General features: G+C 37.8%; 1 protein-coding gene across 1 annotated transcript; it reads right to left on the reverse strand.

The window, feature by feature from the left end:
* Positions 1 to 24,350: 24,350 nt before the first annotated feature.
* LOC149302375 (uncharacterized) lies at positions 24,351 to 120,524 on the reverse strand. The gene is made up of 37 exons (XM_089482448.1): positions 120,284 to 120,524; positions 74,266 to 74,343; positions 73,864 to 73,996; positions 71,753 to 72,149; positions 60,590 to 60,673; positions 59,051 to 59,071; positions 57,697 to 57,771; positions 57,256 to 57,291; positions 57,098 to 57,160; positions 51,538 to 51,591; positions 51,383 to 51,418; positions 51,040 to 51,063; positions 50,631 to 50,684; positions 50,359 to 50,412; positions 48,969 to 48,998; positions 48,831 to 48,887; positions 47,884 to 47,937; positions 46,083 to 46,136; positions 45,455 to 45,508; positions 45,075 to 45,128; positions 43,743 to 43,796; positions 43,050 to 43,103; positions 42,585 to 42,638; positions 41,193 to 41,246; positions 37,523 to 37,567; positions 37,270 to 37,323; positions 36,692 to 36,745; positions 35,129 to 35,182; positions 34,532 to 34,603; positions 29,400 to 29,435; positions 29,251 to 29,295; positions 28,783 to 28,815; positions 27,836 to 27,982; positions 27,705 to 27,759; positions 26,938 to 27,126; positions 25,700 to 25,777; positions 24,351 to 24,547 (listed from the first exon to the last, which is right to left on the reverse strand). The coding sequence occupies exons 1-37, from the start codon at positions 120,522 to 120,524 to the stop codon at positions 24,351 to 24,353; spliced, it is 2,928 nt and encodes a 975-aa protein (XP_089338574.1).
* Positions 120,525 to 121,896: the final 1,372 nt, after the last annotated feature.

Here is a 121,896-nt window from a genome sequence, read left to right on the forward strand (position 1 = left end):
TGCTAAATCACATAGATCTAGAAATAAAACTCTCGCTCTTTTTTGGTGAATGTAGCTTTAATATTTTATAGGTAGTAGCAGTGAACATGCATACATAAACTTTGCTTCGATGAGTTCTTCACATTTCATAGCTTAAAAAACATAAAAAAGGAAATGCTGCTATAACATTATGTATACCCGGAGTCTCTGGGTCAATTTCTTCCTTCTCCGGGCAGTGGAGCAGCACTTGAAGTTTTTAGCTATGACCATTGTCTTTCGATTAAATACATTAAAATGCAATTGTACCATATCTAAAATTGGTAATTTTAAACTAAAATGTATTTTATATATAAAAATACAAACATATTGTGTGTCTGTTAAAATAATCTGATTTTATATGTTAGCTGCATATTTAAGTTATAACTAGAAATATGAATTTAGCAGCCAGGTTTGAAAATACTTTTTCAGCAAAGAACAATGCTTTAATAGCAATATTTTTCTGTTTGAGTGACAAACTATAAATACATTTTTGAACCTTTATTGACTCATAGCATGAAAATTAAAAATAAAGGACTGACAATTCCCATAGGTACAAAGTAAGAGGAGAACTTTAAATTTTGAAGGACCTTTGGTGGTCCCAGAGCATTGCTGCTTAGGGTATGTTGACAAACCTAGGCATTTCTCCAAAAGTAGAGTGTTTCAGCACACCTAAATCACTATGTATTGTAAAGTGTCTACCTCTGTGAGCTTCTCCTGCAAGAATAGCTGAGATGGGCCTGCATAATATAGAGCTAGCATGGAACATTTTCTTTCATCTCAAGCTTACAGGGTTGTGCATCAAAACACCTTCAAAGCTCTAGTGACCCGCGAGGCAAGGAAACAATGAACTTTTGAATTTTTTGGCAAACATTTGATACCTCATAGACTTCAGTAATCTATATGCAATTGTACTAATTTAAATGAATCGTATTAAGGGACCGTCATTCAAATACAATATACCTCTTAGGTTTTTTATTTACTTTAAAGGTTGTGTTGTATTGGAACTATAAATGTTCAAGATTATTAAACCACCAGTCTTTAATGAAGGTAAAGAAAAAACCAATGTGAATAATTTTCATGTTATATGGGTCTAATTATATGAAATAAAGTGATATTTTAGAACAACAAATATATTGTTTGGAGGTCTATTTACTAAACCCACTGTGATTTCCTCACCATCTGCATGTGAAAGCTTTTTAACAGAATGCTAACATGTTGCATGCAAGTTTTTATATACTACATTTTTACGTTTCTACGTTTGGTTTTCCACCTAAACATAAAATTCCATGAACATGAGCAAAAACATTTTACGAAAATGTCTTATGAATTACCTTTAGGTTGAATAATGTTAAATGTCATATATGTGAAGAGTAAATACTCTTTTTACATAATGTTACCTGTTGGGCATTCTGGCCCAGGCTAAGTCTAGGGTAGGAGGCAGCTGCTCTTCTACCACATTATGAGGGATCTAATCATATCATTGGGTGATAAGATTCCACTCATCCTAAAGAGGCTTGATATTCTGGCTTTTGGTAGATAGGACAGCAAGGTGGCATGGCTATCCTGGGTAGGGCCTAGGGCAGCCCCCATCTTAGACCACTGAGTTTAATACATAAGTACCTGAGGGTATGTTGCCATTTGATACATTCTTATATATGTTTATATAATATATATATATATATGATGCATCTGTATGTGTACATAACTTATGTCAACTATCAGAGGAAAATCTGACTTTTTGTTTTTAGATTTTCCTTAATATTCATCTGAACTGCAGTGGGTTGGCTAAGTAATTAATGTTATTGTTATTCATTGTTTCATATAGCGCCATCGTATTCAGCAGCTGTGTACAGTGGGTAAATGGACATAACAAGTAGTGCATCATATAATAAATTGAATTTATGGGGGGAAAAAATGATAAGAGGGCTTTGCTCAAATGAGCTTCCAGTCTAAGATTTTTCCGTTATATATACCGTATTGGCTCGGATATAGGCCGCCCCCATATATAGGCCGCACCCTAAAAGTTTGGTGCTTTTTTAAAGAAAAAGTTTTTTTCTTTAAAAAAGCACCAAAAAAACATGCTGCCACTCTGCCCCCCCGAGATATGCTGTCACTGTCCTCCCTCCCCGAGATATGCTACCACTGTCCGTCCCCCCCCCCGAGATATGCTGCCACTGTCCCCCCCCCGAGATATGCTGCCACTGTCCTCCTCCCTCCCCGAGATATGCTGCCACTGTCCTCCTCTGCCCCCCGACTTACCGGAGCTGACTCCCGGGTGTCTTGCGAGGCCGGCGGGGGACATCTACGCAATACGCGTATACAACTTCCGGTGCCGGATGTGCCGGCACCGGAAGTTGTACACGCGTATTGCGTAGATGTCCCCCGCCGGCCCCGCAAGACACCCGGGAGTCTGCTCCGGTAAGTCAGGCGGGGGGCCAGAGGTAAAACGCATCGTGCGGTTAGACAACCGCATGATGCGCTTAGACAACCTCCCGTGCCGGCACCCCCCCGTGGGAAGTGCTGGCAGGGGAGGCTGTCTGAGCGTATCGGGGAGTAGGATGCAGGTCCCCTGCACCGCTGCGGGGGATCTGTATCCTAACCCCGCTGCCTGCCCGGCGCTAGACCCCGAATATAGGCCGCACCCCCACTTTAAAGACTTAAAGTGGGGGAAAAAAGTGCGGCCTATATCCGAGCCAATACGGTATATTTAACTATGTATTGGTATAATGTTGTTGTGAAGGCGATATTTCCTTAAGGAATGTGGGTGAGCAGTGTGACAAAGAACATAAGCAAGCATGAATACATTTTTATACCGTCAAGGTCAGATTTTCTAAAACAAAAGATGTACGTTTTCTCTATATGCAAATCATATTTGTATATACTACAAACTAGAAGGAAATTGGGTTTCTGCACCAAACAAATGATTCCTTTCCATACGAGCCAATTTTTTTATTCTAGTTTTGTTACTTACCTGTGTCATTCTCTTGAATTATTAAGCAGCCATGTGAAAATCTAATCTTTATTTTTCAGATGTTCTGACAATAGTTTGTTACTATATATATTTTTTTTTTTAAACAAGCTTTTTACAAAAGGTCTATATCTGAGAGGGCAAACTTTTAAAATAAAAATATCTACCAGATTTTATTGTAGACAAATATGATATGATGAATGAGTGCGTTTTGCCATTCCTTTGCTGGAACATTAGAAGGCATATGAAACTGTTGCTCAGAATAATTCGGACGTGTACTGAAAAGTGATAATAATAATGACTAATTCCTAAAGTACTCATGAAAGCTGCTATAGTTATTTTGAATTGGTTTGTATATTAATGAATAATAAGGATCATGACATAGTTATCTTGGTGCACAAATGGAGCCCTTCCAAGTCTACCTAATTTGATTCTAATGACATCCGTACAGTTTTATTACCAAGCATACACATTTTATTACCAAGCATGTTAGTATACCTGTGACTCATATTTTAGCAAAATTGTGTTTATTTGCTCCATAATACAAATGCACATAAGTGGGCACTAATTTCACATTACACCACTGATCTACATGACTTATTTATTTGACATTTAACCTACTTTCACAATGCCTTTTTTTAAATTATTTAAAGCATGTTGAGACCCTTTTTAATTTTACCACAAATCAGAATGCACATTATTTAATTATTTGAGTGAGAAAACCTCTGTCTCATTTGATGCCTCTTCTCGCTCACCCTGCTGAAACCAGAAAGCATTGGTATGTAAACTTCTTGCCCATGGTCAGTAGCTCTCCCATTAAAATCACACAGATGAGCAGCTAATTGTATGCATGTTAGCAAAATGTAAGTATTCATATAGCATACAAGTGATTGGCTGCTCTTACTCCCATTGATTTTTAAGAGCTCCTGTTGAGTAGGGTGTGCTACTAAGTATGTGCAAGGAGCATACCATGGTATGCTTGCTGATTTCAGAAGGGAAGTACAGGGAGGAGTCAAATGAGTAACAATAACTAAAAAATTGCCTGCACATGCGTACATGCACACTGGAATTCAGTATGTATTCACATGTATAGATTGAACATGAAAATAGTGCTGGAATGCTCCTTTAATTTGGATACTAAGAGATCTCAATATATGTAGCTTGGAGGAGAGAAAGGGAATGTGCTGGAAACATTTAAATTTTTAAAGGGATTCCACAAAGTACAGGATGAAAGTTTATTTCTAAGAAAGGATGAATGTCAGGACAAGCGGTCATAGCCTAAAACTAGAGGTATGTAATTAAGTTTTAATTTACTGAGCGAGTGGTAGAAAAGTCGAACAGCCTCCAAGCACAACTGGTAGAGGTTACCTTCCGTTAATGAATGCATTAAGGGAATTTAAACATGCATGGGACATAGAAATATTCTAAATATAAGGAAAGATCAAAGATTGATTAAGGGTTGAGTCTTACATAGAAATAATTAGCAGAGTAATTATTTTATGTCAAATTTTATGTTTCTGTTTTACTGTATGGAAAATACTCTTAGATAAAGGTTTACAATATCAACAGTTACACATTTTATCACAGCCTTGTGTTCCTTTTGCCCATGATTTTAGAATCAATGGTAACTGGATGATTAATAATAATAATAAATAATAATAAAAGATACTTTAAATAATTACACACATACAAAATACAAACACATGACACTTGAAAACAGATGTATGTTTTTTTCCACAAGCAAAACAATAGAGAAAACAGCTGTGTTTTGAATTCTACATGAAAAACGTTCAACTTGAATGTCAATCATCTGCTGGAATATTACAGAAGCTTCAAGTATTAAGTATGGTTTAAGTATCTTCTGAACATTTGCATAAGGCACACATATATCATATATATTCCACAGCATAAAGGGATGTACATATCCCTCAAACGTTAATGCTGTACTTAACTGCTTAATATAAAATCATTCTTGCTTCCCAGGACATGACTGCACTGGGAATACAGTCTCTGGTGTTGCAAGTTTCCCTTGACAGAAATCTGCCAGAGCATATTTTACTTCTAGTTACATGAATTGACTGCGCCGCATGGTCACTCACCGCCTTTCACTTTCAATTTTCATCTGTTCGCTGAACATGTGCTCTAAAGGCCGGCAACTTTACTTTTTCATGTTGAAACAAAAAAAAAAGCTTATGGAGACTTTAATCACAGTGAAATCTTCTGATGTTCTGACATTCTCTAAACCTACAAAATATTACTACATGAAAAAAACTGCAGGGATTAAAAGGTCGCATTGTTGGTGCAAATTCCAGTGCTAAGGTTAATTCAAAGTGAAATGGCATTAGTGTGAAGAATGATGAAAGAGAGGCTTTAAAGGTTGATACAGCGTTTTGTTGGCTGTTTATTACCATCCACGTTTTACTGTATTGGACAGGCAGTCTATATCGTGCTGGTTCATGTAGCTAAAGCCTGAATTTCAGTATGAACTCTCTGAGCTTCATGTGGACATTGTCGAAATCAGAGCTTATTACTTTGTATGCGAATCATTGTGTTTTTATCCCAGGGGAGTACCTTATTCTACACAGACCCCACTCTCTGTGTTGTTGAAGTCCATTTAGGAGAGAGTCCCACCTTATGCACAGATAGCTCTGCCTCCGTAATGTGGACATACCCATACTTCCTATATAAAGCAAGGGATCGAGGGCTATGAGGGACCAGCCCTGGGAAGGGCCTATAGTAACATCATATTTTAACATTTCAAATTGCCAAGAAGGTAGACTTAAGTTATGGAGATGTGGTCTTTAAGAAATCATTGTTATGCTTTTATTCTGTTCTACACGCTTTAGGCCTGAATGCAACTTGAGTGCTAAGAACATATGTTATCAATTATGTGACGTAGCTTAAAGGGTCTTCTTTGGAATACCGGTGTATCCTATGACTGCTCCAATAGGATTCCTTAAATTCATATATTGCCCACTTATAGTAGGAACTTACTGTATACCCTAACTGAAGGACAGGGGTAAAAATACTCATGGTTTCAAGGGCAAGGTCTCTTTATCCTGCATCTCACCAAGAATACTGAGCCTAAAGTACCTAAGACCAACATGTGTACTGAATGTATGCTACTTTGTTCTATTGAATAAACATACTTAAGAAGACTTAGAAGCTGTGGTCTAGATTGCTGTTTGGTCACTGGAAAAGTTTAGATATTTAAGACAAAGAATATCTAACATGGTCACTCTTGAAACTAGTGTGCCTTTACCACTTTAACTTATATAACATTAAGGACTCTTGATATGGTATTTGCTACACAGCTCTCCCGGCTCAAGTCCAACCTTTTCAACCATAGCTTTAGCATCTTCTTCTCTGGCACTTCTCCCCTACAAATCTATGTTGAGGTGCCTCGATATTCTTAATAAATGAATTCTTTCTTTTAGCTTGCAATAAAATGTGCCTATAAAATGTTAATATAGCTTTCCTCTTCAGGTATCCCAACCCTTCTTCTAACTTGTCTTAAAGACATTTTCTCTGAAACTGCATCATGGGTGTTTTCACACCACCTAAAGTTCAATATCTCAAATACTGAGCTAAAACAGAGCTATTAGTCACCCCCTTCTCCTCTGTCCTCAATTCCTGGTATGTCTATAATCTAACGAATAGCCCAAATTCATTCACTTTGGTGTTACACTTGACTTTACCCCTTACATTCAGTCACTTATCAAATCCTGCTGCTTCCTCAAATTGATCCACTCCTTACACAAAATACAACTAAAATTCGAATAAATTCCCACCCGATTACTGCAACTCTCTACTAATTGGTCTCCACCACTACTCCCTTTTTCCATTTCAATACATTCTGAATACCTCTGCCACACTATTCTTCTTTAAGGACATTTCAAGGGTCTAACTTCACCCAGTTTCTCTAGAATCAGGTGGATTAGGATGGTGACCATATGTTCCTGTCTAGTCTTTTTGACAATTGCCCACTATCCCGGAGAGTTCTCACACAATGTGTATCCGTTTATTGTGAAATAAAATTGTATTAGCTCTAGAAACATGCCAATGTGAATCAGGAAATAAATGTGATACTTCGTTTTCGAGGCCATAGTAGTCGTAACACTGCATATAATGCATTGATAATGAAAGAAAGGAGAAGAAGAGGAAAAGGTGTGGAGGAAGAATAATTGTTAGCATTTAGTTTGTTCTTACTTACCTTAGCTCTGATTTCCCAATGATGGCGAATTGGCTGAATGGAACAAAGAAACTGTAGTTGACCCAGAGATAATGTAGAAAAACACAGAAATGCATCTGTAAAATAGTCTAGTATGCATCCATTAAAATAGTCTAGTAGTAATATGTTAAAAGGACTTAATGCTTATTGAGAGTGATGCATGGATGCTTTACCTATGTCATTTGCATGTTATCTTAAACTGCAATGACATTTCATAATTTACTGCTATGATGTCCATATAGATTAATAGTAACTTTTACCATCACTTTGCATAGCACTGGAAGGCTCTTCCCCGATGCAGGGAAAAGAAAATGTTATATTTTTTTGCCTGTATTTTTGCATATTTGCCTTAAAGCAGCCGGTGTGCAGCCTGTATGCTCAGCTTTAAAAATGCTATTGTTTTGGGGAGAGTCTAGCCAATGTATTTTCTGGGCATTTTCTAACTTAACATACCTTAATCATGCATCTAGGATACTAGTAGCTCTTTTTTGGATAAAACAAAAGCTCCCAATGTAGCAGCAGTTTGACCTCTGTTAATTGGGCACTCTTGCTTTAGCTTTTTGTGTTGGCTGCTTTGTTAATATGTGGAGTCTGGGTAAGCAGCATTCATTGCACGCAGTCTTCATCTATTATTTTCTTCTTCTGTTTAAAGGTTTACGAGGACAGAAAGGCGAGAGAGGCGAATTTGGAATTGGTCTTCCTGGGAGTCCTGGCCCTGCAGGCCCTACAGGTAATCTCAAGATACGATCATTAGCAGCTGTGCCTGCGAAAAATAAAGCTGAATCCATATTACCTGCAACAGTATAAAAAAAGACAGGGAATCTAATTCCAGTTTTAAAAAGCTACAATTTTAAATGTGCATGTTGTGATTGCCATAAGTAAATTTCATTGTGTTTGGTGAAACAGCAGTTCTCAAAGGATTTTTGAAGCGGTTGCTTGTGTGGCCACAACATGTGTGGATAGCCACAATAGCACATCATGTGCACACAGTGAGACATACAAAAAACAAAGGATACAGCATATAGCAAATGTACATCATATTACAATTTAAGCATTCCAGAAATTATTGTAAACATACACTCAACATAGTCCTTGGCAGTCTCTCCCACACTCACTTTAAACGGCATGCACTGCATCATTTTAAGGACAGGCAGTACCCAATAGAAGGACTTTGCATCATTCTGGGGACCTTATCTTGGGACCTTGTGGCTCAACACCGACTCCATACCTTATATACGAACACTTATATGCAGAGACACATACCTACTGTTCTACCATACACATGCTAACATCATACACTAACACATTATAACACCATATGCTGACATACATACTCACACCAGAGGTGGACAGCTGGCCTACGGGCAAGAGGCAATTCCATCCGGTTTCAGTCTAAAATTCTTAAAAAAATTGAGGAGGAACACGGTGGGGTCACGTAAAGCAATGTTACATGACCTTGTGGTAAAAGCGAGGCTGCTCACACACTGTGTGTCAAATCAGTGTAAGAGAGTGAGAGGGCAGGGGAGTTAGGGAGGGAGAGAGTAAGTGTACATATGTTAGAATGAGTGTGTATGTGTAAGTGTGCGATAGCATGAGTGTGTAAATATGTGTTAGGGTGTGTGGTAGTGGTACTCTTGCCGTTGGAGTTGTACTGTGAAGAGAGCCAGTGTGTAGCCTGTGAAGTATTTGCTTTCCTAATGTGTCACCAGCAACTGTAATCTCAGACAGCCCAAGAGGCCTCCTTATCATTCATTAGATGTTTTTTCTTGGCTGAGCAGGCATCCACTTAACAAGTTATATCCATATCTAAATAAATAAAATTCAATGACCTACAACGAAAAAATTTGCATTAATATTAAGCATCAATCTCAATCTTCTGTCCATGTCAATAATGTGTATATTGGAGCTATACAGTATGTTAATGCAAGGTGATACATTATACATTATTTTGTATACACAGGTATCCCAGGTCCTCCTGGTTCTCCAGGTCCCGCAGGACCTCCTGGTCCCCTAGGCTCAGGTGGAAGATGTAACCCTGTGGATTGCTTCTATCCCACTTCCCATGGTCGACCACGACTGAACGGAAAATGATCTGTTTTCCCCTGGTGCAAGTTAACCATAACCAGTTAATGGTGAATGTTGAGAAAACATTATGGGGTGGTGCCCATGGATTACTGAATGCCATCTCAGCATGAGTGGAGTTGTACGAGAGAAGTCTATCGAAGCAGTGGTCATCCCTTATATATATCGGAGTGTACTGATTTTACAGTGTTCATTCAAAGTTCTATTGGACTCTACAACACTCTTGGTACCCCTTAGGCCAAGAAATTAGCAATTACCGTCTTATTTCCCACATTGTATGGAGTTTATAAACAAAGAACCTTTTTTATTTTTTTTTACAGCTAAATACTAAAAATGTATAGATGGTACGTGAAATGGAACAAAACATGTTCCACATGTTGTCTTTTATGATATCAATGTGTGTCTGATCTGTGGTAAGTTTTTAGCAGGTTATAATATTCTTGCTTGTATCTGTAAAGAAAAACAAATATATTTTCAGAGGGGAGGAGAGATAGTGAGGGTGGGACAGTAATTATTGCATATCTGCAATGGCGCAGACGAAAAAGTCAATGATTCTTGGCCTCTGATCTTTTTTCTTGAAGGCCAAAATGAAAACAAGCTTATTATACTATTATTTTTTGGCCTTTGTAGCGCTCTGCATAAATGTCTTCTGTAACTCGCTATTTATAAATTAATGAGAGATTTTTAAAAATTAAGCAGCCTACGGACAGAACTTTCTGCTAGAGGTCTCTAACACCAGTAGGCTTATAAATAAAATAGATTGTTGCTTAAATTTAAAATTATATATAATCATTTCAAAGGACTATTTCATTTCCTGTTAAGCAAAGAGTTGCATTATAGGGAAACTGGTATAATATTTGGTGATATATTGCTTGTATTGCACATTACCAATTACACTGCAGAAGTCTTAAGCTATTGACCCATGCATAGTTTTCATTAGCTCTACAGTCTGGGGACAGTCAGGATATCTGGATTCAATGTAGAAGCTCTGCCCACCACTGCCCCATTTCATGAAATTGAAGGCCAGTTCTACCCCTTGTACAACTGTATCCCAATCTCCCCGATTTGGGACTAGCCCACCACCTATAAAGGGCATGATGGGAAGAACTCCAATGGAAGATCCCAGGAAAGGTGCAGCAAAGTGGTGATTCAGTGTGTGAGTGACATGTTGCCAAAATGGCTTGCATTCGTTCTACCCAGTGCTGTGTTCCAATTTCAATTAATTATCATGGCTCCAAAACATCAACAGTAACAATATATATATATATTTATTTTTTTTATTATTATTTATTTTATTTTTTTTAACTTTAACAAGTATCTTTTATACTTTGCTAAATTGTGAGGATGCATATTATTTGCGCAATTATACGGATTTAAGGAATACTATTTGAATAATTTATTTTGGATCTATTGTGGCAGAGAAATTAATTTAATTTACATTTTCAATATTGATGGCGCTATCCAAAGATTAGTAAATACATATCAAAGCACCATATGAATCAAGAAACATAAGAAATAGGAGAGTTGCTTAAATTCCCCATAAGAGTTTGCAGTAATAAAAATAATTGTTGTGCAGTTCTATTAATCTGTAAAGGGATGGGGTTAGGATGTGTCAGTTCAAATAATAATTCCGGAAAGCATATTATTGATATATCATCCCAAATGAAGTGTATGGGATGCAATTAAAATAGATACGGCATCCCCTTATTTTGGGGTAGTACAACAGTAAAGAACTCTATGGGCAAATCTATTGTAATGCTAGTTATTCTCATCCCTGGGGATATGGATAACAGCATTAAGAGGTCTTGGGGTACTGATGGATAGATATGCACATATATGCCCTTTTAAAATCAACGCAGTAACTGCACCAAGATGGTTAGATATTGTATATTCTCTAAGATTGGATTCAGTGCATGGGTCAGATATAGTTATTTTTTTTTCAGATTCCAAAGTGTGTTAATATTATTGTTTTATATTTTTTGCATTGTTTACTTGAGATTATTACTTACAGTAATAAGAGAAAGGTGCTGTTTTATTTACACATTTTGCATGTTTGCAGGGAATGAGTATGTACAAAATAGATAACACCTTACTTTTGTATATATTGAGATTTTTTTTAGTTTTTGAAACTTCGTATATTTTAGAAGAGTTTGTATTTTTATTTCTTTAATTTAGAAGAAAAAAAGAGCGGCATATGAGTGCAGCTGACACGATAAATAGAAGCTGAGTCCGCTGAAAGGCTGCTCCCCTGAGCACAGGGATATTTGAGTCCTGTTCAGTTATATAAGATGATCTTTTCTGCAACAGTGGGAAGCTAAGCAGCAGCATATTAGAGACCTGACAGAAAATGATATGCTGATTTTTACAGCGGAGATACCTTTCAGTTTCTATTCATCCAGATTTAAATGATATTATCCAAAGTATTTATTTTGGGTGTTTTAAACAAAATATAAGCATTCTTGTGTTTTCTAATGTGTTTTTTAAATGTTGCATAAATCCTTAAAGTGACACCCTACCAATTTTTATTATTTGTTTTATGAGATTATTTAAAAAATATTGTGTTGATTTCTCTTTTTTTTTATAGATCAATTTTTTTGCATATTATAATGTTTCCAGGCAGCTATGTATTAGTCATTTGTATGTATTTAGATTTGGCCAAGTTTTTAGGCAGACACCCTGACCCCTTATCATAATGACTTGTAGTAAACAGTAGAATGGCTCAGTCTCAATCACCCATAAGGCATCGGCTCAGAGTGGTGACTGAACAGGGAGAGTCCCCCAAAATATCATGATTGGAAACAATGGCAGCCTCCAGGTATGTAGATAAAGAATGTTTATTGAGATGAACCCAATTTTTTTGTCAATGCTGACCTACAGTATATTACTGTATATGGCACTCTATTTTTGGCTTGTGAAGAATGCATCACTTTTCTTGCTCTGCCTATAAACGTTTTTAAGTTTGAAATGTATATTCAGGCCTGTTTACTAAGCTTCTAAACAAAACGTGTCTACATGACTTCCTTGTTCTAGTGGGGTTTATGTTGCCCCCCACATTTAAAAGCAGAGCTTGGGATGATTTCAAATTTAATATTGGAGTATTACACTGGTTTAGGTATATGTAAATATAAATTTAGCATCTCACAACTTAACTGTAGTCCTTGTTTTAATATTAGCTGCATACACCTTGTGCTCCATGTTTAAAACACTATCTCAAAGTCCTTCATTGCATAACTCACCCTGTGTTGATCTGCTGTGGTATGCATTGGTTGACCACCACATCATCCTCTTGGGGGTAATAGATCCATAGCTCATAGATAATTACTTGTTGGCTAACTTTCCTTGGTCTAGATTATATTACCTGGCCTAAAGTGTGTAATTTTGTTTTTTTTATCCCAATAATTTTTAATTGATATTTGATTACAATTTTTAATATGTAATGAAATTCATACCTTTATTTATAATAATGGGACAAAAAAGGCATAGGTTCCCCTCAATGGAAGCACATTATTTTTCATTTGCTTATTTCAACCCTTTAAATGTTGTATCATTGTTCCACAGTAACATGCTTTCTGTCTTCCCTTGCCCATTGCTAAACATGTATTTATTTTGCTGGTTGCGGAATACATTTCATTGTGTTATTACTGTTTTTAAAAACAGTAAATATTTATCCAGGGCCGGCCGAAGACTTAACGCCGCCTGGGGCGAAGTTTAAAACGCCGCCCCCCCCCCCCCCCCGCCGACGCCGGGGGGGGGGGGGGGGGGGGGGGCGGCATTTTAAACTTCGCCGACGGCATAATCTACGACCCCCCCCCCGGTACTTACCTTTAAACAGTCCTGCGGCGAGTCTCCCTGCTCTGCCACGGTGCCGGCTTGTAATGCTGAGCGCCGGAAATTGACGTCACTTCCGGCGCTCTGCATTACAAGCCGGCACCGGGACCGAACAGGGAGACTCGCCGCAGAGGAGAGAGAGAGAGGGGCGCCGAGCGGGTAAGCTAAAACCACTCGGTGCCCCTCTCTCTCTCCTCCGCTTCAAAAAAAAAAAAGCGCTTGGGGCGGCAAAGTGCCGCCCCTTCTAAAGTGCCGCCTGGGGCAATTGCCCCAGTCTGCCCCATTATAGGGCCGGCCCTGTATTTATCAGTCATATTTTATTCTGTTGATGCATTATACTTTATAGGAAACATTATTTAATATTCTAGATAATATATCTAATAATATAATGGCAGAAACATTAAAGGTTACACTTGCATTAAAGTGCCTATGATGGCTGGAGCATATCTCTATTTAGTGTAGTTTATCACAAAGAGTAAAAATATTTTATTGTAGTTGTTGACCATTATTGAAAAAAAGACAGAGGGAGCCTCAACTAATGAATGATCGCACCCAAGAGTTTTTCCTAATACCCACAATCTTCGTCCACTGTAGCCTTTTTTTTAATCTCATTCACAACAAGCTTTGTTCTCACATATGAAACCTCCATTTGCCTTTTACTTATCATTGTCTCATCAATCTCCTTGTGTTTTCTCATCTTCGAGTTCTCCCTTTTATGCCCCCTTTTTGCTTCATCGGCCCACTTGACCTCCTCATGGACTCCACTTTCTCCTCTCCCTGCCTCACATTTCAGAGGTGCAGAATTGGAATTTAGAGGCTTCCTTTCCTCTTCCAGCATAGAGTCCGTATACAACACAATCATGGGCAGTAATTCCACCAATATACCCATTATGAGTGGAACAATAGGCTAGCTGGGCTCTTTGCCACCAAGCGTATGGAACTGACATCTCGAAGATAACATATATATCTCTTGATCACCACAATGTTTCTCCGATACAATTATAATTGAATGAATCTTATAAAGGATAACGTTTTACCAACTTATTTTACCAAATATTCCATCAGAACTTGATCGCACTTTGCTGCATGTGTCGATATCATAGAAAAATATAGTCTGTTCTGAGTGGACACAATACTTTCATAGAAACCTGATTCTTTGAATATTTTCTCTATATATAGCTACAAGATAATCTACATGAACCAAATAATTATAGCTTAACTAGGGACTATTATCTTATGAAGATCGTCATTACCCAACGACGCTAGTAAAAGTTATAAAGAAGTATTTGCTACCATCAACTAAAAATACTTTAACAGCCTTCCTTTGTATTTATCAACCACAGTAACTATGGTTACGTTGTCACTTTTTGTTTTTCCGACCACGAAAGAAAAGACAGCATTGTGTTTTACTGAGATGACTCATGCATTTACTGTGCAATTTCATGCTAAATAATTTAAAAGGACAATTATGATATGCCAAAGCGATGTTAAGAATAGATTCTCTTTTGACCAGTAAACAACCATAACTTAAATTATGAGGCAGTATAAAAGCGATCCAGAGTAGGTGGTTGATACTTCTGTGTCTACGCGGTAATGAATGGAGAGGGTGAACCTCCCAAGCATCTCAAACGACTGCATTAGCAACAGTAAGGTCTCCTCTACAAAGTGATTAGAGTCAGGGCTGGAAACCACGAGGCCTCCCTGGCATTTTAAGGCCTGTAGCTGCCTGATGATGTGGCATGCAGCCTGACATACCGAGACGATGGTTGCACATGACATTTGTCTGATGTGCCAGACGGCCAGTCTGGGCCTGATTAGGGCTTTGTGAATAATCTCAAGATTATTCAACCCTTAATAAATATACTGTTATACAGCACCTAGAAAGCATTTTCCCCATGAACAATGGAAGTGAAAACAATGGCCAGCTCATGTTTGTTGGTGACAGATTTCAATCTTTCAAAAGTAACTAACAATGGATACATGCAAAAGAAATGTGTGACGAAAATAAAACCATCACCTAATTGAGTTAATTCTTTAAGTATAGATGTTTCGCACAATGGGAACATTACTGCATTATTATTTTTAAGTGTATAAAACCAAAGCATAAGCCACAGTGTCGCATTGTTAAATGAAAAGCATAGCAATAATAAGTCATTTTGTTCCAGGAAAAGTACGTTTATTCTATGCTCGTATGCATTCATATATACAGGGTTTTCTGAGAAATCAATTGTTGATCGTATTTGCGGTAATACTTCTACAGCAAACATCCATATCATCCACACCACCGAAAGCTGAACATATGACATACTTGCAATATGTTGCATTTCAGCTGCTTCTCAAGCCTTTTTTACTTCCTACACTGGTTTACAGAAAACTACCTCCTACTTGTTTATTTAAAGACATTTAATTAATTACACCATAGGGAAAATCCATTAACTGGAAAACGAACACACTCACGTTAAAGCTCTCTAAAAACCTTGCTCTCAGATTGCTCAAAGCCAAATCCGTTTTATGGATAGAGGAATAGATATAGGTTCATTGGATTACATTGACATTGAAACGAAAGTGCTGAGATTCCTAGAATCTTATTGGTTATTGGTGTTCGGCGTACGCCATATAAATCATCTTTTAAATGGCAGATTAGGCTTGAAAGCTATGGTAGATTTTTTATTTTGTACTACATTTTAATGGAACTCTTATTTTCTAAAAGGCTGCAAATGTAGAGCATGCAAGACAATTTGTATGTGGTCCAGTCGTGTACAGGTCATGAGAAAAAAAATATATTTTATTGGTGGGATCCATACGTCATTCATAACGTAGATGTATGGCGGCATCAGAATTTCTTCTCTTTTTAATGGTAAATTTGCATATGGTGCCACGCATTAAAAAACTAGGCAGAGCAAAACCTGTTCATATTATAATAATTCTGGCCTGATGTATAGATCACTTTTAATGCAAACAGATTTCTGAGCATTATGAGGGTTGTAGTCCTGTACAGCTGAAGTGCCAAAGTTTGTCACAAATTGCCTCGACATATACTGTATTTTTGGTTCTTTTTTATATATATATATTTACGCATTATGTTGTAACTTTTTGTTTTGTTTTGTGACCTCTTTCCTGCCAAAAAGGACTTTTTATGTTTTCGGTGGTCACACAGCATGTTTTTTTTTTTACCTACCCGTCAATGTTTATTTTTACTGAGGTGTGTGTGTGTTTTACTTATTTTTATTGACACTTTCATATAGTTTCTTAATATGAACACCACTGATCTTTAACAGACGCTGGGAATTGAAATTTAAGGAGTTGTTTTTATAGGAGATTTAATACAAGTTTTCAATCATGCAACTTTATTGGATGCAGAACAATTTTAGATTAACGGATGCGTTTGTATTTTAAATACCGAAATGGTTTATGTGCGTTGGGTGTCTCGGTTATAAAGAGGCCTCTTTACTGAGTACCGTATTATCAGAAAGCAACTTTATTGCCAGATGTTAATGCTGTAACATCCACTTGTGTAAAGTTAGCTGATTGAAGTAATATTGCATTGGCTATACCTCTAGCTGATTTATCGGATGCACTGGTATTTTAATACTCCTGTTAAATCATGAGTGAAAGTGCCAAACTGTGATTTAAAATTTGTTCTGTTATTTTTATGTATTTCTTGTAGCCTACAAAGATTTGTAAAATATGGTCAAGCATTTACAATCATTTTACTTCAACGCAATGCAATAAAAATGTTACAAACGTAATGTCTTTATTGTTTTTCCTCTTTACTGTGGGCTGTGTGTGAAACTATTTGGAATATAAATGTGCGTGTTTGTTTTTGTATCCGGGGCATTATTCAGCCTACAAATTATTGCAGAGCTTTATGTACCCTGAAGTTTGAAAAAGAACATGATTTTTGTTATTAAATAAAAAGAGTCTTTTTTTATTTTTTTATTTTTTTTTCAATATCCCCCTTGACCTGCTCTAAAAAGCTGTAAGGTAGTAAGATAATGAGGAAAAATGCGAATTGTTAGTTATGAGCTCAGGGTAAGTTTACAAGAGATAGTTTTGTGCAAAAATTAATGAGGTCAATTTGTACATAAAAGAATAATCCGGCTTCCGAGTGTTAATGTTCAACGAGTTACCAAATAAATTAATTTCCCATTGAAATTGTGATTTGATTAAGAGAAATAAGCATGTGCAGGTCACACACAGCAGTCTGTGGTCTAATGTAAAACTAGATCATGCAAGCAAAAGTAATTTATCATTCCAATATCTTATGCATCAGTCTGACTCTGCTTGAGAGTGTGTTGGCATTTACAGGGACAGTTTAATGTCACAGACAGCTTCACCCAAGTAGAATGGATATTAAAGTACTTTGTGTTCATTTTAAAAGGCAACAATTTGTGGAAAAGTTCTAGAGTTTTTAGCTCCCTGCCTCCTCTGTAGAACGATGATTTGCTCCACTGATTGGCTGATTTAAGCAGCCAATCAGTGGCAGGAAATCGATCCCATTGTAATCAATTGGAACACTTTCTGTGCGTGTGCAGTACTGACTGGTGGCAAGTAAATCACATCAGGAGATGTGTTGAGTCGAACACATCTTCTACACAGCAAATAGCTGGAGGATGGGAAAAGTGCAAATGCATATTGGGAGGTCACCATGTAAATTTATTTAAGTAGTCACCCCCAATATTTATTTGCACTCAGCGATCATCTACATTAAAGTCCAGTTCACCATTTTGCCACTCTTGCAAGAATAGTAGAAGTATTGACACAATGTATAGTCAAGTCAGTGAGTTAAAATGGCAACACACCTGCAAATTCCTAGCTTAGTGTATGAATCACATTAATAATGAGCCACTCCATTATGTTATTTAGAAAAGTAATCTCACGGTTATTTATCAAGAGGTATATTCACAAGTCTGATTGTTTTGTTATCAGCATTTACTTCTCTATAAGAGTTGGGTACAATTGGAATATGAATGTTTCAGGTGATAGAACTACTTTGACTGACAACTTTCAATCTCTAAATAAAATTATTTTTGGAAGAATTTTCACTCCCGTTGTAAGAACCAGTTTAGTTGCCTAAATTATCATTTTCCATGATAACAGTTTTCCGTTACTTCATTGCTTGTAGTAGGCTCTTACCGTTTCTCTAAAATTGACAATTTAATTGAATGGACAGATTTCCATAGATGCAGATAGCATCTATTTCATAAACAACAGTATCACCAACTATTACATGAAATAAAATTTACTGTACATTTTCATCTTGGTTAATTTTATTTCTGTCTATGGGAAAATTGTTTCTCTGTTAGGTAGCTATATCTAGCCCACAAAAGACCCTATATTTTGGGGGGAGGGTGCAGGGTGTCCAACAGAAGAACAGAAAAACATGAACATACTTTGAATCAGTGCTAAATTAATATAGGACAGTAGCTCATACATGTGAATTTTCCTAAAGGTGCTGTTCCACTTAGACAAAAAAAATGAGCTTTGAGGCATTAGTGCCTTTTATGTCACATGACAAGTAAGCGATATGGTAGGCAATATTTTACATGATTAATAAAATATTTCTGGGTTTGGACATTGAACACTACTAAAAATAATAATTGTAATGCTGATTTCTGTTACAAACGTGTTAACTATGGGTGGCAGATATGTGTGTGTTTTAATGCAATACGTCAAATAAAATTACCTTGGTATGGGTTTTTTTACAAGCAAATGTCCCATGTTCATTTTGTGCCTGGATTCGTCTACCAATTACATGGTTATAGTTGTCATATTGTCTCCAGCTTGATTGTTACTTGGAAAGGAAACATGTACTGTTTATTTATTTATGCCTGCAAATCAGCATTTTTAGAAAGTAGTTGTTTCAATTTAATCAGCCCTTCCTATCCTTTGAGGACAAAAGCAACTGCCTTTAGTTGTAATGCGGTAGTTAGACCATTTTATGATTCTTAGGAGAACATTGCCATCTGCTGGAGCAGAATGCCGGATCCTGCATTGGAGAAAATCGATCTACTCATTTTCTGCAGATTTTCTTTCAATTTTTTATATAACATAATGAAAATAGGTGAAATATTATAAAGCATCATTTTATTTCTTTCTTTTTGTACTGACACATTTTGTCTGCATGTCGATTACTTGACTTAATGTGAAAATGTGAGGTTCTCAGTTTCCATTACCACACGCTATAACATCTTGTTAAATATAGTAGAACCTTTCTGTGAGCAACATCTATTTTGTGCTTAGTAAATTTATAAAATCCAAGTTTGGTTCTACTAAAGATGTGTGTGAACCCAAATCCTGCATTTTACAATTCAATACAATGAAGCAAAAAACTAAAGCCCACGGGGGCCAGAATGGACTAGAGTTGGCCCTGACAGAGTGCTGAGCAGGGCTAGGCTAAGGCAGGAAGTCTGGAATTTAGGGGAGAGGTTTTGGTAGGGGGGTATTTAAGGTTGATGGTAACGTGTAGGATGCCCTTTTGTGTAACCTCACCTGGTGTTGTTTGTTCCACCCTCCCTCCCCTTGTGTGGGTGAGTTTTTGGGGCAGTCCCTTGTGTGGTTGAGTTTATGGGGGTGGTGTGGCTGCATTAGTCACAGTCGTGGGCGATAGCATGCCAGGTATCCAAGGGGTTAATGTGGTAGTATGGTCATTGGTGGTCATAACTGGTGGGAGGTTCCTTGCAGGGAGTGGTGCTTGGAACCTCAGGTCTGGGTTGGGGCATCGAGGTATGACCCCTCCCAAAATTAGTGTTTGTGGTATGGTACCTGGATAACTTGGCAAACTAGGATGGTTTTGGTGAAGTCATTGTCTCTGTTAATGCATTTATGTTTATTATTGCAGGCTCTCAAACCATATTGTGTGTTGATGTTTTATTTAATTGGGTAACTGAGTCAAGCCTGCGCCGTGGGTCATATATGCTATAAAGGATACGTATATATTTTATTTTAAGAGGAAATTAATTTTTTGGGACCCAAATTTCTTGAAAGTCATCATAATATGTATAGAAATAGCAAATATTTTGTTTATAAGGGATTGTCACCTAGATCATACGGACTCTGGGCATCAACTTAGTGACATAGCTCCCAAGTGTTGTTCTTTGAGAAGGACTCTTTGGGACCCACATCCTGCTGTCCCTCTTTCCTATACAGATGGCAATCTTTTCTGGGAGCTTAGAATGTTTGCTTTGAGTGTATGACAGTGTTCTGCAGACTTAAATGTCACAATAATGTGTTTAGAAACTGTAGAAAAGCACGTGGAATAAAGAGTAACCTGCACCACAAACACTAAACTGAAACTTTTTTTAGCATTGGATAATGTTTTCTCGTCATTATTTTGAATTTTACAATTGTGTCTTGTGTAAGTATAAGATGGACCCAACAAGTAAATATCTGTAATAAATTAAATTAATAAACTAGACAAATAGTGGAATCTATGGAATTCTTAACTTGTAGTCAAGAGTGCTAAATGTGTTTTGTGGGGCGCCTAATTTAATATTTTAGGAATCCATTACAAATAATTGTTATTATAAACAATCTAAAACACTGCACATTTTTATGGTGAATCTGAATCTCATTGGCATAGCATGTCTCTACATTTTAAAGTGAACTATAAAATAATCTCTGAAAGCCAATGTAAAACCCATTCTTTTAATTTCAGTTCATTTAGTCTTGCACTTTCTGTGCCATATAAAAGTTTGCTACTATTATTTTGGGGGGCAAAGGGGGGTAGGTTTTTGACACTAGGCTTGTTTTCTCTATTGAAATTAAGGTGTTATTTATGTACTAAGTCTAACTGAAGTTATATAAATTAACTTGTTGTGTCAGGTAAATAGATCCTAAACACTGGAATAGGTTTGTGCCGCCGAAGTTACTTCCCTATGGATAAAAACAGGCCTCTCGACATAACAGGGAAACTAAGAACTTCATGTCAAAAAGACCTCTTATGATTTGCTTTCATGTTATCTGGTGATGGAAACATTTCATTCCTCCCACACACTGCAGCATTTCTGACATCTCCCTCATTAGCTTATGCTGGCATTGTTGGATCAAGTCATGGAAAACTGATGCTGTCCATGGGCCCTCAAGCGTTCATAAAATATGTTCAAATTATAACCATGGTTTTAGAAGTGAATGAGATGATTAGCACTCAAATTATCGAATAAATCAAACACTAAAAAGGTTCTGCCAGCTTTCTTTCTTTTACAAAGGATATCAATTAACTGTACAATGTCAGCATACAAACTCTAGTAACCTAGAGGAACCCTTTTCTCACGTTTTCCAGAAATCATCTGTATAGCAAAGTTAGGCATAAATATATAAGTGCCATTTTTTTTACTTCTGTTTTAATTTCTAGTTTACAAGATCTTGTGGTAAACAATCGAGTAAACTGTGGGACCAGCTAAATAATGAAAGTCATCATTAACAGGACCTCATTCGCTCTGCTTGTGAGTAGGAAATGTTACCCAAATTCTGCATGACTTCCTACAATGATGACTTGACTGATTTGCAGACAAAATTTATTGGCACAATATAAAAAAAACCTCTACTTTTCTTCTATGCTACACCCTGGCTTCCATTCACAAATCATCATGCTGGGCTTGCTGGCAAATGAGTTGAGTTACTCAGACCAACTTGACTAATTTAGCTAAAATTTGGTAGCTCATCATTTATTAAATTTTACTTTGTTGCAAACACAGTTCAAGTCTACATGAAAATGTGAAAATTAAAGGGAACCAGTGCTCATGTGAGGGCAAGGACTAAATTCAATTTACAAAGCATCTATTTTGGGAAAGCATTTTCTTGAGCATCGATAAATGTTTTAGTATATTTCAGAATCACTAAAAGAAAATGTTCTGTTCACCAAAAGCATACCATAATGATTAGAACATATAACAGTTACACAGTCTTCAGGCTTTTAGGTGATCCAATAAATTCTGCCCCACATTCTAAAATTAGCCTTTGGGGTAAAGATATATAATTTAGTAGAGTCATGTTGCGCAAATTGCTTTCATAACATTATTGCATCATTTACCTCTAAATTCATTTTATCTGCTAGGTTAGATGGACCATAGAAAATTGGAAAGCCTAATAATATATGAAGACACTCTGAAATACTGTCACAACAACTGTCAAACATTATGAGTAAAGGTGATTGAAGAAAAATTAAGGGAAACACCTGAGACTAATAGAATCCCCTGCTGTTGGGTTTGAATAACTGTTAGCGGAGCTAATTAAATGTGTAATCTAGGGGGGAAATGTTATGAAAACCTTTTAACCATTTCAAGGTAAAGCAGCCTTTTCATTGAATAGGATAGCATTCAAAGAGCATAACATCAAACATTAGCCTTTTAGGTGTTCAGAGGGACAAAAGAACTGGGGTTGTTACTTGACCGTAATTGAGCTAATCTCCAATTCCTACAGTCTCGTGCATAGGGGAAGGAGCAGAAGACAAAGAGAGGGACTGACCATGTTGTCATGGATGAAGTGGGAGAGGAGTGGAGGTTACTGTTGTCCTTTCTGGATATTACACCCCATCATCTATAGGATAGGGAATGAGCCAATGGGCATAAGCTACCTCTGCTCACGTTATTAGCGGATTAATCTCCTGTGTACAAGAATTGTGCAAAGTGAAGCAGATGCAGTTTCACGCTTGACTTTTGAGGTATTTCCAGATTTGCCATTTTGATTGTTTTTGCAGTTTTGTTTTTGATGTTTTTGCATCTCAATGACAGTGAAGTTCTTATTTGTTGGAAAAAGAGTAGTCTCAAAATTCTAAAAAAAACTGTTAAAAATGCATTAATTTCTGTTATAATTGCTAATTTACTGGATTTCATATTACCACCATACATTCAAAAGAGATGTAAAAAAGAGGAAAAATATGTTTGATATACTCTATTTCAATTTTTTACCATCAACTTCAATCAAAATGTGAAATCGTTGAATTTCTTTTTTTTAAAACTTTGTGTTAATTGGATTGATATCAGCCACAGCTTGACCACTTAGGTCAGGTGTAATATCTTTTTCGCAAATGGAAAAAACAGCTTTTGCCATTTTTATCCTTTGTGACATGTCCTGTCCATGTCAATGTCTTTCTTCAAACAGTGGGGGTTTGCAGGTGGCTACAGTCACCGACACAAAGTCATCTGTGCGCCCAACAAGAAAACCCTAACATATATTAAAGCTAAAAGCATTACTTTGATAGATAAAACCCCTATAGTTAGCTTTATAAAGTTTGATAAATTAAACTCACATCTATAATTCACATTTATCTCATTTACAGAATAAATGTTTGAAAATGAAAGCCATATTTCTCCACAGGGGTCTGGATCAATTTCTCTTCTTCAACTTAATTCAATCATTCATTGAAAAAGATGCACAGCGTTACGAAACAGAATTTATTTCTTCCTTTTGTACAACCAGAGATGCCACATGAAAATAAATATTTGTTCTTGGCTATAAATCGATTTTATTTCTGGATATTGAAATCTCTTTCATCACAATGCAATGCTGATGTCATCTGGAGGAGGTGTAGGGTATCTATATACACAATGCTTCAAAAGAATGTAAGGGAATTAAAATGACTCTGTATGACATAATACTTGTCAGATTCTTCACACATATTACATACTACATTTACAGTATACATCTGTGTACCCTATCTGTGGATGAACCGTTTCCGTCCATATTATACAAAGAAAATTACAGTGAACCAATTCAAAGTACATAGAGGGATAGAATGTAGTTATAGTTTTTATCTGCAATTTTTGCTGCAGTCTCTTGCAGCTTTTAACTACAAATTTTACTGGTTCTTTTCAATTACATCAAATTGCTTATCAAATTTAAACTTCTTACCTCCTATGTATGTAATACAGTACACTGGCATTAAATCTTTGCTAGAGCATAATTAGAGAGATCTTATGCTACTAATAAAAATTTAAAGGAAAAAAAAAACACATTTGTTCTTCCTCAGGATTTACCACGTGGCAAGTTAAAATGTTTATTAAAATAATAATATTTTCCTCAATGCTTGGTAGGTCTTCTCATAGAATAAGCACCATGTTTTCCAAATTTGCCATTTTTTTGTTTTGTTTTTGTTACCACGTACAAAGTATGTTAATGTCTGCTGTTGGAAATGAACAAAGCCTTATTTCCTGGGCTTTTGACCATGTTTTATTCTGCAATAAGGTCAGTCACACTTGCAGACGGGATCATTCTAGGAACAGTTCAGGGCCCTTTCATGTTGGAATCCTTAGCAGACTGTGGAGCAGCAATAGCTTGAAGGCTGCAAGAGGAAGGATCACAGTAGCCTGCCTGGCCAGGGGGGCCTGGAGGTCCGGGAATTCCAGGCTGACCAGCAGGGCCAGGTGGACCTCTCTCTCCATCCCTTCCATCCTGACCATAACTTGGTTTTCCAGGTTCACCTGTGAAGAATCCAAAGACACTTGGTCAGATTACAAAAGCTAAGCATAATATGAGGCCTTGAAGCTCAAAGCAGAGAGTAGCCAGGATCCAGCATTTCACAGGAGGGTCTGGGTTGGTTTAACCCTTATTAGGTCCATTTCTCTTTTCCTGTGGGTTACCAAATAACTATCATTGCATGTGAACCTTAAAATTATCAGATCTGTATGTGACACAAAAGTCTAATATGGGACAGCCTAATATAACTAAAACAGTGACGTTTTGGCAGTTGCAATTGCTGTTATTTTGGTTAATTTGATTGGAAGAACTGAGAACTCTCTGCGTTGGTACTGTGCCAAGAGCCCTATGGAGATGTAGTGTGAGAATTTGCCTTTGGCCTCAATTAAATATTCTAAAAGTGTGTTCATTTGCCTCCATATGTACAAACGTCTCTATTAGCTATGGCCGGGTGAACTTTATTACTGCCTTAGCTTTTGAAAAACCTCAATACAGCTGAGTTTTATTTACAAAAGCAATCTAACACATATTTTAACACACAGTGGCTCATGGTATTTTTTTTTTACAACAGCAAAAAGGCTGGTTTGTGTTATCGCTCATTCACAATATGGAAGGTCTACATTGATGACAGCCACCAAGTGAAACTTGAACTGTTGTCATTCAAGAAATAGCTCAAGCTTTTCCTCCTCCTATGGTAGTATTTAGTCACGTTCAATCGTAAAAGGACAAATGGGCACAGCTTGTGTGCGCAGTCTTCACTGTGCTTGTTCCAAACTACAGCCATTTTAACCTCCTTTGTTAATCACTAAGTACCCATTACAGTCCTGCTCTGTCAGAGATCTCACTGGGTTTGCCATTGGTTATCACAACTAATCTTCATTCTCCAATCCAGTTCACTATTTCCATTTTATTTATGTTCTTTAGCCCCACTTTCCATACAAATTCTATTTTTTTTAATCTCACCATTATATCCAACATCATCCCCTTCTGCCTCTCTGTGCGCCCATATCCTTTGTGCTTTAACAAGTATATATTAGCTTTTATTTTTCATTAAACACAATCCTGTTGAGGTTTTTTTGTTACATTAGAATCCATTAAACCATTATTATCACATAGTTACCTGTAATAACCATTAATAACCATTATCATATAGTTACCTGTAAGGCCTGGTAAACCTGGCAATCCTTTAGGACCTCTTCCGGGTAATCCTCTTTCTCCTCTTTCCCCTGTTTCACCTACATCATATACAAGTATCTTGTTATACTTTATTCAGTTTTATCGCATTTATTTATCTTGTTAAACTTGATACTTAGATCATTTATTTATTTTGGACTTAAATATAACCCTTTTTTAGCCAGGTGCATTTATCAAAAACTAATGGGTATCTTATAGATCAGAGCTTCTTTGCTGCAAATCAGATTTGCATTTTCAAATGCGCCAAAATTTAAGAGTAAGATCTATAATCGCGAGCTACCTCTATTTAGGCCAATATAGTATTAATAAACATTCTCTAGAATGTTAAATTTCCAAACTATATTTTACATTTTTTATTTAAACATTCCACTTTTCTCACACACAACAGTTTGCACTTCGTGACTGTTCCTGGAGGATCCGGAATTATGAATCGCATGGCATTTATGCAATTATGCTAAGCAGTAATGAAAGTGGTAGAGGAATATAAATCTGAAAAATTAGATTCTCCTTTCACACAATAAATAAAGAAAAGGTTAAAGTCCAAATTAAGAATCATCTTGAAACGGAAATATATTCTGATCTTCGCAAACCTTTTTTCAGTTTAAATAGCCTGAAAACAAATACTCAAAAACGTTGATTGATTTTGTACTGCCTTTCATAATGTCATACTGCGGTTAAATTGACCCTTGTGTATTACAGAGTCATGCACTCAATCTTAAACCGTATACGTTAAACGGAGAAACAGCTCATGGATTCAATCTTAAAGCTTATATATTACATGTATAAAAGTAAGGTCACACACAAGTATGTTGCTATAGAAAAAGGTGCTGTTACAAGCGATAGGTAATCTTTTCCAATTATATTTTTAATAGTTCGATGTAACTTTGAGTTTCACTGTAATAACTAGGCCTTGTTTTCAAGAATTATGACTAACTTCAGTATTTGAAAGCTACCCTCTTCTATGTTGCTTTTTTATAAAACTGCTATATAAAAGTTTGACATTTTTGGTATATTGACCATTGAGGCATTTAAGTTCTGATACTGATTATATTTAGCCTCTAAGGTCCTATGTTTTTTAAGGATCATACTACATGACATTGATATCACATAACCTAAAAATAAAGTGGCAAATTATGGCTACTTATTATTACACTTCAGGATAAATAGCAGCATGCTCATTGCAATAGCATCCTAATCTTACCTTTTGGACCTTTACGACCAAGCTCGCCAGGTGGACCCTTGAGTCCTGGCAAACCTCTGGCACCAACGTGTCCAGGTAAACCATTTTCTCCAGGAGGTCCTGGAGATCCAGGTGGCCCTGGTCGACCAGGCAAACCAACAGCCCCAGATTCAGGCCTTCGTAGGCTGGCTGCCAAATTAGCTAGTTGTTCTATTACAATTAAGCAAATAAAATAAAAAAGTTATTATTTAGCAGATACAGACTTAGTGTATAGTATACAGTATACCGTATATATGAATACAATTTTATCATATCAAATATTTGAATGTTAATTTTAGCCATTAATCTGACCACACATGTCCTGAACACTGAGATTAAACCCTGCTCTCACCAAGTACAAAAACCAAGTTAGCAGTGATGCCACTCATTCAAACTTTGCTGTTATTACAGTTTAGTGAAATAACTCTGAATTTGTGTAGATTGTGTAGTGTCTGTGCTTGTGGCAATATCAAAACACGTAAGTGTTTTATGGAAACATCAATGACTACACTGGCAGCATATTATTTGTATACAATGATAGTTGAGTTTCAACCACCAGTGCCCTTTCATGTGAGAATTAGCCCAGGATGGCAACAATGTTGACTAGTACCATTACTCTGATGTAATCCTAATAACGGTTTCATAACTAAAACAAAAATGTAAAACAAACAAAATGTGCATACATTGATTTTAAAAATGTTTCATAGACAAATACAACAAAAGGTACGAGGTTCTGAAACTGTACTTGCCTTGTAATACTCTCATGCATACTTGTTTAATGTGCTGATCTGTTGGTTCTTTGCCCTAAAGATAACAGTAAATATTAGCTATTTGATGGTTTTACAAAAAAGAAAGCTAACACACTCTATTACTGACTTACTGCTGGCCCTTGAGTTCCTGGTAATCCAGGTGCACCTTGTTCACCCTGCATCCCACGAGGTCCAGAAGGACCTTGAGGACCTTCAACACCAGGTTGGCCACGACTTCCTTCAGGACCACGATTACCAGGCTCACCAGGACTTCCAGTCTATATAAATACAAAATACATTTTCAATGTAAACACATTTGCAGATACACCTAATATGTAACATTTTTTGTAACCAAGCATCTTGCACTTTTTTAGACTGGTGACTTTTCCATATGACTAAAATGCATGAAAATTAGCCCTAGTACTCAGGTAATGAAAATATGAGATGGTGGCCATGTGGGTACATTATTCACAAGCGCAAATATAAAAGTAACTATACTTTGACAGAACTCAGAACTATTATAATTTGCAAGTCCCCTTTTGACAAAGATCTTAATAAGAAGAATACTGGATTTTAATCTAAAGGGTGTAGATGAGGATTACTTCTCCAAGCATACCAAAGAAAGCGTGTACATTCAGTTAGCATAGTTTCTGTCAAATGGGAATGATCTGAAAACTGACTTTAACTTTTTATTTATGACAATCAATTAACAAAATAGATAATTGTTTTGATTTAGCCTTTATTTTGTGAGAATAGACTTTATCTGTATTCAAGTCACTTAAAAATAAGTGGTATAGGTAAAATTGTCTATAAATATCATTTTTATTATGCAAGAGCGTGTGGATTAGCTTTTAATATTCTAGATTGTTGTAATTGTGTAGTAGAAATTAATTTGAAGTAATGGTTGTATTAGTAATGCATGATTTAGAGAACTTTTAACTGTAGCGCTGGTTGGAAGATTTAGAAGTAGACTACTGTAAGGAGGTACTGAAACCAATTTTAATGATTATCTAAAGTAAGATATGTATATTGCCATTATTGTTGAAATATTTATTCAGAAATTTTTTTTTCTACTTACCGAACCTTTAGGGCCAGGATTTCCAATTTCACCCTAGTTATAGAAGATATGAAAGAAGATTTGGTTACTAACTGAAAGCATTCTAAATTCTTAAACTTATGGAGGGAATAGAGGTAACCATTCTACTGATTTATAGAAATCAATTGAATAATATCAAACACAATATATAGATTATAAACCCCATATGGCAATCTTCTAATCACATAAAAGCTCAGTAACTGTAGCTTTAATGATAGCAAGGTATGTGAAACCAGTTGCTCAACCACAATAGTTTTAAATATGTTTCCCATTATCTGTTTTTCCAGACAGTCAGTTCTGAAAGGGAAACTTGAGTTGGGTTATATGCAAAGTGATTCAGGGTACTGGGTCAATCCATTGGTTGCTATGGTGATAAGACCTCTTTGCACAATAATCACTTTGAAATTTGTATTTTTGTGGAAAAGGCCATATGTAATAAGGGAACCCTACCTGATCACCATTTTCTCCTGCAATGCCTTCTTCTCCGGAACCACCCTAAATGAAGAATTTCACAGTTAATAAATGTATACAATATCACCTTAATACTTCAGTATGCTCTGCAATTAGGTTTTTATTAATATAGAAGAAGAATAATATACCTGTTCTCCTTTAGGCCCAGTCTCACCAACTCCACCCTAATAAAACAATTAAAAAAATGTTGTAACTATACAATGATGAAAATATCATGGTAACATAGTGATTCTTCACTTGAAGCATGACCTCTGTAACAGATTTTTTTCAGTAATAGGAGGTCCTGAGTTCCATACATGATGGCCTAATGTGAGAATTAGTGAATGATACAGATCATGAAACAACACTGTTTAACAAAACTATCACACATTACTAAGGGTCCATGTCTGGTATACTCTTGTTGTATCTATAAAGATCCCAACAGTTCCTAATTCAGTTCCCGTAAAGGTCATGATGCATGGGACAGAGCTTATACTAAGGAGTAGTAGTAAGAACACTTTTTTTCCCATAAAGGTTTTTGAGGGGTGGAAAGTGCAATTTGTTGCTATCATTTTCAATATTAAATGTTTTGGTGTCAGGGGAAGCACTAGGGTTTCTTGCTCCATAGCTGAACCATAGTTGTCTCATTCTCATGCATTAGGCAAAAAGCTTGTAGTTCTCATTGTCTTGGGTTGGCCAAGAAATGGACCAGCCCTAGCTCTAGGTAGAAAGAAAGAGGCATATAGCGAACCAGAAATCCAGTCTTCAATAATAGTTTCTAATAAGGAAACAGCAATGTTTTATTTTATTTATTGCATATTTTATCTTTGATTTTGATGGGATTTGGTTAGAATCTGTTTCTATTTCTTAAACTGTTCTGTGTGCAAATAAACAGACTACAGAAAGAGATAAGTGGAATGATATGATCAGAGGAGTTGGTTGAGATAAATAGATTAAATCCCAGGAGTTGAAGTACTTTGGAAATATTCTAAGCACCATACAATTATAGGAAGATGTTATAAACATGTATTTGCATATGTTTAGTAATCAGTACAGTCAGGACTTGTCAAAACCAGATTAAAGCCACAACAATCTAAATGCTGGAAATCAAACAAACCTAATTTTATTACAAATTCCATTTTCCCTTGCAGCTGCATACTCAGCATATCAAGCTAAGCTGAAATCTTATTTCAAAATTAGAGAAAATGAAGTAAATAGAAAGAGAAGGAGATCCGTCTGAATAATTATTTTGGGTATATGACCTGACAAAGTAAATACGGGATAAGCTGTTCTACAATTCTGAATAATGCACGACTATGTATTCCGTGTGTAAAGGTGGTATTTCACTCCGACAAAACATTAATTACGCTCTCTAGCATCCAGGACTGGCTGAAGCATTCCTTGCAAAAAATCTGATTGAGGCAAGGTTTGGTTTGATTAAAGGATTAATTGTCAGAAGGGTTTGGACATTCAACAGTGAGGTAGTATGGGTAGAATGGCACCTTTAATGCAACTCCATATTTAAAAAAATAAATGACCAGCAGACATGGTTGTCGTATAATGTAGTTGCAAAGCTTAACAGCCTGTGGACTTAAACGTTTTAATACTGAATGTTTTGAGTAGCACACAGAATCAGTGAGCTATTTATTTATTAGAAAGCATTGCTTTTAACTTCTTATACTGTCTGTCACCTTCTTATAATACTGAAAGCTAGTTCCGATTATGTGACAAACGGCATAGCAAATAGTCACTTATTCTTGAATAATACCCATCTAAAAACATCTTAATACCGACATTTCCGCAGAGAAAGAAGCATTTCTGCACCTCTCTCTATGAATCTGTCTGCATGGTTCTGGCAGAGTTTGGGAGTATTTTTGCAAAAGGGTGCAGCCACAGTTCTCCCCACAGGAACAGCCTCTCCCCATTCCTCCAATCCAATACGGAAGCACTCTGGGACAATGCAATGGACAATGCGAGAAGATAGCAAGGAGAAGTGACCAAGACAGAAGACAGAGGAACCAAAGAACAAGAAGAGGCAAACAAGAAAAGGGGACAGGGACATGGAAGTAGTTGGCAGAGAAGGTAGGGAGACATTGAAAGACAGCGCAAGAGAGTGCGAGAAACAACAAATTTCATTTCTGGAATTGGAAAGGTCCTCCTTCATTCCAACTGAAATGAATGGACTAAAAATGTATCTGTCCATGTGCACAAGTCTAGTGCCTGTGATTAACTGATTGGGTTACTGATATATTTTTAAATGATGAAAGCAAGTAGACTTTTCTGCTGCTATATGCTACTAAGCCAGACTAAATATATATTATAATAAAACATTAACAAATTAATTATAGCAATCACTACACTAAGTTCCAGAAGCACTCTTAGGGAAATACCACAAAGTCAATCCCCAATTACTTTTCTTGAGCTAGTCAGGTATTTACTAACAGTAATATTTCTAGTTTACTTGTAAATATTTTATGTACAGCTAAAGAGAATAAACAGTTCAATACAACAGTCTATTCCTAACCTCCCCCATTTTATAAAGATTGCAGGGTTTCTCTAACTCAACTTTACAAGTAGAACTTTTTAGACATAGGTAACTACATCTTTACAGGAACGTGAAGTAAAGCAAACATTGAAGTAGTATTTCATTTCCACCACTATCAATCATTTTTAATCAGTCCTGATTCTCGAAATCATTATATTTTGAAGAAATTCAAAGGCTTTTTTATTTTAGACCTCAACATTTGCTAAACGATACGCCTTTTGCTTTCCCCAACTGTGCAGTAGTATCTCACTGCTAAGCCACATTACGGTTGTAAACTAGAAAGGAGTTTTGATCATATTGATAAAATTCAACGTTGGCTTGCCTACAGACATCCAGGTCACTTGCTAACTGTGTCTTATTCAATGTGGTACTCTCTATGACCTTTTTTTCTCAACATTGCGGAAAGCTGTATTATCATCTCTTCATGACTGCAAGAAAACAATCTAAAAAAAAAAAAAGTAGCTTTTTTTCAAAATGTCTTTTTTTTTCTTAGGTTATCCCAAGAATCCTAATTCTCCAGTTAACATTATAATAGTTAAAAATCAGCCATAATTAAAAGCTGATCAGAGTAAGAAGTACAAAAAAAGAGTATTAATAGGCCGCACATGCGACGTTAGGAACAATGGCATTTCTCTTTGATTCCTGCAGTGACTTCAGTCAACATGAATATTTTATCTAGTCTCCCATTGCGAAGAGTAATTAATTCATAAGTGCTCTAAATTAGAACTTCCCAAAGGATTATTTTCCATGTGAAATCACATTAATTAATGTCACAGGCCAATTTTTAGAATCAATGTGCTTTATTTGAATGTGTTTTAGTTGATTTTCTATAAGTATTCTCAATCAAGCACCTCTTTGCAAGTATGAAATCCATTTTATGATAGACTGAATAATGGGAATTTCTTTAGTTTACTAACTGTGTGGTTATACTTTGCTGGCTAAATTAAATAGTTACCTTTGACATCTTTTGAAAACAGAAGCTGTATGGTTATGAACACTGTGATATTTCATTAGAGCAAACGCTAAGGTGTGAAATGTAATTTAACACATGGAACATTCAAATGTGTTAATTACAGCATGCTCTATAATTATTTAAGTATGCACATAGTTTGATTTCTAAGGTGCTTGTTCAATGTAATTACTGGGATAATGTATTATATTTTCAGCAATAGAATGGAAATAGTGTGATTTGATACGTCACAACATCTGTTTAATGAGTTTCGCTCAGTTTTCTTTACTGGACACAACATACTGTTTCATGAGGTCAAATTATAAATAATAATCTTGTTGTACAATATATAGCAAATTAATTCAGTTTTGTTTAAAGGGACACTCCAGCTATCAATAAAAACAATAATAATTCATATGATTGATAAGTGGTCCCTTTAGAGTAAAATCCCCCCCCCCAATGAAACCTTTCTTCCAAAGTTTAAAAAAAAAATAATAATTAAGTAAAAATGAAATACATAAAAATTAAGTCATACTGCTTTGTTTTGGAAAGGGAAAATGTATAAGGGAAAATAATACAAATAATTAAAAGTTAAAAGTTAAAGATTAAAAATAATCTTTTTAAAAAAAAGTCCCACTTAGCCCTACCACTATAAGTAAAAAATGATATTAAAATAAATACCAGATGAGTGGTAATCAGCATATTACTTCATCCCACAATGGGCTACCAGTGAAATAGTTTGTAACTTAAAAAAACAAAACTTAATACAGTTACTTATATATATTCTTTATGCACTAGTGTTAAAAGCCGTATAATTATAGTTTAAGGAAATTAAAGGAAATCAAAGGATGAAATGTTATTTAAAGAGTGCCATTAGATCCTGTAGCTTAGTGTTCACAGTAACACACATTTAAACCTACAGGTACTAGAGGAGAGGTCCTTGTTCAAAATCGATTAGAATATGATAAATCAAGACAATCTGCATATCATACTCCATAGAATGCCGTATATTCTACTTTATGCTGGACAGGCTACTGAATAGTCCATTTTCCAGAATTTACATTTTGTCTACTGGAATAAAATCCATATTAAACCCATATGTGGTTTTGTGTGCTTTCAAATAATGTCTATTATCATTCTGCTAAACGTGATTCATTATCCCATATGGCAAACATCAATTCACTTAATTAAAAAAATATATGCAATATTTTTTATACGAAACGCAATAACTGGGTGTAACGCTGCCAGTGTTCATCACTGTAATCATCTCAGCATATTTCATAAATGGCCTAGCCTTTCTTTAATTAAGCATTTTTCTGACCGAGAGGCTGTCTTCTCGTCTTGCTAATTATATGCCCTAGTTGTTTCTTGCAGTTCAGCCAACAGAAATAAAACGAAAATCCTACGGAATGGCCTAATACAAAGATAACATGTCCTCTGTACTAAGCGCAATTGCTCTACAACTCACACTGCTAATTCCAGATATGAAGAACAAGCCAGAACATTAAACTCTACACCAGATGAAGATTTATCCATTTTGGCTGGACCATTTATTCACATGCTATTTTGTAACTGAAGCAGAAAACCGATTATAGATTGACTGTTTAGATCACTGTGTGAAAAAGGCCAAATTTTCAGGAAACGATGCCATTTTCACATAAAAATGTTAACGATTGACCACCCTGTTTGAAAATATTATGGAACATTGTGTAGCATAATTCAAGTCATTCTCCTTGCACAGGCCTTGATATTGAAGCCACTCTAGAAACTAGTTTTTAAATTCTTACCCTGTCACCTTTCAGTCCAGGAAGACCAGGAGGACCTGGCAGGCCGATAAAGCCAGGATCACCTAGAGGACCCTTAAGAAAAAGAGAAACAGAATAAGTGTTGTTTTATTTAGTAAAAAAGTGTTTATTTGTGTGGTTTTTTTTCTAGGGGGATAAATGGAAATGATGTTATTTTAAGGAAAGTGAATATCATGAAATGACACTGTCTACTGTTTATTCTTTGTTTCCCTTGTGAGCTACCATTGGAGGCTTACATTCCAGCAGAACAGAGCATTCTTTCAGAAGGAGATGTGTATATCCGCCATGCAGCTACTATGTAAATACTGGCCAGGAAGCTCTGAAAGAGGGCATTCATTCTCCTGTTCATTGCTTCCAGACAGAGACATCTTTTGCACTGCTCTCTCATGTTTTTCTTGGTTTTTAATGAAGAATTTAAATGTTCTACACGCTCATTCTAATTTATTGTATCAGTTCTTCTTTGCATTCTAAGGTCACAGTTTATGTTGACGATTAAAATACATATATAATATAGTATATTAGGTCATATGTAGCTCTCTTTGTTAGATATTTTAGTCCTCATATCAGTGTCAAACGTACTTGTTTTCCGGGTGGACCTGGGGGGCCAATAGGTCCTGTTTCACCTCTGTCGCCCTTGATAAAAAAAACCAAAGAAAGATATTTTTAAGAAGAAACTTTGCGCAACCTGCCTGATACATATATAATATAACTGTTTGAATAGGTTTTTTTTTCTTTAGAATATATATATATTATATTTATGGATTTGCTGTGTTACTGTGTAATAAAAATACGTTCACCGCAACCATTTGCCTTAGATTTCTTTACAGTAAAGACTGGTAGCTAGACAAATAATCTTTGCATGTAAAGTATTTTATAAATATTGATTTAAGTGATATCAGCGATTGTTTCCTCTAACTTTACAAGCAATGTAATTCCATTAAATCCCTTTTATACCCTCCAGTGAAGGAAAGATGGATGTTCCCATTTATGCAACAAAAAATATGTATCCAAACAAAATATGTATATAAAGCCACAGGCAATGTTGATCTGTTGAGATTGATGACAGTCTGCTGCATTTTAGCTTGTAACTGGCTTGCCCCAATATACTGGAAACAAGGTAGGCAATAAGCAGAGACCAACATCAGTCCGGACACCAAAGGATGCCAGTAAGCAAATGAGATTGCCGAAGCGGAAGTCAGAGAGCTATGCTGACAACATGTCAGTCTCTTGCCTCTTCCACTAATACATTATATTTATTAGTTAACAATTGATTTATAGGGCAGACACATTATTTAAACAATGCTTTCATTGTTTGCAAGTAGATATATTAACCTGTCGGTCTTTAAGGTAAGCAAATAGAATCTCTAGCATTCCTTTTATACAATAAAAAATGAGACTTAATTATCCCTTAGGAATAAACTTATCAAAGTATCTGTAATCACACAATCAGTGTAATTATGCAAATAGTCTTGATTAGGTCCTGTGGTTTCCCTAAATATTGTTAGTAATTAAGAATAATGAAAGTTCTTGTGTTGATATGTTTTCCTGAAAAGAAGAAATATTTTCCCTGGTTTTATGTAAATCTCTGGACTACTTATACAACCTTGGAATAAACGGTTACAAGGCATGTCTTCAATGGGGAGGTAAGTCTGTGATGTGATCTAACTTAGCATTCAAGAACATTTGAATTCTTTGCAAGGCCTCGCTTCTAAATAAACAAGAACCTCAAAGCATGTTCATGATTCATTTATCAGAGAGTTACCACAATGTGATAGTTTAAATTGAACAATGCTAGTAAAGACGGGCAACGTCTGTGCACTTGTGGTTGGATTTTCAAATAGGCAGCAATCCGTTTAAAGGTTTATGTCTCTGCCTGACACAGTTGGTTTGGCCATTTCAGAAATATCTGTCTACATGTTTTCAGTGAGCCACTAAAGTTATAATAAGGCTCTCTGTTTCTTCTGCAAGGTTTCTGGAGAATCCAGAACCCGGTATTGTGATTGGTGTTGTTGCAATTACAATATCTGAAATTAACATTTTATTGGTGCTCGTGTCTGCTGCATTTTTAAATGTTAAATAATATGTACATTTTCAACACAAAGATTATTTGTAAGAATAAGTATTTGTAAATCCTTGACCTACCGGAGGACCAACAGGCCCCATGGGTCCAACTTCTCCCTGAGGTCCTTGATCACCCTGTTTTCAGAAGAGGACAACAACGTTATTAGCGGTGATCAAACATATACATGAGGATTTCATTACAAATAGCCGTGATAATATGTCATCATTTGATGTAGGTATGTGCCTCTGAGATTAGGAGATTAAAGAGGAACTATCACTTACCCAGCATCATTAAATCAACATTACCTATACCCTGTAAATTTTATTTTTCAGTGGAAATATCTAAATTAAAGGTGTTGATCCGGTTTTTTCTTCAATAATGCTAAGGTTATTGGAAAAACCTATTACCTTTATTTCATGTCTTCTAGATCTGCCAGCAAAAGGGGAGGGATAATCATTATTGCGAATTTAAGATTACTCCTTCTATTGGTATAGACAAAAGGTGTCTGATATGCGTATATAGATTATTTCAATCCTTCAACCTATTATGCAGGTTTATTATATAAATTGGAATGTAAAAGTAGGATTAAGGCACATTACATGATCATTTAAAACGAACACAACATAAATCACTACAGGAAAAATAAATTAAATCTTACAGGTTTACCAGAGTTTCCCATTAGTCCAGGTACACCAGGAGAACCAGTGTTACCCTGTTGGAAAGAAAAAAGTGCTTTGTATGAAATCATAAAATATAAGTTAGGACATAGGGGTTTGTTTACCAAACTACAGGTTGGAGTTGAAATAAAAAAAAAATGCATTTAAACACTCTTTAAGCAAAACAAAAATTATACCTTTTCAAATGATAAAACCTTTCACCATTAATCACTGTTTTTTATTAAATGTGGTTACCTTCTCGCCAGCGGCTCCTTTAGCTCCTGGATTGCCTGGCATACCCTGTAAGAAAAAAGAAATATTCTAATGTGCATTTTGCTACATCAAAGAAAAATACATTATTAATTATTGCCATTTTTTTTGCCTTGGAGAAAAAGCAAAAATGAAGAACAAAGTATTAATCTCTATGGAATAATTAATGGTGTTTAAAAAAAAAAAGTGTTTTGTTATGTGCTGAACGTGGGCATCGACAGGAGGGGGCAGGAGGAGGCAACAAGGGGACACTTGCCCCTACACTTGAAATCCTCCCTTACGAAAAATTACTGCAGTTTTTCTGAAGTAATACTGCAGTTTTTTGGACATGAAAAAACTGTAATACTGCACTTTTAGTGCAGTATTACTGCACATTTACTGCAGTTGTACTGCATTTGTACTTCACTGTACTGCAGTTTTACTGCACATTTACTGCACTTTTTTTTTTATATTGCAAACCTACAGTTGTACTTCAATGTACTGCAGCTTTATTGCATTTGTACTTCCGTACAAAAATAACTGCAGTACAACTGCAGTACAGTGAAGTACAAATGCAGTACAACTGCAGTAAATGTGCAGTAATACTGCACTAAAAGTGCAGTATTGCAGTTTTTTCATGTCCAAAAAACTGCAGTATTACTTCAGAAGAACTGCAGTAATTTTTTCGTAAGGGCTTGGCGAGGGCTACCTTTAGGAAGAGGCAAGCAGAGGACCCTGCAGGATCTACCCATAGTCAGTGCAAGCTTCTTCTTGCAAACTCTTCTTTGAATGGTATGCAAGTGAAGCTTGGGAGGTACTTTTTGTTAAACCAAATTTGAAGCATAAATGGGTTGTCATTAGATTACTTTCATCTGGGTTTTGTGTTGTCAGTGGTAGTGACTTGTAGTTTAGCTAATATTGCCACAATTTGGATTTTACATCTTTAAACAAGTCTAAGCAGCTACTTGGAGTCATTTTTATGAGCATGACAAAATGTGAGCCCCACCAATGATCCACTTTATTCCACTGATGCTCAACTATTATTATGCTACTGAAGTTTGTTAGATCTACAAAATATATGTTTCCTTCTATACATCTTAGACACCAAGTGGGGCTTCTATAACTGGTAATACTGTGCCTTGCCTCTTGCTGGAGATGTGATAATTTACACATCTGTGCAACAACCAGACAGAACTACCTCTAACTTGAGCTTCTATGTCTTATATCTTATCCAAATCATCAAGGATAAATCCAGGCACTTCCTAGTTATTTTAATAAGCCTACTCTGGTGTGTCACCTTTCACCTTCTAGGAATTGTTGAGAGCTATGGATGGGGCATGGGGTATATTATATTTATCTGTATGCAAACTCTACAAATCCTTCAGGCGCCTCAAAAACATTTTACTAATTTATTCTGATATGCATAAAGTGGTCAAAAACCCAAGCCATAACAATGACCTAGCTGTAAAATGAGATAAGGTAGTAGCGTAGGCAACTCCATAAACATAATTCTGCAGGTTGGGCACTATTGATACATTTTAATTAATAGAAGTGGTTGAATAAATACGGCAGAACAATGATACACAGACTAGCAACAACATAATCAATTGATTTCCAGCAATGAAAATGTCTACTTGCTGAGCCCTTAAAATCACAATTATACACAAATATATAATTCAATAGGGTGAAATATTCATGATACAAATATACTTCGGGTTACCTAACTGAAAACCTTAGCATTTAATGCTAGCAAAGGTAACATGCTGTTTCTTTTTGTTGATATATATTTATATACATATGTAGATCATTTAATTAAAACAAAAGCTGCTATATTTGTATCATCAATATTGCGCCATATAACTCATTTAATGTTTAAGGTACTCTTGAAACATGATTGGGATATTAGCAGCAGGAAGTAATGCACCTTTCAGCTTCCCAATGGTAATTATGACATCATGACAGAGAGAGGGTAAGAAAAACAGGGTGAGAACCCGGTAGGTGAACAATACGTGGGGCATAGTAGGGATTCATACAAGGTTTCATACAAGCACAGTATGGCATTCGCATGAGAAATAAAGTTCAGTTAAAATAGAATTTCAAATGAGCGGCCACATTTTAAGCACAATGGTCTGCTCCCAGTTAACTAATAGCGAGATAATATTGGGCGTAGGTTGGAGGTGGTGACTACAGTATTTGCGATTCCAACCACAGTTGTAACTCTGGCCACGTGCCATATAAAGTCTCTTTTTTAATGCCCTCCCTTTCCAATGCTGGCGCTATATAAATAAATAATGTAAAACACCCTTGCATTGGAATTACCAGAGGTCCCAATGCCCTGGCTACACCAACAGATAGCAGATCATTTAAAATCTAACATCTATCCAAAAATACAGGAATGGAATAGAACAGAAGTAACAAGGCATATCCAATTCAATTCTGTTTTATGAAATTCAAATCTCTCTTAGTTCAAAAATGATGTTCCCGACTGAGAAACCAAGCAATTTTCTTACTTTTGTTCCTAATCACATTTGTTCTTTTAGTGTAGACTAGATTGGATTTCCATTCTAGATGCAAATGGACTGATTGCTCATTGCACAAAAGGATCCTACATACACATACTGTTTGGCTGATCTTAAGTTATTTCATCACAATAAAGATATTTGACATTGAAACATGGTGCCATTTGCTTCAATAATATCTCCTATTCATTTGACACACCAGTGGTGTGTTGAATACTTAAGTAACGTCTCAGTGGCAGGGATTATACGTGTAGCTCGGTATGAAAAAACTCATTATTTCTCAAACTTTCATTTACTAGCTTGTTCTCATGAGGCTGATGGAATGGATGTAGCATTACCTCTCCAGCGAGTCAATATTTACTTTATTTATATTGAATTTGATTGACTTTCCACTTAAAGCTGTGACCAGATGGTCGCTTTAAGTTATATGACACGTAGTGAGTAGTAAAAGCAGAACATTTGTGATTTAAGGACAATTGAACTAGAAGTTTTAGCAGAAGGGTTGACAACTAGACAAAAAGTTTGACCACTATTAAATAACATTGTAAATTTCATAACCAGAGCATCATAAAAACTAGGAGTAGAACTAAAACTTATTATGAATGCATTATTTATGTGATCTTTTTTAGTCCAAACTGTGAAGTCAGAACATTAATGTTTCCTTGAGAAACAAGAAACTCCAGTGTTCTTACCACTTATCACAGTGAGACAAACTAATGCCAGGACACCAAATATAAACTCATGGATTTTGTGGGAAAAGGATGGGATAGACATCACCAATTCTGCTACTTTTCTATTTAATATTAACATGACTCATTACCATTTATTATTAGACTTTATTGTCATTGCGCAGTAGGCTTTAAAGGAACCTAATAGCAAATTAACATTGCATAAAATATTGGATGAATTCAGAAACATAGAGGGGGGCTTTTGCACATTCTGGGACTAACTGCATCTTAAAGAATAGAGGCAAATATAAAACTTAAACATGGTAAATGAATCAAATTAGGTGTTATGAGTTGTGCTTGTCTCTTATTAAAAAAATCAGAGCATTAAGATGATTAATAATTAGAAACAATCATGAATGGCTTTTTTCAGGATATATATTCTGTTTTGCTTCTGATTTCAACTAACTACCTTTTATTCTATATACTTACTGGTAGTCCCTGCAGACCAGCTTCCCCTGGGGCACCAGGTTCTCCTGAGTCACCCTGCAAAAATAAAAAAGGAAAAATAAGAAATAAAGCATAACATTTTCTGAAGACAGACTAGGAAATTTCTCACGTTATAGCTGCTGCAGACTTCAACCCCTGGCATGCTTAGCCATACGGAGGTTATATATACTGGGGATGGTAGTATGTAACAACTTTAGTGCTGGAAAGTGCCTGCACTAAACTACGAACCATATTTAAAGTATCCAGAACTAACTGGCATGTTTGACAGGACAGAGACATATGTATTTAATCATTAAAATGACTTCAGGTGTCATGTTGAATAGGTATTTCGAACATCGTATCAAAGTACTTTACATTCCTTTTTATATCATTATCATCAGCACACAATGTAGAGATTGGTACTAATGGTATAATAATGGAATGTATCCATCATGTTTTACCCATAGACTAGAGCCAGTGCTATGCTGTCGTTAACCTTGTCTCTTGTACAATTCTGCCATCAAATGTCTCGCACTTTGTGTAACACTCATTACATTTGGCATATGCATTATAGAATGGGATATTAAGTATCTGATGGGTTAATGCAGTGTACTTGATATATTACAGCTGTAATATCATTCAATATGAGAAATCTGGGAAAAAGATGAAGGACATGCAAATTACTGTAAATGATTATATTCCTGTCTAGATGACAATTTTCATTATGCATTTGTAGCCTATCTAGAATTTTGTGTTAACAACAAATTTAGGTTTCACAAATCGGTATGAACTGGAACTAATAATTGATTATTATTAATGTTTAATTGTTAACGCAAAACAATATTCCACATACACAAGTACTTGTTTAGCCAAGTACCTGACAAAAGAGGGTAGTGGTGAATCTAGACAATACATGGCTTCCTTTGGATTTATTTCAACCCCTCCAGTGCTATCTACTGATTATGATGCAGAAGGAATGTAGTCTATTGGAGAGGGAGCAGAAAGGTCTTCTTCTGTTATGGCAACCATTTCTCTCCCCTCTGTTTTTCAAGTTCCATTACTGTCCTAAAGTCCTAGATAATAATGTCAGGTTCTGACACTTATTGTGCAAATCACCAAGGGAACAGGAAAAGAGTTAATGTTCAAAACAATTCTAATATTTTACTTTGTTTAAACTGAAAATAAATATGTTGCTGAAAGCTTACCAATCTGATGAAGGGACCTGAGAGGTCTTGAAAGCTTGCAATCTATATTTACTCAGTTAGCCAATAAAGGTATCATTCATACTCCGCTTGTCTCCTATAAACCTTATAGATATTCCGTTGGTCCACAGTCATATCATTCAACCAAGAATAAAGAAGCATATTTAAAATCATGTTTTCATTCTTTGTTTACCTTTCCGCCTGGCATTCCAGGGATTCCATCTCGGCCGTTGACACCAGGCAGACCCTGAAGAAAGAATGAACTGTATTAATATGCAATGTACTTAAGCGTATGTTGCTACAATTGACACAGTAGATACTCTGTCTGTTTTTTCCTAGATTTAGCATCCAAGATTCCTTGCATTTTACATTTTCTGTATTTTGTATTTGACTCAGTTTAGCAATAATTTCCTGCTAAATCACCTGTCTGTTATTGTCAAGAGTAGCTACCTAATTTAACCTTCAGCTGTTCCACCATGTGTAGAACCCTAAAGTTTCTACTGGTGCCATAGGAATAAATACCGAATTTCTGAATTTGAATCCTTCCGGAGGAAGTTCCTAGCTGAAGGCTGTGTAGAATACACTAACTGAAAATAAAACAGCTCTTCTCATATTTGTCCATTGCAAAAAGAATGAAAGAAAAATGTGGCACACATACCGCCTCACCCTTTAACCCAGGCATTCCCGTTATGCCTCTTGGTCCTTGTGGTCCCTGGAGGAAAGATAATGTGTTATGACAGTGTCACAGTATTCTTTCCGTTATATGTCAATCGGTAGTCATCTTGTATGTGTTCATTAGTAAAACAAATCTTTATAGTATATTATACATTGTTGTCCAAAACTTTCTGTATGGTCCCTCAAAAAGCAAATCCGCAAATTAACCATAGCAACATTATAAACATAACACTGTCCCCTCTTTCTTCTGCTGCTAATTAACGTGACAATCCATAATGGAGAGTTGTTCAGAACCTTAAAAACTGGACATGTTTTCTCATTATATAGCGCATATTAAACAAAACTACCATAATTGAATGAATAAGGACTTAACACACCAAAAAATTATGATGGTATAATCCACCAGTCTTACTATCCATCCTTTTCAATGTAATTGTATACATCTGTTTAAACATCTTTCTACAATACTTATCTAAACACAAATAAAATTGGCTATATTTATGTGGTTTATATTATTTACATAGTTTCTATGTTGGTGCCTTAATTTCCATAAATCCACACACCAGGCATACATTTTCCTTTTCTGTACTATAAATGCTATATCACAATGAAAATTTCCATTATGTAGGTAAGTACAATTATTTAAACCGCATAAGAGTGGATTGAATGCACTTACTGTATCACCCTTAGGCCCGGCTTCTCCTATTGCACCTCTTTGTCCTTGGTCCCCCTAGAAACAACATTCATATATTATACACTTTAAGTAGCTGTCTTATTCCTTTTAGCAGAAACATGTCAACCGACCTCCAATTACAAATACAACATGTTTAATACCACCGAGTCATAAGGGTTATGTATCAATTGTAACTATAGATTGCAAGCTCGTAGGTGCAGGGCTATCTTCAATTTATGAGCCAGTATGACTTTATATGTGTTATATGTTTTAACATTATTGTTAATTTTGTATTCATCTTGTTGGTGCTCTATAATGAAAAAGTAATGTAATATGAGCCCAGTAGGGGTTCCAATAGTGATAAGACCATGGCTCAAACTTTGCAACAGAGGATTATTTATTATATAAGCCCTACTGGCCTCAAGAAAAAGAATAACCAACTCGATGGATATAAATTCTTTTTCAAATGTGTATTTTGGGTCATCAAACTGCAAATAAACTGACTAATCCAAAACAGAGAAATTTAGGGAATTTACATGCTTTTATTACTCTTTTGTAACCAATCCTGGACAATAATCTTTTAAGACCCATGAGGCAATTGCACAGCAAAATGATAAGAAATTGCTATTGAATGTTTGCTTTTATTACATCTGCATACACCATAATACAGCATTTGAACAGATTGGAAATAATTATCCATTTATATAGCTGCAACAAAAATAGGTTTAAAACGATGTACTCTCTGATGCATTTATTATTGATATTGAGCACAAATGCAAACTAGTAAGGTACATTAGCAAAAGTATACGATTAAAGAAAGTAGTTATTTTCCTTTTCAGATAGGTTTCAATTAGTGCAATGTAAAACTTGATTTAAATCTCATGTATTCCCGGTAAAGAAAAGGTTGATGTTAATACCAATGTGACCTGGCTCACCTACTGTACAGCATCTAAATTGATCGTCTATCAATTTATGTTGGCGATGACATGGATCCAAGGGCAAGTTGTATATTTTTCTAAAATTTGTGTTTTAGGTACTATAAAGTTCTCTGTAAATCTCACTCTAGATATAGTCTCTCTCATTTAAGGATCACAAGAAAATAAAACTATTGTTCTTGGCCAAACAGACCCCAGTTTTCTTTTACAAAATCAGGTTAAAAAAAAGCTAAGCTCTTTCTATAGCAGTATGTGGATATGTTTACATATTTTAGATCATCTAGCTGACATGACTGATTTTATTTAACTTTATAAAACTGCTTTAGTTTTTGTTTTTTGCCTTTTGCATTATTGCTTATAGAAAATGTTGCTTTTTTTAGTAAATAATATTTATACGTACAGGTGCACCTGCAACTCCCCGAGGTCCTGGTTCTCCATCACCTCCACGAGCACCCTATAAAAGAAGAGAGAATCACATTATTAATAATGCATGTCTGACCTTAATAGATGTTGCCCCCATTTCTATGGATGGAGAAATGATTAGAGGCCAAAGTACTATAGAGTGCCAAAGCATAGCACACTGCCACACAGACGAGCCCTAGCCTATATACATAATTCACCAATGTGTTTATCAAAAAAATAATAATAATAAATAACTCAAACCCAAAAAGTACTTTTGTGAATCTGCTACAACCATGGAATTGCCCATATCGTTAAATTCTCTTAGTAGAAAATTGTCCCCTTTATCAGTAAACAAATGCATTCACTGTAGACACTCACCTTGCCACCCTTGGGTCCCATTACACCAGTGATGCCTCTCAGACCTTGGGGACCCTAAAAGGTTTGGGGAAAAAATTAAACATGCATACAACTTATAGGCTTATTTATATAGAATAAAAAAGAATTGTTCTCCAATTCACATAGGATATATTGCAGTTGACATGACAAGAAACACAATCTAATTTAAAGTAAATTGTTCAGTAAGACAAAGGAGCTTAAACTGCTCCTGGTGCAAATCTTGAAAAGCGGTCTCTGTATCTCCATAGCAACCCATGGAATGGTCCAATAAATTGAAACGTGCATTGGTTTCTGTCCTAGAAGAAGTTGGGGACTCACAACACTAGATGATCCATTTAAAGGAAGATCTAAGTATGGTGTTCTCTGACAGCATGATATTAAAGATCTCTCAGGAAGGGTGTTAGGATACTGTGGGTGCAGGCCTGCTCTACCATGAGAACAATGCCAGCTGGGGTTCCATGTTTACATTTATCACCTTACAAACTGGATATTGTCCTATATATCATCTACAGAGATAGGCATCATGTCTATACAAATAAGGAGACAGACAGATAGATACATAGATAGACAGACAGACAGACAGACAGATATTCAAAGAAAAGCACTTTACTGGAGGGCCTTGAGCTCCTATATCTCCAATAGGTCCTTGTTCACCCTCTTCTCCCTAGGAGGGAAATCAAAAGAAATTCATGTATTAACAAAAAAGCCAATTTTAGACAAAAACAGAAGCAATGATTTAAAAAAACCTGTTTTGTTCCAAAGCTATTATTGCTGTTACTTGTCATTTGGAGCAATGTCTATTATTTTCAAATCAGCCATCAGATACAATATAGAATTGTTCCCATACTATTTCTTTGTAGCCATATTTCAGTACAGCATGTGCTTTAAAAAAATAAATGCTATCTTTATTTTAGTCCATTTGTACACTTTAACTATTTCTGCATAAGAAATTAGTAATGAATGTGTTTACAACAGAAAAAATAAATTGCTCTTGTTTTCTTATACGTTTATAAACGTAGTCAAATAAGTTACATGGGAAAACATATTTTATATAATAACATAGGTTAGCATTGGCCAAAACCTGGTTCTATCTAATGTTCTTCCAATAAACATCCTTTCTCTACAGACCAGGAGGCTACCATTGTTGTCAGCCATGTCATATTTTGGGTGACTTTCCATACCACAGTCAACTGACTGTACTGAACGCCGGCGTGTCCATTTAAACCCTTTCTTATAGACCTTTATTCGTCATTCTATTGTTTAAATTTGGTAACAGCACTTGTGTTCACAGCATTGTGTTTACTGAAATATAAAAAACAGTACTATTATCTATTTTTTTTAATGCAAGGTAATCAACTAAAATATACCGGAAAGACTTGCAAAATAAGAATTTCAAACACCATCTGATGACTTCCAAGAATATATATATATAAGAATACATAGAGCTTTCATGTTTAAATTCTCTCATCGTATTAACCTCTGCTTCTTTTCAGCAGGAGAGGTTAATACACTCAGGGAATGTAAACATGCATAGAATAAAACCAATGCTGTCCTGAGTATAAGACAAGACCAAAGACCAAAAAAGGTCTTATGGCAGGGGGAAAACAGCACGCTGGATGGGCCGAATAGTTGTTATCTGCTAGCAAATCCACTGTAGTAATCTATATGAGACTTTGTGGCAGTTACACAACTTTGATGAATTCCAACCTTTGGACTGAATAATATGGTTATCGTGTATCACACGGATGTGCAATGTCAAAATGTCCTTAATCTATCCAGATCTAAACAATGCGACATTTTTATTGTATATTTAACAAGCACATATAACTCTATTAATTTATCGCCAAATTGGTAATGTGAAATGGCTAACTGAATTTATTTCCAAAATTATGATATCCGGTTCTTGAGAGTACTAACATAAGCGTAATATTGATGTTGCTGGTTAACACTTAGCCTCCTCTGCACGGTAGCCCCAATACTACCCTCCATGGTCCTGATCCATGGAGAGTCCTGCATTTAACTACTTTGCTAGTGCCACACAAGTTAGCTGTACCTCGGACTGCAAACTCCCGCACTGATGACAGACCTCAAGAACCTGTGTCACATCCACTTAAATGAACCCGAAAGAGAAAAGGGGCTAACAATTCCTTGTGGCAAATTATCTAAAGAGGACTGACACCTTTCTAGTGCTTCCTTTTATAGCCTAGCATGACCTCACTTACAAACTTGGACCCAAACCTGTATTCTGTATGTTACTACTGCTTACTACCAGGGCGCTTTTAGAATGAGCAATATGCACCTACCACTCATATCACTGAGGACTCTTTACATTTGCAAACTTAGAACCTTACCAGTCCTATATAAATTATTATATACCAATAATATATATTAATTCTGTAATTATTTGTTACCTTATGGCCTTGTCTCCCTGGTTCACCTGCTTCTCCTTTTACACCTTTGTGACCCTGAAAAAGGTAAACCAATGAACATGCATTTAGATAACTCTATAATGGAGATTACGCAACACAAGGGAAAACATTTGCATTATGATTTGGAGACCTTATGTCCAAAACATATACACAAACATTTATACACAGATTCTTTCAGAAATCCATAATAGCGTGATTATTTGCATGGTTCAGGTTTATGCTTATTTCGGTTAACTGGCTACAGAGTTTGGCTTTTCTCTTATGGTCAGTGTTGCTAACATCAGGCTTACTTGAGAACAGATGGGTCAACTAGAGCTATTAGCCTTTTATAGCTGTGTATAGCTACCCAAGGCCAAGTGAGAAGAAACCAAGACCTTGCATGATCAGGAATACTAGAGGCCAACAATAACAATGCTTGGAGGAGAATGTACATTATTTAGATTTTTTTGATGTATGGAATACAAGTATATACCTCATCAAGTTCCCTAATTAAAGCACATTATGGGTTACTGCCCTAAGATTTGTGGGGCTTCTAACTAGAGGGATGCATTAGTTGCTCCTACAGATATGTCTGCTGCTAATGGACTTCTGAGGTAACCTTTAAGAACATTTTTTATGATTAAGCTGTTACAGTAAAAGGTTTTGTGCACTAATAAGGACGCAAATGATCAAAGCCCTGGGGTGATGTAACAAACGTTCTATGAAATGAAAGTCATCAAAGGACCACTTATGCCCTTTGTAATATATTCTTCGTGGTCTATTTACCACTAACAATTTCTACCTTAAAACCTCTGTGGCCCTCTAAACAAAATTGTGAAAAGGTCTGGTTTTTTCAAAGCCAGATTTCCCAGTTAGCATTTAAATGAGTTACAAATGTTCTATCCAGCAATGATTTTTTGTAAAGAAAGATTAAAAGAAAATCACTTTACCTTCATTCCTGCCAAACCTGGATATCCTGGTCGGCCTGGTGGACATGCATTTGGACACTAGAAAATAAGTAACACTCTTTGTAAACATCATTTTAGGAAGTAGACATTAATTGTTAAACCTTGATTCAGGAAACTTACCAGTGGATCACCATCATGTAAGGTTGCCCCCTGTTGAATAGAAAAAGTTTGCATAGTAATTAGGTAACTTGTAAAGTACTTCACCTTGACCTTTGGGCAAAACATTTTACTTGTTGTTATATTAAAATAGGCTTTGTATCACTGGTTTATGGCCAGTGTACGAGGGTCTCAACATGAGTGTAATTCTTCAATGTTTTTCTTTGAAAGCATATTTTCAAGATGCGAAGTACAATGTGCTTCATACAACCTCATGACTGCCTCAGTGCTTTGTTTCATATAATGGTTTTATTCAGTTAATTAAAATCTAAATGTGCTCCCAGCATAAAACTGGCCAATTCTATGCCTTTTTAACATATTTTAATCAAATAATACATATTTAAAAAAATGGAGTTACATGTGTAAATCAAAAAAGAACAATAATTATGTGACCCTTAAGGCCATTTGACTCATTGCATAGAACATGTGCTTACCCATAATTTCAATGAGAATATCAGTAATAAAACATTATAAGTATATTTCTCAGACACTTTAGCAATTTTTTTTTGCAATTCGTTATATTAAGCTCCTCCCTTTTTGCATTCTTCAGAACCTCAAAAAATATGAAGAACATGTCTAGGACGCTTTCTATGCTGTTTAGTGGGAAATATGAGCCTGCAAACCAACCATATCACCATCCTAAGTCGTAAAAGAGCCTAAATTCAGCATATAGTTATTGTATCTTGTTATCGTCTGCAGATCAGAAGACTTCTGTGGTTCTTTTTCTGAAATTCCAGTGCAGAGGTCTTTTTGATCCCATATGCTGCATTGCTTTACTATACCTTTTATACCCATTTCACTCAACAGGTCATTCAACATTTAACATGCTGAAACTATAGAACATATCTATAATATGATGATCGACCAAATTTGTACTCCATAGTGCATACAGTCCAAATCTAAGTAGTATTAAGACAAAGACATCACGATATATGTATTGCATTTATAGCAGAACAAGCTAGCATGATCTTGAAACATGTAGGATTGGAAGCTGGAGTTGAGAATCCCCCTACACTTTTGGTCCCTATGCAAACGTGTCCAGACATTCCTGGAGTAGTCAGATCCAACTTGACTCATGTTGTTTCTCAACAAGCCAAGCCCAGGATCTAGCAAGGCCCTGACTTGTGCCATGACATTTTCAATCTCACACATTTATAGTGGGATTTCTTAAGGCATTCAGGCCTGATTCAGCTACTTGGTGATGATGTTGGTGTGATTCTGCCTGATCCAACCTTTAGGTGGGACAAGAAAAACACTACCTATAAGGGGAACATTAGGGAGAGAGAGAATCTTTTTCCATATTGGTCCAGTCACAAAGATAAGCTAGTAGCTTATTTAGCATAGCACCACTTACTCTTGGCCCAGGTGGTCCTGGTGGTCCTGGTGATCCTCTAGAACCAGCATCTCCCTATACATTAAAAAAAAACATTGTTTACTATATTTCACATTTTAAATGATTTCCGTATTACTAAGGAGAATGCTTTTCATTGGTTTCATTACTAAAATGGGAGTTTAATAGTGGGTTTAATAGGCTTGTGCTATCTCCTTCTACACATACTACCATCACTCACAAATTACACTCCCTCTTGCCAATGAAGTTTCATCATGTGCACCCCCCAGACTTACCACAGGTCCGGCTCGTCCTAACTCTCCGGGGAGACCAGAAGGCCCAGGTGCCCCCTACAAAAAATAACAAAATTTAGGGGGAATTGATACATATCAACCATACTGAACATTTTCTCTGTGTTGTTGCTTACAGTGACAAATAATAAAGAGTTCTGTTACTTATTATCAGTTACTGGAAGATTGCCCATCCTCCACTCAGTTACTCAGGTTTGGTTCATTTACCTTTCCCTGTTTAATAGTAACGTGGTATAACAGGGACAACATATAAGAGCAAAATGGTCTTTTTGATGAATTTGTAGCAAGAGACAGTTACAGGGTATCCAGTCAGGTATCCAAATAGTTTCTCCTTTTAGGCTACAATAATGATCCATCAATTTCAATTACACCAAACAGAAATTGTAATACTCACCCTAGGTCCAGAAACTCCTCCTCCCTTAAAGATAAAATATAAATATATTTATTATTATATGTCTTAGCTTAATACACAGATTTGGTTTCAAGATGCTAAATATACCCACTTTATCCATCATGTTATTTGTTGTTATAACTTTACAATGGTTGTCTCTATTTTTAAATGTGTGTGTTTCATAAATCTTCTGGATGAAGTAATTAGCCTTCATACTACCCAACAAGAAGTGGACAAATAGCAATATATATACATATATATATGAACATGGACCCTTATCAATGTGAAGTTGTGAATCAATTAGTTTAATATTGGGTTGTTGTACAATAGTATTCCTGTTACATACCGACAGCCCTCTTGATCCTGGAAGTCCAGGTTCACCCTAAGACAAATATTGTAATACAAAATGTAAGTTGCAACATTTAGAATATACTTGCAAGAAGAGTTATGTCTAAATGATCATTCCACAATCGTATAATGTATTTTCAGTAAAACAAGTACCTTTTGTCCTCGTGAGCCAACAGGGCCAGGTGATCCTATAGGTCCAGTAAGTCCCTATAATAGAGGAAAAAACAATATTTGATTATATGTGGAAATTCTAAACAAGAGCACATTATTTGGTGTATATTTCAGTCTTGGCCTCTGAGACTCTGGGTTTTTGGGGAAAACATAGGCATTTGGTAAAGCTTTTTGTCGGTTGGGATATTGCCGGTCAATGTACCATCACAACGTTTCTACCTTTCCAAACACAGTTTGCCCTGCACATCCATTACAGCACATGTTTTATGGACACCACCAGGTATGTCTTTGCTTCTGTAAAATAATTGGATTGGCCATCAGGTATGCATATGCCCATTTGGCCACTGGTATATTGAACCAGTGCATGTTGACAAATATACATGTAATCGTGTATTGCAGATATGCCCGAGCAAATTTGTATAAATGTTTCAAGGTCCATTGTGGTGCCTCTAAGGCCAAACAACAACTGACTTTGTAGGAGGTAAATAGGCATACAATGGGTAGAAAATGAGCTGTGACTGGGCAAATGGCTCATATCCTGAGCTAGATTCAGATGCCACATGTCATAAGCAAGCCATCAAACTTCACACCAGCCATGATTGAATTGTTAGACTATTCACAATTCATAATTCTTTCTGGGACCCCTGGTCGAGGTCCCTGGAGTAGAACCGGTATTTTTGTTACTATTACATAGACCAAAGAATATGAAGATTTGTAAGAAGCAATGTTGCATTTTAAAGCACCAAGACTCAGGTACCACCCAAACTAATGTGTCTTTGGCTCCTGAACATAATATGCAATCAGCAACAAGAGTCCTGCATAGCAGTATATTGGATTTGGAAGGTTAAATAAGATTTGGATACAGAGAACACATAAATTATCATGTTCATTATGTAAGAGGTTCTCTTAGAAATATGAATTTGACATTGAGGTAAAAGCAGGCAAATGTGGACAAAATTGGGAAATATTCTACAAAACAGTGGCAGGGAAATGGATTGCTAATGGTTAAGTTTTGTTTCCCTATTAATTGTAATAATCCCCACTTTTGTTTAATACTATCATGAAAATATTCAGGAAAACAAGAAAAGAGAGATACATACATCAAGGCTTTTAGGAATACGGATGCTTCATATAACAATTTTCTGTATGTTCAAAATCTCAATAAATTAATCATTCCAACTTACAAAACATATATGTAAAAAATGATATTTAACCTTCTATGTCTTCTCGCCAGTAGTGACATCATGCCTGTAGTGTTGATGTAATAGCAGAACAAGGCCATCTTACAGCATTTTACTTATTTTCGTGATCTATGTTGAAATAGTATTAGCAGTATTATTGGAATGTGTGGAATATAGTACATAATTATGTACTATATTCCCAGTATTGCAATAGACTATTAAACACAACAACAGAAAGTAACTTATAGCCATTCTGCAATGTATTTATTTGAATAATATACAATGTTATTGAACATTGCAAAAGTTATGTGTTTCTCAAACCAGTCTTCCAGAGACCAATAAATTATTAAAAATTTACATTATTCCACTAGAGTATAACCCCATAGTATTTCCTATTGAGATTTTAGTGGGTATTGGAAGTCAGGTAAATTCATGGCACAGTACCATATAGATGTACCAGCCCAAAGAACATGTTTTACATGTAAATTAATAAAGTAGCTCTATTCTTAAAAGGAATAACTTAATAAAATGTTAATAAACTGTACTAATGTTATGCATTAGCTATGGATTGAAAGTCACTTTGTGTATGCAGTTGTTGCTGTAGTACAAGTTCAATACATTTCAATCTATACTGCACTCTTGGGTGTGGATTACTTGATATAATTTGGTCAAATAATGAGCATTTCAACTATACCACTTCGAGCATAACTAAAACAAATATTATATGAAAAAAATAAAACAATGTTAAGTCAAGAATAAGAAAATGTCCCCTTAAGAAGCATTTTAAAGATGGCCTTTAGCATAACTCCATCTGTTTCCATACAGCACAAGGAAACAAGGGAAAAGAGGGTCTTTATAACTTAATGTAACCTCCTGGATTGTATATATATATATATATATATATATATATATATATATATATATATATATTACTGAAAAAATAAGAAAAACAGGAAGAACTGGCAATTTTTTTTATCCAAAAACAAATTAATCCAAATTATTTTTACAGCCAACTGCAGTAGTCCAGATATATAAATCACGCACTCCTCAAAAAGTTCTAAAAATGCATTTATAATGACAGCAGCTAATTTTAACACATACCTTCATAATAAGACATTAAATTACTAATCACGCACCTGCTAAAAATACTACTGATTATTTTTAATTATTTATAGAAATATCATTATATCATTGCTGGTATTAGAGGCATTTCTTCTTGTTAATGGCAAAACTGGTTAGAAAATAAGATTTTTTTTTTCAAATCATAGGAGATGGTATAAAAATTCTTTAGACTCTCCACAGCTAACAGGCACACACAAATCAAACACGGAGCAGGTTTGAGCTATAAAAAAAAAACCTTTGCTTTTGCTGAAAAGAGAATTTTTTTCTATACCACATCAATCATTGGAAAATAACTAGCAGGAGATGTCTGTGTTCCTTGGAATAAATATACCCTTCATTGTATACACTTTGCATAATGTGGGCAGACCGAGCCTTCCCTGCAATATGTATTATATATGTACAATAACAGAGGAATATTGACGCAGAGTATGTCACATGCATTACTAAGTGACAATAAAAAAAGGAGAATCAGGCACAGCAAACAGTGACCTACCTATCCCCATCAACTAGTTACAATAAATCATTTATGTTGTTGAGTAATAATTCTCTACATGTTGATGCATTGAAAATAAGGGTTATTTACATGTCAAAATGTGCCAATTATTGAGTAATGAAAGATGTGGATATGTCATTATATTTTTTCCTCTGATGGTTCAATCATGTTAAAAGCATTTGAGTTTTCATGGCAACCTGTCATTATCATTTTGTGTCTTTAATCACAGAGGTGCTCAGGGCAAGCCCACCTCAGTGCCCCCCCCCAAATATAGTGGTGACCCCTCTAGCGCTCCCATTTATCCCTGGCATCTCCTCTACCACTAATGACTCTTCCTTCAATGTTTGTTCACCGCCTGATGCTGGGCTCTGGGATATGATGTCAGGCCCCAGTTGTTGTCAACATCAGGTGGTGAGTGGACCATTGACAGCTGCACAGACCTCCACATCTAGACATAGACAACTGTTGAGACAGCCAAGAGACAGTCGACATTAGTAAGCAATGTGGCAAAAGTTTACATGATTAAAGAATTCTTTCTGGGAAGAGTTTGGCCATTTAACAGTACTGAGAACAGTGCTTATAATCTTACATTTGTTATAAAGTGTTTAATTCAGAATAGTTAAAAAAATTATTTAAATCTGGATTGTATTAATAATAGAGACTGTTAATAAATATTATGCCTTTTAGACCTTGGTAATTTCCTCAGTTTTGTTACTGAGTTCTACCCAATGAATGTAAAAAGAAGAATGTGAGCTCAAAGCCATGCCTACCAACTATATGTTTTTATACAAGTTATTAACCTGCTGCGAGTTATTTTACAGTCTATTGTTATCCAAAGGGTTTGGCACACACATGGTGTTACGTATACAAAACAAAAAATTTCAACCAGCCTTTTAAATTCTAACTGTACCCCCAAACACATCATGCCTAGTAGGAGATCAGGCCTCAATCATAGATGGGATGCAGCCTCCCAGGTTTTTTTTTATATATGATTAATAAGTATTTTTTTTATTACATAATTAATTAAATGATGTCAAAATATGTAGCCTCCACATTATAGAAGATGGACAACATTAATAGAATGTATCATGTTTCACAACTCAACAGCTTGGAGACCATGTCAAACCTTAACTATACTCTATTTGGATTTATGATTTTCACTTGACCTTTTCTAGACCAAGATCTAGTTGTGGAGAAAAATAAGAGTGTATTTACTTAAAATGAGGATGAGATGAAACCATTCATCTTACTGAATTAACTGTACATTATGCAAGGTCAACTGAGTCCTCCTTGTGGGAGAAACTCACCAGAGTTGGCCCTTTAACCAGTCAATGAGATGAAAAGTTTTAACTTACCTACAACTAGATCCATGAAACTATCCTCACAGCGTGACTCTAAAAGAGACCATGCCAAATCTCCCCTTAACCCCATACATCAGGTTTTCAAATCATATACCGATCATTTAGAGTTGAAATTTGATGTTATTTCTCAGTATTATATTATTACGTTCACTTGTACGTTCCTGTGTAACCTTCTTTACGTTCCAAACATTTACTTTTCCTCCATACAACAAAGGCAGACAGTACGCAAAATACCATTATTTTAGTCAACTTCAGTTTTTCCAAACATCAAAGCTAAAATAAAAGGCATGTTTTGGGTGCAGAAAATGTATTAGCTGGAAAGGTCATAGAGCACTGGAAATGTGAATTATTAGGAATGACAAGATCACAACCTTTCTCTGGGCTTGTAGTCCATAGTCATATGAGAAAACATGCTGGGATTTTTAATTGTTTTTCTATTACATGCCAGAAAATGGATTTATTTGCAAAGCACCTGCCTCAGTTCAGTTAACAGTTTTCAAGTAGCACCTCCACAACTTTGGGTGGAAATATTACATGTATGTCACAGACTAAAGCACTCTAAAACATAATTCACAGTCACTGGAGCATGGGGTAATCTGATGTTAAATTAGGAACTGGAAGGTAAAAGGATTTGGGGGAATTCTGCAATGCAGGTTATACTTGATTTGCTTGATAGCAGTCCAGATGTTAATAGCACCTCAGCTGCTGAGTGATGCAGTGTGTGTGTGGCTGGCAGATATATTCCTTAAACAATACATACGGCCGTCTACCATGGCAACTAATGCCCTGTGCAGTCTGCACAGATTTCAGTCATTTGTGCAGGTTTGTATTGGGTTAAGGTAATCTGGAAAGAAACAAGCCACAGCATCTCCAAAGGCTTATAGGTTTTTTAAGCAAACAGGGATTTCTCTAGAAGCAATCAACTGGGGATCACCAACTAATCTGAGCCAGGGGACTGGACACTGCTGATTGCTGAATAATAGTATGCGCAGAACAAGAAGAAGCGAATGGAGTTTTATCTATCAGACTCAGCATTTCCAATACATGATTGAGGATGTCTTTTAAAAAGTGCAACATGCTGCTGAAAACATACAGACAGCGCTGTGCTATTAAAGCACTCAGATGAAGCACATGAGAGCATTGAGTAGACGATGTATAGGAGCTCTGTTCCCTGCCACCTCCACTCTCCCCTGTGCAGTCTCATGAGGACCATCCCGGACTCTTAATACTGATCCCTCTGTGTACAGCGAGCTCCCGATCCACACCCCCAGCTGGGCGTTGCACAAGAACAACCCTCCCACTTCCTTATATGGTCATAGCAATCTCTCCGCACACCTTCCAGAGTCCCGACCTGCTACATGGGCACAAAGAGTCCGTGTACTCACATCAGCTCCGGGTTCGCCGGGCATGCCGGGAGATCCAGGCTTTCCGGGGTCTCCATCGGGTCCCTGGCATTGACAAGGAGTAGAATACAATGATGTCAATAATATAAGGGGCAACGTCAAGAACGAGAAGTGACTTTAAACTTAAGGTGTGTACTTACCGGTGGGCCTGGAGGACCGTCAGGGCCCCTGTCTCCCTATTAAATAGAAAATGCATTTCAATGAAAATCATTTAAAAAAAAAAAGAATTACGAGAAATATTGTTCGTTCGTTTACTTTGCTTACTTTTTATAGCCACAGATCTACCTGCCTACAACGTATGGGGGATATACATTAACTACGCAAGTAGTTGTGATACGGACACACGGCTAAGGACGGGAAATGCAAAACCCATTAAGCGTATGTAGACCACGAACTCCCATCATCCTCAGCCAAGCAATAGTGGCAATCGCCTTGTGGAGGCACGATGCGAGAACTTTGTAGGATGGATCGTTTGCACGGGGTTAAAGGTCGATGCGGCGCTTAAAGGGCTAAACATGCGTTGGCACGAGATGAGAGACGTATGTAGGGAAAGCAAACAAAAAATCTATACATCGTCTTACATCAATCCCGTCAATACCAGGGACTCCTGGTGGTCCGGGTGGTCCCTCTGGTCCGGGCGGTCCGGGTGGTCCTCTCTGGTCAGGAGAATAGGATGCGTTAGGTAGGGTAGGTCGTCAGTGCAGTGCATACTCAGGTGTGCCAGAAAGGGGTAAGTATGTGACCCATGTGTTTGATGTCATAAGTGAGAGATCAGGGGCATTTAATGTTTTGACAATAAATGATTTATTTCTGGCCTTTTCGATTGTTTGTAAATAATAATAACTAATATTATGGGGAAAATATTCTTAAGTTTGTTCTTTTTTTCACTGTGCAAACTTGAGATAAATGTGATGTGTTGGTGACACAGTGGAAGCTCAGTGCTAGAATGCTAGCAGACATGAGGAATTCCTGCCCTGTGCTCCATGAATGTCTCCTTGTATTCTGCTTTTACACAAGGAGGTAAAGGTATCTTCACAAAGAGGACATTGTGAGCTGGAGATCACCTCCTATTTCTCCTTGAGTAGTGGCAAGAATCAGAGTCCAAGGGAGGTGACTGCTTGTCCATCCCCCAGGAACTGAACTAGACTGAACCCCACTATTTCATTAACCCTATTCACTCCGGTAAGGTAGGCTTCCCAGCCATGGGAAACTAAATGAATATGCATCTCATCCATCCACTTTATTAACCCTTGGGCTCCTGGACCTCTACTGCTTCCCCTATTAACACTATTTACATAGCCTGGCATAACTAATCCGTACCCTCAATATGTTATGATGTCCAACTTAACTCATGAATCCGATTTTCTACATCATTAACCCAATACCTGCTGGTCACAGTTTTCTAGAATCTCCTCTGGTAATCAAGAACTATGTTAGTATTTAGAACTTTGCCGATGTGTTGGTTTTTTTCAAATTGAAACGTTTTATTATCTGCCACAGAAATTCAACCACTGGTCCCATAATCTATTGCCTATTGTAATCTGTATAACAGAATTGAGTTCAACCATTCAAATGCATGATGGATTATCGATGCCTGTCTGATGTCTGATATGCAAAAGGGTTAAAAGAATATGTCTGAGAAATGTGAATGGTGATAATTCCAGCACAAAACTCATAGGATATTTATTAAATAATCTAACTTGTGTCCAATTATACAATGTATCCCTAACGATGAATTTATCTGTTACAGTGAAACAGTTTCAGTAACTAAATCTTTCTAAGAACTTTAAAAGTTGAAAGCAGGCACGAAACTGTTTTTTAATTAGAATGTATGTTAGAAACAAAGAAAACTAACATTCCCCAATAACATATAGACAATAGCGAGTGATCAGGTAGAATATATAGAGTTAAATTACAGATACAACTAATTCTTACCTCTAGCAACGCCTGGCTGACCTGTAAAGAAAAAGGTGAATGAATGAAAAGTTAGTTGCCACTTACTTGAGCCACACATATGCTGACTATGTGTAGGGCTAGGACCAGAAGAAGGACAGGATTAGCCATAGTTGAACACTATGGCTAGGAAAAAAGGTGCAGTCTCCTTCCTCCTGTCCGATTTTGGGACCCACAAGGCAAATCCCCCAAATGAATCAGCTAACACTAGCTCCAAGGTAAGCCCTGGAGAAGGCGTTAGATTCTTATGTTTATTAATAACCTGGGAGGAGGATAGTAATGATTGGAGGAGGCTTGGAGAGTGGGGTGGGAGGGTAGAATGCTAGAGGCCCTTTAACCCTTTCTGTGGAGTGTGAGACACTATGCATGGTGCTGATTCAGCTCTGTCACATTCATTCATGGATCAGCAGCGAGTTAGTGAACTTTAAGCACGCCCTCTTATAATGGCCAAATCTACCTCCTTTTTATATGAAATTCCCACGCAGCCAGCGCTGGTTTTTTTAATTTTTTTATTATTATTCACAATCTGAGATCAGTCAGGGAAGTCAGTGAACGTGTGACCACATTATTTTCATAATATTGCACAGGAATTCATAGCAGTGGTTTTTTCAAGTAACTACTAGATTATTTTCCAATGGTTAAATACAAAATGCAAAAACTATACACTACTTTTCAACAGTTTGGGGTCACTTAGCTCTTAAACACAATGACATTTCGAGGTGTGCTAACATACTTGCAAAGAGTTTTCTAATGATCAAGTAGCCTCTTAACCTTAAACTTGGATTAGTTAACACAATATGCCATTGGAACACAGGAATGATGGTTGCTGATAAAAGGACCTCTGTACACCTATAAAGATATTCCATTAAAAATTAAGAGGTTCCAGCTAAAATACTCTTTTACAACATTAACAACATCTACATTGTATTTCTGGTCCATCTCATGTTATTCTAATGAACATTTTTTGCTTTTCTTTGAAAAACAAGGAAAAGTGACCCCAAACATTTGAAAGGCAATGTATATTCACCAAAAACAGGTGTCTGATCTAGTAAATTCAAATAACCTTGACCTTAATGTATAATTGTGCTCTAATGATGACTCTTAAAAGGACAGTTTAATGTCCTAGACACTCTTGCTAAAAAAGGACACATAGCAAAGTAATATATGCATTCTTTAAAATAAAAAAGTGTTTAATTTTATTATTTTTAAAATCATTTAGAATATTTTTATATTTGATTTTTTAAAAAATATTACTGCAACCTGCTATTTTCTTTCGAGAAAAATCTGTTATCTCTTTTGTGAACTTGAGAGTTATTTGGGGTTGAGGCTCTAGAGTCCAACTATTCTCCCCTGCAAAGATCATGTTCAATCCTTTGAATGGTTGATGCAGCACTTACACCTGCAGTAAACCACGTATTTAAATAGATCAGACAATTCAAATAATGCACTAGATACCTGCTTAGACCAAAGGGGTCATTGGGATACCTGACTAAGAAAGGAAGTTGCATTTTAGCTACTTACCGCTCTCCTGGCCTCCAGCTCGGTACATGACTCTCTCTGAGGCCTCAGAGGATCACAATGAATTAGCATCCACTGGAGATCAAACTGTCAGAACATGAAACTGAGTCATTACTGCAGCATTTTATAAAGTCTTCTATACGAAAAACACTGATAAGCCAAGCATGATAGAGGTCAAATAGAGATTCCGGTGAAAAGAGGTGTTATCACCATAGCAACCAATGGAATGGCCCAATCAGCAGGAAAATTCCAGTGGTTGCTGTGGTGACAAGACAAAAGTTGCACCAGAATTACATGGTAATACATATCTTTCAGGCTTTAAGTGGTATTAAAACTTATGCAACTTATGGCTGATATAAACAGTTTGGGGTAAGATTTACAGGAAGTTTATAGATTGCCTGGGCCATCAATCTGTTTATGAAGCAGAATGTGTTAGGGATGGGTAAAATGCTTAATTTGGAGCACTTGCTATTGAAATTAATGAGGTGTTTCTACTGATTACTCCAGATGTCGCACCAGAATTATTCCAGTCTTGCCATGCAATAGGGATCAGTTTGCCTTATGATCATCTTAGCGCAGAATCAAGTATAGTTAGAACAGAAATCTATTTACCAGCGGCAATTAATAATGTTAAGAATAATGGCGTTATTATAGAAATGAAAAAAGACTGGCATTGTGGGCATACAGAAGAGCAGTTCTCTTACTGAAAGCTAAAATAACAGACATAAAAAAAACCAGACAAGTCAACTTTGATTCTGTATAAATGTAATCAACAGTAACTCCTTGAAATGTATTGGGATAATAAACTTTCTGTGAGATATGATCTGTTAGCATGAACATTTTTAGGAATAAGGTGACCCTGCCATTTTTCCCAGGACACATATACATTACAGAGCCACCCTGCAGTATGTGGGATATATAACTGACTCCCAGAAGGGAATCAGTTACACAGCTATGCATCCCATATACCACAAGGCAGCATATGGACACTGCAAGATGTAAATTATATATGTTCCCTAAATAAAATGAATAATGTGCTCCCCATACTTAGTAACGATGATTAATAACCCTGTGGGGGAAATCAGATGAAAGCTCATAATTGTCCCCCCTTCTGCAGCAACTCCTGCGACACCTGAAGACATCATGGCAAACGGCCCTTTCCTAAAATGCTGCATGTGTCATGGTGTCCACAGATGTTCCAACACTTGTGATGCAAATGGCCTTGAAAAAAATATTTTTTTCCAACTTTTCACCATGTATTGGATAAGAAAGTTTTCACCTAGCTCAACCAGTAAAATATCAACTAACCCTGAACTTTAAAGGTAAATGTGCTGATAAATGCCTGCGAGCAGGGCTCTCTCCACCTAATGTATCGGTTTGTCTTGAATATATGTATTGTAAGAAGTGCTGCGTAAATTGTTGGCGCTATATATAAATAAAAAATAATCATAATAATCATAATAAATCCACATATCAGGTCCGATCCTCTTCCACTTTGTAATTCATAACAGCTTGATTTAATAAAGGAAATCATTGTTTAGTAATCTACTATTCTGTATTTTAATGATCATTCAAAATAAGCCAGTTACCATATGTAGCTGTTAGCTGAAAGGTATATATATCTATATATCTATATATATATATCTATCTATATATATATATAGATATATATTTATATATATATATATATATATATATATATATATACATTATATATATATATATCCACAAAAATCTCCAGTCTAATCAGAATCTACCTGTTAAAAAACAACCGTCAGTCTTTAAGGATGAAGCACTTAAACCAAGCTGTGCTGCAATCCATTTGCTAGTCTGGTGGAATGTGTAGAAGAAAAATAAGCACACAGGAGGCTTTCTGTGACTGGCTGCTATGATCCTGTGAAATGTTACACTGCGGTGAGATATTCCTACACAGCCTCCATAATGTGACCTGTGATCAAGAGCTGAGGTCTCCTGTAACTGCCCGCTATGTAAAATAATGAATTCCTTTCATACATAAATGATCATTGCTATAGCAACTAACAGGGTAGAATACACTGCGGCGATAAATGCCTTTCACGTTATTAATACAGAATGGAACACCATGGAAAAAAAAAGATACATTTCTTCAAGTAGACAGCATTACTTCGCAATTCATGGTCATTAAAGATGCCCTCTGAGTGCATTAAGGTTTTGGTATTTTGACTCGAGGAAATCAGCATTATGTGATCGTGTTATATTCTTCTGCTGCACACTGTGTGAAAAGCCCATGGACCGTTGGGTTTTACTTGGCTTAGAATAATTGGCATTTACAAATCCAGCCTCTCTTGCAAATGTGGGGAAAGTAAAGTTATGATTTCAAATTTTCTAGAAGATAATAGAAAACCTTTATATGAAATAATGAGTATAATCTGTTGGAGAAATGGTAGAGGGAAAATGTGCTGGAATAGACAAAAAAAGACTTTTAAAGTAAAAGTTGAAATGGGTAAAGAATGTTTTTTCTGTCAGAATTAAATATGGTGTTTTAAACAGCCAAGGATAAAATTCTACCCTGTTTTGGACAGCCTTTGGAGTAGTTATAGGTCCCTTTGGAGTAGCCATGATGACCTATGCAAAGTATGAGTTGATGCATGCTGAGGTGCATGGATCTATATGTGGGTTAAAAGTAAAAGATGTTGGTGTACTTAAGGTGCCACCCTAGCCAAGTAGATCCTGGTGGTCCATAAAAGCAACCAAATTATAACCAGGCATAGAAGCAAAGACAAGTATCTTTTGAGGTTCTGCTTATCCTAAGCAGGTCCATATTAAGATATTTATAAGACATTTATTAGTCAGAGGGTCTCTCTGGGTGATTAAAACTAAGCCATTCCTTTGTTTACTACAAACAGCATGCCTTTGTCTAGAAGACTGGTCTGCGTTAGAAGACCCAACACACATACAGTATAAAGCTTCTATACAGGGCAGACGAAAATAATCTCTTACATTATTTTGGTCCACTCAGTACTTTCTGAGTTAAACCCTGAGGATGAAGCAGCTAAGATTTTTTTTTAGGAAATAAATTGTAAGATTGTCATCACTGCAGAAATGTTGTTTAATCAATAGATTCCACATCTAAATGCCAATATGTGCAATGATTGCAAGGCTACACACGGTTCTTATCTTATAACGCAGCACTAACATCTAAAAGTGAACTCTAAAAGTTGTAGTGCTTCATGGGCAGATTCATTTGCAGATTTAGCAGATGCCTAGGGTCCCCTTTGGTCTAAAGACCCCATAGAAGCTGTGGAAGGGGTGCAGCATAGAACTACTTGAGTGAAATTTATATATTGTTCTGAAACAAGCTTCTAAAAATCATTATTGTGTACCTTTATCATTTTTATTACTAGTTCTCTGTACAAGAGGATTAAAAAAAATAGTGCCATTTAAGTATGTTACGCAAACAAGCCTTAGCTGGTATGTTTTTTTATTCTTAAGGTTTGATCACTAAAAAACCATAGAAATGTTTGAGATGCACTTTATTGCATTGGCAATAAGCGTTTGCGTCACATGACAATTAAATGCTCCCAGCAAAATCATGGAATATGAGATATTATGATAAAATAATTATTTCTGTAAAAGATTTGGGTATCCAGCAAAGCTAGAAATTACATTTCAAATGCTGCATTTATTACTAAAGAGTGATAGAAGAATGCCTTTAATATGCAAGGAAAACTATCATTAGTGATGGTTTCAATTATTATTACTTTCCTTTATTTATAAAATTACATGCTATTATACAGTGCTGTATATTGGGAGATTAGAAACAAAATGCAAGTAGCAGAGAATCATGCTGTAGGCTTGCATTGATGTGTTATGTATTGCTAGGTTGCAGTGTTTAAAGTTCACAGTTTGCACACATAGTTTATGGTTGGTGTCAGCGTAACCCCAAAAGAATCCATATTTTCTATGCTCACAGTCAAAGCTATTTCATCACTGGAAAGTACACTTTAAAGTGCAGTCAGGCCTGGCACAGGTAGGCTGTTTCCGGGGCAGAAGTGGCACAGGTAGGCTGTTTCCGGGGCAGAAGTGGCACAGACAGGCTGTTTCAGGGACAGAAGTGGCACGGGCAGGCTGGTTAATGGAGAGAGGTGGGACAGGCAGGCAACTTAAATGGCAGAGTTGGCACAGACAGGCCACTTAAATGGCAGAGTTGGCACAGACAGGTTATTTCAGTGGCAGAGGGGTCACAGGTTGGTATCTTCAGGGGCAGAGTGGGCACGGGCAGGCTGCATCAGGGGCAGAGAGGGCACAGGCAGGCTGTTTCAGGGGTAGATGTGGCACAAGCAGGCTTTTTAAGGGGCAAAGGTGGCACAGGCAGGCTTCTAAAGGGGCAGCGATGGCACAGGCAGGCTGTTTTGGGGGCAGAGGCCTACCACATCAATGTCTTGCCTAGAATATAGTGATGGAGGTTATGCTACACTACCGCCAATGTCTGGCTCAGTGAATAGTGATGAGGGTTACACTGTACCATCATCATTGTCTGACTCAGTACATAGTGATAAGAGTTATCCTAGTATTCAAATAGAGGTTTGAGAGGATCCACTAGCCTCTGACCTCCACGTGCATGCCATTTATCAAGAGCCTCAGCAAAAGCAAAACTTAGTCCTGCTGCACAGGGGCTCAATACTATTTTGATTAAGCAGGAAGGAACCAAGAATATAATCCTGCAATTGTGTGATTGGGTTATGTCTTAATGTTTACCACCAGACAGTAAAGGTTTTTAGTCTTTGCTCGCCTGTTTGAGAGAGGTAATCGGTGGTCATAAATGCCTCCAGCAGATAATGGGTTAAAAGGTTACTGATGAAAACATCCTCTATGCTGAGATAATTATAGTTCATTTTGTGCATGGGCTTGGATGACATGCTACAACCTTATAATTTACATATATTCCTCTATCTGTGAATGAAACGGGAGCGTTACATTTTGAAACATGTGGAAATCATTTCTGGTGAGGTAACCAGATTGAACGATATGCCATACTCTGAAAGAATCTAATACTTCATTCCCAACAATTTTATCCCGAAAAGATACATAGATTTCTAATTATCCGGACCACTGATAAGGGAAGAGTAATCATGAGTATATTTTCCTGAGTAAAAGGAGAAGGTCGTACCTTTAGGAGAAGAACAATCCAGCTGCTAAAGCACTGATTAGCGATTAGCATACTGCATAGAGTAATTATATTGGATTTTTTTTTCCCTAAAGTACACGATTATGAGAAAGCTGTGAAAACTGTTTATTGGGGGCTGGCGGGGATCACTTACTCGCACTCACCTTTCACCCCTCACGCTGCTGCCATCACTATGCGGCCATCAGATTGTTGGAAATCTAATCTAAACGGCCGCTGGTTGCTGATGCTGCCGGCCGGCGCTACTTTAATACTTTATTTATTGATTTTTAATATGGCAAGCCGATCCGGCATATTAAATAAATAAAAAAAAGGATTAAAGTAGCTCCGGCCGGTGGCATCAGCACCCAGCGGCCGTTTAGATCAGTTTTCCAGCAGTCTGATGGCCGCATAGTGATGGGAGCAGCGTGAGGGGTGAAAGGTGAGTGCGAGGGGGCGGAGCCACTTCACTTGACTTGCCCCCCAGGGCTTAGGCTGCCAGCCCTCCCCTGAATGTAGGGATGGCTGGAACATTATCATTCTGTGTTTCCTCGATGGAAGTAACAACTAATTTAGTGGTTTTCTGTATGTGGTTTCTGAATGTATAACTATGTGTTGATAGCTTTGATCATTACTAAAACAGTGTTTTGAGATTATAGTAAGAAACAGAATGTCTCTTTATCTACTGCCTACCATTACAAAAGTGGGCAACTCTTAACATGGTTACACCAGGTCTTGTAACCAGGTTCTACACTGAGAACAGCCATCATAAGTAAAACAGAAATAGACAGATAATAAGAAAGTTGGCCAACTAAATATGTAAACTGGACAGCTGCCTAGGGTGCTAGGCTGGTAAGGGAAGTCGCCACCACATTATCTCTAAGGTCCGCAGTGCATGAGAACAGGCACTACCTCACCTAAAGCTCCAGAAGACCCTGGACCTGACATGAACCCCTGGACCTGGCTGTGGTTTCTGAGCAGCACCAATCATACTCAGTCGTAAAAATGAACAGTGTGTCCAATGCATCTTCCCCACTTGTGTACACTTTTATAAACATCTGGTAAAACATATCCTTAGTATTGATCCCATATGTACAAAAATAGAACTGAAACATACTTAGGGAAAAAGAGTAATAATCTTGCATTAAAAGTACAATACTGTGCATTATGAAAATATAATTTTAAAATTATACTGCATAACAAAAATCCAGAACAAATATGCATTTCAGTCTGTAACACATACATGGGTACCCCTTGAGGTATGTTTGATGGGTTTACTTAAAATGCACTCCTTATAAACTTGCTTTATTTCAAAAGTTAATTGTTTTTGATAACAAACACAAGAGATGCAACTTTCTAAAGAAAACTTGTCTTTTTTGAGATACTTAATTTGTCAATACAAGTAACTAGGAGTAGTTTAGGGATATTTTAATTCAGTAACAACCAATAATCCCATCACAGATACAGAAAGAAAATGGTTGAGAGACAGCAAGTGCAGCAATCTCCTATCTTTTCATTGATTACTATCGCCATCTAGTGGCCAGTTTTAATATGTCTGGATAATTTTTTTAAACCAAAAAATAACAAGCAGACAGTTTTTAAACTTAAAATAGATATGTCACTTTTCCCAAATACTCTAAAATTTTTCATTTCTATCCATTAAATAAACCTATGGAGTTGTATTTACAGATTAAAATAAACAATATATAAAGATTAAAATCCCACCCTCTACCCGGTGGAAAGGTATTTAACTTTTATTTCTTATGACATGATTAAAATATTATTCAATTACTTTATATTGCTACCCTACAATTAAGTTGCTGATTGCTGTCGATTGGTTCAGGCAGCTTCTGTAAGGATGATGACTTCAAGACGCCAAATAGATTGGATAATGCTACAAGCTACCACTGAACTCAGGTTCCATAAAATGATCCAAAATACCTCCGAAACAATGTCACTGGTTGACAAGCACAAAACACAGGCTATAGGCAGTTTCAATAAATGACTCTAGTTACGCTAACATCTGCGAGACATTTAGTTTTCAATTAAACTAAAGAAAGTAGGGAAACAAGAATATATTTTAACAAGAACCTATGACTAATTCAGATAGAACAAATGACTCACAAACTGTGTCCCTATCTGTCATGTGAAGTCCTACATGATTATTTTTAGAACTGTGGCTTAATGTGGGCTAGAAAGCACACGACAAGTCAGCTTCTGTGAACGGAAATTTGCTCAAATTTGGTCAGAGAGCCCGGCGGAACAATAGTTTTCAGCAGATAAAATGATACAGCTGGCTCCTTGTATAGATTGGATTGTGCTCCCTTTGAAACCCTCAAACCTAAGACTTATTATTCCCAAGTAAAAGCAGGTTTTAACCAAAGTATTGTTCGGCACAAAATAGGGAAAATGGATGTAGGTAGCGAGCTGATTAGTAAAACATTTGCAATTCTATCAGAGATTTTAATAGCCCCAGCTGTTAGCGTAAGTACTCCTTGAAGGCCACGTTCGCCAACAGAACATAATTACAGTATTGTTTGAATTGGTTTCTGTGTAAATATAATTTTTTATTTTTATGTATTGTGTGCAGGTTTTTATTGTGTCATACCACGCTGTCACTAGGGTGAACTAAGCAGACCGAAGCCTCAAGCAAGGTCATCTGCCAACAAAGACAACCCCTTTTATACATGTACATAATGCTGTGTTGTAAAAGATTACATGGCGGTTTCTATTTGGCTGAACTTCTTTGAATTTTCAGTCAACTGAAAGGTGGCAACACTACAGGAAACTGACCAGGATCCTCAGACTCAACTTAATTTGGGATAAGGGAGTTTAATCACCGTCACTTAGCTCCGTCACTTCACTATTCATTATGAAGGGCCAGTTGTCTCCAGCAAGAATTTAATTTGGCGCGATTTAATACATTTAACTATGTATTATACAAGACCAGCCAAACGCTTTCTGCAGAAGAAGCTTATTGGGGTTGGACCTTCATACTTCATATTGAAGTCAACAAGTTAAAAAACAACAACTCTACCGCAAACAAATAGATCAAGAAGTCCCAGAAACTTGTGTCTTTTAACCCCAGATCTTGCTTTGAAACAAACACCCCTGGTTCAATATAGCACTGTCTTCCCAGAAATCTCCCATTGTTATATTGTATGTAGGTATGTACAAAGCCACAAAGGGGCTTGCATCTAAACAATAGTATCCTCTTGTTAGAATCCTATAGTATTTTATGCCTATGAAAGATTGATTTTCCTAAGCAGAATTTGTAAAAAAAAATTAAAAATAAAGACTTTATATTTATTTCCAGTGGTGTGTAGAAAGAACTTGTTTAAATGTTTTTTTATTATTATTAGATTTTTATTTCTGGATTTGTTTGTATGCTATTTATCGTACACTGAGAAGCTGTTGTAGGCAATACCATTTTTTGTCACTTAAGTCAGAAAGGCCAGCTCACAAAGGATGAAAAAATAAAGTTCGATTTTTCATATACTGATAGATACACAGACAGATATGCAGGCAGTTTTTCTTAGGTGATCAAAGCTGTTAGAAGGGGATATATAGCTCAATAAACTGAGAAATATTGATGTTTCCGAGCACTGCTCCATACAGTTTGGGTAGTTAAGAATGCTCTATTGCACCAAGACAATACAAGAGTAAAGCACAGGCTTGTTGCAAGATAAAATCAATAGCTGGCTAAAAGACACGTGTAAATTAAATCAAATACATTTCAAAAGACTAATCAGTGAGAAGAAAAGGAAATGGATTGTTACAAAAGCATCACAGAGTACAGGCAGGCAGGGGGTATGAGATACAGGGCAAAGGTCTTCAAAATCTCATCTAACTACAGCTGAGAACTGTTACACAGTGAATCAAAATACGTATAAAAAAACCCTATAAAATGACGAGAACACCATGAGTGGCTGCAGCTTGATAGACCACTCCATCTCTTCTGTAAATTATCACTTTTCTGGAGCTTTTACTTGTTTGTTCAGGTTTTTAATGCACGTTTTATAAAAGAATTTTCTTGAAATAAGTTTCAATAAAACTCAACTTATTATTATTGATTATTTGTTATCAATCATGCATTTTCTACAAAATTATATTTGTTTTAAACTTTTTCACAATGTTAGAATTTTCAGAATTGCATTTCTGACTTTCCTGAAACCACTGGACCCTAATATTTGAAAATATATTACAATAACATTTTAAGAAAGTGTCTTTTTAAAAAAAAAAAAAAAAAAAGTACTTGGAACATGGGAAATAAGGAGAAAAAAAAGAAACGTATTTGTTGACTGTAGTAGCATCTAGATTACATAGTAATATGATAGCCCTAAATGCAGTCAGTGATCCCTATTAGTTGTGGGGAACATGTGTCCTTGTTATACCAGACACCCCAGTGAGTATATATATGGAACTATAGGTAAAATATACAAAGTGTCTGATAATGACGCACAGAGCGGACCTTCATCGCTTCAAAACCTTCCAACATCCCCAAAGTGAAGTGGCAGTTCCACTGAGTTCCTCAGATCGTGGGAAATCACCTATCATATTTAATGCATTGAGTTTCCCCTATACCCAGCTCTTTGGCTATCCATTAAAGTCAATGGAGTCTTATCTATTGGAAGTCACACCTTCTTGGCAAATGGTAAATTCAACCCTATTTATTGAATTAAATCCAACTACCCTAACTAAAACATCTAAACAGTTAGTCCTTTACCCCTTTATAGAGTAATATTTTGAACTGGTCATGCCCTCTAAGTATATCAGCTTTTAAAATATCCCGTTCTGCTACCAAGAGTCTACCTGTCTGCAGAAATTCAATGCAGCCAACCAGCATTGTTTATAATGTTATTCCTTGTCTGATTTTAATAGTGATATATATATATATATATAAACATATATATGTGTGTGTATATTATGCAGTTTGCACAAGATTGCACAAGTATTATACTGAAAAATGGTTTGATGGAAATAATGTATTTTTTATACATTGACATTACAGTTGTCCTAATTGTATGTAACTTTGCTGTAAGGTTGCTAATCTTGTTGCTTTTTAGATACACTGTATCCAGTTTATCAATATATTCTTCTCTGTTGATAAAAAATTAGCTCTTTCTAACTACTGTATGTTTTTGTATGAAGTTAGCAAGCACACGCTTCAAGATATGTACAGCAAAGTACTAATGCATTTCATAATCAACAGGAACCCAGGATGCAGCTCTTGGTGGCTTTTATGTGGCACCACCCTGCCTAAAAACGCGTAGTATCATATATTTCTATAACCTTTTATAACCTATTCTGTAACCTTTCATAACCCCTCTGTTCTCAGTTAGAATTCATTGGCATTACAGTCATTCTTTTAATCTGAGAGGGTGGTAGATACATAGAATAACCTCCCATCAGTAATGGTAGCAGCTAATACAATGAAGGGGACAGGTATAAAGGTATCCCGAGTCTAAGGTAAGATCAAGGACTAATTAAAGTCTGGGTTGCTACATCATAAAAGTGGGCTGCATGCCCTTAGATCCAATGTTGTTATGTCTTTGAATTTGTCATATGACTGCACTTATCATGCCTCGCTTTTCTTATACTGTAAAGTGTTAAGTACATCTACTGGCAATAACTAAAAATGATAATATACTTACATATATACAATAGTCTATTAAACATTTAATGTGAGGGAGGCTAGATTTAAAATACACTGATCTATTTGGAGAACATGGGATCTGGGCTGTGACCTGGACCTCTATGACTCTAACAAATCAGTGGTTCACAATATTTATTAAATTATATACTTTTTATTGTTTCTACCAGCCTAGATTCTGGTAAATTTGACTTTTTTCTTCATACAGCAGTTGAAAAAAACTCCAGCAAATATATATATAATGGATATTCTTTAGTTATTCAATGAAACGGGATGTGCATTGTATTCAATAGGTTATAAAGCATTGCTTGCATTTACTGTCACTGTTTGAGGCTATACTAAAAAAATAACAAGAAAACTGTATACTTACAGGCACTGAAATCTCATGGTTATTTTTCAGTTTCCCTAGTATGGTATATCCATCCAGGCTGATCTTGCCTCTTGGAACCAGATCAAATGTGTCCACTTTGATGCAATCAATATAAAGGGTGAGTCTGGTCTTCTCCACACTGAAGAGGACCTTGTGAAACTTGGTATCAAATAGGAATGGGAGGTGGCTGAAGGTGATCGTGTGTACTTGCCCGTTCGCAGCTTTATAGATGAATTCCAGAGCCTTTTTGGGGCCATTGAAGTTGATGGCAGCCTCCTGCTTGCCATCCGTGTCCACAATTTGCCAGATGCTCCAGTATTTGTTTCGCGTGCTATCATTCATCCGGAAGGTGAACATGAAGGAGTATTCTTCTGGCAATCCACCTGCGTAGATGTACCTACAGGGAGCCAGAAAACTTTAATACAGGTTTCCTTAACATTGTTCAACAATTTTAATGCAGGTGCAACTTGTCTTTCGTTGGTTAATCTGCTGTCCGCAAACTGTGACGCCAATTATTACAAAAAAGAAGTTTGCTGAATACCCAGAAAATATCATGAATGACATATTTTAACGTTTCCAGTATTATGAATATAAATTACTAAAGGGGCTTGACAAAAATCAATGGAGGATAATACAAAAAATGGCCATATGTTATGTTGTACAGAAGTTTTTAAGATTTTTTTCTCCTGTTCTGCGGAGAGGATGATATCTCCCAGAATGACCTTCCCATTGCCTACTCTTTAACAGCTTTAGAAGTTTTGCAACCTTATCCATGGTGCTAGAATCAGACCCTTTGGGACCAAATTTGTAATAGAAGGTCATATAAAGTGGAACCATTGAACACCTGCCCCCTGACTAAAGTAGCCTGTGCATTACAGCCACTACAATGCAGCCAATGGTGACGTGCTGGCAGATTATCCATTAGCACTAAAGGACCCCCGGAGCTCTGGGACCCATAGGCATATGACTAGTGTGCCTAATGGATAATCTGCTACTGCTTCCACTGATTTAGAAGACACAGAAATAGAAGAACATTTAGAAGTGCACACAATCAACAACTGACAACATCTGAATGTCATTTTTATTGAGTTACTATAATAAAGTTATTTTGAGTGATTATTGTCAAGTCTATTCCGAATGCCCTCTGAAAATGGAACTGACTTTACAGGCTAGGATATCCTCACATTTTCTAAAGCCATAAGTACATAAGGCCACATGTGGGAGCCCCACCACTTGGATACATTTACCTAGTAATTGAAACCTTTATTGTTTATTGCCCAGTTTATATCTTGGACATAATACCATGCTATAGGGCTGAAATAGTCCCTCGTTTGTATGATCTTTTCCACAATATGTTTATCATTTCACGGCACTGCAAAAGTGTAGCACTATCACAATTTGTGATATTCAGTTCAAGTGTTTTGTTGGAATGTTTCTCTTTGACATTGAATATAATATATGCAGAATTCAAAATTCTGTGCACATGAGATATCAGAATACATGCTCCTTTGTAAAAAGATTAACGCTAGTGTATTCTTCACTATGTAATTTTCTACATAACATAATCAATGGTGTATACAATCATTATTCAAACAAATATAACTAAAAATGTCCAAATTGTCTTGAATAGGATACCTTCTGTGTTTGCGTGTTCAGCACCACTAAATGTAAACAGCACCTGTACCTACCACTAGCAGCCACTTGGTGGCAGTAAAAGACAATAATTGGAAACAGTCCCTAAATTGGCTAAATGCATTAGATTAAAAAGCTTGTTTTTTAAAAAAAAAAAAAATTATAATAATATACCATAAATAGTCTGATTTGCTTTACTCTAAGACCATTACTAAGCACTACGAAGAGACTGTGCCTTAGCAAGCAACAATATTTGAGGCTTCCCAAAATGAAAATGTGTTGCCCCCTATTATTATTAATACAATAATATGTATCCTAGTGGGATTTTACTCAACAAATTAAGCACGTCACAATATATCTGCCCTTACACTTGAAATCATACCATAAACAATTCAGATCTAATATGTAATATAACAGACAGGGATAATTATAAAACAAGGAAGATTTAGTGGTAGTGCTTCCATTGGTATATACTTTACCTTGTCAAAATCCTGAAGTCTACATTTGTACCCAGCTGATATGCCACTTGGTATGGCGAAGTGCCTACCACTGACTTAATGGCTCCAACAGAGGCCGCTCTGTCAACCTGAAACTTGGAGATCAAGTCAAACCCTAGAAAAGGAAAACATAAACTGATCAAAAGGTCTACCTTAGTATCAATATATCACAGAGAAATAAACATTTCTGCAAAAGCTGTAAAACAGCTTGTAATCAACCAGTCATCCAATAGACAATTGTGACAGTAAAAAATAAATAATAACGATAAATATTGATAACAGTAATAATCTTGCTTATAAAAGATTTTATAAAGAATCTGAGCAAGAAGCTTTAAGGAGTTCCTCTATACTAAACTATGTTTGGTTGTCAAGAAGTCCACTCACCTGGAAGGTCATCTTGTCCATTATCAATTGGTGGGCATTTATGTTGCACATGGTTGAATTTGAGATTAAAGGGGAACCCTATGAGCAAAAAAAGATGAATATATGGTATACCATAGTGTTTTTTAGTCATTTGATTCAGTTTGTATGATTGCTTTGGTAAACAGCTGCAAACAGACTTTGAGAAGATGCAAATTGGGGGTGATGTCACAGGTGTGAGAATGCTACAGTTTAGTAGACAAAAAGTAGAATTTATATATAAAAAAAGAATCAGATCTTTATGTCATAAATAAATAACTGCCACATCTGTAACACATGGATAAACTCTGGCAATTCAATTTATTCACACTATAGGTCCAGGGCAGTATTGGACTTATCATTAGTGTCTGGTACCCTTTTAATTCTCCACCCCAATGAGCCATATTTATAATCTGCAATGCATAGCAATCCTGGAGTAATGCCCTAACTGTGGAGGGATCAAACAAGTGAAATGTGTTTGAGATACATGTATGCTACATGGCTAGTAAATATGAAGGAGCCATTGTATATTCCTTTAAATATCAGTCATAGCTGATTATATATATATATCTATATATAGATATATCTATCTATCTATCTATCTATCTATAGATAGATAGATAGATAGATAGATAGATAGATAGATAGATAGATAGATATAGATAGATATATATATATATAAACCACAAAAAATTGCAAAGTATACATGGCGAGTAAGTGCCTTGGAAATGTATTTTACATTGTGCGATTAAATGCTTTTAATTCTGCACAATGAAGAGACCTAAGTCCTACTAAAAACCCCAAGTGATACAGGTTATGTCAAATTGTGACAACTTGTATAGGTAATACTTCTTAGCAGAACAAGTATGTTCAATTGATCAAATGAGGTTAGATCACCATGTAATGCTGAGGGGCAAGGTGTCGCTATTGAGCCTCCATCCTTGGAGCCTGCCTTTGACTTGTGGGGATTGAGGTCTCACAGCAGGGAGGTTGTGGTTTCATGGCATTTGCAAGAAGTAGAGAGGGGGGATCAAATAAACGACCACCTTAATCTAAACACTCAGTGGTCTGACTTTCTGAAAGCAGTCCCTGTGAGCAGGAAAAATAAACAGGTTTTTTTTCTTTACAAATGAATTCAATATAACCCGGAGATACGTTTGGAAAATGTTAGTCAGGTCTGGTTTTGGAAGTAAAGGGGCTTGGATGTGGGCTTTGGGCAGAGCACCCACTCTCACACAGAGAGCCCTTTCTGTGCAGTGACCATGTCTGCAGAGGCTTTTCCTTTAAACAACATTAGCAATGCAAAAACACCTCTGAGCCTGTATGTAACATGCACTGTACTTGCCATTAAACCCCAAACTACCACTTGGCCACAACCCAACCACAGAAGATCAAAGGCTAATTCATGAGGCTGCAGCTGGATGGGGCTGATAACTCACCTTGTGTATATATACAATGTTACAGTAAATGGAAGGACTCAAACTATGCAAAGTGGAACAAAGAATACAAAGTTTCACAAAGGCTGTTCATTGTGTGCAACGATACCCAATGCCGCTCAGTCTGACACCCTCTGTACATGGAAAGGTCAGACCAACATCCATATTAATGAAATAATATAGACATTGTAGCATCAAACTCTCCATATCTATATACACTACCCTGTACTCATCAACACCTAAGGGTTATTGATTATGTATATATATATATATATAGATATATATATCTATATATATATATATATATATATATATAGATATAGATATAGATATATAGATATATATATATATATAAATAAATCAAAGTTCATTATATATATATATATATATAAAATCTCATTATATCTATATATGTATATACACATTTATGCATAATAAACTACCTATGAAAAGTAATTGGTGCACATGAGGAGTCTTAAGTATACAAACACAGAGACACAGATGACACAAACACACACATATGGACAGATCCAGAGATGTCACTTACTTGTGTAATGTTCTATGGTAGATGACACCAATGTTCCCAGTAAGCTGGCCACACACAAGGCAAATGGGGCTTTCCTGTGGAAAACAAAGCCTGTTTAGTATGTTTATCTATGGGAGGGGGTATTACATCCCTGCAGCCCCCCAGCACTCATCAATGTGCTGCTTCCTTTTCTTCACTGTACAGGTGGCTACTAGGTAAGGACACTGACCTTAACATGCCCCCTGCTAACAAGCTGTGTTCTGATCTTTCCCCCCATTCTTACCAGATGCCCTTCATGATCCCTTATTACTTGGCATTAGATCCCTGCTATCCCAATGAACTGAGCACTGCATGGGCTATCTAATTATTTATAGCATTCGACTCACCAATGAGAAGTGTTTAGCTTGGCCATAGCCCCGCCCCATCTGTGTGTGTGTGTGTGTACAGTATGCTTGTGTGCAGGGGCTCTGCTCAGATGCTCGGTGCTCTGTATACAGCTGGAGCAAGAAGGATTAGCTTTCAGGATTTAACAAGGAACCCACTGTAGTTACACTTAAAATTATTGCATAGTTGCTTTATTCTAGCTTGCAATGCACTGGGAAATGATATTATTTGTATTTTATGGCCCCATTTTATGTGTCTTTCTAAAGTTATTTCTTATTTTGCCCTAACCCCTTGTCCACAGGCTTTTGATTGAACCCCAACAGCCTTGCAAATATTGCCCCTTCTTCTCTCTGTCTGTGAACTATGAGTTGAGTTTAAATGTTTTAATGTTTTATAAGAAAGCCTGTGATAATGGCAGGTATATCAGTGCCAGTTATTATTATTAGAATATTTTTAATTTTGTTAGAATACTTTTATTGAGGAGAAAATACAATGAAATATGATGGTTGTCATCAGCATTATATGTCCTTTTGCAGAAGTATTCCAAGGGGCCAGAATAATGCAGAAGAACTTCTGGAGAAAAAGAGTGTTTCTGCTCCTGTGGATTTAGGCAGCCTCAGTTTCTTCTCTCTCTTCATGTAATCCCAGACAGACTCAGAATGTTGATATCGGGCCTGTGTGGGGACCGTATCAGATGCCTCCTTTGGTAGTTTTGCATGATGGATAAGTATCTGCCTCTACTTCTCAGCATTGAGGAGACCGTTAATACTGACCAAATCCCCAACTCCGTTTGCAGAAAAGCAGCTCCAATCTTGCAAGGAAGCTCCACCATGCTTCCCTGTTGCCTGCAAACATTTATTCTTCTAGCACTCTACAGTCCTTCAGCGAACAAACTGCCTTTTGCTACAGCCAAATATTTCAAATTTTGACTCATCTGTTCAGAGCACCATTTTTCTGCACCCCAATTCCTGTATTTTTGTGAATAGTTGAGAGGCTTGAACTTGGAGGAATGGCTTTTTGGCGCAGTCTGACCAGATTTCTCTGGAAAGTAGTGGGGTGTACCAGTGTCCCACTGTTTTCTGCCAATGCTGAGTTAATGGCACTGCTGGATATCTTCCGATTGTGAAGGGAAGTAAGCATGATGTGTCTTTCATCTGCTTCACTAAGTCTCCATGGCCATACACGGTCTCTACGGTCTTCAACGTTGCATGTTTCTTTGTGCTTTTTCAAAAGAACCTGTACATTATATCTGCCTTGCCTGGGAGAGACCGTGCTTATGCAGCATAATTACTAGACTTGTGCATTCGTTTTTGTAATCTTCGTGTTTGTCTTTGTCTTCGTCTACCAATCTCCCCGATCCCTTCCCCATCTAGCCTACCTTATCTACACAGCATCACAGGGGTTGATGGAAATCTGTAGGTTCGCTGTCAGAGGTTAAGGGGCCATGCAAACGACTCTATTGGTCCCTGCAATTGGTTGATGCCAGAAGAGGACCCTGCAGGCGACCAATAGGCTCGCTTGCGCGGCCTTTTTAACCCCTGGCGGCAAACGCATGAATTTCCGCTCCCATTAACGCCTGTGATGCTGCATAGATAACGGGAGTGGAAATCCGTAGGTTCGCTGTCAGGGGTTGAAAGGCCCTGCAAGTGACCAATAGGCTCACTCGCATGGCCCTTTAACTCCTTATGGTACAACATAACCGGCAGAGACCACTGGTCTGCCTAACACACAGAGTAGCGTACCTAAGGGGGGGTGGGCACTCGGATGCCAATCAGGGTGGTGCCCCGTGGGCTGGCCGAACAGATGTCTATGCGGCTCATAAGCCACCTAACACAGGCCTGCAGCTTACCGCTGTTGAGCTGTGTGAGGAAATTCACATGAACCTGGACACAGGAACCTGGGCGGGAAAAGAGAGTTTCCTCACACAGCTCAACAGCGGTAAGCTGCAGGCCTGTGTTAGGTGGCTTATGAGCCTCTCTTGCAGATTTCACTGGTCCAGGGACCGGCTGAGCACCACAGCAGTAAGCTGCAGGCCCATGTTTGGTGGCCGTCAGGCCACATAGGTGCCTGTGTGGCCCCAGTGCTGCTCAGCCGGTCCCTGGACCAGTGAAATCTGCAAGAGAGGTAAGGAGGTGTGGGAGAGTGAATGGGTGAATTAATGAATCAATAAGTGAGTGAGTGTTTAGGGGGGCAGATGTGGCACAGGCTGTTTCAGGGGAAGAGGTGGCACAGGCAGACTTTTTAGGGGGAGATGTGGCACAGGCAGGCTGCTAAAGAGACAGATGTGGTACAGGTAGGCTACTTAGGGTGGTACAGACAGGCTGTTTCAGGGGCAGTGGTTGCACAAGCAGGCTGTTTTAGGGGCAAAGGCCTACCCCATCAATGTCTGGCTTAATGTATAGTGATAAGGGTTATGCTGTACTACCATCAACGTCTGGCTCAGTATATAGTGATAGGTGTTCTGCTGTACCGTATCTGTTTAGTAAATGTTATTTATTTAAACTTATTTAATTTATCACATTTCTAGTTTTTCCAGTAGACATAAAGTTTAAAAATGTGTTAAATAAACAATCTTGCCAACATTATTTTTTTTCTGAGGGAGTGCCACTTACAGGATCTGCCCCAGGTGCCAAATACTCTAGGTACGCCCCTGAACACACATTAACGTACCCACACCCAGATACTCACATTAACGTGCCCAGACACAAACACAATCAGACATTCCCAATAACCCAATTCACACTAACACACAGACACACAGACTCACTAAAATACTCAGACACTCTGTCCATGATATATATATGTACTCTTACATTACTTACTGGCTGCTGCTGGAAGTTTCTTTTATATCATGAAGGATGGTGGCCTTATTGAAACCCTAATATCAAATGTTACCTAAAAAACTACCCTCATGTAGAACTCTACATCTCTGATTATAGCATTCCTTGGCAAGTGATATATAGTATGGTGATATCATTTGTAAATCATTGACATCACAAACCAAGTATAGATGTTTTACATAATGTTTCATATATGAAGGGTATATGAAGAAACAAAAAAAGGAAAATACAAGGCAAACACTGTGTGGGGGAGGGGGGAGGTAAATGATGAACTTAACACGATTCTCACCACTGACTGGCAGCTTGAAGCAGCCAATCAGTGGCAGGAAAGAACTCCCAAATCATTGGGAATACTTTCCGCTCATCCGCATAGGGGTTTGAACACGTCTCCTGCATAGAGAACAGTAGGTACTGGGGAAATGGGCAAATGATTTGATGAGATTCTGCAGAATCCATCACGGATTTGCAAGTGGGACAACACATAATGTAAAGGGATCATGCAGCCATCATATGCATCAAAGGACATATAAACACTATATTAAGCTTGGATACCACAATGGTAGAGGAAGATCTATAGCATCTAATGTTCCTTTCATGCCCATGGGTATATTTTACTGTAACTGTTAATTTACTGGAACGGTTAACCAGCATGATTCAGACCATTCGCTTTTAAAGAGCAAAAGTTCTGTTTGTTTTTCCTGTATTGTGTTTCTGTTGTGCAAGATTGAATCCCATCATATACTATACAAGCATTATTGCTACTTTTTATATCAAGAGGATGAAGATAGATGCAAAGATACAAATATTCAAACTTTGAATGTATGCAAACAAATTTCATAAGGAATCCCAGTGTCAACTGATGGAGTTATGGAACGAACACTTTGTTGGCAGCGTATCTAAGAGTTCATGTCTCATCAACTGCACTAAACCCAAAGCGGGCCTAAGAACCAATCTCAGGAGAAACATCTGGGATCACCATGTGTTTCTTGCCAACCATGAACCCTCCAAAGTTCATGAGTTATGAGAATTCCTACTTTAAGTCAACAACTAAAAAGAAAGGCTGACTGATCTGTAAATTATGTTTATACCACCGTGGTAGTAAAATAGTTAAAAAGTGGAGCATTGTTCCTTGCATTCAGTGTTTTTCTGTGAGAAGCTACACCATGACCGAGTGACCAAATAAAAGAACCTAAAAACTCTCCAAAAAAGTAACAAAGAATAACTTAACATCACAGAAAATTTACTGGCGAGACCTGGCAATGTCAATATTTCTGTAGTGCTACAAACACAAAGTATTTACACACAGGGATAGTTTTACCATATAGACAACACATGGGCAATTTGTGGCAAATCGCTAAATTTGGACCAGTCAGGAGGCCCATTATTGTGGTTTCTATGGTAACTGCACCAAATGTTTGCTCTTTAAGACACACAGTATCAAAGTATCTATCCTGTTAGAGTGAGTTACTGTCTTATTTACCTTCTTCCATAATTACCCAAGGATGAAGGCAGCAGAAGATCCAAGTAGAGCAGCTTTCTCTTCCATTGCAATTAATATAAATTTAATTTATTTTGAAATACACTCTATTTCATTTAAAAAAAAATATTAGTCATAGTAGAAAACTTTTTCTAATAATTGTATACACCCCCTTTAATCCAAGAACTATTCCAATTTACAGTACTGTTATTACTTGACTTAAAAGCTCCATTCTTCATGAAAAGTAGTCTTTAGAAAATTCACATTTTAAACTGGTTGTACCTTTCTAAATGACTTGGGAACAGTTTGAGTTTTCAAAGAATAAGAGGTTTATTCAGTAAAATATTATTTAGTCAGAAATGTTCTGCTGATATTTAATTCCACAAGACAAACATGAATTTAGACCCAACCTCTCACAAGCGTCTCAGTCACAATACCATCACTTCATGGAAACCAGGCTTGCCATAACTTTTCATCACTTCTCTCATACAAGGCTTGCTGGAAGGTACAGTGTGTAATTGGTGTTCACATATTCATAAGCAAGTATTTTACAGCAAAGACGAACAGAAACGTATATGACTTAGAGTTGTAAATGCAATGCTTGGTTTATGTATTGGTTCCAGTTATTCATATCTGCATATAATACTACAAAGGTGCTTTTGTGCCATTCCCAAGATTACATGAAATAATATCTGATCAGTAAAAAAAAATGGTTTCTTTGTAAGTTATATCATTAAATGTGTGTGTGTATCATGTATGGTTAAGAAGAGCTGGTGAAAGAAGACAATGAAGAAGGTAATTCAAAGAATGACAACAGGAGTTATGCACTATGGAGTGAGTTACAATGTGGTCAGAAGAAGAATTTTAGCTGGGCACATTAACTTTGTGCCATTCAAGGTTATCCTTGTCCTTCATGTAAATGAAATCATTTTTTACATAATTAACTAATATAGTATCAGCATACCTGGGAACTCTCCGGGTTTAACTCAGAGATTGCCGGGTGAGCACTGCTTCTCCGGTTCTCCGAGTCAAGACCCGAATCCTCCGGGTCGCGGGAGCAGGGTTTTGATACACCCTGCTCCCCGCCCATTTTCCCTTTAACTGACATAAGCAGGAACACCCCCGACATCAGTAGAAACGTCTCCGATGTCATCAGGACCGCCCTCTAATGTCACCGGGACCACCCACTGACGCCAGCGGGACCACCCACCAACGTCAGTGTGCAGTCCTGGCCACATCCTGCAAGTGAAGGCTCCGTGTAGCCGGAGCCCTGAAGTTCCCAGGTATGAGTATCAGCAATTTATGGAATGCTTTATATTGTTCATCAGGTATGACATCCCAAAAAGACAAACTGGTGCGAAACCGACAAGGCCTGAAGTTACTATGGAAACCTCCTCTTTTTTACCTCCTGCAACAGTAAAATCGATGAGCATTGAACACAAAAGTGGGCGCATACCACCAGTTTCACACTTGTGCTGCATATAATATTTTGCTATTTTTCCCTCTTTGTTTCAGGGGTGGGCTAACGTTTTTGCCTACCTCTATACATAATGTAAAGAGTAATCTGATGCCAAAGTCATAGTTAATGCAGGGAGATAAGATTTTATTTTAAAGCACCTATAACTTATTTTTTACTGAATAAACCCATTTTTATTCTTGTATTCTGACATTCACAGCAAGCCATTCTGTCCCTAATACTTAGCATAGTTCTAGTAAAAATAAAATTGTAGAGGTACAATGCTGATATAAGTAATAACTGACTTATTCAGTAATATAAATGAAAGCATTAACACAGGCTTCAGTTTTCCTATAAAAAGGCACTGTTTCCATACTGCCAGTATATTTTTTTCTGTACACGATGCAACAAGGAACCTAAGAAAAGAAATTGTAAGGTTATTACATGGCCATTTCAGCAACAAGCTCCTTTACAGAAAGTATATACATTGACACTATATGCATCAGTATCATGAATAGGCTACCAACATGGTTCACATGGTTCATTTTCAAAGTTGCTGAACTCAGCAAAGGGTACTATATATTTTTTTTTATTTGAAAAAAACACTAAATGGTAGACTTGTGCATTTGAATTCTTAAGAATTTTAATTTTAAATTTTTTTTTTCCATTCTCTCATGTCCTCTCACACTTTCTCTCACACTCTCTCATGCTCTCTTAATGTCTCCTTACTTCCTCCACCAGCCTCTTCTTTGTCCCTGCCATGCAGCTCAGCTTCTTCTCTTGAATCTTCTTGATCTTTTGTCTTCTTTCTTCATCCACTTCTCTGTAAACCTGACTTACCCGTGAACTTTAACAAAGGACGGGGTCTGTTTTTACAGACCTTTGTTTCAGTGCTCCATCGTGTGTGCACAACTTCAGTGCTGAGCTCCAAGAACAGACCTCACCTTCCCTTTATTTTGTGTCAGTTAGATGGAGATCCATGCTTTCCCCAAACCGCCCTGCGTCTCCAGCCGTGGGCAGTCCAATTCGTCTCTGGGGGACACCTTGCTGACCCCTGATCAGTACTCATTGCCATTCAGAGTGACTTCCCCACTTACCTTAAGATTCCAAGTGTATAAATGCTCCCAAGCTGAGTTAAATATATAAAGGTTTGATTAGCAGGGCTGACTGCTGTAGTATCCTTCACCTTTGAGATCTCTCCCAGTAATGGAACTTCATGGAATGGCTTGAGTAAAATGAGAGAAACAGGTGTTTCAGGTCAGCCCCAGGAACAGCATAGTCCCCCTCCAATGTAAAAATGTTTATTTTCACACCAAACTAAAAAGCTAATACTATTATGGATCAAACAATATATTAACATAGACTGTCCCCGATGAACTAACTGCAAGTGATCCCCCATACAGCAAGAAACCCTGGGGCAATGTTCTAGTTTGGTCCAATCAATAATCCACCCCAAAAAGATCTGATTAAAAACACTAATATTAAAGGATGGTTATTACAGAATGGTAACAATGCATGCCAACATTAAAGAAAAGAAGGTTATAGATAAGCGAATGTCACCCCAAAAGAGGTTCATTGAGACTAGATGGGCTAAATGGTCCTTAGCAGCTATCACATTCTATATTTCTTTAAATCATAGTGTGATTTCACTGGCATGATTAACATATCATGTGGGATTCCACCTTGTTTCTACAAAACAGAAAATAAATAGTACAGAGAGAGATACTCAAGTATATAGATACAACCTAAAATAAAATTACATTCAATACAAGAACAATCTCCATTTCTTATTTTCTACTTAATTTTTTTTTTGTACGCTCAACAGTGTACATATGTACAGTATGTAAGAGTAGCAAACATGATACTCCGAGCAATCTCCCTCTCTTTATTTTTCCACCTCCCTTTATTAAATTACAGGGTGTCAACAAGCCTATTCTATCACCACATTTCCAAGCGCACGGGCTGCTGAATGCTTCTCTCTTTTCTTTGAGGCATGGTGTGTAAAATGATGGCACTATATAAGACCAATTTCCTTTCCTTCCTGTAGACCTAAAGAAAACATATTTTGCCAGTTTAGAACAGACCGGTAAAGAAAGATTCCTGCTAATAGCTTGAATTCCAACAATCACGCACAAGTAATGTCATTCTGCTCATGGAGGTTGATTAAAACGCTACTGACTTTGTGGTTATATTTTACCTCGCGGGTGGTACTTAAAAGTAAGGGAAAAAACGGGACAGGAAAGAAAGATCTTAATTATTCAAAAGTATGTATCATACGAATGATATAAAACGTGAAAAAAGAAATGTTCATTTTTTTTATTTTTTTCACATTTCGCTCACAGTTTTATACTGACGTGGGACCTTTGCAGGTATCTAATACAAACCCCTTTAAGCTTTTGAATGTTTGCATAAAAGGGGTAATTAAGCAGTCAGTGTTTGTGTTAAGTCAGTTGTCGTAGCGCTCTTAGCCTGTTACTGAAAGGAGCATCTAGGGCTATTAATTCCCACCCTATATATCATTTAACAATATCACATAAAACTGCCTTTTCAAGTAAAGAGTGGAGCCCCCCATGCATCGCCTGGGAAGAAGCAAATGAAACAACAGGGTCTGCCACATGAGTAGCTGGGAATGTATGTGGGAGCAGCCAGGATGCCCACCGGCCAGTCTGGGCCTGATCGGACACAGGCATCATTTGAAGCCAAGAAGTCCATTCTGAATACGTTGCATCAATATAAATTATTTTATTTAGCATGTTTATTTCCATATAATAACAATACCAATAAATCTTACAATGTTCTGCAACACACTTCAGAGAAATAGCATTATCAGTACAACACAGTCATAGAGGTTTTTTTTGTTTTTTTTTCAAATCTCCTTTTATTGAAAGAAATATTACAGGGATCATGAGGTACATAAGGCATTGTAACAAAACAGTATACATCAGGCAAGGTATACAGAAAAGGAAGGCAGTTCACATGTGACCAGCATAGGCGTACATCGTACAGCAGATACCTCTAAGAATGACAACCAACAATAATAGTCACAATGCATACAGGTCCAATAACAGAAGTCCCACTAGGGAGGCAGCACAGAGGACTGAATAGGAGGAACATCAAAATAGATAAAAGAACAAAAACAGAGGTAAAAAAAAAACTAACAATGCACGGAAATAAATGGAAGGTTGGTTCGCCAAGTAGATGGTAACCTAGAGGAAGGCGGGAAGGAATGGGAAGGTCAAAGGTCAAAAAGTGGGATAACGCCAGAGGCGGGGGAGGAGTCCCAGTCGTCACATGTCCAGGTCGGGGGTTTCGTCAATAAAGCAACCCAGGACAGTCTGGAAAGTCGTGGAAGCCAGGAACTCCCTCCAAGGAAGCCACTTCAGGCCGTTTTTATAACGGCCCCTAGAAGTCATAACTAGATCCTCCATCTGGCAGATAAAGTTGACCTTTCGGAGCCAGACTGATACGGGAGGAGTCTTGGGTTGCTTCCAAAACTGAGGGATAACGTCCTTGGCAGCAGTAATGAAATGAATGGATAGCGACCTCTTATAGGAGCCCATGCTGGAGGGTGTGTGGTGCAGCAAAAACATTTCAGGAGTAGCCTGGAGACTGGGATCATCTATGGCCCGTATAACCGCGGTCACTGCCTCCCACAGAGGTTGTATCAGAGGACAAGTCCATCACAGGTGCAGGTAGGTACCAACATCGGACCCACAACGCCAACAATGGGGAGGTACGTCCGGGAGGAAGTGATGGAGATCAGCAGGCACCCTATACCATCTGGTGAGGAGCTTATACGCCGATTCCTGCAGCCTACTAGACGTAACCCCCCGTGTGTGAGTGAGATCATCTGATCCCATTCATCGGACTCGAACGTACGGTTCAGGTCCCTCTCCCACAAACTAAGGACATAGGGCTTCTTAGAGGTACGGTGTGCCAGAAGGAGTTTGTATAAGGTGGAGAGGAGGTGTGAGCGCCTAGCGGAGTCAGAACAGAGGAGTTCAAACGGAGTCAGGGGCCTGGTAGCAGCAGAAGCTCGAGATAGGCATGAAAGGTAGTGCCGAATTTGGTGATAGAGGAAAGTCATCCTAAAGGGCACAGGAGTAGTGGGGACGAAGTCCGAGATGGGGCGAACAGAGTCCCCCGCGTAAAGGTGAGTAACGCGGAGCACCCTCTCCCCCTCCGGGAGCAGGGGCGTTATGTCAGCACAGGCCAAGCCAGGAGGAAAGTCGGGGTTGGAGGAGACAGGGGTAAGGGGGCCCGGGCAACTTATGAGGGGGTACCTGGCAAGGGACCTGGTAAGGACGCGGAGCGTCGCCGTGACAGTCATATGCCCTGGTTCGGTTAACCGGCGGGTGTACTGGCGGGAGCCATGGTATCGTCGCGATATCGGTGGAGAAAAGGGAGTTCTCGATACGGACCCATTGTTTATGTGGACAGGATACCCATTCCACGACCCAGCGCAGATGGGAAGAAATCCAGTACCCCTCAATGTCTGGGAGGCCCAAGCCAGCTTGGTTCTTAGTGCCAATCAGGTAAGAATGCGCCAGTCTGGGGGAGCGGTTGGACCAGACATACCTGGTAAAAAGCCTGGTCCATTGTTTAAGAAGGGAGTGAGAGAGAAAGACAGGGAGGGTTTGGAATAGATATAGAAGGCAGGGGGAGTATATTCATCTTTAGTACGCTCACCCTGCCGAACCAGGAAATGGGATTGAAGGACCACTTCCGAAGATCAGCTGTAACGGAGGACAGAAGCGGAACGAAGTTAACCTCCACTAGAGAGGACAGGTCAACCGGGATGCGGACCCCCAGGTAAGTTAAAGAGGAGACCGCCCACCGAAAAGGGTAAGTACGACGTATCTGCATCTGTATAGGGGAAGGGACATGTAAGCCCAGGATCTCAGATTTTTGCAAATTTATCTTGTACAGGGAGAGATCTTGAAACCGACTTAGTTCAGCAGTGAGATGGGAGAGGGAGGTTAGTGGGTTAGTGACCAGGCAAAGCATGTCCTCCGCGTAGATGGAGAGTTTAAACTCTTCACCAGCGACCGAGAGGCCACAGATGGATGGATTCGCCCGGATAGCGTTGGCCAGGGGCTCCAGCATTAAGATGAAGAGCATAGGGGAGAGCCCTGTCTGGTGCCATTGGCCAGGGCAATTTTATCAGAGAGAGTCCCATTGACACGAACATGGGCGGAGGGCGTAGAGTAAAGGACGCGTATGAGTTGCAAGAACCTAGAACCTAGCAAGAACCTAGAACCTAGCCAGCCGTTCCAGTACCTTGAACAAAAAGGCCCATGAGACCCGATCGAAGGCCTTCTCGGCGTCCATGGAGACCAAAAGCAAAGGGGTGTGATGTGACTGGGCTAGCGCTAATAGGTCAAGGCCCCTAAGGGTATTGTCTCTGGCCTCCCGGCCGGGGACATAACCAACCTGGTCACTGTGGATAAGGCCCGGGAGGAGGGGATTGAGCCTCGAGGATAATACTTTGGCCAGTATTTTGAGGTGAGTATTGATGAGTGATATGGGACGATAATTGCTGCATACCTCCGCATCTTTGCCGGGTTTTGGGATGACCATAATGTGCGCGGTGTTGGTGTGTGGGTCTCAGTCATAGAGTTTTAAGATGCAGCCTAGAGCAATACATACAGTGCTTACTCCATTCATACAATGAAATCAGATTTAAACAAAATTACAGTTGTGTTTCCCAGCAAAGGACATAATATATAGTTAAGTATATACAGAAAACGCTTGGCATGGCATGGTGTGAAAGGGACTCGGGATGGGGTGAAGTAGGGTGATTAAGGTGGCTAAAAACATGAGTGAGGTTAGTGGAGCTAGTGCTTTTTCCATAAGACAGTACTCCCTTAGCAAGCAGCAGGAACCTGCTCCCTCCTCAACACCAATTTCTGGCAAACCATAGAACATCGTTTACACAACACATTAGGCAACAAGTGTCTTCAATGGCACCATCTGTGTGTGTTTCTGGAAAGAGTCAAAAAGTACAGAGTAGTAAGACTACATTCTCTCAACAGGGTTCTTGAGTCCGAGCTTCAGGGGTCCCAATAAAGCCTGAGCAGATTTCGTATGCCACATTCAAACTCAGGACTGTCTCCAACATCCTTTACACACACACACACACACACACACAGTAGGTTGACAAAAAAGGTCCACATCTAGATAAACATTTTGTTCTTAATGAAAGCTGCTATGTTATTAGATTGATTTACCTGAGCCCTTGTCATACGTATGTACTTGTTTGTTGGCAGTTAAAAGAAAGAGATCCCAAACAATCTCTGAAAGAGTTAAGTGTTAAACCTACAGAAGAATAAGACATACACACTCGCTACCCCCCACTGAAATGCTTGACTCTGACACCAACTTGTTCGGGTGTTAGATTGTAAACTAGTGAAAGTTTGCTTGGTAAAGGTTATACATAAAACCTCTGGGGGATCCTTCAGTACATCAAACCATAGAGCAAATCCTTGTTAAATAACCCTGGAGAAGAAAAGTTCTCATCAAGAACCCTTCAACATTGTCTGGCTGAAATGCCAAATCCTGCTTCATGTTGGATAGCCCCCATAGATGCACCTTAGACTTATGTATTATGTATTTAGTTATCAATAAAAACAATACAAGCAGGCACCTATTTGGTTTTACGGAAATGAGCCATCTACGGGCTTTATCTTGAATCTTTTGTGTGTTTTAAAAATGTTTTGTATTCATTTAGTTGGAATAAAATTTTCAGCAATGGCCAATCTGAAAAGAACACTAGAATAACTTATAGGCCCCCATGTTCTAGTTCCTATATTTGCTTTGATCCACTCAAGAAAGAGTAACGTTCATCCAACAGCATCCTGCTGGCAACCGCACTTACGTCATCATGCCCTTCTACAGATTTCTCTCAACTCTTTTGGAGCTAGACGTACCCCACTTGCATACCTCTAAACATTTCAATGGCCTATGTTTTAGGAGATGTTTGAAGGCATAGGTAGGGTAAGGCATTTAGAAAAAAAACTTTTATTTACATAATTTTAATTTTTACTGTTTCTATACACATTGTTTAGTCTTTGGGGGTTGTAGAACACAAGGATACACTCATTTAAACCAAACATTTTGGAAGCAAAGGGTCATTGAGAGCTTTAGAGTCAAAAAGGGGACTGTAACACGTAAAGAGGGACACTTAGGGGGTATGTACTTGACTCAGGACTGCGTAATCAGACAAAGACCAGTGGATACCCAGTCCCCCATGGGCCTCTAAAAGTACAGTGGACCATGGGTAGAGGAAGGAGTGAAGAGGAGCTGGGATTTTTTTTTATAGACTCCCCATTCTACATGAGATGGGGTGGGGACCAGACATATCCTCTCTGGTTATATGACTCAGACATCGGTTGTTGAGGAGTGGAAGTTGCCTTGAGCTACAAGTTATCAACTCGTAAGAACTTGAATAGTATCTGACATCCCCCTCCTGCATGAGATTGCTTACAAACATAGGTGACAATAGGCTGTGGTGCACTGCACAGCTCTGCCCCCTAAGCAAGCACTTACCTCACCCATACGGCAGGGCCAGATTTGCAACTTGCATCTTTCCAACTCACACGTACTCACATCAGTTCATCACCAAAATCAGTTGCTGTTCAATACGAGGTAGACAGATTTATTAAAGCTATTTTATTGAAGTAAATTCATCAATTTAGCTGACAAATTTATTTCTAACGACCAAACCTACCTGGATTATTATTTTCTTTTTTTGATTGTTAAAAGAAATTTACAATCAGGAACAAACACGAACATTAAGCATGCATTATGTAGTACTATAAACAACATTACAATCCACATGCAATATCAGAGATACATTAGCGAGTATTGCCACAGAGTAAATCCACAAAATACATGCAGACCCTTACATCAAACACATGCAAAAAACTACTACAATGCAGTGCAGAACACAAACACCAACAGCTTCATCATAGATATACAAGCATAGCCTGTACAATCAACATCTTAAAACATCATAAACACTTTAGTAAGTACTCTACTGTGTTGCAGCACAACACCAACAATCATTTACACTTTAGTCTGTAAGGTATTATAAAGACACAAAAGTTATCAAAAATATAGGAAAATGGAAACAGTTCCTGGGGCACAAAAAATGTGGTCTCATGACACCAGAGGTACAAGGGATCAGATGAGACGTGGTATGGAGTTTAGTCTTCCTCCTTGAGACTGTTATTGATGCAATGCTCTTTAAGCAAGCTGAGAATCTCAGACCGTGATCTGTTCCCTACACATGCAAGAACACAGAATTGCATTTCAAATGATTTAATAAAAAAGGGCAGCTCCATGGCAAATGAATGTTTAGTGAATCAATATCAGGGCTCTTTTTATCAAACTGGCTACATTAAACTTTCATAGAAGAACGAGCTCAAAGAATTTCCTTAACATACTGTCAGTGACTTTAAGAGTTAGCGTTCCTGGCAGCCACATTATTTCGTTTGGATAACCTCAAAGTAAATTTACAAGGGAAGGTAAAGATGTTGGCTGGGCTTGTACAAACGGTATTTGCATGTGGTAACACACTCGTATCTTTCAGACACAGCTGCAAATGAGCAAACGGACACATTTTCCTGCAACTAATGAGTGCTTTTCATTGATATAGATTGTTTTGTTCATCTATATACAAGGGCAGATTAAAGAGCTTTGGACCCTGGAGCAATTATACTGGAATGCCCATTTAGCAAGCTCGTTTACCCCTTTTCTCTGCTTCCCGCGCTTCTGTTTTTTTTCTTTCTTCCTTCTTTGGCAATTTATTTTGCCCTATGTCATTTTTGCACCTAACTCGCTGACATCTTTTTCTCACTTGTTTCTATCTTCTTTCTCTTTTTTCTTTTATCTTGCTTGTCTAGTTCTACATTTTTTAACCCCATTCTAACTTCTATTTTGCTCCCCCCATATATATATATATAGATATATATATATATATATAGATATATATGTACACATATGCACACATATACATATCCACACATATAAACATACACGCATATACACAGACATACACACAGTAGTTGCCTGTACTTGCATGCTTAGAAATGACATCACTTATCGGCATGCAGCGTCTCACGAATGATAATTACTGCGCGTTGTGGGACATGATCAGATCACCGCTTTGTGAGACAGATGAGAAGTATGGAATTCAGTGTAAGTCAGCGCAAGCAAGGCAGAAGGAAATAATGGCAAATAAAGAATGGGGAAAAATAAAATAAGGTTGGTGGCAGCTCTGACAACAGCGGGGGGGGGGGGGGGCATGTTCCCAATGCACCAAGAGGAGAACAGATACAATGGAAAAATACCAGTGTGAGGACTCAATGAGTGGTAAGAAAAAAAGGCTAAAAGGAAAAAATGTGTTTAATAGTCATACACACCAGGATACACAACTAGCATCATAATATAATTAGAGTCAATAAAATGTCAAAAGAACTGGTTGCTAAATGCATTTCACCTAATACGGCTTCATCAGAGGTATCACATAAAATGTCATGAACAACCCTGGAAGAGATCAATAACAAGAAACAGAATGAAGAGAGAAAGAGAAGAAAGGGGATAGGTCCAATTTGTATGTAAATGTACAGGGTAATGAAATACAAATAATCTGTGCTAGTAGAGTAGGACACAGAAAATATGTTGTTGTACATTGACACACCGTAGTACAACAGATAGAATATACTTCCTAGTATCAATTGATCACACATATAGTAAGGAAACAATAGACATATCATTATAACTAATGATTAACATTAATCACATAAAATAAAAATAGAATTTTTAACCGCTATACTATAAATAGGTAGCAAACAGATGATATTGACCAATGTTAATATAGAGCTATCGAAATGGTCAAAGACATAAATTATAAATATATATTCTAAAATATCTGTGCTATGAGATGTGACAGGTAATACGTAAGTGTACTGGCAGGTCACCACTTTTGATTATATTAGTAGTTACCTGAAGTGTAAAAAGGGGTTAAAATGAGCCTTGTGCGTCTGTATTCGGGAGCACGTGAAAACCACGAATGTTGCATTTTCACTGTTCAAACCAAACCCCGAATAAACGAATATGGCGGCATATAAACATACATGAAGACGAAGGTGCACAACATGAAGAATCTTCGTTTTCGCATCACGCCCCCATTTCTTTAAAGAGGAGGAGGGACACTGATTGGGTGAGCTGATCTTCGTTTGTCCAATCAGCTCACCTTTTCAACGTCATGCATTTAATAACACCTATTAAATTTAAAATTAGATAATAAATTAATAATAGATCTTTAACCAAACCGGTGCACTACTATTATCCTTAACCTTACATTAACCCCTTTAGGTCGAAGCTTATTTAGAGTTTTTGACCCACTTCCATCTGGATGCCTGCCAATGGTCACGAATTTCCCAGGACAGTCCCGTTTTAAAAAAAAAAATCTTTAGTCTTGTCCCATCTAATTCGGGTCGTAGATAGGTATGCCATTGTAGGTAAATTGCAAATGTTTGGCAAGTATGTAAAATTGGTCTCAAAGTCCCTATTCAACTTCTTCTACGCGTTAATTTATTAATTTCATCATGAAAATGGCACATTGTTTCAGCATCGTGTGGCCAGCGATTAAATTTACCAATTAGCCATTGTTACCCATTTAGTAATGGTCAGAGAAAAGGCCAAGTCAATACAGAAGTAATCCAGCGCACAGGAACATGTCAATGGATGACTAGACCCTTAAATGCTAAACGCTGCAAGTGGTTTCAAGGTTTATAGAGGAAGCTAGATTTTTGCAGGCAGATTGAGATCAGGTCACTGTTAACATTAGATTAGGTTCCAAAAGCCTTGTCAGGTTGTGCCATTGGAGCTGACCGGCCAAAAGAACAGTAGGTAGATGCCTTCTGGGCCACTGGACTAACAAATTACATAACTCCTTTATTTACGTATGCAGTAAAAATCTATGGAGCATTCTAGATTCTGCACAAATCTTTTCTATTGCCAATCCCGTCCTTGCTCATCTCTTTAAATGTTTCCTTACACCATAACAGTCCCTTTAAATAAGTAAACATTACACTTACACTACAGAATCCCTTCTTGACAAAGCTTCTCTCTAAACTGTCACGCTATCCCTTGTGCCATCATAAGCTAAAATCCTTGTTCTTATTCTCTCTGGGAATAATTATATAAACCAAACATCTGGAAAGCATTTCAATAAAGACACTCATCTTTGGGGGGGGGGGGTTTGAACATACCTCCAGTAACCATGTGGCTTTCTGAGTCTCATTCAGTTAGGTTCCTACATAAACAGGCTACGCTTATGAGAATTAGTTCTAAAGCCAGTTCTAAATCCAAAACGTTCAGTAATTCCAATGCATCTTAAAGCTGCTGTTCCACTGACTCTGAATTTTGCAGCATTAGAAATATCAATCTTAGTACAGTTGAATTCCCAATACTGTCCCAGAAACAACTATTAATCATGTAAAATTTTGTCTCTTTTATAATGATTTTGAATTGTTGCCAGGAGCACTCAATTATGTTGTGACTCAAAATATGCCGATCAGACCTAAAAAAAATAAAACAGATCTGCTTGATTGAGCTTATTCAACAACTGACCATACATTACATACAAGATTACCTGGGACGGAGAGCAGAACACGAACATCAGCAGCTTAACCAAGTACATACAGCAATACAGTATACTGTCAATCAATAACCAACAGTATACCTGGAACTGAAAGTCATGCAAAATCCAGAGAAGCAACAGTAATCACAACATACAATAAAAACATTTTAACACTTACTTTAAATGATTCCAAGTGGGGACAGAGACATTCATTGCTTTTTTGTAGCACAAGTTATCATATCACAATTTCTCTACATATACTTAATAGCATTTAGTAAACACATGTTGGGCAAAAAAGTGACAAACCTCTATGGAACATTGCAGGTTCTGGACCAAAAAATTGCAAACATTTTAGAGTAGTTTTAAGGGGGATTGCTATCGACTTGCATCATTTTGTTAGCGCTTGTGTTATCTCTATTTTATGTTCAATTTTTAAGTTATTACTTCTAATATTTATTATCACAAACATCTTAGGGTGAGGTACCAGCTTAAATGTCACTGCAAGATAGATGCTTCAGTACAGTATAGCATAAACATTTATATACTCTGATTTCATATTAGCATGTGTTTGTCTAGAATAATTTAGGGGGGCACAGAGACCATCCCAATACTAACTGTGTGACTTCAAATATATAAATAACTGTGATGGTATATGGAGGTGAGTTCCTAGCTCTTCAGAATCTGTGCCTCTTGCAGTATAGATCTCTGTCACTTGCACCATCTAGTGCCTGCACAGTGAAAGTAGTGAGGATACACCTTAGTGGTCTGCACAAATCAGCTACAAAAGGGAGAAATCGATGGAGATCTGTGTCAGAGAATAGATACCCTCTATTATCACATTGATAAAACAAAGCACAACATCAGAGCTTTTTATCTGATAGCCCAAAGAGGATCTTGATGTTGATGAGAAAGATAAAATTGTCTTTTATGATTTTTTTAAGGTACAAGTGGTAAAATCCATGGCAAAACACTGGTTAGTGTTAAAATAAATAAACAAAAGTATACAGTTCATGGAAGCTCACATCAAGGGTAATAACACAGGCACAAGTTTGTCTTCTTTTTATTAATGCGGCAAGTCAGAAACAACTTTTTAAGATATGTGATAACCAATGTTCCCTCTAATTTTTCTTAGGTGGTATGCGCAGAAAATTTCTCTTGTGCAAAAATTTTCCCAGAGCCAAAATTTTGTGCGCACAATATGCTTCTGCAAACGTTAAATTTAAATTGTTATTCTATATTTTTGGAACAGCTCGCTCATGGTTAATAACACTACATTATAGTGTGATAATGTAGTATTAGTTACACAACAGTATTACTTACTGTAATGTTTTTTTAAAGGTGAAATTCTCACTGCATAAGTAAATTATGAGCGGATCACGAGCGGAGGATAAATTGGGAAAAACTGTTGTGCGCAGGGGCGTACCTAGAGTATTTGGCACCTGGGGCGGATCCTATCACTATATACTGAGGCAGACATTGACGGTGTTACAACATAACTGCTATCATTATATACTGAGGCAAACATTGACAGTGGTACAGCAGAACATCTATCGCTATATACTGAGGCACGCACTGACGGTGGTACAGCATAACACCTATCACTATACAGAGAGGCACACATTGACCGTGGTACAACATAACACCTATCACTATACATTGAGCCAGATATTGACAATAATGCAGCATAACCCCAATCACTATATACTAAGCCAAACATTGATGTGGTGTAGGCCTACCACTTTAGTGTCTGGCCTAGTATCATATATATATATATTATATATATATATATATATATATATATATATACTATATATATATATATAGTATCTATAGGGATGCACCGAAATGAAAATTCTGGACCTGAAAATTTAGCATTCATTTGACTGAAACTGAAAATGACCCCCCCCCACACACCTTTAAAAACAAAAATAAAAAAAACACTTTTATTAAAAGTAAAACCAAAATTAGACAAAAAAATCAATAACAATATATATATATATATATATATATATATATATGATTAACATCAATCACACTCCCATCATGCCCAGGTTCTAGCATGTACTGGTTGCTTGGGCATGATAGGAGTGGGATTGCTGTTAGCAATCATATATATATATATATATATATATAAATTAATATTGTTATCAAATTTTTCTGTCCAATTTTGGTGTGTTACTTACTTTTAATAAAGGTGTGGTTAACACACCAAAATTGAACAAAAAAATATATAATTGTTACCAGCAATCTCACTGGAACCTGAGCATGATAGGAATATGATTACAGCCTCCCTATGCCATGCTATCCCCCCACACACTTGCACATCCATGCTATCACACACACTCATTCACAAACATTCAGTTTAAACTACAACATAACACCCATCACACACTTACTAATTTACTCTCACAGGTTTTCCTACCTTTTCTCTGTCACTTTTCCTCCTCTTCGTTCTTCCTCTTCTGTGTCCTCTCCTTCCGGTGCAGTAAAGATGGTGGGTGTGGCTTCAGTGCTGTGCGCCGGGATCTGACATCAAATCCCGACGCACAGCATCAGTTGCCGCCCCCATCGCAAGGGAGCAGGATCGGAGGTCTGTATTAACAGACCTCCCGCTCCCTTGATTGATTTTAAGCCGGTTGGTGGGAGATCCTTGATCTCCCCAACCGAGCTTGCTCCTCTAGCGGCGGACATTACTGTCCGTCTCTGGAGGGGTGCTGTGCTCACAACCGGTAGCGGACCGCCCCCCCTTCGGTACGCTACTGGTTGTGCGCACAATTTTTGTTCGTGTGCGCTCCCTCTGAAAGCTATGTGCGTGCGCACAAGCGCACAGCTTAGAGGGAACACTGGTGATAACTACCCCTAAACATCACAAAACCCCTACTAACTTTATTGCTTAAAAGAATACCCCTTGAGGATTTCAAACACACCCCATTTAGCTTTCTGGGTCCCCAATTCTTCCAAGAACAGAGGATGTTTGTTTCACCCAACTTTTTCATATCCCAGGCATATTCGAGGATGGATGCTATACCCTGGCATACTTTTGAGGGTTTTTTCTACTATTTCACGTTAGACACATTTTGGGATGGATGATACTGCACACTGTGCTACCTGGATCAAGAAAGAAAGCACACAAAAAATCTATTTTTTTCCTAAGCACATAGATACCACATATGTGTAGTATGTCAGCATTATATCTTCACTCCAAAATCATGTTGCAAGTTTTTTTCCCCTTTATTTTTTTTTTTTACATTCAAACCAGTAAACCAGGAGCGGCACAACCACAAATCTATCAGGGACACATGATATTGATGTTTTTTCGTGTACCTTTTTACATTTTAGCATGTATCAGGATGAATGCTACACATCTATTTCTTGCACACATAGCATGATTTCTATCAAATTTTCTTTGAAGGGTCAGGATTTATTTTTTTTTGTGGTGTCTCTTTCCCTGTGTTTGTGAGGCAAGTTTTTTGAGGGGTTTTTTTTTGGTGTCTCAAATTCAATTAGCATGAAACAAATTAGTGATTATATCTAGGTGTTAGGGGATAGTTTAAGGAGTAGTGTGGAGGCGCTGTTAATGGATAGTGAAATGTACAGTTGTATGATAGGGTGGCACCTTTTCAATTCATTTTATTTATTCTTTTCAAGGCTACACTGTCTGCATCTTTTGCACCTGAAGCTTTGCAGAAGTCCTTGCATGTTTGGGCAAGTGCTTTCACAGACTGGTGATCTGCAGAGAAGACAGGCATGCTGTCCATGCAGAGCAAGATCTGTGCAGGCTGTACAGTCTTTTCAATGACCTACTGCAATCTGGTAGCTCACACCTTAGAAAAGATCTTATAGTCGACCTTAAGGAGGGACACCCTAGATATCTCTCACCTTTCTACTTGTGCAACATTTTTAACATATCCTGTCTCAGTGTGGATGGATCCTGTCTTCCATCACTATGCAGCTAGAGCAGATACAGCCCAATAAGATACCACAAAATTAAATAATAATAGAGGGAGAGAGTCACTATCTGGGCTCCTACCATTCTGAAGTATTTAGCAGCAAATTGCAGTTTATCCAGTGTAACTGGGCACTGATTGTTTTACATCAGCATTGGATGGCAACATATGCAGCCTCAGTAAGTGAATCTGCTGAACAGCAATACAGCATAGACTCAGTAAGATTATGGTGAGTAGAAAAGTGACAAAGCCCCCTTTCAATTAAGGCAAAATAAAATGCACATATGCCAGTAGAGGCTAGGAATAAAAAAACACCTGGCCCTGAATCCAAAACCTGCAAAGATTTCACTCTACTTTATGTGCAAGGACACATGGTAAAACACATTCCAATTACTCATCCCTTGTTACATAGGCTTCTCCTTGTGTATGAGCGATACCAACACATCTTAAACATCACATAAATATTTTCAAATCATAAACAATGCATATACTACATAGTTTGTAACACTCATACTTCATCTAAGGAAATGGGTCATAACTCAGATTGACCTGGCCTTGTTCGATCCATCATAACAAGATTACTGGATGTTTTTGATTCGAGACAGTGTTTGTAAGGGCAACTGAGGAGAGGGGACAGAACTTCAGAAAAGAGAGTTAATTTGATAACATTTGGCTTTGCCACAAGCTGCTGCCTTTTCCAATTTTAGGTAGTTTCTAAACAATTAATGCAGTTATGCTAAAAGTTGTCATCTACTTGTACAAGGTCACTGCTAACTGAATGGTCTTCTGTGCTTTCAATATGTCACATAATATTTTTTGACACATACACTTAGACCAGGTGTACACGAAATGATCTAAGCAGTTAAATGGTTAACACGTCTGTAAATTGAAAAATGATAGAAAGTATATTCTGGTTTTACAGGTCTCTCAATATGGGGTGTAGAATGTGTTCAGTGGGTGATTCTCTTTTTTTTTTCCCCCCCTGCGTACCATGTATTTCCGTGTGCAGGCAAACAAACAGCTCTTTTTATTTTAAGGCAGTAAACATGAAGCCTGGATTCTGTCTGAAGAGAAAAGTAAACAGTGGCCTAAGCTCTTAAGCATGGAAATGCTGATTCTGGGGTTCCAAAGGTAACAGAATGTAACAGAATGAAACTTTGTTTTCTACATTTCCTCTGCAACATTTTTTTGTTAAGCTTGAGATGTTGCCAATATAATTATTATAGCTGGCATTGCACACATTACCACAATTTACTACTGGACCATGGAGTACCATACAGTAATCAGCCTATGGATGTATAGGATATGTGTACTTAAGGCTGAAAAGACTGTATTTTCTATTTTATTTCCCAATTATTGCATTGTGTAGTTCAGTACTGTAAGTAAACCTATATGATGCTTGCAGATTAATATATATATATATATATATATATATATATATATATATATATATATATATATATACCCAAATCTTATGCATGTATAGCCATCTTCTGTTCCCAAAGCAGTTATTTTGTTCTGGGCTACCATTGCAAGGGTGAAGAAGATAAGATATATAGACAAAAAAATTATATGCTAGTTTTTACACTTTTGCAACAAATATCTCAAAAAGACAACAATAAAAACAAGTACAAGTTGTAAATAGTTTTAATAAATGAAAATTTCCAATAGGTCACTGTAATAGGTCTAGTGAATAAAACTCCACTACTACAGAATCTACTGCACATGCATTTGTTGTTATGCATTTGTTGTTAGCTTTTCCTATTATGTCTCAAATGTGATGTCATAATTCAGTTAGGTGGCAGATGTTCAGGCCTGGTCTCTTTGGCACCCCTGGTAAGAATACTCTTTGGCACCTTCATCTTTTTAATTTTTTAAATAATGTTATGTTTTTACACAATTGTGGTGTGTTTACACAATTTAATTATATACAGATTTTCAGCTTTGCCCTTTTTTATCTAAACGTTGTTTAGATGTTTAGGGATGTAGAAAACTGTGATACACCAGTAACCAAAGAATCTGAGTTCTATTTAAAAAAAAAAGAGGAGCATCACAGGAGAAATGGGGCAGGGATTTCAATCCCAATAGGACAATTTGTCCTTAGCAAAGGGCCACTTTGGACCCGTCTTCCTTGAAATAACATACCCCTGTCCAGTGTCCACCTAATTTTGGTTAAGATGGTGCTAAAACTGGCAATGCACATGTTGACTGGCTAAGTAGGATAATATTTGACTAAATCACTTTATAGCTCCTGCTATTTGTTTATGTTTTAAAGATCATTATGCATTTTTTTATGTTGATTTTTATTTTACATGTTCAGTTGTCCACCTGTAAAGAGCTGTGAATATGGTGGTTCGTTAGCAATAATTGCTAATATGTCGGAACATTTACATGTATTCAGTTTTTGGGATATGCCAAATTTAGTATACAGAATGTAGTATATGAATTAAGAATAATCTATAGATTTCACTTTAAACCTTTTCTTACATGATTTGTCTTGTTTTTCTTATTTAGTGCAGGTATGGATCATGTCAGAATTTCAGGATTATTTGTTATAAGACTATAAGCAATACAGAAAATGTTTTAATTGTTTCTTGTATGTATTTATTCAATAATTGTGGTTTTAATTGGTGGCTTACTTTTTATATTAAATTCACTAAATGCTTAATATGTATTACCATAGAAGCAAAGAACAATAATTTTTCCAGATAGAATACGAAGCTATTGTTTTGCTGGAATTAAGTATCTGACTAGATTACAGAATGTACCTTGAACAAAAATGATTCAATGTATTATGCTAACAGTATTAATTAGGTGTTGTTAGTATTATGCCTGTAAAGTGCGAATGTAGATCCTTCTTCAGTAACTGAATGTCCATTCTGGGATTACCATCACTCCTACACCATCAGATAGACACCTGTTGAACAAAATGGCAGGTACAAATGCGATTTAGTGTCTTTGGCTTTGGTTCTCTTTCTTTCTGGCATGCTATGGATCAAATTTTCAAGAAACACAAAAATGTTCTATGTTCGTACTCTGGCTATACATGCGGTGATCATTCATGATCATAATACTGTTCTTTAAGAAACAATCTATAAATTGGCTTCTTTATTTGAATTTATATTTCATACCAAATAAACTTCTGTTTGTACAACAGAGATTCCGGTGCAGAGTTAAGCAATGTGTATCTGGATGGCACTTTAACATTTTATTAATCTAAATAATCAAATAAAATCTAGCTATCTGCTTATAAATTGGCTTACCAATTAAATCTGTAAAACAGCAACTCTCTATTGGCTGCTAGTGATGTACATTGAACACATACAAAATCCATGGACTGTTGGAGACAAGCAAAGCTGGCCAACACAGGCTTCCGTAGCCCCTTGGAGAGAGATTGTGGTTAGCAATATGTTAACTTTAATTTTGGTACCACTCCTTAACCTCATATATGCTTAAAAGAACCTGTATCATATAAGTTTCTTCATTTTCTCATCAAAAGGGTCTTTTATTCTTCTTCTTTTTTTTTTATTTATTTTTATAATGTCAGACCTATAGGGCCTTAAGCAGCTGCCTAGTCTGGTTAAACGCCATTACTACCTCTGAGTTTTATCATGAAACATTTAGCCTCACATATGCTTAAAAGAACCTGTTTATCATATGAGTTTCTTCATTTTTTCATCTAAAGGGTCTTTTATTATTATATTTCTTATTTTTTTTATTTATTTATTTTATTTATTTTTATAGTGTCAGACCTAAAGGGCTGCCTAATCTGGTTAAACGCCATTAGTACTGAGTTATTATCATGAAACATTTAGGGCTGTTTTTTATTTGTTATCCTAGCATACACTTAGTAATGCTAACCTCTAGAGGGAGCATGAAGGAAAGAAATAAGAAGTAAGCCAATAGGGTTTCTAGAAATCCATATGTGCATATAATTTTGTGTGTTCCTACAAATCTCCAAAAATGAGGAGAGATGCCACAGAACATTCATTTGTTAATTTTGTTCTCTTTCCCCAGGGTAAGTGGGAAGGGACTGATCTGACCCTGAGACTCTTGAAAAATTAACCCTTTAATAGCTTGCCGTGAAGATTATATGTAGTGACTTGCCAAATGAGTTAGCCAAATGGCTTTAATATCGGTCCTCATGGTCCTTGACTTGTTATAAGGGGTTATAAGGGGTTAAACATACACTTACTTGAGTCACCTGCATTCAAGAAAGAATATCAACCATAATATATCATGCCCCCAAACTGCCCCGATTTGGGCAGGGGAGTCACGATTTTGGGACTCTGTCCCACTGTCCCACCTATCCCTACCTCTGTCCTGCTTTGCAGGGGCAGAGGAAGGGTGAGGCGCAGCTCTGAAGGGGCGCATAGCCGCCCAATCAGCAGCTGCAGCCTGCAGGACTAGTTGGGAGATTCCAATCTCCCTCTAGTTGGCTCAACATTAAGGAGCGCGAGGTCTGTCAGCGCGGAGATATGAAGTCGTACCCTCATGCTCTGCCTTAATAACCGGCGCATAGTGATGAGGGAGCAGTAAAGCGGGGACAGACCTTGCGCTCTCACCACAGGATGGAGGATGGAGGAAGAAAGAAGAAGGATGGAAGAGATGGGGAGAAAGGGGGTAAGAGATGGGGAGAATGGGGTGTAAGGGCGATGTATGTATATATGTGTGTAAAGGCAGTGTATGTGTATTTGTGTGTGTAAAGGCAGGTGTGTGTAAGGGCAATGTATGTATATATGTGTGTGTATTGGCAGGTGTATGTAAGAGCAGTATGGGTATTTGTAATTTGGTGTGTAAGGGCAGTGTATTTGTATATGTGTGTTTATGGGTAGGTGTGTGTGAGGGCAGAATATGTGTTTTAATATGCATGACTGTGCTGACAAAAATGAAGCGTGTTTTAAGTAGCAATGCAAGCACGACATTGTAAAGTGCAATCGTTTGTATTGGTGAGTTCCAGCGAGAGCGATTAAAAAAAAAAACAAGTGTCCCTCTTTCACATTTTGAAATGTTGGGAGGTATGATATATTGGTAGCAAAAGCACCCAGTGGGAGTCTCATATTCCATGTGGCTGGATGTGTCTTTCTCACAATACTTGCCCACTGTCCTACTGCTGCTGACGGTCTATAACGTTTTTTAATCATACTAACGCTCCAGTTTTGGGGAAAAATCTAAAAATATTAAAAATACTGTTGAAATGTGAGCCCAGAAGGTGGCAGGGAACTCTCCATTGCACCAAGTACTATTTTGAAATTAAATAAACTCCAAATTTCCAAAAGGTAAGGAGAAAAAATTTGTTGTCCAGGCACAAAAACAAAACCAAAAAATTGTCAGAATCGATTTTGCTTACCATGCACAAGTAATTATATATATATATATATATATATATATATATATATATATATATATATACTGTATGTGCTTTATACAACTGCACGTTCTCCTATGTGAGTCAATAAAACATTTTGAGATATAAAATAAATTACCTTCGTTTCATGAATTCTTCCTGTGATCTCTGTTCTAAACAGCTCACAGATTGTGCTGTGTCTTGATGCAGACCTTATCCTGTAATTGATAAGATCAGTGCAAGTAAGCCTATAATTTCTGGCATACATCACAGTAATAAGTGTGTTTCATGCACTCAGTCTCTGCTTTGAAGGATGTAATTTGAAGTTTGTTCATATATTTTACTATTTATATATTATATTATTATAATAATCGGTAAGAGTGCTGCACAGAAGTTTAATGTTATTTGCAACAATGTTAGAGTAATGATTTAGAATTTAATAAAAGTGTGATTTATTCTGATAACTTGCTCGCTTCCAGTGTCCATTGCTGTATGCCTTATGTACATTTACTTTGCATGTTTTCAACCCATTAGAGGTAATTCAGTGCATATGGTGTTTCTCTATGGAGTTTAACCCTTGAAGTCAGTTGTGATTTTTGGGCATGGATTACCAAGTATTAAACTGTGTGATTGTAGTGAACAGGGCCGGCCCAAGGCAAAATGCCGCCTGGGGCGAATTTTAAAATGCCCCCCCCCCTTTTGTACCCTTCCTCTCCCTCCGTCCCTGCCGCCCCCCCCCCTTGTACTTACCTTTCAGCAGTCCTGCGGCGAATCTCCCTGTTCGGTCTCGGTGCCGGCTTGTAATGCTGAGCGCCGGAAATCTTCTGGCACCCAGCATTACAAGCCGACACCGAGACCGAACAAGAAGACTCGCCGCAGAGGGGCGCCGAGCGGGTACTGACAGCTTGGTAAGCGAAAACCACTCGGCGCCCCTTTCTCTCTCTTTCGCTTTAGAAAGAAAGAAAGAAAAAAAAGGGCTTGGGGCGGCGAAGTGCTGCCCCTTCAAAAGTGCCGCCTGGAGCGGCTGCCCCACTCGGCTCCATTGTCGGGCCGGCCCTGGTAGTGAAAGTATGCCATCCACTGCAAACATGCTACAGTCAAAATGTGTGTAGTTGCCAAGTAGTGACCCAATAAACATATGCTTAATCCAACAAATACAAAAATATACATGCACAAAAAAACCCAAAACATCATAACACTTATTTACTCAAAAAGTTCCTCTCCTATTCTGGTTTTAAGATTAATAAGGGTGCAATACTAGCAAGCTATGGTTTTTTTAACCCCTTAAGGACAATAGGCGGTCCCTAAACCCATTGAAAATAATGCTTTTTGAGCCCATACATGTACGGGCTTTGTCATTAAGGGGTTAAATGGTTCTTTGAGTGGTTTCCTGTAAAGAAACAGGAGTCATTTAAAGAGGGTTAAGTACTCTTGATGATCACTCACCCAATGCTCTCAATAAAATGAGCAGATTTGGTGGCCAAGGCCACTGTAGTAGATAGTCATTCCTTTGTGTGGGTTTACTTCACCTACAGCACCCAACATTTCTCTTTAATCCTCATGGGGCACCAGGGTGGCCATTACTTATGTCATGGTGGTCCTAGAGATCTTTCCAAATGAAGAAATATGCTACACTGTTAGAAGCCTCCTAGATATCTCAATGAGTTTTACTGAAAAAAAAAAGCCTAACAAAACTGTACTTGCATAAAATAAAGGAAGAAAAATATTGCAGGCCATTTACAAGTCCACTATTGTTACATAGATCATGTACTGGACTGGATTTGCAAACCACTAGGCCCTATGGATACACCATGAGGATCCTAACATGGAAAAAGGAGAAAGTAAAAAAAAACATTGTAGGGACATAGGCAGAGAATGGATGTAAAGAAGCCAGGGCCAGGCTGCGGCTGCCACCAAATGGCATATGTGAGGCTCTGTTACGTTTGTATACAAACGCAGTGTGTGGCCAGGCATATCCAGCCGGTGGCTGTGAGTTTGGAGTGGTGCCGCTCAGAGACTGCCCAAAATGAGCAGAGCTAGGTTAGATGTGGACCAACTTACCTTCTAGTGCTCCACTTAAAAAATATGGTGCGGGAGACACGCGCATAGTCTCCCTAATGAGAAATTCAGCTCTGCTTCTAATAAAGAGAAATTCTGGTGTAAATTGGTAAACGTGGTGCAATCACCATGGTGGAACACACCTAATGACTCCGAATGGTCCAAACCAGTTCACCTAACATTAGTAATAAAAATGTTACTTCCATTGTAAGAATTATTATTATGTAATGGGATATCATTGTTCGTTGTGAGGAGAAGTAAATAAATGGTTAATGAGTGCTGCTATTTCTAGAACAATACAAAATCCCTCCTAATGTATCCAATTTTTTTTAACCTGTTAAAGAATACTTTTTTTTTTTTTCACAGGTGTCCAATTTTCAGAACTGATCAACTAAACTGAACTTTACGGATTACTATGAAATTGTTTTTTTGTTTCGTTTTTCTTTTTTTTCATTGCAGTTGCTGAACATCACACCAAATAGCTGGAACTAACATCAACTGATCCCGAAACTCATGTAAGCAAAGAAGATTAAACAACATTTCATTTTCTAGCTCCCTGCCAGCTTACAAATTAATATTCTGTTCTGGAAGACACAGCAACATTCAGATTTCATCTGTCCTGAAAGAGGCGCATATGTTTGTGTTCCAAATTCTATATTAAAGGGACACTGTAGCCTTCATATGTACTTTGATGAGTATAATAGCTGAGTGTCTCTTTTAAATTAATATGGGGTTGTTTTTTGCTTTCATAAGAGCCCCTCAATGCATCGAGTTGTATTGTGCAGAAGTGCGCATGCGCAGATACCCACCTCCAGCCATCTTCGGCTCTTTCTTCCGCTCTTGTTTCTGGGGGAAAGCGCATGCACACATACAGAAAGACCATTTTTACATGTCCCTGTATCTGATATAGGATTGGTGTGAAGCAGTGGAAGACCCAAGCCTCTAATGGCTCATCCTTTCCCTGTGATCTCATTGGTCATTAGGAGATACTGAGGGTATTGAGCTATGACATAATATCCCATTTCAGTTTCTTAATAAAGGCAGGAAATCACGCGTCTTCTGGATTCGTAAAGTTATATCATAAAATCAGCTTCATGGGGTTAATGCAGACTGATGCCAAACTGAACCATTAACATCACTGTATCCAAATATAAAGGCTCTCCTAATAAAGGAGACATTCATACTTGGTAATTCTTATTGAACAACCAGGGCATTATACCAGCATGAAATAAAACATTTTTCTGTGATGTTATTTTTAGTTATTTTCTATTTTTATTTGATACAAGGAACACCATGTACTGCACCAACCACTGTTTTCTATTAGATTGTCAGCATTACGTTCTGAAACATTTCAGTCTCAAACGCAAATGAAATCCTAGGACAGGTGTCTTGGAAAAACCTTTAAACATCTGAAGCGATCCATTTTACACATATATGCAGTGTGCTGGCTGAGGCCGAATTCAAATTTTGGCTAATTAAGTTACAAAATGTGTATTATATTAAATAAAATTAAATAAAATGACTTAATTTTATAATAAAAGGCAAATTACATGGATTACATTACATTATATAAATGCTGTGTGGTTTACAGCACTGTAGTTTAGCAGTTGAGTAGAAGCATGTTTTATTATTTTTGTATCATACATAGAACATACGCAGGATGATAGCATTGTGAGGCATCTTAGTACCTTTAAATACTTTCTCCATAGACCTTCATAAAGGTCTTTTGCCGTTGAAGGTGACCGACCAGGAACATGTATTATAAAAAAGTCATCCCTACTAAAATCTATAGATGATACGCAAACAGAAACCAAACATGACTTACTGAAAATGAATATTGATTTTTGGTAGGTATACTTTAAAATCACTTTCCTCTGCATTACATTTTCATCTCTCGCTTCAGGCTGAGGCTAATCGCATTGTTAGCCAATCCATCCACACCCATCAAGAGCTGGAAAAACCAGACTTCCAACTCATTTTTCATGTCATGAAGCTTTTAACACTTCATATGTCTATTTAGCTCATTTAAAAAGTGTACTAGAGCATGTCTCTGTGTGTGTGTCAAACACAGCTAAACAGCTGCATTTCTCCTTGTAGCATTAAGTGACTTTGTGTTACAGACATTACTAGCCCGTCAAGGAACGATGAAGGGGTATATTAAGGAGTATATCATACTCGGGTGTCCATGGAAGGAAAAAAATAGGTTGAGTCCATTTTTTGCCTAAGATTGTTTTACTCCAGTGGAACTTTGATGTTCTGGCTGGCCAGACAGTTCTCAATAAGCTACTAGGAACTAATCTTTACTAAAAAAACATGGACTATGGACCTTGTTTATCAAACTGAAGCGCCAAACAATTAATGAAAAGGAGATAAAAAAAAGTGCATCACAACTACTTGGACTTGCAGAATCAAACTTGCTAGCCTCCACATGTGACTGGGGCCACCATGTGCTGTGCAATGCTGTTCCTTCCAAGATGTAGGTAGAGACAACTTAAAGCGATCGAATATGTCTTTTCTATCTGCAGTCCTGATAATAATGTACAGAAGTGTGAGCTTCTCAAATTCATATGTTGTGACACTGCTTTTTCAACAAATCTTAAAATAACGACCCCAATGATTTATTCATTTCCACCCTAATGTGGCGAATGATGGGTACAGTTGATACCATGACAGATGCATCATATCTCACAGTTCATGAAGCAATTATAGCAGGAGAATCTAGAACATGTAGAATGTCAGGCACAGCAGAATGTTATCCAAATTACCTGCTTTCTACATCTCATTCCCCAGGCCAAAGTTTTTAGGATTTCTCCAACTACTAGTCTTTAAAATGTGGCTATTAAAAGAGATGAAAAAAGCAACAGAAAAGAGGCAGGCAGACTGGTCATCAGAGTTTTGATCAACTCCCCTGCAATGTTTCCCATACATATATGGCTTATAGACAATTCCACTATATAGCCATATAGTTTTCACATACCTTATCTTGATTTAGAGACATCCTTGCTCAAGTAGACTAATTTTTCAAATCTCGTGGTTTACTAGATACCATTGCAACAATTTACCAAAAACAAATTTAACATTTTTTAAACTACTCTACATACAGTAAATGCTACATATATTTATAGACTGTATATTCATGCATTTTTGGTGACAAACTTAAAAGACAACGAGATAAACAGTGTTTTACAAAGAATAAACGCATATATTGTTGTTGGAAAAGTAAAAAAAGATCATTAAAATTGTGACAACTTTAATAGGATAGTGCAGTTGGTACTTTGAGCTACCAGCATTAGGAAGGTGGACACAAATATAGCTAGGTTGATGTGCTATATACACACAGAGGAATAATTATGTCTGTAGAGGGTGCATTTGGAACCCCTAGGGTTATCGTATCAACCATTTATGAATTCTGCATATTCCAGAACAGGTATGTAACACCAAAAACACTGTTACTTACTTATTTGTCTTTAACGTCATGTTAGATGTGTAAAGGTGGGCTCCGGCATGCGCCCCTTCCCTTTTTCACAAGTAGCACTAACCCAGACATCACTCTGGAGACAGCCTCAGGCCAAATCCTGCATGTCTAGCCTTACTTCTGGGTCACAATAGACAGCCAGATAGATTGCATAGGCCAATAACCATACCCAGGAGAACACATTGATGTTACGTGATAGGCTTACATGAAACTTATTTCTTAATTGACACACAATTCATCACAATAATGCCTTCTATGCAAAGTTTTATGCACATCACTGTAACATAGAAATGTCAGGTAATAGTCTGATACATTTTAGTCGGAAAGGTAAATGTACAATCCAATGACTCAGTTGCTCCTTGGGGCAATTTTCCTTTCTACTGAAATTAGTCAATTTATTGTTAAAGGTCTAATTCACTAGTCTGTGGCAAACTGTCTCCATTTAACATGTACTTAAGATTCCTTTACTTATAAGAAGAAGATTACAAGGAGATCATCAACCTGTTTAACAACATTTTCAATGAAATATGCCAATTGTTGGACTGGGAAAGAGAGGCAGCTGATTCATAATACCCAATTCCTCATAAAAATGTAAGCGCTTCCTACTGTTCTGAATCGTCTCGCAGTACTGAGCTGCCAACTTCTCCAATACTTATTCCATAACAAACAACATGAATTAATAATTATTATATAAAAATGTAACACTGTGAGTATTCAATTTAGCCCCGCAGATAAACTGGTGACAGGATGCGAGAGATACCTCCGCATTTTAGATTCCTAGGATGGTAAAACAAATTCCCTGGTTTATATAGATCGCCAATAATTCTGATTTTACATAGTTTGTTACGGAAGACCACCAGCAGCAATATACTCTCAAGAAATAGTGTATGTGGGTAATATTTAATTAGATTGGAAATGAAACTGAAGCTCTTAGGCGTTGATGAGCTCCTTTTGACCTTAGGTGTGCTCCAGTGACAGCTTAGACGTTCCTCAACTTTCTATAGTCAAAGTTGAGGAACGTCTATACTTCTCAGTCTAAGTGTCCTTACTACTCTTGAAAACTGTGACTCTATTGGTTTATGGTGGCCCAAAAGTAGGGCATTATATTCCCTGAGACCAAAACATTTTTTTCTTCTGCAAGTGTTGCAACACAAAGGACTATACTGTATATATATATTTAAATGTACAAAATTAATTCCTGAAGGCAGCATCAAATTAAGGAATTCTGTTTAAATATACGGCCAAAAATACTGGCCACCCTTAAACTTTCAGGGGCCTGATTTGTTTAATAATCTCCTCGCTGAGGATGTGCAAAATGGAAATCTGATAAATATGTCACTAAAATGTATGCATTCTACTTGAGCATATGTGCCTTAGAATGGGCCCATTTGGGAGTATTTTGGGATTCCCAGGGAGCCTTTGTATTGCTAAAATCTGATGGGAAATCACTTGAGAGAGACACATGATATCTGCCCCTGTTATTTGTGTAACTTGAACATTGCTGGCATCGTATATGTGAAATTCATGAATATCTAAAAGAAAAGATTTTGCTTGCATTTCAAACGTAGATAATTGTCAGGCAACTTCACAAACGTGACAGTTTTATTTCCATGTGTCATTTATTTTATGTGTGATTTTAACCCCTTCAGTCCCAGTTGGTTTTGGTACCTCAAGTCCTGGAGCAATTTTGCCATTTTTGCGGTATGTCGGTTCATCGATTATTCCCCTTTCCTGCGAATACTGTACCCATGTAAACTATATATTGATACCATAGTTAGATAATTAGCTGAAAATTTAGGATGAGAAATTTAGTCAAAACTAGCAAAAATCAGAAAAAAACCCCTATTTTTTTAATATATTTTCCCTTCTGAATTCTGACAAAATTAGGTAAAGTGATGGAAAACCCCCTCCAAGTTTATCAATTCAGGTGTCCTGACTTCAGAAATACTTAATTTATACAGAATTTCCATACTTCCCCAGCACTTATAGGGAACATACTATAAGGTGCACATTATTCTTTACAAAGCCGTATCATTTTTACATTAGGTATGATGGGATTGCAACTCTAATTTTAAACAAATAAACCACAAATACCCACAAAAGTATATATTTCTTTAAAGCAGACAACCCAGACTATCGTATCAGGGGTATTTGGACATTCTTCATGCAGCTATGTGTTTTTTGCACAGGATATGTGTTACGGCAGAGAAGACCTGGCCAAAATTGTTTAGCTGCATCTCCTGATTATGGATTTCTTTCTAGAGGGCCATATCCATCCCTTACATATAGTATCCTATAGGGTAGTATTTGTTATACTTATGGCATAACGTGTTTGCGAGTTGTGAACAGGGACAGTGGGGTTATACCTTTTAGATGTTGTTTAGCAATGGGATGTAAGGTTTTTTTTCTTTTTTTATTATTATCTTTTAATTATTTATTTATTTTAAAATTGCACTGTTATCAGTGCAGTATGGTAAGAGGTCCTCTTAGGGACCTCTTGAACATATTATTAATGCCAGTGATGTCACAATTACATAATTTAGCTCACTTTATTGTTTATTTTTTATTATTATTTATTGTATTATTTTAGTGATTTTTTTATTGTTAAAAAAAAAATCACTTACGCTTTTTTTTTATTTTTTTCTGATTTGTATTTCAGCACCGATCACACTGTGATCTCCATGCAAGTCCCCAGACTTGCATAGAGATCCCAGTGTCTGTGATCAGTGCCTCATCGGAGCAATCGGCTATCCCTGCATGGTCTGGACAGACCCTGCAGGGGATATCCTGTCCTCCGATGACCTTCCGGGTGACGACAGCAGTGACACTACCCAGAAGGGAATGCCCGATCACGAGATTGGGCTTTTAAAACTGTTTTCCGGTGTTCGCACTGGCAGCTGTTACAGGAGATGCTGGCTTCTGCTGACAGAAGGGAGCCCAGGCTGTCAAACACATCCCTGCCGCTGCAAGAAGGTCAGGATCTACTGGTACGTCCATAGGGGTTTCTTTAGATGCTTTTTATGGACGTACCGGTATGTCCATAGGGGACTGAAGGGGTTAAGATATGTCCAATTTCAAGTGATTTCTTTTTTTTTGAGGGAAGCCAGAAACGTTTCCGCAAAAAAACAAAACTATATTTAGTTGTATCATTTATGAATTCAGATATACTTTGATCTGAACCTTATGCACAAAAGACACATTCATTCACTGTTTATGCCAGGAGCTATTCTCTTATACCATGCAACAATAATCATTCAGTGCCCTAAATATGGGAAGAGAATGTATAGTGAAATATTAGTAACATCTATGAAAAAGCTAAAATAACCCCATTGAGTGCCACTGAGAACACAACTTGATCCCTTTCTCTACATTCTACCCACCCTCACCGGCAATACTCTATAGGGTTTATTTACTGAACTAGGAGAGTTGAAAAATTCAACTTCAGAAAACTGAAGGTCTAGCCTTGACCATGTCGATTGGTAACAGGAGCAGATCCCTACGGACCACAATAGCCAGTGAAGTCTGGGAGCTCTTCGTACATCCTATCCACCTAAAAGGCTATTTTTCAGGTCAAGTAGGCAGGGCTTATGAGGCCATTTTACATTTGACATTATTTGTGACATAAACATTTATGTGATTGTGTTGCATGGAGTATCATTGGTGCCATTTTACCATCTCCAAGAGGCTTCCAAGTCTTGAGAATTAGCTGCACAAAGAGTAAAGGACTATGGGTAGGTAAGCACTCATGAGTAACAATTATAACAATGTATGAGTTGTTTTTGTGACTACTATTACACGTATATTCCTTACGACCATAGGACAGTAACTAAATTATACAAAAGTATTGTGGTAATTCTCCTTTAAGAATTGGAAAAAATGACAATAAAGGTGTTTTCTGATGCTTTAAAGCCCCAACAAGCAGTGGGAGATTTGAAGCATATATTGAATCATTTCCAGGTATACATAGCCTACAGTTAGTTTAATATTGGAAAAAGTTGGGAACATATTCAAGTCATTTGAATACATTTGGTATGGTAATCAAAAATGCCTATAAGCAAGTTAGCTTTTCCAATATCTTCTAGAGAAACTGCGGCAATGGAAATTTACATAGAAAAAATCTTTAGAAGTTCTGAACTTAAGCTCGTTCTCATTTGCACAAAAAATATATTTGTGGCCTAATTACTGCTGAAGCTGTGCTTCAAAGGGTGTGATCTTTACTGTGCATAAACCAGAGAACGGAGAAGAAGAAGAAAAATGAATACCCAGGGTATTCATTTAAATTAATGTGGAAGCACTAGAGGTTCTCAGAGGTGATCTCCGGACTGTGCATTGGCAAGACAGTGCTTGTTGTAAGTGATGGTGATATTGATAGCGATATAGCTGGGGTGTAGCAAGAGCTCATGCTGCAAATACTGTCAAGTAAAAAATTAACCTGAGACTGACCATAATCATACTCTGAAGTAGCACACAAGGCGGCTTGGAACCACTTCCTTACACTCCATAAGAGACACTTACAGAACAAAACAAATATAATAAGAATGAGCGGTATCTGCACTGAATAGCGCTTAATCATAATTGGCCTAGCTTCAGCTCGACACTCCCAATGACATGTTGGGTAAAAAAAAGAAATTGTCTATCTCTGGCAAATACACACAAAGAAATCTCTTGCCGGAAAAAAACATGTTCCTAACGTTTTTCCTGTGCCGGATAACTGTTCCACATTATGTAAGAAAAAAATATATTAATTTTATTCCTCCTGTACAGTTGCTTCAGCTAATGATTGTGTTTCAACCTAGATATTACACTTTGTGCAAGTCTAAAAAGAAAAAAATGATTGAAAGCAAAGGGTGGTCACAACAAATATTGATTTGATTAAGATTTGTGAAAGATTTGATTAATATTTTTGAAAGAATTCTTACTCGATAGGTAAGGATTTTTGTGGAGTTTCGGGAGAGGTTATTCACTTTTAATGGGTATCATTACAGAAACTCCTCTTAATAAAGGGGCATAACTAGAAACTACAGGGCCCTGGTGCGAAAAATTGCACCCCCCGCGCCCCCCAACATCAACTAGTCTGTGCCATCATCGCCCCCACACAACTGGTCTGTGCCTTCTTTACCCCCCTTCAAACATACAACATATTCAAACACACACTCCATCTCGCCCCACTTACACAATACACACCCATGCTCTCACACACACAAGTACATATGCATGATTACACACACAGGCACACATACATGCTCACACACATACAAGTACTTATGCATGCTCACACACACACACTCACACACACAGACACAAGTACACATCCATGCTCTCACACACACACACTAGTGCACACACACAAGTACACACGTATGCAAACACGTATTTCCCGCCCCCGCTTACCTCTCATTGCTCCTGCAGCTTTCCCTGTTTCATCGCGGGGTCACGTGACACCATGTCACCCCGATATGTTCCTGTCTCCCCGTGCCGGTTCAAAATAGTTTAGAAAGGGCCCTTCAGACCAGGATCAGTGCGGTCCAGGTCGGAAGGGCCCTTTCTAAACAATTTTATACTGGTACAAGGGGTTGCAGTAGTTACGTCAGTGTATACACTCACTGGCCACTTTATTAGGTACACCTGTTCAATTGCTTGTTAACACAAATAGCTAATCAGCCAATCACATAGCAGCAACTCAATGCATTTAGGCATGTAGATGTGGTCAAGACAACTTGCTGAAGTTCAAACCGAGCATCAGAATGGGGTAGAAAGGGGATTTAAGTGGTGTGGTTGTTGGTGCCAGATGGGCTGGTCTGAGTATTTCAGAAACTGCTGATCTATTGGGATTTTCACACACAGCCATCTCTAGGATTAACAGATAATGGTTAGAAAAAGAGAAAATATCCAGTGAGTGGTAGTTGTGTGGACGAAAAATGACTTGTTGATGTCAGAGGTCAGAGGAGAATGGGCACTGATTCGAGATGACAGAAAGGCAACAGTAACTCAAATAACCACTCATTACAACCAAGGTATGCAGAATACCATCTCTGAATGTACAACACACCAAACCTTGAAGCAGATGGGCTACAGCAACAGAAGACCACACCGGGTGCCACTCCTGTTAACGAAGAACAGGAAACTGAGGGTACAATTCGAACAGGATCACCAAAATTGGACAATGGAAGAATGGAAGAACGTTGCCTGGTCTAGTCTCGATTCCAGCTGCGACATTCAGATGGCAGGATCAGACTTTGGCATAAACAACATGAAAGCATGGATCCATCCTGCCTTATATCAACGGTTCAGGCTGGTGGTGGTGTAATGGTGTGGGGGACATTTTCTTGGAACACTTTGGGCCCCTCAATACCAACTGAGCATCGTTTAAACATGACAGCCTACCTGAGTATTGTTGCTGACCATGTCCATCCCTTTATGACCACAGTGTACCCATCTTCTGATGGCTACTTCCAGCAAGATAATGCACCATGTCACAAAGCTCACATCATCTCAAAATGATGACAATGAGTTCCTGTACTCCAATGGTCTCCACAGTCACCAGATCTCAATCCAACAGAGCACCTTTGGGATGAGGTGGAGATTCGCATCATGGATGTGCAGCTGAGAAATCTGCAACCGCGTAATGCCATCATGTCCATATGGACCAAAATATCTGAGGAATGTTTCCAGCACCTTGTAGAAAATATGCCATGAAGAATGAAGGCAATTCTGAAGGCAAAAGGGGGTCCTGGTACTAGCATGCTGTACCTAATAAAGTGGCCAGTGAGTGTATATAAACACATATTATTATCGTGGTAATCGGAAGTGGACCTTTTTTCGAACCTAAAGGAGCTAACCTTATGTGACAGTGATCCAATTTTACCTTGGCCAACTACTCCTACAAAATGTCCCCAAGAGCCACGCAGGCAAAAATGTAATAGCACATCAGAAAGCAGATTAATATCTGAATCATGGTCACCATGAAACTGAAAGGGGAAATAGCATAAAAATGTCAGTAAAGTATTTGACAGGAGCAGTCCCTGTCATCCACACATTTGTATACAGTGTGTTTTGTTTTGCTGTTTAAATCTTGGATTGCTCATCTTAGCGGGAGCTCTGCCAATAACAGCATTATTATTACGATCAATTTAGAGGATGACAACCTGCAGCCACAGGTATTAATACGGGGGAAATCAGAATGCTTAAAAGCAAAGCCTTGTAATTTTATAAGATGCCAGCTGTTTTTTTTTTAACATTGCCAATTATGTTTGATGTCTGATATTAGGACTACTCTCTTTGACATTTTCATAAAGAATCTAGAAAGGACTTTTACTTTGTTGGAGCGTCACTGAATCTTTGCGCATATATCTTATGACTCCCATGATTCTGTGAGACCCCGTGCCAGATCAGATGCGACTCACATAAAAACATCTGTTCGTCCTAGAACCACACACACCACCTTATGAACATTTTACATGTTAACTTTGCAATGTAGCAGAACTCAAACACAAAATGCTGCCTGTCTCTTCCCGGTTAGTCCTGCTGATGGAACCTCAGACTCCTTACACATGCCTGCTAAAACGCACATGAACTTGACAGTTAAACATGTAAAGCAATATCACGCACATGAACAAAGCAGCTATTTTGTGCTACATACTTGACAGTCATCCCGTCAGGTTAGGAATGCATGTGAGTAGCTAAATATAAAAGGTGGCATCTGGGGTTCCCCTGTAGAAACCGCACATATGGGTCTATATGGCACCACAAGGCCTGCAGGGGCAAGGATTCCATGTGTAGGATTTCTCATTGATGGCGTGTAACTTCTAATAGAAGTTTTTTCAAGTCTTCTTTTTACTCCATTTACCAAACCACTATTTACTATGCATTCCAGAAAAAAAAGAAATGCATATCCAGAGCAATCATAGGAACCAAGGAGTGGCGGCCGGCAGCTGTGAGATACCAGGATGAATCAGAGGACATATTTCATAAAGACTGCTGGTCCATCATAAACGTGACACATAGTTTAGTGGTAGCCTTTTAATATAACATATACATTATTACAAGTACCACTTTATTACAACGTGTTACATTAAGAGCCACTGGCAAAGTTACTTGATCCGGAGGGGTCAGTTATATAGAGAGGGCCAAACGTTCCGGATATTGTGCTAGTTGTGGAACTCTTATTTTTAAACATTATTACTTTTAGGGGGGAAACGTTTGGTCTGTGTGCCGTGACTATTAAGATAGATAACACCTATATTAGGCTCTGGAAATCTTCCAGAATTGAATCCACTGAATTTTTACGGTTTTATTTATTACGGTTATTTGACTTGCTCCCATAGTATAATCTATCTAATCTTCGGATGGAGAAAAATATATCCGGATCAGTAAAGATCTAAAGTAGAACTGGTTGATGAGGCACAGGGGCGAGTCAAGCCGGAATTACTCACCGGGTACACAGGGTCTTAGTATGCAAGGATTCAGGGACAGAAAGGTAGTGTTTTAGCTGGCTTGGCACGCTCCTCCCGAGCAAGGCCAGGCCAGGCTTGGGCTCAACCAGTTGTGCCAGGGTGCCCACCTATATCCGCATATGTGATGAGCATTGCTGCAAGAAAATGTAATTATATATGTGTGTGTATATATATGTGTGTATGTATATATGTGTGTATGTATATATATATATGTGTGTGTGTATATATGTGTGTGTATATATATGTGTGTGTATATATATATATGTGTGTGTGTATATATATGTGTGTGTGTATATATATGTGTGTGTGTATATATATATATGTGTGTGTGTGTGTATATATATGTGTGTGTGTATATTTATATATAATTATCTTTGAAATCATGATGCAGGTCACAGAGAGTGAGCTATTGATGAATTAGAACACGCATGGTTACTATGGGCTAATGCTTTGGTCACGGTACGGCTGGTATGTATGGCATGTGGCCACACGTATGACCGTACACCGGAGCCATGCACGGTGAGTGTGTACAGCCTATGGGGAAGTGCGTGTGCGGCGCGCCTGCTATACCGGACATGGCTGTGGGGAGCGAGCAGGCCCCAGGCAGGCACCCCGGCTGATGCTCTCTCTCACAACTCGCTGTCCCTCCCCCAGCTGTCACTCAGAGGCGGGGCGCTCACGATCTCTCCTCCTCCTCTCCGTGTGTCCGTGGCCGGCCGGATGGCTGCGATACTCAAGGCCGGGGCTGTGGCCGGGTCTTTTTGGTTCATGTCTTCCGTCTTCCCGTTGAAAGGTAAGCGGGAGCCAGAGGCTGTAAATGGCGGCTGGAGGGTAACCGTGAGTGGCAGTGGGTGTGTGAGAGTGGGTAGAAGTGACTGCCCCTGTGTGGGGTATATGTACACAGGCTGCGGGGTGATCTGGGTGGTAGTGTTCCTACTGGGGTATGTCTGTCTGTGTGTGGTAACCGGGTGCTCGGGGCATTTGGTGTTTGTGGTGTGTCAATCATTGTGTGTGTAGCTGTAGCTGTGCTGTGTGTGTAGTTGTGTGTACATATGTATAACAGCATATGGATATTTGACTGCAGCAGGTTCATAGGGCTGGGGATGCTCACTATTTAGAAGTTATTCCCTTTGTAAGTGAGGGATTTTGTTGTGTTGTTGTATTTTGTGATTTGGGGCCATTTGGGTTGCTGACACTTGCTGTGTATGTTTCGTGTCTAAAGATGTATAAAAGTACTGTATACTGTGACACATTACTAAAGATGAAACACTCAAGCATTCTAGATTGCAGCTTTTGAGGCTGTCCAGGTCTCTTCAGGCACATGATGATATTGTGGTCTCAAAAGCTTGCAATCTATTACAGAGAAAGGTGTCTTCTTAACCAAACTCTGGAGGTCCTTATCTGCAGCTTCCCGTGTAACAGGCCCCAGTTCCAGTAGAAGAGATTATTAAGGCCAGGGGGGTTTTGTTTGTTTGGCTTCTTCATCATCTTCAGGGCGACCGCACTGTGCAGGATGCAGGTGTCCTGTTCTTTGTTTTTTGTCCAAAGAATGCAGACATTTCAAGAATCTCATTCCAACAATGATCCGGTGCCTGCTTGGAAGAGCAACAAGAATGTACCCTGCTAAAAATATGCTTTATTGACAATATTTATATTTCAGGCTTGAAAACATGAGCACGCTTTGGCCTTTCTGGGGTTATTTTAGGAGTAACTGTCATTTACTGCACATGGTTTGTCTTGAGAGGTGGAATCGTGCGGCTGTGTGCCGTAACCATAGCAAGTCATCTATTTACTACAGGTGTAAAATCCTCAACAACCAGCCTTGTGGCGGCACCTTTGATAGCAGTGAAAAAGTCAGAACCTAGACCTAGAAGCTGCAGCCCTTCTGCAGCAGCTGCCCTCCTCCTCCGTGGTCCATCTTTGCTGCCACTGATTGCCTGCTTGAAGCATTCCCAAATCAAAGGGAACGCGTGCTGCACATGGGCACTGTGGTTTGAGTGCTTGCCTAGGCAGCGCTGGAGCTGGAAGTGAGGATCTTGCATGGAGCGGTGTTCGGCTGGGCGGCTTTTAGCTGGTGCGGGAGGAAAGGGGCTGACCTCTGTGGCTGATTCTGCAGAATCCCTCCATGCATTTGGAAACTGTGTAACGTGAACATTTAAAGGAGCCGTACAGCTGTCATATGCATTAAACGGAACGCAATGGCCGGACTGTCCCTTGAACTAAATTTGGTTGTGATTAGTAAGTATATTGTTTGTACTGTTAATATGATGCAAAGGGGAAATCTTATAGAACAAAAGATGTGTGGTAAATTTCAGCTTTCCCCCCCCCCCATGGTTCTTCATCAAGAATTCAGTCGTATTATCAGCTGATGTAGGAACTTAAAGCATGCTTCCTGTGTTCAGCATGTTGTTGTTTTAGCTGATAGAAAATGTGCCTTCAGTGCTACGAAATAACCCTGCAGATGTGGATGTTGAGGCAACGCCATGCGTTGTGTGTCTAGAATGTAACAATGTGCTGCAGTTTGAAGGACACACTACCAGATGTCCACCTGCCTTAGTCTCTCTTCTTCGTCTTCTTTGCGTCTTTCATCATATAACTTCATAAATGCCGAAATTCACAATTTAGTGCACAGCTTTCCAAGCTTGGGGTTGCAACATGTTGTTGGTTGCAAGATGCCTGTTACTCAGGTCAGGCCAGGTCTCTCACGCTACCCTAGCTGTAGCTAGTGACAGTATCAGGAGAGCGGATTGAGATGCCGATATCAGAGTGAGGGAGCTGTGATAATGTGCTTACTTATGCCCATCACCCCTGCCAGGGTATAGGCCGCCAACTACAGATCCCTAGAGTGCTCTGCCTTGGGTCATTCTCAGGTCCCAGGTGTATCTCATATGTTTGGTGTCAGCCTTGAGGTCATGTCACCAGGTATTTCTTGGACTGCCTTTTTTTCCACTTGCCTTGAGGGTTCCCTCTCAGTGCCTTATTGGTGTTGTTGGACGGCTGCTTGCATAGCGTTTGCCCTATCAAGCCCCGTCTTCTCTTCCTGAGTTCTTCTTTTTGCTGAGACATGGCAGATTCTGTCTCAGAGAATGGTGTTGCTGATGGTGTCTGGCCAGCGAATCTGCAGAATACTTCTGAGGCTGCTGTTGGTGTAGATCTTGATGCTTGTTTTGGTTGTCCTCCAGGTTTCAGCTCCATACAGTAGGACTGGTTTGGATGTTGGAGTTTAACAGTGGAATCTTTGTTGCCAAAGACAGCTCTCTGGAGCTCCAGATGTGTTCCTAAGCTGTAAGACCGCTGCCCTTCAAGAATGTGCTCTTCCTCTAAATTAATGGTTGTAAGGCAAATCCCGAGCCATTCATTGACAAGTCCTGGGCTACACCTTGCTGATTGTGCTAGGATTTGCTATAGTAGAGCCGTGTGAGCTGTATGTTTCTTAGACTATCATTTAATAAGCAATTGCTGATACAAAGGATTTCTCATGTAATTGGTTCCTATGATTACTGTCTGACAAATGTGCTTTAAACTTACCTGCCCTTCCGTGTAGCGATAGGACTAGGGTTGGGAGTGTCTCATGTTATTGCACTGGCTTACGGGAAAACGTTTGAAGAACGCTGCTTTTTCTTCTTTATGGCTATTGCTTGCATAGACTAACAGTGCATCCCGTAACCAGAAGCAATATGTTTGTTGTAGATTTGGCACCCGTTACTAGGCCTTCTTTAACTAAAATGCTGTAGTAAAATACCAGGGATTTTTACAGGCTGTAAAGGCATGCATGTGCTTACCAGCTACCTTTATACATATGAGTGATGACCGTCGGTCATCCTTTGGTAACAAGTCTAGACACGCGCATATTTCTTACTTATGTTCAACAGTATATACGCAACCGTTTAAAAGAAAACATGCTAAAAGTTATCCAAATAAGATATGGGTTAGCTAGTACATTTCCTAATTTATTTCAAAATATATTGATTTATATGTTCCTTCCTAGAAGCAGTAGCGTACCTAGCGGGGGGGGGGGGGGCGGTCTGCCCCGGGTGCCGCTCGTCAGGGGGGTGCCACGGGCTAGAGTGACCACATGTCCGGATCCCCAGCAGCACTTTTTTTTTTTTTTTTACACGGAGGAGAGAGAGGGGCGCCGAGCGGTTGCCGAAGTGACGATGCTGCCGGGGATCCGGGACATGTGGTCACCCTAGCCCGTGGCAACGCCCCCGGCTTACTCCGTCGCGGTGCCGGCATGTCATGCTGAGCGCCGAAATATGACGTCATATTTCGGCGCGAAGCAGCGGCAGAGCAGGAAGACAGAGGCGTCGTGCTCCCACCGCAGGACTTCTGAGTGGTAAGTCCAAAACCTTTAACTACAAAGGGGGAGAGGTAGATAGTGAGAATGAGTGAGAGAATAAATGAATGTGTGGATGAATTGTCTGAATGAGGGAGATAATTAATGAGTTTGTGAGAATGCATTAATGAATGTGTGAATGAGAGACAGAATAAATGATTGTGTGAATTAATTATGTGAATGAAAGTGCGAATTAGTGAGTGATTGTTAAAGTGTTTGTGTGTATGATAG

This window comes from Sceloporus occidentalis, unplaced genomic scaffold, assembly GCF_023333645.1.
Source record: "Sceloporus occidentalis isolate IW3139 unplaced genomic scaffold, rSceOcc1.0.p SCAF_19, whole genome shotgun sequence".
In the NCBI taxonomy this organism is placed as follows: Eukaryota; Metazoa; Chordata; class Lepidosauria; order Squamata; family Phrynosomatidae; genus Sceloporus; species Sceloporus occidentalis.

What these genes read in the sequence shown, in the direction of transcription:
- LOC149302375 (XM_089482448.1), bottom strand. Translation starts at nt 120,524, where the DNA reads ATGGAGCTGAAACCTGGAGGACAACCAAAACAAGCATCAAGATCTACA. An exon ending in GACTTCAGGATTTTGACAAG is followed by an intron (nt 72,150 to 73,863) that starts GTAAAGTATATA and finishes GGCTCCCTGTAG; the next exon opens with GTACATCTACGCAGGTGGAT. An exon ending in CAGGAGAAAATGGTGATCAG is followed by an intron (nt 28,816 to 29,250) that starts GTAGGGTTCCCT and finishes TTCTATAACTAG; the next exon opens with GGTGAAATTGGAAATCCTGG.